Genomic DNA, 144179 nt, shown 5'->3' with positions numbered 1-144179 from the left:
TATTAAATCAAAGCCAGTCCCTGTATCTTACACCGTATACCAAAGCCGGTCCTTGTCCTGCCACAGTGTCCACATGCACAGCCCCAGTATACCCGTCCAGGCCCCCGGGCCGCTCTCCTAGTACCACAAGCTCTGTAAAGCACCAGGTGACAGCAGTGCTCAGCAGGTGGGCACAGCCAACGGTGCCACAGGGACAGGCAGGCAGACAAGACATCCTGCAGCCTCATGGGGCCGGGAGCCCACTGCAGCTCCTGCCTAGGGGGTGTCAGGGTCAGGCACTGCCTGGCGCTGAGCCCTGGCTGCCCCACAGCCTCAGTTTGGTCTCGCACATCCACCACAGGTCCCCCAGCCCCTGCCACTGGTCTGGCATTTCCACACCTGGCCTCAGCATCCTCACCATAGAGAAACCCCTTTAAGTCCTGAGTAGCAAGCGGACAAACCCACATCCTCCACCCTGACTCCATAATGACCTGGGGAGGGGTGGGGGTGTAGGAACAATACCTCCCTGTTTTCCCTATCCTGGAAGCCAGGACTACAAAAGACTTGCAGCCAGCCCTGTATTAAACTGCAGATTTTGAAGACAAGGCGGAAAACATCCCAGTCTTCACTGTTCTTTCCTTATCACATAGCCTCCGGCTGTTATTTGCCTTAACCATATTTCTTCACACTCCCCTTCAACCAATCCTTTCCCAAACCAACACCATCTGTCCCCTGTTGTCAAAATCCTTTCACAACTTTCTCTTATTACCCCCTCTGGACATCCATGTCCTTAACTACCTCTGGGACAATTTGCAAACTATCTCAACATTATCCCAAAGGACACTTCGGAGGTGTTTTGGGATAATCATCCTTATAGTTGAGACCCTTTCTCGACTTTTCTTTATGGTCCCTGTGGGCATCCTGCCATGTTTTACTCCCCGAAGATCCCATTGTACTCACTGGTGAGATTTCCAGTGCTCCTTTCCTATGGATTCATCACAGACTCCCCAGGTCTGCCTCTCATCTGTCTCCTGGACAGTCTCGGGCACCCAATCAATCGCCCAGTGCCAGCCAGAGCCAAAGGGAGCTGATCACCAAAACTGGGTGAGGTGTGCCTCCAGCTCCTCTTGCTGTGTGCTGGCCCCAGACGGTGGAAGGATCCCAGACGGGCCCCAAAGAATTTTTTTTAAACTATTCACAACACCAGAGGTTTATGTCCAAAAGGAGACAGAGGAGTCCTTCAACTTTATTCAAATTAAGGGAGAGAGTCCACCGGGGCACACGCCCACGGGGTTTTCTGTCTCTCGAGCTTTCGGAGGGTGTAACCTCCTTTTATCCTAACTCCCGGCTGCATGTTGCCCTCTTCCTTTCTCCATTGGGTGAGGTACTAGGAAGGTACAGCCTTCCTGAACTGCCTACCACATATCTGCCCTTGAACCTGTCATTTTACCCCAAAGTTCAGAAGTTCAGGCTTGTGCAGACTCACTTGTCTATTTCAGGAGCCAAGCTCTCTGGACTCTGTAACAAACCTGCAGCTTGAAGTTGGTAGAGACATCAAGACCCATCTCAAAGATGTTAACACCCATACCTTCGCCCATGGAATTGTTTGTACAGACATTAGCACACATCTTCCCTATCAATCCCCCCTCTTCTTATTTCTCAATTTGTCTTTACAAACTCTAGTTATTATTATTAGTTATTTTTTTAACTGCTTGGCATGGTATAAAGATTAACATTTGAAATATCCCCTCCCAACTTTTTCACGTCTGGCCCCTGCACCAGGTGTGGCAAGTAAATACAGAGAAACAACTTAGCATAAAGTAGACAATGACAGTTCATATTAGGCCATTAATCACTAGAGGTCCTTGTAGATGATCTGTGGCTATTGAGAACCAGGGTTTCCCATCCTTTTCCTCCTGCTGAGAAGTTCAAATCTCTGGGGTTTTAGAGACCTTGACTTGAGTATGATGGGTCCACTTGTGTTCAGCTGTCCTGACTGCTGTCTCTGTGCTCCTGACTGGATGTTATGAACAGAAAAATCCGAAGGCAGGGTCTGTGCTAACTGGGCTTCCTGTCAGAGATTTCACGAGACAGTATGTTGGCCACATACTGGTTTAAATATACATCTTCATCTCCCTACCACATTGAAAATTAACAGGGTAAGAATCCCTCTGCAAGAAACCTGCTGCCCAAAGTTAGTAGAGACATTAAGACCCATTTCAAAGATGTTTGCACCCATACCTTCACCCATCAAATTGTAAAGACACATCTTCCCTATCACCACCAAACAAGATCCACACTACACCTGTGCCCGAGTATCTTGAGGTGAACCCATCCGTAGGCCAGCAGGACAGATTGTTGGGATCCAGGCAGTAGTGAGATGTTGAATCGAATGAGTTAGCTAAGTCCCAGTTAGGTTGTCAAACTGTCACAAAAATTTCATAACTGTTCCATGTCAACTGAGAAGAGAGGCTAGGACACAAAGTATAGAATTGTAAGAGTAATTCTTTATTCATGTGCATGAGGTCTCCCATTCAAATCAGGGCACCATGAATGTGGTTTTACACGATTCTTATACCTTTCAAACATCCAGGTACAACATGATTTGGCCAATCATTACTTAACACACACACAAAAAACTATTTTATGTTATCACCATTCATCTGCTGCTTTCTTGATCTAGGCATCCCTGGAGTTGGTCTTGCTACAGTTACTTGTCTATGATGCCAGATAATTTGAGGGTTTCACAGAGGTGTTTGGAGGGGCTAGGATGTTGGCATTATCTCAGTAGTCCAGGAATATCCTTTCTTCTTTGTGGATGGTGTTAAGATTTTGAGAAACAAAAGGTTCTTATCTTCAATATGGAGGCGGTCCTTTTTGTAGTGAGCCAGGGCCCTTTAGTTATGCTGACTTAACAATGTTTATACAACGTAAAATATATATCTCTTTAAAAGCTAATACAATTTCATACTATAAAGACTAATTGGTACAATTTTTAGGGAATACAATTTTTCTAACAAAGCTCTCCTGTTGCTGTTGACATTCCTTGCAAGTCTCAACTCCGACTGAGCTTTAACTTTCCTTATACCATCCCTATATGCCTGGGCAATGTTTCTTAGTTCCTCCTCTGTAGCCTGTCTCTACTTTCATCTTCTGCATGCTGCTTTTATGTGTTGGAGGCTCATTATTAGTGCCCTATACTTTTGCAGAGCTTGCTGTCCTTCAGCACAGTATAATTACATTTACCTGAAAGTTTCATCTCTGATAGAAGTTGTTGGGTCTCAGGAGCCATCCCTCTGACAAACAAGGAAAGAGATCATCTCTAGAAGACGTGTCAGACAAAAAGGTTTTTTCTAATTATTTCAGTGGCATGGTTCCTGTAAAACCACACCTTCTAATTCTAGCTGGATTTTTTTTTCAGATTAAATGGTTTAAAGAGGCCCAGAAATATATGCCCAAATATATTATATTGTAGCCTCAGAAAATCAATAGAATATGGTAGAAACTGCATTTAAGCAAAGTTGAATTATCTAGACCATTTATCTAAAGCAGCTCTGAATTTTACACATCTTCTATTCCTAAGATACATGCAATTATGTAAGCATGGTATGTTTGTCTTCCATTTCCTAGAAATACTGCCTTACAAATATTTTAATTATCTGTAATGTATTATGACAAATTAATCACTTTCCTATACCTACTGACAATGGTTTGAAACTATAAGCTACCCTGTGCTCCTCCAACAGTGAGGAAGAAGTCTAAAATAACAAGCTTTACTCTTTCCTTTGATTTTTTTTCCTCCTTCCATACTCTCCAGGCTTGCAAGCCCTTCTAACTCCCTCTCTCCACAGTGATGTAACCTTTCTATCACTCTTACCTGCTTAGGTCAATGTTACATCCTCTGAACATGTAATTTTATCAACATCAAATAGACACAAAGTCTGATCTAAAGTTTGGACATGCAAAAATATAAAAATACTTAATTGTGAGGTTCAGTGACCCACAAATTTGTAAATCTGAATGCAGGTCAAGGTTTGGATTTCAAGTTTACCCTATGTTTATAGGTGCTCAGAACCAATAAAGTCTGTGAGAAAAACAACAAACCTTCAGGTAGACCATGGAACAAAGAGATTTTATCCCATATACAACAAAACCCTTCCTGTCTCAATTGCATGGAAAATATGTTTTAATATATCTTTATATACTATAGAGATTCCTTTGCTTTTAGCAAATACTGTTTATAAACATTCAAAATTTTAGAATTTTAAATCAATAAAACTCACAAGAAATATAAATTCTTTATACTATAATCTCACCCAAAAAAAAAAATCCACCATTAAGCACAGAATTATCCCATTTCTTTTAAAACTGAGTTATCATTGCAGACAATTAATTATCAGATAACCTATTAAAAAGAAGTCAACTAGTGCCTAATAGTTGTTTAGGTAAAAAAGTGTAAGTAGCCAATAGCCAATGAATCCAAAAGATAGACAAGACAGGAGTACAGGGTTAAAAAAAACTAATGGCTGCTTGTGATGGATACACCTGCTATGAGTGAGTGAACAGTACTTTGGCTCAGGCATCATCAACAACTAGGCCTGACTGAAATCATCCTTGATGTGCAGACCTTGAAAATTGTGCTAGGCCATATCTTCTCAGGAACTAAGGAGTCTGTCAGGAGCTAACAACACTAACCTGAGCTGGATCTAGACAAAACTAAAACTTCTACAACTGCACTCCTGCATATACACCAAAGGGGGGGTTGACTACAAGTCAATCACTATGTTATAAATATCTGTAGCCCCCTTAAACCCATTGAGCTCTCATGTATGGCAACAGGCTACACAGCAGTGATCACCCCCTTGAGCAGAGGGATGTCTCTTAAGATTACTCCTTGCAGGTGAGACCCCTTATCCAGCATCTGATATCTATAATGAGGTAAGCAACATTTCGAATTAGGCCTAAAAGTATATTGTATGCTAGCAACATTTATATATCTAGCTAGAGCTTACTTATTAAAAGTGTAGTAAGTAGTGTAGTGTTTGACTGCTATCAAAATCACTGTCTAAATTGTTAAATCATTTAAATATTTGTCAAATCACTCTCAAATTACCATTCGGTTATTGCTTAATCATAATTTGTCATTTACTTTTCATTCAGTCATCAATAACTATCATTTAATCATCGTTTAATGATTACTAGAACTCCTTTAGTTAATCCCACAACGATGACTTCTTTTAATAATTCACTTGTGACACCACTGCATGTGCAAGTTTAAATGGAAATGTTAACTGGGGCGGAGGCGTCTGTTATTAGGGCTAGTGGATGGGGAAAGGCTTTGTTTCCTCTGCGCGCAGCTCCATCCTCTTTCCGTGGATAGGGTGAGGCCATGCGAGCCAGTTGTCACTGCTCTGGACACCGCTCCTTTCGTTTCCCCAACCCTTGGAGAGCAGACGACATTCTCTAATAACACGCAGAGTCTCTGTCCATTTCTGTATAGTCCCTAGTCTCGGGGAGGGGGAGATTGGTGACTCCACAGGCAAAGACGACGGTACTGTGAACCGCCTCACGTGTGTTTCGTGGTCTCTTTCCCCTCGTATAGGACCGCGCTGGCGTGTAGGCCTCAGCAACAGCCAGAAGGAGGCGGAGCTGAAGCGAGCGGACCAGCTGGTTCAGATCCCTCCTTCATCCACCCTTCTTCCTCAATTCCTTCTCTTTTCGGTATCTTCTTTTCGTCTTTCTCCTGTGCGTTGCGCGTCTCATTCCGTGCTGCTGCCGCAGAAGGAAAGTGGTGGTGGCATCGCCAGCTTCGTGCCCCCACACCATCTTGCCCTTCGCTCTCCCAGAAACAATCGGAAGCCATCTGCAGCACCTCCGACATCGGCTGAGGGGTTTCTCGCTCCGCCCCCTTACAGGAGCAGGTACGCGGACGCTGAAGGGTACCTGCGGGAGGATGTGGACTCAATTTCTGAGAGCTGTTACCGCGGTGGCGTTGTGCGCAGAGGAGCGCCCCGAGGCGTGCTTGGACCTCCCCGGGGCGCTTTTGCTGCCTTCCGCGAGGCGAGGGCTGGCAGGGCATCTATTGTTTCCCCCTGCGGACTCTTTGACGCGACGGGTACTGCGGCGGGAGGCTGTGGGCCAGGATGGCACACACGCTACTACTCCCTCCTTAGTTGAGGCAGACAGGGAGCGAGACAATGAGGCTTCCTCAGTCCTCGCTGGGAGAGGAGCTGGTTTTTTGTTTGTTTTTTCTCCTTAGACCGGTAGCCTCCATGTCTTTTGTGTTTTGGTGTCGGGAGGGGGTGCGGCGAGGCGGGTGTGTGGAGGCGATGGCGACTAAAACATAGGCTTTGAGCACTTGGCGGTGCCGCCCTTTTTGCCTGGATTATGGAGCTGCATTTAATTGTCATTGGGAAATGCCTGGGTTTGATTCGCGTTCTTCGCATATACTTCGTCTTTTTGCTTCACCTAGATCAATGATAGGTGTATACCTGAAATATCCTTGCTGGAGTTTTTTGTTTTGAGTTTGTTTTTTTTTTTATGGTCCATTTTCTAGCTGAGGATATTCAGGTAAATAAGTATTTATTTAACCAGCCAGTTTAGGTTTTATTATTGATTTAAAGTTAGTTAGTATTTGTATTCCCTTTATTACATTAAGTAATTTAGTTAATCTAGTACCTAAAGGGGCCTACAGTAAAGTAGGAGTGGGATTTTTTACTAGGGCATGTAGTGATAAGAAAAGAGGAAATGGCTTTTAACTAAAAGAGGGAGATTAGATATTAGGAAGAAATTCTTTGCTATAAGGGTGGTGTGACACTGGAACAGGTTGCCTGGAGTAGTTGTGGATTCCCAGTCCCTAGAAGTGTTTAAAGCCAGGCTGGATGGGCCCCTGAGCAACCTGGTCTAATGAAAGATTCCCTGCCTGTGGCAGGGTGTTGGAACTAGATGATTGTTAAGGTCCTTTCCAACCCAAACCATTCTAGGAGTCTGTGAAGTATTAGGGTAACTTGAAATGCTTTTATTATGTATTTCACATAGTTCATAAGTTGTAGTTTCTTGGAAGTGCACTTGGTGTGCACAAAAGCTTAATTATATTTGCCACTCAAATAATCTAAATATCTACTGTTATTAGAGTTGACTATGCCTCAGTTTAGTTGTAATTTGCAATTAAAAGATGTCTTAGTTATGAGACTATTAACTTTAATAATAACAAAGTATTTATGTTCCACTTTTAGTGTGGCTGGGTAAATTTGCCAGCACCTATGAAGGTCAGTGATGTAAATTACTGTTTGAGATAACACACTGAATAAAATAGTTCCTTTTTTATTGGGAGGTCAGGGTTAAACAGGGACATCTCTTAAGTGTTAAGACTCTTTTTGGAGGTAAGAGAGATCATTATATTTTTTGTAAAGGTTTGGTTGTAACCAGTCAACCAAAACACTGGGGAATGTAAGGTTGTGAGAGTGTAATATGTTAGGTTTCTGATCATAGCCAGTTTTTTGTTCTTGCTGTGAAATAGAGATGAAAATGTCTGAGATGACTGCCTCATGATGCTGCATTTTCTTGATTGAAGTATCTGCACTCCCTTTTCCTCTAGAAAATAAGCTATAGTCATGTTAATTGAATTTCATGTTTTCCTCTTATAGTGGGTGTATGCTTGGCTGCTTCAGTTCTGTAGGTTGTAGGGGTTGGCAGCTTTCAGAGATATAAATAGAAGCTGATTTCAGAGGCCCCTGTTGACAAGGTTTTGTGTCTGAGACTTTAGATTAGTCTGTCACACTGCAGCCTTATGACAGGCAGAAGCTAATGTGCTCAACTATGTGACCCAAGTGTTATGATCCAGTTATTAAAATTTTTTAGAGGTATCTCTGCCCAAATTAAGGTGCAAACGAGAAGTCAATAGTATGGATTTTATTTAATAGTAAATGTGAGAGAGATAGAAAGAAATATAAAAAGAGGTAGGGGGGATAGAAAGAGAATGACAGATTAAGTAGAAAACCTCACCACTCTGGATCCTGACGGTGTCCTGGTGATCCTCTTCTTGTCTTCTCAGAGGTGAAGGTCCAGCAAAACATAGAGTTCAATGGATTAATATACATTTGGGCCAGGTGTGAATGACTAGGTGCCTCCCTTGGGGAGGGCAAGTTTGACACTCTCTTGCAACAGACTGGATCTGTTGCATCACTTTGCATCATGTGCAGTCGTCTGGCCTCAGGAATGAATCTGGGAGGCGCTTCAGGGGTCTTTGATGGTTTATGACACCTTCTTAGCTGCCTCTCACGTGAATGTCCCGTGTGTACGTGGCCTTCCCAAGGTGGGAGGGGTTTATAACTGAGCCAGTTTGTGTAAGGGAGGATGAATGTTAACACCCTCTGACCACACACCCAAAAACTCTCCTCCTCCTCCGGTGGTTGGGGGGGAGTGTGTGCAAACCTGGCCTCAGCAGATGAGCTTGTGGACTATGGCCTCACCTACCTCAAACCCAGCTAGAGCTGATTTTCAGAACAGCTGCTGGATTTGGCTTGTGGATACATTCTTCTCTCTCAGCCTTGTTTACTTCTCCCTAGACCTGAGATAATTGGACAGTAGTGTCACCTTTATCTTATTTCAGGTTCCATTAGGTGGCTTAACTCGCAGTCCGAGGTTCCAGTCAGGAGGCATGTTCAGGGAGGGTTGGGCTTTGGTCGTCACAGCTTCTTCATACAGTTTTGCCATAATGGGCAAAAAATCTTTCATAACAATATTTAAGCCATTAACCATAACATTTCAGTCTCTCACACCAAGTTTCTGAGAAAAGTTCAGGAAAGCAGATACATAATGGTATTCGCTTTTTTTTCAGGATAATAGAACTGAATTTGTAAGGCCTTAGGTACTTACTGATCTTAGAAAAGTTAGTAAGGAAGAATTGCAGAAGTTTGTAATCTGTCTTTTCAGAAAACTTTACTTTTGCTGTTGGTTCAAAATATTAAATGGCATATTTTAGTGTTCTGATTATTAGATTAAACTCTGGAAAGTGTATTATAACCTAGTCAGGGTATACCTAGACCTTTAGGAGTGAAAAAGCAAAATTTCTTAAGCATTGGATAACAGCTTGATTTTTTTTTAATAAGCAGCATGTATTTCAGGTAGTGAAGGACTGTGCTGAAAAGGAGCTATAAAGACTCATTTGTAATATGTTAATATCATCATTAATACCTAAAGCTAAACTTAGTAAGTGCTGAAAGATTCTAATTTTTGAGTGGAGTAAGTCAAATGAGATTGATGATGATAGTGTGTGTTAGCACTTTTGATAGTGTTTTGAGTGTACCTGCATGTAATAAGGCCAGACGTACAGTTTTTATTTGTGTTATAATAACATAGAGCTACAATAAAGATGAGAATATTTTTTAAGGTCTTAGATTTTCTGTTGTGTCCACTCATTTGGTGTATGGCTGTAAAAGCATATTCTTAAGTGGTATATCAGAATAGGTACAAGTTTGCTTTGTAGTACTGAAACGAAGGTATAAATTGTTAAAATTCCGTGACCTCCAGCAGGCAAGCAGATTGATTTTACTCTTTTCTCCTGCTGTTGATTTACTTTGATCCCAGAAGTTTCGATTAACTAGACAAATACTGCTGTCAATCGCAGTTGCAGTTGTCATACTGTTGAGACATATGGTTACAGCTTGTAGTATGGCTTTTAAAGTTATAAAAAGTATTTCTTTATACACTAGTTAATTAATGTTTGGTATGCTTGAGTTTTCATGAGCATCAGCAGACAAATATCCTGTTTTGTGGCTGCCCTTAAAGAGGAAGGCAGTAGTCTGGAGTTTTCACGAAAATGTTTAAGTGCTATAGGCAGTACTTTCACTAAATCTAAATTTTTGAAGGACAAGTGTGTCCTCAATTTGTAGTAGATTGCTTGATTATTATATTCTTAGTTCCCAATGGCAATAAAACTAGGATTTGGTTGCTATATCAGTTTTTCTATTAGCCTTGTTTTGCAGAGGTCAACTGCCAGTGAAGGTGAAGCATTTGTATTCCTAACTTTTGCAGTTGATGGCAGAGATGAGGGTTAGAATTATCTACCTTTGAAAGATGCAGAAGTCTGCCTATATTTTAGACAAAAGATTTAACTGGCTCTTTGGAAATGCATATAGTGTGCAAATGAATGTATTCAACAGTCCAAAATAGTTTTATTTTTCTTGGAAGAGCAACATTTGGTTTAAGCATATTTCAGTAATGCTTTTGGATCATCTGTTTTGGGGGCCTACTGTATGCATGTTGTTGCTAGTTAACATTCAGTATTGGGCTTTGTACGCAACTTAAGCCAAGTTAAAGATTTGTTATAGAAACGTCCCTTAAAGATATAAAATACAGTTTTAAAGTGACTGTTGCCCATCTTTCATTGATTTTGTTCTGTTTAACAAATGTGTTGTGAAAGTACAAACTTCTAACAATGTTATTAGCATCAGAATAATACAAGATCACCATTACTGAAAAAGTGGAGCAGTTATTCTAGAGTCTGCAAAAATAAACTGTGCTAATTACTAAAACTGTTTAGAAGACCCAAACTTGGTCTTGCTTGTTTTACCCATCTAGCTGTGGTTTGTTTGGGGTTTTTTTCTACCTTGTAAATGCTCAGAGGTGAATAAATTTTTGTTGGCCAATTATTTAAATTTGGTCATAACCTGCACACATAATTTAGTTTCTGATAAGTATATTGCTTCTCAGTATTACTGTGTGTATTGGGTTTGTGTGGCAGGGTTTTGGTAGCAGGGGGCCACAGGGTGACTTCTGTGAGAAGCTGCCAGAAGCTTCTGGTATGTCAGAGTCAATGCCAGCTGGGTTTAAGATGGACCTGCTGCTGGTCCATCAGCAATGGTGATGGCACCTCTGTGATAACATATTTAAGAAGGAGGGCAAAACTGCTGCACAGCAGCAGCTGGAAGAGAGGAGTGAGAATATGTGAGAGAAACAACTCTGCAGGCTCCAAGATCAGTGGAGGAGGTGCTCCAGGTGATGGAGAGGGGGCTGTGACCCTGAGGGAAGCCCATGCTGGAGCAGGTTTGCTGGTAGGACTTGTGACCCTGTGAAGGACCCATGCTGGAGCAGTCTGTTTCTGAAGGACTGCACCTCATGGAAAGAAAAAGTGGAAGGGACCCACACTGAAGCAGGTTGTGAAGAACTGCAGCATGTGGGAAGGGCCCACATCAGAGACATTCATGGAAGACTGATCCCTGTGGGAAAGGACCCCACAGTGGAGCAGGGGAAGAATGTGAGGAGGAAGGAACAGCAGAAACATGTAATGAACTGACTGCTACACCCATTCCTTGTGATGCTGGGGGATGGAGGGGTGGGGGAATAGAAAAATTGTGAGTAAAGTTTAGCCCAGGAAGAAGGGAGGGGTGGGGGGAAGGTGTTTTAAGATTTGGTTTTGTTTTCTCACTATCCCACTCAGAATTAATTGGTAATAAATTAATTTTTCCCAAGTTGAATCTGTTTTGTTTGTGATGGTAATTGGTGAATGATCTCCCCTCTCCTTATATCAACTCATGAGCCTTTCACTGTATTTTTCTCCACCTGTCCAGTTAAGGAAGGGGAGTGATAGGACAGCTTGGTGCACACCTGGCATCCAGCCAAGGTCAACCCACTAAACTATGATAATGTTTTTTACCTCTCTTAGATGTTCCTGACAATGTTACTTATCAATACAATTGAAGTATTGAATTATATATTAACATCCATATAGCCATCTTTAAAAATGCTGATATCACTTTTTGTGGGCAAGGTAAGCAGACCTACTTTAATTCTATAACCCTGTAATCTATTTTGGTGAAATGCCAGTTCTTAATGCAGTTCTTGGTTTTATTTACAGCATTGAAATGGCTCAGGAGACAAACCAGACCCCAGGGCCCATGCTGTGTAGTACAGGATGTGGATTTTATGGAAATCCTAGAACAAATGGCATGTGTTCTGTTTGCTACAAAGAACATCTTCAGCGACAGCAGAATAGTGGTAGAATCAGCCCAATGGGTAAAGGTTTGAGATGTGTTTTTTTGTGTCTTGAAAACATAATGTATAGGTGATGAGATGTATTCAGGAGATCTTCTGATAGCTGCATATTAAAACTATGACTATGAAAGGGGATAATACTTTAAATCACAATAAAAATAAAAATTCTTTTTTGTGTAATGTATTCTGGCCCACTTGGTGTTGAAACTTAAGTTGGATTTCTACTCTGCTACAGTTATGTTCTTATACAATCCTTGTGTTTTGGTCATTAACAATATAGTCTATATTAAGAAGATGCAGTAGAATGAGGAATGATTGGAAATGGTTCATAACTGTATTAAAACCTACTTGACTAACTTGTATTCTATACTTTGCTTATAATTAACTTCTCAAATTTCTGTTATATAGGAACAGCTAGTGGTTCAAACAGTCCTACCTCAGACTCTCCATCTGTACAGAGAGCAGATGCTAGCTTAAGCAACTGTGAAGGTACTGCTAGTAGCACATCTGGAAAATCAAGGTAAGATTATAGAATCATTTAGGTTAGAAAAGACTTCAAAGATCATAGAGTCCAACCATTAACCTAACACTGCCCAGTCCACCACTAAACCATGTCCTTAGGTGCCACATCCACACGGCTTTTAAATACCTCCAGGGATGGGGAATCAACCACTTGCCTGGGCAGCCTCTTCTAATGCCTGACCACCCTTTCAGTGAAGAAATTTTTTCTAATATCCAATCTAAACCTCCCCTGGCACAACTTGAGGCCATTTCCTCTTGTCCTATCCCTTGTTACTTGAGAGAAGAGATCAACTCCCACCTCGCTATAGCTTCCTTTCAGGTAGTTGTAGAGAGCAATAAGGTCTCCCCTGAGCCTCCTTTTCTCCAGGCCAAACATCCCCAGCCCCCTCAGCCACTCCTCATAAGACTTGATTTCTAGACCCTTTACCAGATGAAGGTACTATTTTGAGGTTTGAAAGAACTGTGAGTATATAGTGTCTTGGTTTGAAAGACAGGTATTTGCTAAGAAAAGGCAAGAACCCCTTTTTCTGAGATGGAGAGTGCAACCTCCTCCCTTCTAATTATTATAGTTTCAAATCAGAGGCTTTCAGGCAGAAGATATGGGGATAGGAATAACAGTTCTTTACTAATATATCTAACAAGGCAAACCGCAGAAACAACAGCTATAAAAATTGACAGCAAAACAGAAGAGTATAGCTCAGTTCCAGTCTCTTTTGGCCACAGGCCCTCTCTCTCTGTGCTCAGTTACCGGTGCTGTGGGCAGGGCAGGTCCCACACAGCTGAAGAGGGCTGGGTGATGGCGGCAGCGGCCCAGGGGTGAGAGGGATGGAGGAGCGACTCCCTCCTCACGGTGTCGGTCGTGGTGCTCAGCAGAGTGCCCGGAGGTAGTAGGATGAAGTGGGAAGGCAGCAGTGCGATGTCTGACAGCAGGGAACATGGCTCCTGGCCTTGGGATGGCGGGGAAGATGCTAGGTAGGAGGCCTGGCTGTCTTCCTTTGACTCCACGAGTGAGCAAGAGAACGAGAGCGAGAGCCCAGACCCCTGTCCCACCTTTCCTTTTCCGGTCTCCCCCTATCCCCCACCTCCCTGCGAGAGAAAACTGTTGCTACTAAGTTGTAGCCACAAATACTTAGAATAACAATGGGAAAAATTCCACAGAAAGAAAAGGGAACAATTCAACATCCAACAATAGCAAGTTAAAGTAAGTTGCCCTGTTACAGAGAGTTTCTGCAGAGGAAAAAGTGACTGCACTTTACAGTGCTTTATGAATCTATAAATTAGGAGTAATTAGTGTTTGGTGTTGGACTACTACATTTACAAGGACATTTCTGGTTTATCTGGGGAAATATTTGCTACAGTTTGCCTAGTTTCTTCTAGGGAAGAGAGACAGAAGTACAGGTCAGGAACCTGTATCAATAATAACTGACTGGGTAGTCTGATGGATTTTGACAGTTTAAGCTCTTATGTACTCTAAACTAATGTAATCACCCATTTCACTGTATGTAAACAGAAATGTGCCTGTTGCCGCTTTGCCTGTAATGCAGCAAATGACAGAAATGAGCATTTCAAGAGAGGAGAAAGTATCACCAAAAACAGACATCGAGCCAGGTATGTTTGCAGAGTAACACTGGATACAGCTGTTAATTATGAATGCTTCTTGAGTATTAATACTCTCAGAATCAAGAAGACTTACTAGTGCCAGAACAGTTTTCAGAAGTGTTAAATTTTAGTACATAACGTTTGACACTTGAGGAGCATTTTGGCTATCAAACCTTCATTTTTAAAATAAGACACTTAAATTGTATCTGGGTGCAAGATGTTCAATTTTGAAGTCAGTGTTGATTTCTTTATAAAGCCTAGCAGTACAGTTTCTGCTGACTTGTGGCAATCAAAATGGTTTGTTGCATTTGAAGAACAGAGTTCTTAATTCTATTCTATAGAAGGAGGATAATGGGGCAGAAGGGAATACTTGATTTAAAATACTAACAGACTGCTAAAGGTCCTTGGACTGAGTAATCAGTAGATATAACTGAAATGCTGTTGTGTGGATATAGAGTGCTTATGGCATTAATTGCTTAGTAAAAATGTTCAATTTTAAAAAGCAAGTGAATTAATGTTAATTATATAGCAGTTGATTCAAATGGATATCTTAATGTACTTGTTTGATATCTTGTATATTGATACTTGTTAATTTTCATAGTTCTGAAAGTCTTAAAACATTGAAAGCTGATTTTTAATAGGAAAATGTGTTTGCTACAACTGAAGATAAAATTACTTTTGTGTTGAAAATTCCAGAATGTACCACTCAGCACTGTATAGATGCATCTTTGTTTAGGACTGCTGTTACAGCTGCTAGTTAATTGCTCGACTTTTGTACAGAGGTTTTTACTATTTTAGTTGTCAAGTTAAAATTGTGACGTGAAATAAATTACAGTTGCTTTTACTATAATCTTTTTTGGTTATGTACAGATTGAGAAGATTTTTACATGTTTCAGCTTCTTCTAACTTGTGTTATCTAAAGAGACTTATTGTATGTAACTTAGAAATTTATACTTTGTTACAATATTTATAAACCCATATTGTCTTGTTATGCATTGGTACCCAAAAAAGTGATAGGCAGGAAAGAAAAACATAAATTGGTAGCAGTGGTCAAGTAATATATGAATTTTGTCTTATTAAAACTGCCAATAGGGATTTGTCATTTTGCTAACTATAAAGGCCAGTCTTCTATTTGTATTGACTCACTATTCATTTTCTTATAACAAGGCAACTAAATGGTAGTGTCACACTGCACTCTATTGATTAGAATAGGAGGAAGAAAACAGAAATCCCTAAAAGCAACTCAAGATAACAATCTTGCATCTTGAAACTCGGAGTTGAAACCAGTCAAAGCTCTGTGAAAGCTTGCGTAAAGATCATTGGGAAAATGATTATGGAGTTTAAAAGTTTGGAAAACAGACTTCTGTAACAAAATTGTCTTCCTTAGTACATATCCTTAAATTCTTGAAACAGTCTTCAGCTGATCTAAAAGTTCATCAAGTTGGGAGCAGATTTTAGATAGCACAGAATAGTGCCTTTGTCTGCTGTTTTTAGATTACAAAGGGTTTATCACACATTTAAGATACAGCAAGTGTTTGTTGTATTTACTAGTACATTGATCCTGTGTCTTGCAGTCAAAAAAAGCTAGCCTCAACTTTTTATAAATCCCTATTGTGTTTGGGTTAGTTTCTTTTTTTTTTTTTCCTTTCTCTTTTTCTGCAGCATCCGTTGTGTTGGTCTCTTGAGGAGGAGCTGAAACAATAGTAGATAATTAATGTTACCTCATAAAACAAAGCTAATACTTTCTATGAGATGTAATTCTCTAAGATAATGCCTGTCATGATGTTGCTAATGAAAATACTTTAGTTTTATCTGTAGTCTCACCTTGGCAATTGAATTTCATAACTGTCTATTAGATGGTAGGTCTGGAACAATGTAGCCTTCAAGCAAAGTAAGTTTGGGTTGTTTTTTTTCTTAAGCATTATGAAGACTTGTTCTCCAAGTCAGAGTTCTAAATCGTTATGTCTGCACAATTGTCTTTAAGTCTGTGGGCTAAAAGAATACTCTCTTGCTGTTTGGATTTTAAGCATCTGATTCCAGAGGGTTCTGAAGTTGAAAAAAATTAATTTTAACAGGGATGTAATTTCTTTTGTTTTTCTCTGGTTGAGGTTGTAATCTGGAATCTCATTCAGAACAAATCAGGTCTGAAGGCAATGAATCATATCTTAGCATTTGAAGAAAGCCATAACAGATATAACTGGCCAAGTTGGTTATAATTTAGATGTCTAACACACTATATTTTAACTTGTAATGTCTTAGTTTAACTTTGTTGCTGCTTGTAGTTTTGTAATTGAATTGTGGCATATGTTCAGTTGCTTATCTGATGAACTGTGTAGAAGGCAATGAAATATAAATACCTTTCTATCAAAACTCCAATTCATAATTGGACATTAATTATATCATGCATTTCATAGGCTTTTGATCTGCTTCTGCACTTCTTAACTAAGGATTTCATTTTTGTTCAATCCTGACCATAGTCAGAATATACCCAAAATATTCTAGAGATATTGTTCATATTTGTGGGGATTTTTTCATGCTAACTTACAGGAATTAAATGCCAAACCCCCCTTATATAACTAATTTATTGTTGATTATTGCATCAGAGCAATACCATCACTAAGTTGGTGAGGCATAATAGAGGTCTTGAAGAAACCTGTTTTGTTTAAGCAGATTTTTAAGTGTCAATAAAAGATTCATACAAGAGAGCTGACTTGCATATTGAGTACTAAAACAACTGTTGTGAAAACAAGTATGTTTCAATAATCATATTGTATCAAGTCATAGCATATTTCTAGCATTTTTGTGGGTCACTACCTTTCTGAATAAATCTCTCAGGGCTGTTAGTGTTTCCAGACTTAATTAGTCTAGTGTGCATATCAAAAACTGTATTTTTCTGAATCCACTAATAGCTTTGTTTTACAGAGCAGTGTGGTGAGATATCACTTTGAAGCCACGGCTGTGCAATAGTGCTGCCTATGAAGAAGGTGAACTGGAACTTGAAATGCATATGGTCTTGTCTAAAATAAGTGTTAAAAATTCTTCCACAAACATTGTTAACTTACAGTCCTATTCCATCCATGTCGTAGGTTACTCTTCCCATTCCTGAATGTTGTCATATAATAAAATTAATTAGATGATGGCTAGCTCATTTTTTCTTTTGGCTCCATACCAAGTCAATATGGTGAGCTATTTTAATGTTCAACACCACAGCTATCTTACATGTAAGACCTTATTAAGGGCTGCCCTCACTTATGTTACAGGTAAAACCAGTAGCTATGAAATTTACAGTGTTACAGAGAATATTCTGAGTAATATGCTGAATATCTTAAGAGCTATTGAATGTTCAAGATGATAGATAATATTACTTACTTCTTGTTTTAATATCTGATTCTGATTTGTTTTCCAACGTGGCTATAGTATTTAAATGTAGGTGCTATCTGTAGACAGTTCCTTTGTGGCTATCAATAAAATCATCAGATATATCAACTTTGTCTTATGTTCAAAATTACCCTCCCATTTCCCATGTCTGCTGTAGCTCAAGTAGATGCCCTCAATTGAAACAATTCTGAAATGGAACTAATAATCTCCTTGAAGTCTTGAAGCTGTCTATCTTGAAGAATAAGACTGGAGACCAAACTGCTGGTCCTGTGCTTGTTGCATATAACGTGCTATCGTATCTTTTTGAGAGATGTGCAAAAGGCATCAAGTCTTGATGGCAGCCAATCTAAACCATATTTTAGTGTGATACTTAAACAGGGGTATCTGTTGTATTGATGCAAGAGTAAAAATATTCAGTGTGCCTGTCGAACACGTGAGAGATTAGTTTATCCCAGTTCTTTGGCATCAAATTGAATATATAGTTGATTCTTTAGCATTTTATCATGGACAGGTAGATCAGCATAGCAGTTGCAGTTTCTAAATAATAAAATATTTATTCTCAAGCTTGATAAACCATAATAAATTCTGTCCATCTTATTTTCCTTGACTCAAACTTTATATACAAGTCAGTTGTGTTAATGTGCAGCATAAGAATTATGTAATTTATAGTCTTCAGTTCTGGTGCTGTGGAAATGCTGTATGTTTTTCTGATGACTTCTGGGTGCTCTTTGTCTATTACCTTTATCTTTTCTTCTGTTTTATTTTTTCTGGCCCTTCTGTGGTAGGAGTTGGGGTTTATCTTCATGTAAAAGTAGTTAGAATGCTTAAAACTTTTGGGTTTTTTAATGCTCTCAGGCATTTCACTCTTCACTGGCATGCTTACTGCTTCCTATTACTGTGGAAGTCAATGCATTTTTTTAAACTGATAGGGTTCTATTTTGGCTAATTTTTTTAGTATATAGGAAGCTTCTAAAACCTTGCTGTTACTTTAGTAGTCTTTTCTGGATTAATTTAATTTATTGCTCATTTAAAAAATAGATAATGATAGTAAGAAACAAAGAAAACTAAAAATGCCTTCCCTTCACCCCTTTTTTCCTAGACCCATCTTCACTTCCAGACTCTTCTACCTTCTCTCCCTATATTCTGAGTAATGCAGGAGGAATGGAGGGTTGCAGTCAATTCATAACTGTTCTCTGCCGTTCCTTCCTTCTTGCACATTTTACCTGCTCCAGCACGAGTCCCTTGCACAGGATACAGTCCTTTATGAACTGTTCCAGCTGTATTGGTTTGTGTAAGGAAAACCACTGTCAGTTCTGACAGTCTAGTTACAGAACCACAGAATTGGTCAGGTTGGAAGGGACCCAGTGGGGCCATCGGGTCTGACCTCCCTCCTCAAGCGGGGTCATCCTAGAGCACATGGCACAGGACTGTCCAGGCAGTTCCTGAATATCTCCAGCGAGGGAGACTCTACAACCTCTCTGGGCAATCTATCCCTGTGCTCAGTCACCCGCACAGTAAAGAAGTTCTTCCTCATGTACAGGTGGATCTTCCTGTGTTCCAGTTTCTGCCCATTGCCTCTTTTCCTATTGGTTGGCACCACCAAGAAGAGCCTGGGTCCATCCTCTTTACACCCTTCCTTCAGATACTTAGAGACAATCATGAGGTCCCCTCTCAGTCATTCCTTCTCGAGGCTGAACAGGCCCAGCTCCCTCAGTCTTTCCTCATAACAGAGGAGCCCAGAATTAGACACAATACTCCAGATGTGGCCTCACCAGGGCTAAGTAGAGGGGCAGGATCATCTCCCTCAACCTGCTGGCAATGCTCTTCCTAATGCATCCCAGGATTCTGTTGGCCTTCTTGGCCTCAAGGGCACTTCTGGCTCATGGACCAAATCCTCCTTGACCAAGGGAAAATCTTCCTTCTAACATACCTTTACCTTAGTCTCCTGGGTCAGAGATCCCTGAGCGCTGGTTTTGTCAGTGCAGACTGATGCAAAGAAGGTATTCAGTAACTGCCTTCTCTGCGTCCTCTATCACTAGGGTCCCCCCTCCATTTAGAAATGGTCCCATATTATCCTTAGTTTTCCTTTTATCATTGATGTATTTGAAGAAGTCATTCTTCTTATCCTTGACATCTTTGGCCAGGTTTAATTCTTGATGGACCTTGGTCTTCCTCATCTCATTTCTACTTACTCTGACAACCTCTCTATATTAATTCCAAGTGGCTTGACCCTGCTTCCACCTCCTGTGTGTTTCCTACTTGTGTTTGAGTAATGACAGTAGTTTTTTATTCATTCATGCAGGTTTCTTGTCCCCTTTGCCTGATTCCTTGCTCATTGGGATGCATTGTTCTTGAGCCTGTTAGTACAGTGGTTATTGCTTCTTCAGAAGTCTCAGAGTCACCATGAGTTTAATACTTTGGGGTCAGAGTAGCATTAGTCTTCCTATTTGCAGGACCTTTCTTTGTGTAGGTTGAACAGCTGTCATGCTGCGGCTTGTGCTTTACTTCTAATCATAAGTAACCTTGCTGTTCTCCCTTTGTCTGTGTTGGGGGTTGAATTTTTTCCCTTTTTCTTTCTGTGGAATTTCCTCCATTGTTATGCTAAGTATTTGTGGCTACACCTTAGCTAGTAACAGTTTCTCTCGAAGGGGGTGGGGAGAGGAGGAACATCGGAAAAGGAGGTGGGGGGCAGCTGCCTGCACTCTGGCTCTCTCGCTCGCCCGTGGAGTCGAAAAAAGACGGCCAGTGCTTCCACCTACTACCCTTCCCGCAATCCCAACGCCGGGAGCCACGTTCCCTGCTGTCAGACATCGTACTGCTGCCTTCCCTCTTCATCCTACTACCTCCAGGCACTCAGCCGAGCACCACGACCGACACCATGATGGGGGGAGTCGCTCCTCCATCCCTCTCACACTTGGGCTGCCGCCGCCATCACTCCAGCGCTCTTCAGCTACACAGGACCTGCCCTGCCCACAGCACCGGTAACTGAGCGCAGGGAGAGGGAGTCTGCGGCCACAAAGGACTGGAACTGAGTTATAGTGTTCTGCTTTGTTGTCAATTTTTATAGCTGTTATTTCTTTTGTTTGCCTTGTTAGATATATTAGTAAAGAACTGTTGTTCCTACCTCCCATATCTTTTGCCTGAAAGCCCCTGATTCCAAAATTATAATAATTGGGAGTTGCACTCTCCATCTCAGGGAAGGGGCTCTTGCCTTTTCTTAGCAGATACCTGTCTTTCAAACCGAGACAGTCTGCTTTGAAAATGCATCTTACTTTTCGACTGAATGAAGTAAATGTTCCCAAATATAGTGCAACAGTTGTATTTGTGGGGGTTTTGTTTCTCTTTTTATTTTTCAGGCACTTTTTGTACTAGGATTAGGTTGGTTCCTTATCCTAGCAGATTTATGATAATAGAATGGTAGAATTGTTTCGGTTGAAAGGGACCTTAAAGATAGTCTAGTTCCAACTCCCTACCATGGGCAGGGATCCTTCCACTATGCCAGGTTGTTCAAAGCCCCATTCAACCTTGCCTTGGACACTTTCAGGGATGGGGCCTCCCCAGCCTCACAGTAAAGAATTTCTTCCTAATATCTAATCTAAACCTACCCTCTTTCAGTTTACAGCCATTCCCCCTTGTCATATCACTACATGCCCTTGTAAAAAGTCCTGCTTCAGCCTACCTGTAGGCCCTCTAGGTCCTGGAAGTCTGCTTTAAGGTCTTCCCTGAGCTTTCTCTTCTCCAGGCTAAACAGCCCCAACTCTTTCAGTGTGTCTTCATGGGAGAAGTGCTCCAGGTCTCCCTCCTAAAGCCTTTCAGTGGCCCTTCTCTGGACTTGTATGAACAGGTCCATGCCAGTGCGTACTGGTCTCTGCTTGGACATTGAGCTGTTGACCGCAACTCTTTGAGTGCCACCATCCAGCCAATTTCCTATCTACCAAGTGATCCATCTGTCAACTCTGCATCTCTCCACTTTAGGGACAAGGATGTTGTGTGGGGCAATACCAAATGCTTTGCATGAGCCCAGATAGATTTTTTTTGTCACTCTTCTCATATTTGTCAATCCTGTAACCCTTTCATAAAGACCTCCATGATTTGCCCTTAGTGAAGCTATGTTGGTTGTCACCAATCCCCTCCTTATTTCCCATCTACCTTAACATAGTCTCCAGGAGGACCTGCTCTGTGATTTTGCCAGGCACTGATGTGACTGACTGGCCTGTAGTTTCCTGGGTATTCCTTATTTCTGTTTATAAAAATGGGGGTTATGTTGCCCCTTTTCCAGTCAATGGGAATGTCACTGGACTGCCATGACTTCTCATTATGATGGATAGTGACTTAGCCACTTCATCCACTAGTTCTCTCAGGACCTGCAGATGCATCTCATCAGGTTCCATGGACTTGTGCACCTGCAGGTTCCTTAGATGCTTTCAAAGCTGATCTTCTCCTACAGTGGGTGCTTATTTGTTCTCCCAGTCCCTGCCTTTGCCATCCAGGTTTTCATCCACCAGTACCCCTAAGTCCTCTTATACAGGGATGACCTCAATCCCTGCATCCCCCAGCCTGTACTGATATTGAGGGTTGTCCTAACCCAAAATTCATAACTGCACTTTGCCTTGTCGAACCTCAGGAGATTCACATGGGCCTACTTCTTGAGCTTGTCCTGGTCCCTCTGAACGGCATCCCCTATGCCTGTTTTGTTATTCTTGATAGCACTGCCTTTTACACTGCCTGTGGTTAACCTATTGTTGTATTACTTAATAAAATTTAAAAATCATGTCAATTTCTGGAAACTTCTTTTTCTCCCAAGTTCTTCAACCTTGTAGCAGATCATCTGGTCTCCTAAAATTGAAGTGAAACAAACCTCATCCGGTAACCTGAGCTGGTGCTTGGCAAGAGAAATAACCATGGTGGTGAAGAGAGCTACATGACAACAGGACCTGTTAAGGCATTAAAACATGTTCTGGTGAACAAAAATGCTTTGCTCATATGACTAAGGTTATTGGTACTGAGGAGGCAGGTCTGCAGGTGACAGTAACAACCATTTCCCTACCATAGTTTCAGTTTTTGTCTAGTGATTTATTCCATGGCAATCACTTTGAATACTTTGCCTGATGATTAACACGGTATGATTTCTGGCATGAAATTTGTTTAATGCATACTAGATGGAGCTTTTTGTGACAAGCAGGATTTCAAGTCAGGATAGTATCTGATGAATGTGGGTACTAACATCATGTCAGAAGAACTAAAAAATATTTCATTTCAGATACAGTTTGATGAAAAAATGGGGGGTTACTTTTTATGTGTAAGCTTTAGTTAAAGGGTGTTGTCCCTATTCTAGCTGTTACACCAAGCTACTTTAAGGACTTTATTATTAAAACCCATTACTAGATCTAATTGCTGGCATAAAAGTGGATGGATGCCTACTTTTTGCAGGTATTATCTGTGTCGAATAATAAGTTAAACAATTCTGATTTAGGGCAACCTGTGAAATCTCCTTGTGTTGGAACCTTTTAGTTGCCCATTTCTGCACGTTACCTGCTTTTTGTTTTTGGAATATGTTTTAGTTGTGGAGGAAGGAATCTGTTTGGCAGCTCTTTTTGGAAATGGGCCTTTGCACTTTGGATTATCATCATTGCTTCCTAGTTCCCAGGTTGCTGGTTGTGGTAGTGAACACCTGTCAGTTTCAAAGAGTTCACAGAATATTATGAGTTGGAAGGGACCCACAAGGATTTCAAGTCCAGCTCTTAAGTGAATGGCCCACACAGGGATCAAACCTGTCACCTTGGTGTTACTAGCACCATGCTCTAACCAACTAAGCTAATCTCAGGGGCAGAATATTTATGTAGAGGAGGAAGTAAGTATACTCATAGTAGTTGGTTACATTTTCCCTTAGATGGATTTGTTTTTAATCTTTGTGACACAAAATTATCTAATACACTATCTCTTTGTCTTGGTGGATCAGTAAGCTCAAATCTGGTCACTGCTGCACTTGCACTGCTTCTTGTGAGGTTTGTCCTCCATTGGTTCATGTGGTTCCTGCCATAAGTACATCCTATAACATGTAACTCCAATACCAGATTACAACAGTTTAAAGGCATATCCATTACAATCTCTACCCTTGATCCCTTTGTACCAGGCCATAGGGTTTAACATTGCAATGATCTCCTCCCCTTGCCCGTAGTCCAACTTGGATTTATTCATGGACTGCAGTCCCTTAGGAGTGTGCCTGCTCCAAGTGGAGCATTATCTACGAGCCAAAATCTTTAGGGTATACCTTCTGCTGCACAGACTTAGCCACAGTTGCTTTGAGGTGTACCTGTTCCAGCATGGCCTTTTTCATAGGTCACAGTCCTTTCAGAGATCTACTTACTCCAGTGTGGCTTTACCCACAGCAACAGTACCTTGAGGAGTGTACCTGCTATGTTACAGACTTATCCACAGTCACAGATGCTTCAAGGTATACCTTCTCTGGTGTGGACTTCTTGAGCCACAATCCCTTTAGAGGTGTACCTGCTCTGGCACAGATGCTTCAGAGTGTCCTGTTCCCATGGGGACTCATCCACAGGTCACAGTCCCTTTGAGTTCACACAGTTCCAGCCTGTCCAGCACAGCAGCACACTGACCATTTGCCAGGCCATGTATATGCATGGTCATTGCTGTTATCAAGATGTTCTCAGGCACAGCAGAGTAAGAAGATAAGTGGCAAAAGCAAAAAGCAGCCACTAATGAGCACTAGAGTTTAATTTGCAGTCAGGCAAGCAAGCCCATGGCAAGCCTAGGAGCCTGCTGATTACTAGTTAAACAGCACTAACAGCTATAAATTTGACCTAGCACATCCCAGTCAAATCTGTTATCTCAAACCCTTCAAGCCCTTTGTTGGGTGCCAAAAAGGTCTGTTGTGGTAGGCAGCTAAGCACACACAGCTGCTCACTCACTCCACCAGAGAACTGGAAGGTTCCCTTTTTCCATCTGCCATAGTTTATAACCAGCATTTCATTTTAAACAGACTGGTAATAAAACAAATCAAAATGGAGCTTGACCATGCTGCTTGATTTGGGAGATGTTTAGTCAATTTCTTAATCCCTGTCAGCTAAGGTGTGTGGTATCCAACAGGCTTACACTGTGGCATCAGTGTTTTTAACCTAATTTTTTTTTGGTCATAGGCTTTCAACTAGATTATCTGATACTGAACACTACTTTCCTTGGGGTTTAAAGACAAGTTCAAAAGGCTATATCTGTTCATTTTGAATATATTAATTGTCAAGATGAAGGAATTGCTTAATTTAAAAAGAAAAAGCAGCTGTTAAAATTACTCTGAAAAGTATTAGTAGCAGTTATGATTGTAGTGCCATAACTTTGCTTTTTGTTAATAGCATGCTTAAGTATGAAAAAAACATTATATATCCAAGACTGGATAGTATTGTTGTCCTCAGAATTAGCAAAATAGTGTTGATGCTGAACTCTTCATACTTTCTAGAAGAATCTATAGAATATTTAAAAATGAAGTCAGTAAAGAGCTTGAGTTGTTCCCTAGGACTTACAGGTATAATATTATATAAGGAAATACTGATTTCCTGTATAAGACTTTCTGGGTATGAGCACTGAAAGTTCCTTGTTGCCTCTAAAAGTTTGTCACTACTGAATCTTGTTTACAATCTGAAATATGAACTGACTGGAGGCTCTCATTGTTCACTTCTACAGTGAATTGTGAAATGGGGCTCGGATCTGTGAGGCTTTGTGTTAGTAGTAATAGGCATATGAACATAATACAAATAAAATCTTATAAGAGCAGGTGTTAATAGTAAGGACAATAAAATGTTAACTATAAGGGGATCATGATGTTGAAAAAAAATCCACTTTCAGAATGCAATGCTTACTGATCCAAAAGGATCTCTACTAAGAAATCATATTTGTGTGCATAAAGTTGGTTACACTTGAGTCCTTTAAGCCTATATTCTCACTCATTAATTATGGAGTGTATTTTATAGTTTGCTAATTATTTTTTAAATAATAGATATAATCATACAGTTGAGTGTCTGTTACAATTATGTTGAGATAGACATGACTGGCACCAACACCAGTCTTTTACTTAAAACTTTTCATGCCTTCTCTCAGGCAACTCTAACTCCTTTTCTTGCAGGTAGCTCCACACAGCACTGACTCCTCTTCTCTCTGCAAGTTTCCTTCTTCCTTTTGCATGACTGGCTAAACCCCAACCTGTCCCTTACCCAGCCACCTAACCTTGTATGTCCCTCACAAAACATCTCCTTACCTTATCTGACCGTTGCACAACTGCACATCCCTTACTGCCTCACAGCATAGCTAGCAGATTCCATCCTGAGGTAGAGCAGACTCTGAGCCTCAAACTGCAACTATAACTTGTGACTAGCTAGCCCAGTCTTTTATAACACCCAACCTCATTGGGCAGGCAAGGCTGTTTCCACGCCTCAGTAATCAGTACAGCTGTAATTCATTGGGAAAGATTGCCTTCTGCACTATCCTTTCAACCTATCTTCCCACAAGTATCCAGGAAAACTGAACAGGGACAGACTCTCTGGGTTGTATGCATTAAAGTTTGTATACAAACACATCCCTCTTGTGTTTCCTCTGCGCTAATTTGGGTATTTAAAGGATTTTTAAAATGACTGATAAAAATTTTAATTTTTCAAATAAACTAACAGATCCAGAGAAGTTCACAGAAGGACCCATTTTTATCCTGCATAGAACTTGGGTAAAAAGTGAGAAATGTAACCAAAAGTGTTCATGACAAAGGCAATTGAAAGATAAGCCATTTTGACTCAAACTGCTTGATCATTAAGGTTGAATATAGTACAAGGATACCGATATCCAATGTAAATATGTACTTTATTCTTTAACTTACTGAAAAAAAGTGTCTGAAACAAGGGCTTTTTTGAGCTGTGTGGCTTGTAGTATGCTTGGTGTATTACAAAATCAGTGATTTGAAGCTCAAGAATGTTAGGTGTTGTACTGTTTGAAGTTTTAGGTCATCTAACTTTGCAAGTATAATGGCAGAGTAATGGTACTATGACAAAAAAGCATTACTGTAAATGTCATTTGTTTCTAAAATATGGTCCTATTGACTATTTTCTACAAGTATCCCTGTTGCCTCTGAGTTTTGCCTTCTGATGTTTAAACATCCCTTTGCACAGTTCTCACACACTTCTGATAAACAGGGGGGTTGTTTTGCATTCCTCTTCAGAGGAAGAAAGAATGGATGGACATTGGAATTAACCAATGGAGTCAGAGAGGTTTCTTTAGCATTGTCCAATCCATGATCATTGTTAGATGTCTTTAAATAGACATGTTTGTAAATAAAATTGTATTTTCCTGTTCATGCAACCTGGTGTGAGGTGTCTGTCTCTCTCTCCTGTGTGGGTGCGACACAGCGCCTACATATCCCCTCTGTTCAACAACTTTGACAGTGTTGTTATTATTTTAGATTAATTTAAACTGGATCATATTACTTTTAATATTGTGTGTACAGGACCTATATGGGTGTATACAGGTGATAACACTAGGTATGCTGTATTTTCTAGATGATGGAACAGTCGGGAAAACTTGATAATTTTCTGTAGAGATAAAAGGGAAGTTAATAGAATACCTATTCTACTTAGCACTTCAGACAATAAACGTCAAGATCTTAGTAGAGGGGAATTTACTGTTAAGAAACACAAACATGCTAGTGAAGTCAAGAAAAGGAAGAAAATAACCTTTATTTCTTTTGCTTGCTTTAACAGTTGTTACTCAACCAAGCCCATCAGTTTCTCAACCTAGTACTTCACAGAGTGAAGAGAAAGCTTCTGAACGGCCTAAACCAAAGAAGAACAGATGTTTCACATGCAGAAAGAAGGTTGGCCTTACGGGTATGATAGTACTTTATCGATATTGAATAGATTTATATTATTAGTTGCCTCTTCCTAGATTAAATTTGTTGAAATCTGTAGGCATTAAACTTTTGCTTGCTGTTACAAAATGCATAATGTTAGATCCCTTAATAGAGCTGATATTTGAAAATATTCATTCCATTTAATCTGTTTGATACAGATCCACATACCCCCTTTGAACTGGTGTAGTGGTTTTGGTTTGCCAATTTGAAATTTCCCTGCTGTGAGATAGGATTAGGAGGTAGGCAAAACAGGCTCAGCTTTAAATGGTACAAAAAACCACTTTATTACTAGAAACTATAAGAAAAAAGAATAAAACTCAGAATAAAACTTTTAGAGCACTCCTCCCCTCCACACACACTTCTTTTCTTTTACACTGACAATGTACAGAAAACCAATCAGTTTACCACCTTTTTTAAAAAAAAGTCTTTCACCAATTCACTTGGGAGAGGAGACTTCTCTCTTCAGTCTATGGAGATTTCTCCACGAGAAACAGTTTTCTTCTGACCTCGATGTCACAGTGATCAGCCGCCCGGGAGGATGGAATTCTGATCACTATGTAAAAATTCCTTCCTTGACTAACAGTTTTCCCACAACCATTATTGAGGACCATATCAACTTATGAGGCACACTTTAAGGATTATAACAGTTCAAACAAAAGCTCTCTTAATTTTTGAAAACAGAGGTCCTTCTTCTTCTTCCCTGGAGGACAGCAGGGATCTTCATCTCCTCTCTATTCAAACTTATGGGAGCACAACCATTTTAACATCTGCTTACTCTAGCACCAATGCCTCTGCTCATATCTACAGTTAAAACATTCACATGCACCCCATAATATATCTTTATATGTTATAGGGAAACAAGAGTCTCTTTTCCATAGCTAAAAAAAGAGGAATTTCAGTCCACGACTCTCCTCCTTCCCTCATCTGGGACCTGACTCCTCCTTTTGTCTGACCTCGGTGTTTTCATGCTGTTTCTGTGCATATCATCATCTTGGTCCTTTTCTTTCACTCAGGAGAGAGAGCAAAGTGTCTGCAAGTCTCATTCTGGGCAGTGAAATAGTTAATATCTTGCCCGGGCAGCAGATGGTCCTGTGATCTCTTCCGGCCCGGCCCGTGGCTGGGAGCTATTTTACCATAAAGGGTCTTTTCAGCAGCCATGCTGGGCTGGGCTAGGATCTTAGCAGGGGCCCAGCCAGAAACCGTGGTGTGTTGCTTGGCTGCATTCCATTCGGGGGGGGAACTCAACTCAGCTCCCTCCCTCTCCGGCCGCAAGGGTCGCGGCGGGCAGGCCCAGTCCGGCCCCTGCAGGGCCGGAGAAGTGCGGCAGGGTGGCCCCTGCCCGGAGCTGCTCCCGGTGTGTTAGCAGCAGCAGCATTTCTGCCACGCTGGGGAAGGGGAAGCAGCCAGGATCTCAGCGGCCCAAGGGCCTCCCCTCCCCAGTCCGGCCCCGGGCCCAGCTAGGCCTGCAGGCCGCACTGGGCTTGGCCCCAGCCAGACTAGTTACCTTCTGAGAGGTCGGGAATTAAAGAGCTTTCCTAAGGTTTTTCGTCTTTACGTGTGTGTTTCACAAAGATACGTAAACTTTCTCATTGGTGTTGTTATGAATGGTTTTCTATTTTTCCAATTAAACAAACAACAAAGATTAAAAGTAACAACAAATTTTTAATAGTAACAATTCTAAATGAATACAATCAGAAGTATTAAAGATGATTACAAAAATTATTGAAACTAAATACCATCTAAGTAAAGTATTACAATTGTATAATTTGGGATGGATAAAATTTGAGAGTAAGTGTTTTAGTATAATTGAGGTTCGTATAAAGCATAAGCAAAACCGACCGGGGGTACGGGGAGGGGCCTGCCCTTCCTCTCGTACCAAAGCATTTGGGCTAACAATCCCACTTATATACTATAGGCTACAAAAGTTTCTAGAAAGCTCCTCCTAGTTTCTATTCCTAAGATCTACGTAACTATACTGCACGGCGCATGCTCTACTAATGGGTTAGGGGGTCTCTTATCCTTTTAAGGGTCTTATTTCCGGTGAAGGCTCATCATCTTCATCAGTGACCTAGGTGTGACCTGCAGGTAGCGCAGGCGCCCTGTGTGACTGAGCAGATGTTTTCCATAACATGACTTTAATTAAGTCCCATGCTTGGAATCATTCCATTTTTGACAGCTTCAAGGTTGAAGCTGTATTTCTAGATGCCGCTTATCAGACCTCCGTCCTTCTAGTATTCTTATCTGACTTTCTTCTAACCTCCTTCTTCGACTCCCAACATCTGGGAGATGTCTTTTATCCTGTATCACCCATCTCCCCCCCTTTCACTCGGTAACAATAGTCTTTTATTGATCTAAATACAATTTTGTTAATATAGTTACAATTTAATTAGCACAAATCACATTTATCACAATTCCCCCATTTCTTTTTTTTTAAATCATTTTGATTCGTGCTTTAGAAGGTTGTTACTTGGTATTGTCTATGTTCCTTCATACTAGCCTCCATTTTTTTCTAACATTTTTCGTGCGGTTTCCAGCTTTTCACACTCCTTTTCAAATTTGATTAACATTTCCCGTGCCAGGGTATTCTCTTTGCATTCAGTCACTACTTTTTCGACCTCTTTTCCTTGCGTGCGATTAGATTGCGCTTTCAGTACCATTAAGGAGTTTATTTTTCCTTTTGTTGTTAATTCTGGATCTATAGGCATGGCTGTAAGTTGCATTCCTTGAATTACTGAGTGTATTAGTCTGATTAGACATGGTATCATGCAAGGCAGAAACAATAGACCTAAAACAGAACATAATAGCATGAATCCTAATTTTTTCCACCACACACCCCCAAAAAGATTATCCCACCAGTCAGCTTTCAGGATAGAATTCCATTTTTGAACTGGTACATGTGCCACTCTTTTAATTTCGTCAGCAAGTCTGGTGATGGCTTCCCCGTGGTCATCTATTTCCACACAACACTCAGATTCATTAAACCTCCCACAAACTCCTCCTTCTTCTGCCAACAGGTAGTCTAGGGCAATTCTGTTTTGATATACAAATGCTCGCATTTGTGAATGCTGTTTGGCCAACAACTTTAAAGCGTCTGCTGTGTGGTTCGAGACGACTTCTACTACAGCCTGGAGCCTTATCAACCGGTTTAATAGGTAAATTGGAGTTCTATATCCCCAAGACCCATCCTGAGCCCAAGTAGCAGGTTCATAGTATGCTATAATTCTTTCTGCAGGCCATTCTTCATCTTTCCATTTTTGGTTTCCTCCCGCCATTGGAAAGTCGAGATTTAATTCTCTTTTTTTTCTTTCTAAGGTTTCATAAAGTGGTGTTCCTAGTACATCGCCCTTAGACCTTGGTATGACAAAGAAGGAGGGTCGTATAATCCCTAAGGTACAAGTTCCCTCCCATTTTCGGGGTAGTTCACTGTATGCTCGTTGCCCACAAATCCAATATATTCCATCAGGGGCTTTCCATCTTTCTTTTGTATTTTCTGGTTGTTCCCAATAAGATTTCAAGTCTTTTATGGATTGGTAGGGGTTAGCTCCAGAACTGTTATGCCAGCACAAATTAGTTTGATTATTCCACTTGCAATTCATTTCTTTTGCTATTCCCCAATATCCAGTAGGACTCTTGGGTCGCCAGGTCTTTGTGTTATTGTCTGAATTTACTACTAAAGTAGATAGGCAAGGAGTATATCCTACCACTTCAGTGTATTTTCTCCCTTCCCGAGTTATATAAACTGTTCCAATGACTTGATGACTCAGGACCCAGCCTTCAGGCCGTCTTAGGGTCTTAGAAATTTGTGTATGATTCCATTTTAAAAATTGTTCTGGAGCCAAACCCTCACCTCTCCATGGCCATCTTTCAGCCATCCTAAGTCCTCCACAAACAAAACATTTAGATAATCCTAATTCGGTGGCAATTTCTTGCATCAGATCTACAAACAAATTTTTGTTTGAAGTTGGCAAATCCCAGTCGCTATAGTGCTGTTTTAATTGTTTATACAGCTCATCCAGTTCTTCTAACTCTTTCCTTTTGATTATTTCCCTATCCTTCATTGTTTCTTTTTGTTTTCCAATTAGTTTTTTCTTTGGCCCTTTTCCTTTTTCATCCTTTTCAAAACACAAAAAATGTTCGTATCTAGGACAGAGTTGATTATCATTAGGGTAAGGAGCTCGTCCCCTGAATCCCAAATTTTTTCTTACCCAATACAATTTTGAACTTTTTACACAAATTTCTAAGAAGCTGTTATGATCATAACAAGCTGCACTAATATATGGGTGTGCCACAAATACTGATTCCATCTTATTCTTGACCCACATGGATTGATTGCATTTGTCACAGGGATCAGGAAGGGTTCGTGTCTTTATTTCTGCTTCTTGAGTGGTTTGTCGTCTTGTAATTTGTTCCTGCATGGCCTGTTCTTTTCCATTCCATGCAGTCTTACGGTTCTGGCCAGTTGCTAGGGGTATTATTGTAAGCACCATGAAAAGAATCCTCAGGAATTTTAACTTTCTACCTGTCTCAAGGCCCCTTGGGTTGCAGCCAAGGGCCGAGATGTCCATCTTCTCGGTAGCAAAGTTTTTATCCTGGGATTTATTTTTCTTTGGTACCCTTGGCCTCATAAGGTTCGCACGATCTATTTTAACTTTTTCTGTTCCAAAGATGGCACAAAATATTTATAGTTCTGCAGCACTGCCTTATCTCTTTCCCTAGATTGATTAGCTAATTTTTTTTATTTTATTTTATTTTTTTTCCCCCAATTTAGTAAAGCTCCAGAGATATGCCAACCACAACAAAATTACACTATTTCAATTAAATAGTTCTTCTTTTTGGTTTTCTAAACCTTCTTTTCCACCAGTAGATATACTCGCGATGCCAATTTGCTGGTGAGACGTATTTACTACGTGGCACATAGACTTCTTCTCCACAGCAATTGCCAGTTATGATACTCTGATTTATAATATTTTGGATTGCTTGTTCTTTAGCCTGCACAAAAGTTAATATGGCAAGGAGTAGTTGGTCCTGATTCTCTATTAGTTGAATTGCGGCATAAAAGGTCCCGTTTTCATGTCTTAATGGTTTCCCATAGAAGTCACTAAAAATTTTTCTGTCGTTAGCTGATCATGCATACGCCCTGAACAACTGAAACAAAGCAATTGTCTCTTTTTTTCTTTTGCCCTAGTTACTCTCCACCATGAATTAAAACAGCAAGTGCAAAGAATACAAATCCATGGGCGGCATTCTAAGCCATGAGTACGACATTGCCAATGTTCTAATTGTTTTTGGGCCTCCTCAATAATAGGTGTTACCAGTCTCTTTCTCTTGAGTTGCAGTTCTTCAAATAAATTGGTTAACGTTGGTGGTCGGAAAGTCCGGAGAAACTTTTCAATTTGTCTGGGATTTTCCCACTGATCAAGGAGGCGTCTGATTCTTTTCCATTGGCGCTGTTCAGCTTCTGAACTTAATGGGGTTGCAGTTGGCAGCCAATCCAGGATGTCTAGACTTTAACAATATAATGTCTCAAAGCAATTTTAATTGATATTCTAAGCAATAACAACATACAATAATATCTTTCTCTTATATATATATCTCTATCACACCTCCCTTTTGGTCCCCAAATACAATGACTTTATGCCAGTTTCTTATTAATACTGCTTTGTGGTGTCAAGTTTTCCTTTCCGCCTAATCATGAAGTTATTACAATTAATCAGTCTTCAAATTCCCTTTTTAATTTGATTTTTAGGTCTCCTGGTGCTGAAATAATTTTCCACCCTTTGTTTTGTATTGGTCCTTTTACTCTTGAAGCATGAGTCCAACCTTTTTCTGCTGTTCGGACTGCTGCTTCTGTGGTTAAAAGAACCAGAAATGGTCCCTCTCACCGAGGTTCTAAACTTTCTCCTTTCCAGCATTTTATCAATACATATTGTCCTGGTCTGATGGAATGTATTGGAAAATCGAGAGGAGTGGTTTGTGCTAAAATGCCTTTCTCTCTTAATTCCCTTAAGTTGTTTGTGATGGTTGTAAGATACCCTTGAATGGTTTTGTCCCCGACCAGGGAGGGATCCATTGTCATGCCTTGGGGGTAAGGCAATCCATATAACATCTCATATGGTGAGATCCCAGTTTCAGAGTGGGGCTTGGTTCTTATATTTAACAGAGCTAAAGGAAGGCATCTGGTCCATGGTAATTTAGTTTCTATCACTAATTTAGTTAGTTGTTGTTTAATAGTTTGATTCATCCTTTCAACACATCCAGAACTTTCAGGATGCCATGGGGTATGGTATTCCCAGGCAATTCCTAATGCTTGGCTTAAATTTTTAATTATTCTTGAAGTAAAATGAGTGCCCTGATCTGAATCAATAACTTGTATTATTCCAAATCGTGGAATAATATGCTCCAATAAAATTTTAGCTACTGTTTGAGCTGTGGCTCTAGCCACAGGGAATGCTTCTACCCACTGAGTCAACTGATCTACTATAACCAGCAGATATTTCCACCTGCCTACTTTAGGTAATTCAGTAAAGTCAACTTGGATCTTTTCGAATGGCCGATAGGCTGTCCGACGACCTCCAGAGGGGGGACTCCTCAACACTTTTTTATTCACTTTCTGACATGTGAGACATCCTTGTGTAATTTGTTTTCCAATTTCAAATATTCCTATACACCCATAAAATTTTAAAAAGTGGTCACAAAGTGCTCTTGTGCCCCAGTGAGTTCTTCGATGTAAATTGTCCAGGATCTGTCGGGCTATAGGTTTTGGGACTATTTTTCTACCATCTGGTAGAATCCATTCTTCTTCCTTCATGGTTGCCCCTAGTTTCTTTATAGCTTCTATCTCTGTTAAAGAAAAGTATGGTGTTTCAGTTTGTGCTCCTGTCTCTTTAAAAGTCATAATTACACTGTTGTTTTCCCTTAGGGCAGCTCTTTTTGCTTCATCATCTGCCAAATTGTTTCCTCTTGTTTTAATGTCTCTCCCCCTCTGGTGTCTTTTTACGTGTACAACTGCTATCTTTTTTGGACCTTTTAAAGCCTCAAGTATTTCACTGACTAATCTTTGGTGTATTAATCCTTTCCCTTGAGTGTTTACAAATCCCCTTTCTTTCCAGATTTTTCCAAAGGTATGCACAATCCCATAAGCATACTTTGAGTCCGTGTATATGGTTCCCTCTCGATCTTTTAATAGCAACAATGCACGGAGTAATGCATAAAGTTCACAGGCTTGTGCTGACCAGGATGAGTTAAGAGGACCAGATTCTTTCACTTCTAATTGTTCTCCACTAATTATGGCATATCCAGATTTTCTTTTCCCACTTACTACTCGAGATGATCCATCAATAAATAATTTTTCTCCTGTTCGTAATTCCTGTTCCCTTAAATCTGGACGTATTTTTGTTTGTAATTCTATAACTTCTATGTAATCATGTATTAATTTTTCCCCTGGGTCCCCGTACAGAAACTGCACTGGGCTTTGTACATTTGTTACCTTCAATTCTAATTCTGGAGAGGTTATTAAAATAGCTTCATACTTTAATATTCGACTGTCAGTTAACCATTTTTCAGCCTTTTGAGCAAGAATTCCCCTTATGTTATGGGGAGTGTATACTTCTAGTGGTGCCCCAAAAGTTATTTTTCGGGCCTCTTCTACTAACAATGCTGTTGCTACCAGAGCTTGTAAGCATGTTGGCCAGCCCTTGCTAACTGGATCAAGCAATTTGGAATAATATCCCACTGGCTTTCTGCTTCCTGCCCAATCCTGAGTCAATACTCCATAAGCTGTTTGATCAATTGTGTTAACAAATAATTGAAATGGCCTGTCTAAATCAGGAAGGCTTAAAACAGGAGCTTGCAGAAGGGCTTCTTTAACTTGCTCAAAATTTTCTTGATCCTTTTCATTCCATTTCAAGTGATTTGTAGTCAATTTTTCATATAAGAATTTTACTTTCCCACTAAATCCCTCTATCCACTGTCTGCAATAGCCCAAAAGACCCAAAAACTGTCTTATTTCTCTTTTAGTCCTTGGGGGTCCCATATTTAAAATTCCTGAAACCCTTTCAGGGTCTAATTTTTTTCTTCCTCTGCTGATCCAATGACCTAAATAACGTACTTCTGACTCCACAAATTGTAACTTTGACCTGGATATTTTTAACCCATTTTTTCCTAAAAAATGTAAAAGCTGGATAGTCCCTTTCCTAGTGTCTTCTTCAGTTTCTCCAGCTAATAACAAATCATCTACATACTGTAACAACTTAATCCCTTTTGGTAACTCAAAAGACTTCAAGAGATCTTCTAATGCTCTCCCAAAAAGGTTTGGTGACTCAGTGAAACCTTGGGGTATTACCGTCCACCTAAGCTGTTCTCTTCTGCCTGTGTCTGGGTCCTCCCACTCAAAGGCAAAATAGTCCCGGCTACTCTCATCCAGAGGGCAAGTCCAAAAGGCATCCTTTAAATCTACTACACTATACCAAGTATAATTAGGGGCCAATTGGCTTAGTAAAGTATATGGATTAGCCACCACAGGAAAACGAGTAATGGTTCTTTGATTGATTGCCCTGAGATCCTGAACTAGTCGGTAACTGCCATCAGGCTTCTTTACAGGCAGAATGGGAGTATTATGTGCTGACATGCAAGGTTCTAATATCCCTTGGTGGCTCAAATTCTCGATTATTGGTTTCAATCCCCTCCGACTCTCTAGTGATATTGGATATTGTTTTACTCGAATGGGGACTTCTGGATTCTGTATTTCAATGCTTAGGGGCTGAATGTTTAATTTTCCCACTTCTCCAGAATACCACACTGTGTCACTAATTTCCTGATTATCTTTTTCAGTTAAAGAATAAATTTTAAGTTGTCCTTCACAGGGCTTTATTTGAATTCCCAGGGCTATGATTAAATCCCTTCCTAACAAGTTGTTATCTGCCTCTGGTATTAGTAATAAATCATTCAACTCGAATTTCATATCAGATTCTATTTGTACATCTTTAATTACGGGAACCTGAAAAACTTCCCCTTTAACCCCTACTACTGGGACATGCTCGGAGCTAACTCTACAATCTTGAGGCAGATTTTTTACTGTGGACCTAGAAGCCCCTGTATCTACTAAAAATGTAATTTCTTCACCTTGAGGACCTACTTTTAATTTTATCAAGGGCTCTTTTGATGTTTTGGTCCCCATTAAATAAATGAGCCCCTGACCCCCCTAATCCTCTTTAAACATCTTTTCATCCTTCTGCCTCTTTCTGCAGACTTTCAGCACATGTCCTTTTTGGTGACAATAGAAACAAATAGGACCTGTACTCCTGGAAACAGGACAAGAATTTTGTAAATGTCCCCTTTTGTGACAAGAGAAGCACATAGGTCTACTGTTTTCTGAATGAAGTCCTGATCTTTTCTTTTTATCCTCTCCTACTGGATCTTTTGTGTTTGTGGCTGCTTGTGTTTCTTTAACTACTGCCATTAGGATCCTGGCTTTTGTTTTTTGCTTTTCTTCATCTCGTCTAACATACACTTTTTGTGCCTCCCTTAACAACTCCTGAAGCCCCCTATCCTGCCAATCTTCCAATTTCTCCAGTTTCTTTCTGATGTCCCCCCAGGAGTTGGCTACAAATTGTGTTTTTAACAGAACCTGCCCTGCTGGAGTATTGGGGTCTATGCCTGAGTATAATTGCAAATCCTTTCTTAATTTCTCTAACCATTCTGCTGGGGACTCATCTTTCCCTTGGTGTTCACTCAGAGCTTTTCCTATATTTTGTCCCCTGGGCACTGCTCCCCGAATTCCTTGGATAATCATCCACCTGAAATCCCTCATATTTTGCCTGTGTTCTGCCTCCTGATTATTCCAATTTGGATCTACCATAGGCCATTTTTGATCTCCCTGATCTGGCCCCTGATGATCCCTATTCCAGGCCCGCATTCCTGACTGTCTAATCATTTCTCTCTCTTCCACGGTAAACAGGATTCCTAAAATAGACTGCAATTCCACCCAGGTATAAATATTCGGTCCCAAAAACTGATCTAGCCTCTTTGCTACTCCAATAGGATCTTCTAGCATCCTGCCCATCTCTTTCTGTCAGGAAAATTAATCCACAAACACCAGAGGTTTATGTCCAAAAAGGAGACAGAGGAGTCCTTTTTGCTTTATTCGAATAAAGGGAGAGGCCATGGGACATTCCCCTGGGATCTCTCAAATTTTTGGAGGACACAGCCTCCTTTTTATCCTATTTTCCCGGCCGCATTTCCCTCTCTCTTTCCCCATTGGCTTAGGTACTTGAGAGGCACAGACTTCCCGGAACGCCTGATACCTGAAATTCCCCTTTAATGTATAACCCTGCCTTTTAATTTTTAATTCTTATAGAATTCATAGTTTTCCCCCCGTTGCTTCTTTCATCTTTCGATATCCAATTTCATTTATCAGCAGCCCTACAGTTTGTTTGTAAAGGCAAATATCTCTTTCCATTCATCAATCAGTGGAATCCATCCCATTGTTTCTTTTATCTCTCAGTGCTAGCCTTATCTACAGGCTGATCCACAACTCATTTGTAAAGACAAATTCAACATTCCTCTCAATCCCTCCTCTTTTATTTTTAATAATTGTCTTTACAAACTTTAGCTATCATTTACTTAATTTTTTGTTCCTGAGTCTTTTTTTTTTTTTTTTTTTTTGGTTTTGTAATTATTTGGAGTGACATCAATTTTTGTCCTTTTGTAACCATTTCTGGATCAGTAGGCGTGGCTATTACCTGCATCCCTTTGATCACATGTTGAATAAGTTGTACTAAGCAAGGGATCGTGCATGGTAAAAAGATTAGAGTTGCTACAGCACATAAGAGGAAAAAAAGTAATTGTTTAACCTATAGTCCACCAGGTAGCCAAGAAAACATGTCCCATTCCCATAAAGGTTTTTGCTACTTTTTCTCCTAAGGTCAAAACAATTATTTTCCCATTCTTGGCTCCAACCTAACTGATAATATAAAGGTAACATTATTAAGAGAAACATTCTGATTGTGTAATCTAATTTCCTAACTTAATTTTTACTTTCACGTTGTCTTTCACACCACTTGTGGCGAGTGAAGGCACAGAAACAGCTTAACATAAAGAAAACAATGACAGCAAGGGTTGGCCCCCAGTGACTGGAGATCTGAGAGGAGGGATGCCCACACAAACTATTTCAGCAGGCACTCTGTGGGTGGGCACACGAGGCTTCCCCCGATGTCGACGCACTGGCTGCTGCTCCAGTCCACTCCTGCGGAGTGTCAGTCGCGGCTTCCCGTCCTTCTCCTCCAGCTGAGATGTCCAAATCTCTGGGGCTGCAGAGACCTTGGCCCGAGTGTGATGGGTCCAGCCGTGTTCAGCTGTCTGGACGGCTGTGTCTGTGCTCAGCAACACCTGGAAAGGTCCACGCCACTTCGCCACCAGTGGTGCTTCTTTCCACTCCTTAACTAGGACCCAGTGTCCCGGTTGGATGTTGTGAACAGCAAAGTCCAAAGGCAGGGTCTGTGCCAGCTGAGCTTCCTGTCGAAGAGATTTCACAAGAGACAGTATCCGAGCCACATATTGTTTCAAATACACATCACTTATCTCTATCCCCCCACTCGGCTGAGAATTACAAGGGTAAGGAATTCCAAACATCAATTCAAAGGGAGATAACTTAATATCTCCCCTGGGTCTGGCTCTTATCCTTGCTAAAGCCAGGGGCAGGAGCCGTACCCATGGCATTTTAGTTTCTATCACCAGCTTCAGGAGATGTTTCTTTATTTCTCCATTCATCCTCTCAACCTGGCCCGAACTCTGTGGGTGCCAGGGGGTATGGAGGTTCCACCGTATTCCTAAAGCAGTCATAACTCCTTGAAGAATTTTTCCTGTAAAATGACTTTCCCTATCTGAATCTATCGCTTCCACCATCCCATATCTTGGAATTTTTTTGTTCCAAAAATATTTTAACAACTGATCCTGTAGTTGCTGACACAGTTGGAAATGCTTCTGGCCACCCGGTTAATTGACATACTATTACCAGAAGATATTTAAATCTTGCCACTCGAGGCATTTCAGTAAAATCCACCTGGCATCTCTGGAAGGGACGTACTGCCCAACGCCTCCCTCCCCTGGCCAGTTTCTTTGTAACTTTGTTGTTGGTTTTAGCACAAGTCAAACAGCCTTCAGTGGCTCGCTTTGCCAGGCTAAAGAGACCAACAGCAGTGTTCATTTTGAGGAAGGCGTCTGCCAGTCCTCGGGAGCCCCAATGACTTCCTTCATGAAGCTGTTTTAACAATTGTAAGGCTAGAGCTTTTGGTATCCACTGCTTACCATCCCTTGTAAACCAATTATTTTCTCTTTCCTCTGCCCCACTCTTTTTAATTATTTCAAGTTCTTCTGGTGGAAAAGAGAGTTTCTCTGGCAGCGGTGCAGTTACTGGGAGCAAAGGCAGGATCTTAGAGACTTCTGGCAACAATGCAGCTTTGAGAGCTTCTTCATCAGCCAGTCGGTTTCCTATTGCCTCCTCCGACCATCCTGCCTGATGCCCCTTAATGTGGATTATCGCCACCTTTTTTTGGTAAATTCACTGCCTCCAATAGGCGAGAGATTAAGTTCTCGTGAGCTAATGTCTGTCCTCTGCAGCTTAATAAACCTCTTTCTTCCCATAGTTTTCCAAATGCATGTATTACCGCATATGCATATTTAGAATCAGTAAAGATATTTACTGTCTTGTCCTGGTATAATTCACAGGCTCTCACAAGCGCATACAGCTCTGCTGTCTGAGCTGACCAGGTGTGTGGTAACCTCCCCCCTTCCTTTAATTGTTTCCCATTCACGATAGAGTATCCTGTAAATCGTTTCCCTTCTACCACCTTGGAGGACCCATCAATGAACACATTCTCTCCCTCAGGCCAGGGAATATCCCGTAGATCTTCTCTAACCCGTGTCTGGAGGTCTATAACCTGGATACAATCATGGATTTCTTCCTGGCCCCCCTTTTCTCCAGGGCCATTTAAATAAGAGGCTGGATTAAAAATTTCCCCACCTTTAAATTCTAAATCCTCCTGTTCCATTAAACAAGATTCATACTGTAATAATCGAGCACTCGTCATCCACTTAGAGGCTCTTTCAGTTAACAAAGCTTTAATCTGATGTGGGACTTTAACAATGAGATACCCTCCCCTTGTCAGCTTTCGGGCTTCAGCCACCATCAGAGCTGTGGCTGCACAGTTCTGCAGACAATGGGGCCAGCCTCTGGCCACCGGGTCTAACAATTTAGAAAAATAGGCAACAGGCCTCCGTGTTCCCCCATGCTCTTGCACCAAAATTCCTTTAGCATGACCCTGTTTGACATCCACATATAGCTGAAATTCTTTTTCTGCATCTGGAAGAGCCAAGACTGGGGCCTTAACCAATTTGTCTTTTAATTTCTTAAAGCTCTTCTCTCCTTCTGGTGTCCATACCACGACATTAGGACTGTTTTGAGTTAAAAAGTTATATAAAGGTCTGGCCACCACAGAAAAATCCTCAATCCATGCTCTACAGTACCCCACCAACCCTAAAAACTGCCGTAACTCCTTTTTAGTCTGGGGTAATGGTACCTGTAAAATCCCTTGTATCCTTTCTGGATCAATACACCGTAACCCTTCGGACAGAATGTGTCCCAAATATTTGACCTTCTTTTCTACCAACTGTGCTTTCTTTTTGGATACTCTAAGTCCCTTTTTTGCAAGAAAATTAAGCAGCTTTACAGTAGCCTCTTCAACCACCTTTTCCTGTTCCCCTGATAAGAGTAAATCATCTACATACTGCAACAACTTGACTCCTAAGGGTGGAGTAAACTCTCTTAATATTTTCTGCAAAGCTTGCCCAAACAGAATTGGTGACTCTGTATATCCTTGAGGGAGTACTGTCCATGGCAATTGTTGTTTTATCATTTTCGCTCCTTTCTCTTGTTCCCACTCAAAAGCAAAATACTGTTTACTATCTTCTGTGATTGGACACCCCCAGAAAGCATCCTTCAAATCCAGTACAGAATAATACTGATGTGAAGAAGGGATTTGATTCAGGATTGTGTATGGATCTGGAACTGTGGGATGCCTTGGTTTGACAATATCATTTATTATTCTTAAATCCTGCACCATTCTGTAGGTCCCATCTGGTTTCTTAACCGGCAGGATAGGAGTGTTATAGGGAGACATACACGGCTCTAAAAGACCTGCTTTTAGCAGGGACTCAATAACAGGCTGTAACCCCTTCTTTCCCTCCCTTGAAAGAGGGCATTGCTTTTTAGACACCACTTGTCCTGGTTGCTTCAAAGTAATTTGGAGAGGCTCTATGTCCAGTTTCCCATATTTCCCTGGAGCTGCCCATACTTCTGGATTTATTTTAGCATAAGCCTTTTCAGACATTTTACACAAAGATATCACAGTTTCGGACTCCGTGTCACTTCGTACAATACTAATTTGCATTCCCATTCTAGCCATCAAATCTCTTCCCAGTAAATTACAATCACAATTAGGAACAAACAAGAATTCATGCAGTTCAAATCTGTCCCCCACATCTATTAACAGCGGTTGAATAAAATGCACTCGCTCATCCTTCCCGCTTACTCCTTGAATAACCAAGGATCTTTTTGACAATTTCCCCCCCTTAGGTATAAAATTTAAGGTGGACCGAGACGCCCCCGTGTCTACCAAAAAACACACCTCCTCTCGATCCGGACCCACCTTAAAAGTTATTAAGGGCTCTTGAGTGGTGGGTCTTTGGTATAATAGGAGCCCCTGACACCCCTAACAATCCATTTCTATTATTCTCTGGACTTCCTCCTCCTGAGGGTCCAGTTGTTTTTGCGGACACTCGTTTTTCCAATGCCCTTCTGCCCTGCAGACAGCACACTGGTTCTTCCCCAGCCGCTGTTTGGGTCGGCTGTCCCCTGCCGAGGAGGGAATCCCTCTGCCACTTCCTTGTGGCCGACCCCGTCCCCTCTGTCCCTGGGGACCCCTTGGACCCTGCGGTTTATTCCTCTGGGGCTGCAAAAACTCTGCCATCATCTTTGCTTTAGCTTCTGCCTTTTCCTCATCCCTTCTTACACATATCTGCTGCGGTTTTCTAACCAATTCCTTTAGAGGCTTATTTTGCCACTTTTTATCTTTTTGTACCCCTTCCGTATATCAGGCCAGGCTTTCTTAACAAATTGTACTTTAAGCAATGTGTTGAAGGCTGGCCCTTCAGGATCCATCCCCCCGTGCTTCCTCAAGGCATCCCTAATCCTCTCCAACCAATGAGGGCTTTCCTGTTTCTCCTGTTCCAACGACAGAGCCTTAGCTCTGTTGTTCGTTCTGGGAGCCACTGACTTGATTGCCCTAATTAAATAAGCACGGCAATCACGGTGAGCAAGACTGGCCTGGTTATTTGGGTCCCACTGGGGGTCTGCCTGGGGGATGGCATCACCCACCGTAGGTGCATTGGGTCCAGCCCCCCCTGCTGCTTGTGGATCTTCATCCTCCCACAGCTGCCGAGCTTTCAGCAAAATCATTCGTTTCTCTGATGACTCAAACAAAATTCCCAAAAGAAAATCCCAATCCTTCCATGTATAATCCGCATTTCCCAAATATTCCTCTATCTTTTCCCCCACCCCTATGGGATCATCCAAATATGGGGGTAATTCTTTTTGCAACCCTCTTATATCCTGGGTAGTAAGTGGTACAATTACAAACCCAAATCCTCCCCCTTGACCCCCCAAAGGAACTTGACAGAGTGGCATCTGGTGTACCCCTGTCTCTTGGGGGGCTTCTGATGCCCTAAACTGAGTTCCTCTTCTAGTTCTGGGGGGTGATACAACATGCTGCTCCCCTCCCCCTACACCATTATCCTTCTCAGGTGAGGCTGTAGGAATAACATTTCCCTGATCCCCTTGCTCTGAAAGTTGAGGATACAGACGACCTGCAGCTGGCTCTGGGTCAGCTAGCAACACTGGAGGACAAGACGGGGGAAGGTGCTGAAAAACATTCCAATCCTCACCACTTTCCTCTAAATACCTTCACAAAATTCGACACAAATGAATTTTATCTGTTCCATAAGTAGCCATATAAGTCCCCTTGCCAACTTATACTCTGGCCACACAAAATAACAATATTTTACCATAATTTCCATAGTTACTTCTGGGTGAATATACAATCTCTCCCAAGACCTCAGCATTCACCCCAAGGGACTCTCCGGGGGTATTATGGGATCGTCATCCCATTTGCCGGAGCCCCTTCGCGGCTTTACCTTTCCAACCCTCTCTGGGTGCACCATTTTACCTGTGCTACCCTCCATGGGTGCACTCTCAGGTTTACCTGTGCTACCCTCCATGGGTGCCCTCCCAGGTTTGCTCCCCGAAGATCCCATTTTACTCACCGGTGAGATTTTCAGTGGTCCTTCCCTGCGGATTCTTCACGGACCCCCCTGGTCCGCCACTCGTCTGTCTCCTGGACAGTCTCGGGAACCCAATCAATCGCCCGGTGCCGGCCGGCACCAAGGGGAGCTGATCACCCAAACTGGGTGAGGCGCGCCTTCAGCTCCGCTCGCCGCCCGCCGCCCCGGACGGTGGAAAGATCCCGGACGAGCCCCCAAATTGTCAGGAAAATTAATCCACAAACACCAGAGGTTTATGTCCAAAAAGGAGACAGAGGAGTCCTTTTTGCTTTATTCGAATAAAGGGAGAGGCCATGGGACATTCCCCTGGGATCTCTCAAATTTTTGGAGGACACAGCCTCCTTTTTATCCTATTTTCCCGGCCGCATTTCCCTCTCTCTTTCCCCATTGGCTTAGGTACTTGAGAGGCACAGACTTCCCGGAACGCCTGATACCTGAAATTCCCCTTTAATGTATAACCCTGCCTTTTAATTTTTAATTCTTATAGAATTCATAGTTTTCCCCCCGTTGCTTCTTTCATCTTTCGATATCCAATTTCATTTATCAGCAGCCCTACAGTTTGTTTGTAAAGGCAGATATCTCTTTCCATTCATCAATCAGTGGAATCCATCCCATTGTTTCTTTTATCTCTCAGTGCTAGCCTTATCTACAGGCTGATCCACAACTCATTTGTAAAGACAAATTCAACATTCCTCTCACTTTCTTAAATTCCCTAACATCCCCAGTGTTCAGGGGAACACTCACGTAACCAATAGGTCCCTGCCCTGGGGCCAGATTTGCCATTGGAACCTCTCTAAGAGGGTATAATCTATCCTCCCTTCCTGTTCCCTCGTCCTCTTTGTCACTTTCTTCCTCCTGTCCCCTTCTGCCTCTAGTTCTGTGTGCTACTGGCTCGTCCTGAATAGGGGGTGCATCAGGGACCAGGGGCTGGACAGGCTGGACAGGCTGTCTGTATGGGGGTGGGAGGTGATCTAACGGGTCCCATGGCTCCAGCCGGTCCTTTTTTACTGCATGTCTTTTTGTTAGCAAAGGGTATAATGAATAACCTTCCTTTTCCTGCTTTTGAACTATAAATTTACCCTCCCCTTCTGGAAGCCACAAGGCAGCATACTCACTTTCCTCCTGGTTAAAAGGTTCTTTTGAATTCACATATAGATTTAAAGCCTGACAAATCCAATCCTCACATGATCCAAACTCTGGCCAGTATAAATTGTCTGCACGGATCTTTTCTTTTGTCCACTCAAACATACAGTACTGTATCATTTTCTGCTTACTTTTTCCTCTCCGGGATTCACTTGTATCCCAGTATTGTAACATGATTCCCAGGGGGCTGTCCTGAGGAGTCTCGCTCCCCTTCTGGGAAACCCCCTCTCGGTTCCCAGGCACACCGGGTTCTCGTGAACTATTCTCATAATTCACAACCCCTGGGTCAGAGATTTTACTTTTTTTCTGGCCCATCTCTGGCGGCAACAGCTTCCTGGCTCTCCCTCACTTGTTCTGCGGTTCAACTCCTTCCTTTAATATGCACTATCTCACTTTTTTGCCAACCACTTGTTTCCTAACCACCTAATTCCTTCTTTTTTCTATCCTTTCCTCCTTAGCTTCTCTTTCTGACTACTCTTCACAGTCCTTCTTGGTCACTTACTAAAACTTCCACCTTTTATCTTCCCAACAAATAGTTGAACCTAACTTATTCATTCCCTTCTCTCCTGGGAATTCTCAGACTGGGACTTTCCTTTCCGGTCCCTCCCGGGGTATTCACTCGCTCTCCCCAGTCGCTTCCCTCCGCTCCCGGCCGTTCTCCTCGCGGAGAGACGGAACCGCGGTACGAGGAGGTCCCAATCACTTCGGCTTAGGCAGCCGTCTCAGACATTTCTCACACACAAGCACACAGCCGCCCCCTTTACCCAACCCCGTGATACTCACACAGCCCGTTTTCACACAGGGTTCTTGTGCACAAGACGTTTTACGGGCACCTTTCCCTTTCTGCCGGCGTTCCCACGGGAGCCTTCTTCTGGCGCGCCTCTTTGTAGCTAGCTTCTTTTGCTTATGCTTTATTTTAATTTGGAACTCCTTCTCCAGGAGAGCCTGGTCTAGCCTTGGGACCACCTTAACAACTGGTGGGGAGCTCCTTCCCAAAACTAGCCACTCTTCACCTGGACTGGAGTTCCCGGGTTTCGGCACCAAATTGTTATGAATGGTTTTCTATTTTTCCAATTAAACAAACAACAAAGATTAAAAGTAACAACAAATTTTTAATAGTAACAATTCTAAATGAATACAATCAGAAGTATTAAAGATGATTACAAAAATTATTGAAACTAAATACCATCTAAGTAAAGTATTACAATTGTATAATTTGGAATGGATAAAATTTGAGAGTAAGTGTTTTAGTATAATTGAGGTTCGTATAAAGCATAAGCAAAACCGACCGGGGGTACGGGGAGGGGCCTGCCCTTCCTCTCGTACCAAAGCATTTGGGCTAACAATCCCACTTATATACTATAGGCTACAAAAGTTTCTAGAAAGCTCCTCCTAGTTTCTATTCCTAAGATCTACGTAACTATACTGCACAGCGCATGCTCTACTAATGGGTTAGGGGGTCTCTTATCCTTTTAAGGGTCTTATTTCCGGTGAAGGCTCATCATCTTCATCAGTGACCTAGGTGTGACCTGCAGGTAGCGCAGGCACCCTGTGTGACTGAGCAGATGTTTTCCATAACATGACTTTAATTAAAGTCCCATGCTTGGAATCATTCCATTTTTGACAGCTTCAAGGTTGAAGCTGTATTTCTAGATGCCGCTTATCAGACCTCCGTCCTTCTAGTATTCTTATCTGACTTTCTTCTAACCTCCTTCTTCGACTCCCAACATCTGGGAGATGTCTTTTATCCTGTATCACCCATCTCCCCCCCTTTCACTCGGTAACAATAGTCTTTTATTGATCTAAATACAATTTTGTTAATATAGTTACAATTTAATTAGCACGAATCACATTTATCACATGTAACAATGTGTCAGTATTAAAAATCAGACACTGATTGGTCTTTATCAGGTTCAAAGGAGGCTGCCCAGGTCTGGGCAGGGAAAAATTTCAGGAAATTTTTACAAACCACCACAACTGGCTAAGCCCTTAATTTATGGCTTTCTTAAGTCTGAAGCTTCCTAGTGATGTTGCTTTTCCTTTTCTTTATATAGGGTTTGATTGCCGATGTGGAAACTTATTTTGTGGACTTCACCGTTATTCTGACATGCATAACTGTCCGTATGATTACAAAGCAGAAGCTGCAGCAAAAATCAGGAAAGAGAATCCAGTTGTGGTGGCTGAAAAAATCCAGAGAATATAAACTAGTCTATTTGTGAAAAAAAATGACTTTTATTTGTTTTATTTTAATATCCCCTATGAAAGCATTACATAGCAGATGCATGGCCATTTTCCTTTGTTCTCCAAATTTTTAATTTTAGCTTTGTCTGTCTTAATGGCTTTTTACAATGTTTGGGTGTTACAGGCAGAATTGGATAGATACAGTCCTTAAAAATGTATATGCTCTCCTCAGAATATTATTGGATGGCTAGAACCTGCACAGGAATACACATGCACGGAAGATAAGCTCTAATTCACATATGCTAAACAGATGTTTACTTCATGTTTGCAGCAGATCTGCCTTTTGTGATGTTCAAGGTGTTTATGACTAGCCAAAGACTGCCTGTTTGGGAGAAGGATATGTCAGAAAGGCTCATGGTCTACTTCTATCCATTTAAAATCTTATTCTACTTTTAGTTTCCATCCTTCATTGTATTCCAGCAGAATATGGCATGTAGAGGGCTCTACCATCCAGTAAGATGAGTGTTGGTGCCACATTTAATAAGAAGTCATTTAGCAATTGCAATGAGGAAAATGGAAAAAAATCAGATATGTATGAGAAGAAAACTATTTTACAACAGATAACATTAACTTTAGAATAATGAACATTATAATAATTTCCCAAAGGAAATGTCCTGTTAGAAACTTAAGAACTGTACTGCAACAGTTGTCTGCTTTTCCTTGCATAGCTAATAAAGTTGTGTAGCACAATATTGTGCTAAGATTGACTTAGAAAACAAAAGCTATGGATGGGATTTTTAGACATACCACAGCAACTCTATCAAGTGACACATGCATCTATGTAAGTTGCAGAAGTATTCAAGCAATTTATTATTCATGTGCTTCTTAAATTCAGCACATTCTAGGTTCAAAAGACTATTAGGAGCTTTTTTTCAGTTAAAAAAGAAAAAGTTTTAAATGTAACAATTGTTGTGTATGGGAATCATACCCAACATGACTCCTGTAGACTTAAGTGGGTGCTGAAACCACTCTTGGAAGGCTGCTTTATCATTTTTAATTGTATTTGGGCGTAGGATTGTAGTGTTCTTGTGTGTATTGCATGGGCTCCGTTATCTACAGCTTTGTATAATAACTCGAAAGGACAGTATAGTTCACTGATGCTTGTCTGGTAATATCATTTCTGTGTTATAATGGAAGGGGGTTTTGTGGTGTATGAAACTTGTGGTGGTTTTTTATATAATTGAGTATAGTGTAGACTAGTGTAATGCCTCCTCATGTGTATGTACACAAGATGCTACATATGATTTTTATTGCAGTCTTCAATCTTAGTTTTTTAGTTCACTATTAAAAATCAAGCTTTTGCTTTAAATTTGTTCTTTCAATTTAGTTATCAGATATGCAAGCATGTACAGATAGTTCATACTTAGGTATTGCACATAATCACACTATCCAGCATCTATGCTCTGCTATATTATGTAAATAATAAAAATCATGTACAGAAGGAAATACTTTTTGTGGTAGTTCATTGGTTTTAGTTATTGCTGTAACTTAAAAGTGCCCCTGTGGCAGTTGGGATGCAAAACTAATACTATAGATTTTTTTTTTCTTAAACCATTCTAACCTCCTTATTTCTTATTTTGACATATTGACTTTAAAATGACTTACTGAGGTCGGAGAAGCATGAAGAGCTGGAATACAGATAACTACCTGATGAGCAGATAAAGATGTCACCAAACAACAACATGCTTAAAAGGGTATGAAAGAAATAGTAGTGAACTTTAAAAGGTTTTGTTCTGTTGTGGGTTTTGGGTTGTTTTTTCTCCTTTTGGCTACAGAAGTTATTTCCAGTGGATCTGTTCTAATACAGCCAGTGTACCGACTGCATTGTTTTGTTAAAATCTTCATCAGGAGGCCTGGGCAGAGATGTCAGGGTCTGTATCCAAATATGAATGTCATATATGCCATATGTAACTTTCCCAAGGAAAAACAAAAGTACAGAGCAGAACAGCACCTGTTGACTTGAAAGAAGCTATCTTTGCTGGTGAATAATACATAATAATTACTGCTGCCACTATATATGCTTCTGATAAGGCCCATGTTCTGGGCCTTCATGTGCCAGGATGATTTTTATTTTTTTTAATTGTGGAGCTGTTTTAAATCATCAAAGTTATATTTTTCTACCTTTTTGTATTAAAGTCAAATCAACTGCATCATAAAAAGTTTGTTCAGTTTGGGGATGAGTTTTTTTTGTATGCATGTTTTGTGAATGCACCTTGGAACTGGATATTTGGGGAGAATGTGTCCAGATTTGTGATATTGTCAGGGTGAGAGTATTTTAGGAAGGATAACCATATTGATTCTAGTACTTAGTGATTCTGATGGCCCCTTTTGCATTCATTTGCTTTTTTAATCTCCACAAAGGCTTGTTTAATTTAACTCAATAGATCTGAGGAGGAAAGTATGGAACGAGAAATCTCTCATTGTTCTATCAAATCATTGACTGTATAAATTGTTGTCAGATGGGATAGGAGCCTGTATTCAAAACTAAGCTTCATTCTGTTAATAATTCATATAGTGTCTATAATCATTCAGGAGCACTAATTCCATTGAGGCTCATTGAACTTTCAAAGAGGGGGAAGGCTGGTAAGTACGAGTGGGTACTGAAAAGTCTGATAAATTGATCTCTAAATTTTAGTGCAAACAGTGTGGTACATATCCCTTGGCAAAAAGAATATGAATATAGGTGCATGTGCTGGTTATGCGTTGAAGGCACTTGGGGGAGCGCACACACACACAGAAGTTTTTCTCCATGAGAACTTCCTCTGTGAGTTGATGGGACCAATTGAAGGCTTGTTTAGTTATTGACAGCCTGAAAAACCAACTGGAAAAGTTCGTTTGCTCCGTGAAACAAATTTAAAGCATACCCCAGAAAAAAAACCTTCTTTCATTTCCTGCCTTTCTCAAGCTAACGTCAACCTGGCCCGAGCCCTTCGCCTGAGCCAGGCAGAGGTGGGCTCGGGAGGCCGCTGGGCCCCGTTTTCAACTAGGGGCCCTGATGGCCGGGGGAAGAGAAGCCCATTGTTAAGATCCTAGCCTTCCCTCCTTTCCCCACGTGGCCGCTGCTCGGCGGGAGCCCGGCCTCTGCTGGCAGCTCAGAGCAGCTGCGGGGTGGCCGAGCCCGCCCGGCCACCTATACGGCCTGGGGGGAGGCAGCTGGGCCCCGTTTTGGCGGAGCCCCCCACGCCTTTGCTTGCTGGGCAAGGTAGAAGGAGGACCCCCAGCCCGGGGCTGGAGCTGGGTGCGGTCGCGGGCGGCGCCGGAAGGTAGCCGTGAAGCCAGAGGCTTGTCACCGTTTTTCCCCCCTGGCTGGACTTTGCAGTTTTCGTCCGGCCTCCCCCCTCAGCGCGGCCTGGGCGGCCTGAGATCCTAACACAGCTCCGGCATGGCCTGGCTCAGCCCCTGCAACTTCTTGTGTAAAATTTTAACCCTTCTAATGCTCAGATAAGACTTGCAGATCTTCTATCCTCCCTTGAGTGAGGGGAAAAAATTAGACAAAATACACCAAAGACAGTGAAGCAAGAGCTAAGTTTTTAGGTGGAAGGAGAATGAGGAGACGCCATGAAAGTTGGCTGAAAAATCCTTTTTAAGCTATAGGAGTGGACTGTACTACACTAAAAATTCCTATAAACCATGGAAGAAACATGGGGGAGTTGAAGTGCTTGGAAGATCCTTTGCCCCGAGACAAAAAGGGGGTCTCTGTTCCCGAGAATGAAGTATGAACAGAGAAAAGAAAGATGAAGAGAACTTTTGCTTTTGAACCGCTCATCCTTAAAAGTAATACCCCATGAGTTTGACATAGCCCACAAGCACAGCTCTGGGAAGGCTGTGAAGTTGGGAGGAGTTTCACGATTTGCAGATTCCCGGATGGCTGCTATTCGTGAAAAGTGAAGTCAAAAGAGAACTGTGGGGTTTTTTTTCTCCTGGGAAGAAAATCTCTATAGCCCAACAAAAGGAAACTCCTTTCCCTGAAGGGAACTGAATAAGATTATTGAAGTTGGGAACTGACTAAAGTGTCTCTGTATGTTGTTGTTAAGAAGGTGTGGGAAGGGGGAGGAGGGAGTGGTCTGAAGATCTTATTTCGAATTTATTATTTTCTTTGTGTTGTTAATAAAGTTTTTCTTATACCCCTTTAGGTTTTAGGCCTGCCTTGCTTCTGCTCCTAATTCTATCTCACAACAGAAAATGAGTATATTATAATTAGCAAACCTAAACTATAACATTTATTAGTGCATTGGCCAAAAAATTCAAACTAAACAAAGAGTGCAGAACACTTTGGATTTTAGTTATTTGCTCCTTAAATCTAAAGTGATAAATGGTTATGACAAGGTTGTCCACCCAGTTGATCAAGGGAAGCCAGTTGATAAGAAAAATTATACATTACCACATTCTATGACAAAACAACCTTGGAAAGTCCTGGAAAATGCAGACTGAGCTCTGGAGGCATAGATAAGATAAAACCAACCTTGCTATATGCTAGAAACAAATTGTGCATGTTTAAAAACAGGGGTCAACCAGAAGACACCACAATTTGGGGAACAGACCACCAGAGACCCCGAAAGAGACCCCCGAGGACCAAATAAGGACTTCTGATAGGAATGGGACTATGCAAAACAGGACAATGGATATACATCAAGCAAGCAAGGATACCTGAAGAATATGTAAACAATATGTATAATAAAAAGCCTTACTTGTCTGTCTCAGGTTACACGAGATTAGAGGAAAAAATTCTCCTCATGTCCAGCACGCTGCAATAAAGAATGCCTGCTTTCTAATATTCAAAACTGAGAAGAGGAATGTTGAATTTGTCTTTACAAATGAGTTGTGGATCAGCCTGTAGATAAGGCTAGCACTGAGAGATAAAAGAAACAATGGGATGGATTCCACTGATTGATGAATGGAAAGAGATATTTGCCTTTACAAACAAACTGTAGGGCTGCTGATAAATGAAATTGGATATCGAAAGATGAAAGAAGCAACGGGGGGAAAACTATGAATTCTATAAGAATTAAAAATTAAAAGGGAGGGTTATACATTAGAGGGGAATTTCAGGTATCAGGCGTTCCGGGAAGTCTGTGCCTCTCAAGTACCTCAGCCAATGGGGAAAGAGAGAGGGAAATGCGGCCGGGAAAATAGGATAAAAAGGAGGCTGTGTCCTCCGAAAATTTGAGAGATCCCAGGGGAATGTCCCATGGCCTCTCCCTTTATTCGAATAAAGCAAAAAGGACTCCTCTGTCTCCTTTTTGGACATAAACCTCTGGTGTTTGTGGATTAATTTTCCTGACAAAAACTGTGTTAGTTTCTGTCTGGCCGATTTTGCTATCAGAATTGGCACCCCAGATGGGACACTGACTGATTTCCCCTTGATCCTGGGATCTCTGGATCTTCATGCCAGCACTGGGACTTGCCTGAAGGAGACCACAGATCCCCGGTCCAGCCTGGGACACAGGTAAGATCCCACCTGTTAATAAGGCATTCTTTCTGGGAACCCTGCCCACATGAGATGTGTGGATTTTCCAGCGCTGTGGGTGAGTTATTTGGTATTCCAGAATTTGGTATTTGATTTTGTTATTATTGATTGAAAATTGTTTTGTATTTGTGTAACTGTTTTGTATTGTACTGTAACATTTTTTGGGCCCCTGTTTAGCGATGGGCAGTGGACAATCTAAAGGGGGCATTATAAGAAGTCCCCACTTGATTGCATTTTGAGACACTGGGGGAAAAAAATGGTGAGCCCCCTGGGGGAACAGCTACCAGGGAGTATTTGAAGAAGTATTGTCATCAATAGTAGCCATTGTATAAACTAGATTCTGGAGAAAAATGGCTACACAATGGAACCTCGAAATAATGTTGTTTTTAAAATGAGAACAGAAATGGGCTGGAAATATCGTGAAAGAAGCTCAAATGTTGAAATGCAGAAACCTCCTTTAAAAAAAAAAAACAAACAAAAAACCACAATGAAAAAACTCCACAATTCCCCCCCCCAAAACGTCCCTCAACGAACAGTTGAGAACTGTTAAACATAATCCACCCAAAAGAAATGGACTATGGAGAACTGCCTTGGCTTTGGAAATTCAGAGAGATGTCTTGCAAGCAAAGTGGAGGGGAAAGTGGCAGATTTAAACCCAGACCTTCTACAGAGAGGAAAAAAACAGGCTTCCAATTCCTTTGCAGCACAACAGGAAAAAGAAAACAAACCTTAAGTGCTGGTGGAACTTTGGGGCCCAGCTGGTGCATTCCTGCATAATGGTTTTCTGATAAGAATAGCCCCTCTGTCTGTAGGAGCAGAAAGACAATCTTTGAAATTCATTGAACCCTCTTTAATTACGCCTACAGAAGCTGAAAAACTAAAGTTAAAAAAAAATCGAAATTGTTTAACTGGCTTTTGTGAAAAAGTATCATATGTTACACTGCTAAAATGTGCTTTGATGTAAGTAAAAATTTAGAGCAAAAGGCATTGCATTTAAGATGCATTGTGCTTACAATTCTGTTTGGCTAGTAAAAAAAAAAAACAGACAGGAGCTGACGTTTAACAATTGATTATCAAAGGCTTAATGCTTACACGGGATATTTCACTGCAGCTGTCGCAAATATTGCAAACCTGTGTTGGTTTGAAAGCAAAACCAGTGCGAGACTCCAAGTCAGTAATACAATTTAATAGGAAAAAAGAGAAAAAATAAAATACATGCAATAATACAAAAGAAAAACCACCGACAGAGTCAGAATACAACCTGACACCCTGTCAGTCAGGGTGTTGGTAGCAGTCCGTATAAATGGTGGCTGCAGTCCTCCTGGATGACAGATGTGGTTCCGTTGAAGCAGTGCTCCTGTAGAAGGTGCAGTTTTCCTCCGAAGATCCAGCGATGATGTGGAAAAAGGTCCAACTTTCCTCTGGGATCCAGTGGAAAGGGCTGCTTTTGCATCCCAAATCCCAGTTTTTTATCTAGGTAGGAAAGGCTTGGCTCCTGCCCCTGGCTGGAGCATCTCCCAATGGGATGATGTAATCTTATCAGTCACACAATAGGACTTAATGGCCCATTAACAGAATATATCTTCTGGAGCAAGGATGGGTTGTGAAAAGATAACGATGATCATCCTCCTGTTTTTATCAGATGGCACATCAGCAGAGGATATCTCTCACAGAGATAAGGATTACCACCCCTCCCACATTTCAACAGATGGTGATAGAATACACATTTTTGCATTGTACCCCAGAACAAAACCTCACTGCTACACTGCAGGCCTCTGCAAACTAATGGATGGCAGTTTGGGATAGAAAAGACATGTTAGCTTTACAACAGCCATATAAACCTAGTCCTATACTGGATACCCCTGTATTTACCTCGGACTCTACAGTTGAAGATGTCTGATTTACTGATGCTTCAGCCAAACCCATTGATGGTAAATGGAAGTACAGGGCAGTTGCTCTTAACACTGAAACAGGAGTGGAACTAGTAGAAGAAGGAATAGGAAGTGCACAGGTGGGAGAGTTGCAAGCTGTGTTGCTGGCAGTAAAGAAGGCAAGGATGGTGTATGTTGATTTTTATGCAGTCTGGGCTGGTGCCATACATTGATTGTGTTAGTGGAAGTGCTAAATTGGCAAGTGAAGGGAAAGAGGTTTGGCAGAAAGAAGATTGGAAATGGCTGTTGTTACAGGCTCAATCCTGACAAATCCAGATAGGATGAGTCAAAGCTCATGCCAACCAGTCATGGTCAAATTACCCCAAATTGGGATTGTACCTATGACTAACAAACACTTGAGTACCATTAGACTGTGTGGCTACTGACTCTAATGGCCATCAACACAGAATCAGTTCCCAATGGATATTTCCCACATTCTGAACTACTCTTATCATTGTATAAGTTGTTTTTTTTAGCTTCTTTAATAACCTTGGATGTTCAAGTATATCCTCACCAGACAGAAAACTGAGTGCATATCCAGATGTGAGACAAGGAGCTGTTCAAGCAGCAGTGGAAAAGACTTTTGATTACCTACACGGCTCTGGAAACTATGGGCGGAGACTCCTAAAAACCTCCTATAAGCGAATAAAGCCAGTTCCAGACACAGAGGAACCATACTGGACAGCACAGTAACTAATGCATCTGCTGTAGCTAAAGCTGCAACAGAATCAGAAACTCTAAAATACAATCATTGTATAGTTTACATTTTTATGTTTACAGGCCAATGTTTTCAATACTGTAGTATGGCTGTTCACACCTGTATTTATCAGCCATCCCAACAAAACTCTAACGTTGACTAGTGCCAGGTTGGAGACAAATGACAGGGCACTCGTGATTCATGCGACAAAAGACTAAGCACTTTATTCTTGTGAACACTCTTTAAATAGAGAGTTTGAATTTCCCGGGCAGACACATGTGTTTGGTTACAATCTCAGTCACTCATTTCCTTGTCCAATGATACATCTGCACTTAGGGTCCAATAGATTGGCTGGGATTCTCTGTATTCATTCAAATCCATCCTATTATCACTCACCCAGGTACCCGCCTGCTTACAGGATGGTTGGTTTTAGACTGCAGCTTTAAATAGCTTCAATATGCAATGTGACAATTCACCATTTTTTCAATTAAAATTAAAAAAATAAAAATTTCTTATTGAATTTAATAAGCTTAGTGCTCCACAGTTAGTGATGTGCTTGATGTATCCTTGGAGTTGTGGTGTTTATATTTAGAAACTGTTAGGTAAAACTGTAAACATTATAATTTTTCAGTTTAACGTCACAGGCTCAATGCTTAGAAGTAATAAAGTTACAATCCAACACTAAACAAAACCATTTAGCTCAAATCCATTAACATTAAAAAACAAGAGACCATTTAACTTAAAACTATTTCAATTAAGATTTCTATTTCTCTTTTCTCCCCCTTTCTTTGTTTTTAGAAATTATAACAGGAACAAAACACGTACTTTTGAATTAACTTAATGTGGTGAGATTTATAATTGCTTATATGTTTTATTATTCCCAGTGTCTGTCACTGTTGAGGAGTTTTCCTTTAAATGATAACTTAGGAGAATCTTCTCCGGATAAGATTCTTCATGCTTATCCTAATGGAAAGGGTTTACTTTTGGAAGGTTAAATCAGTTAGTCGAAATGACTTGCTTTCATCTTTAGCTCAGAAATATCTGGATTTAATAATTTTTTCCTTGTCAGTCAAGTCACAGTCTGGCCAAGACCGAGACTTAGACTGAGAAGACTTTGATGGTAAACATTTCCTGCTTAGTCAAGACTACAGCTTGGCCAGAGTTGACACCTAGACTGGTGTCCTGGTTTAGGACAAATTTGGGAGGAAACCTCTGAATGAGGACCTTTCAGGAAAAAAAAAAAAAAAAGAGAGAAAAAAATTGGAGAGAAGTGAAAAAAAAAAAGAAAACTGTTTATTCAACAGGCAACACACTTCCTAGCACAAAATGAACAATATCAAACAGCAAAACTTTTTTCCGTTCCGAAGAGATGACAGATTTAGAAGAGTTCTTTCCGTGGGCAGCCCGGCTCACTCAGTTTGTTCTCAGTCTTTTCTGTGCTGGGGAATGCTGCAGCCCAGGCCAGGCCCGGCAGGCCACAGGTGTGAGCTCCCGGTGCTTTTCTGGGTTTTCAGTCCAGAGCAGGTTCAAACATTTCCAGGAAAACAGAAAAAGGGGAAAAAAAACAATCCAGGGGGCTTCTCTGCCTTAGCTAGCTAGAAAACTAAGAGCAAAGGAGAGCTCTCTCTCTCTGTTCACCGCAGACAACACAGTCTGTGTGCAGGAATGCGGGGGAGCCAGTGCAGTCCCTGATAACAAACTCTGCACTTCTTCTTTCCCCCCCTTCACTCCTGGAACCAATCTTAAAGTTGCAGAATTTAATATTCAACACCAACAGAACAGACGATTTGGGGATATAGGCATCATACAGTCACCCCAAGACAACTGGGCAGGTTTTTCTACTGTATTTTTAAAATAAAATTAATTTTAAACATTGTAAATAGAAGTGATAAGAGGTAAGTATTTTAGAAAACTTTGCAATTGTAATTTGTTAATGAAATATCATTTATTAAACTAATCCATATATATTTGTTTTGTTGAACTTATTAGAATAAGCAAGATCTTTGAACTTTTCAGGGTGGTTGATTATGATGCTAGCAAAGTGCATACGAAAAAAGTTAATAAACATTCTAGTGTGAATTTTAGAACATACTTAAACTGTAGTAAATATTTGTAATATTGATGAAATACTTTTGTAGCAACTGCAAAAGAATTGGTTTGCGAAATTTTGGTTTTAGTACATGCGAACAACAATAGTAAACATTGCACTACAAACTCTAGGACATTTAACAAACTGCAATCCATATTTGTAGTATTAGCATGATATCTCCACTGCAACTGTAAAAAACTGGTTAACAAAGATATTGACTTAGTAAAGTTTGAAAAGTATGAAGAATAAGATTGGTGAAGCAGTTATGCTTTGCTGGAAGCGAACGCTGCTGTCTGCATTGCCTTGGTTGATGCTGCTAAATTCCTTAGTTTTGTGAAAAACGAGGTTCAGTTTCCTGGTAAATTTTAAAAGTTTAATAAAAGACAATAAGAGACAATAAAGCAAAAGTTTACAATGGCCGGGTGCTTAGCATTCCACTAAGAGCACATCTTAACTTAGAAAACACTTCGTTAAATGCATTAACTTGTTGCATATTCATAGACCCTTCATGCATTATTCAAAACCACCCCCCAACCTGTAAATTAACATTTTTTACTTTTTGTAGGAGTGGATGCTGGGCTTTGCACCATTAATTAGTGGTTTGTCATCAGTCCTGTCTGTTTCTGTTCGGAGTCAGGATTATTAGAAAGGCGATTGAGACGGTTTCTCATGTTTGGACTTGGATGTTTATTATATCTTATCAAAGAATTACAGAAAGTACAGCAGTACCTCTAGCTGCTTGCTAGAAGTAGGAAAAATGGCTACAGCTGAGCCTGCTTCAAGGCCTTTTAAAGCTAAACACACCAATAAAAGTTTTAGACCTATATTATTTATACTTTTGACCCAATAATAGATTCCCACGACCCTTAGAGTGACATTTTGACTGACCAACCAAAGGTTACTACCTAAGTTCCGTGAAGAAGGAAGAGAAGAACAAGAAAAGACACCACTCAAAATTCTCCATCTTGTCCCCTAACTACCACTATACTGTAAAAACCTCAAATTTAAAACCCATCACCCAGTGAAAATATAAACATCTAACCCACTACACATTTATGATTTCTAACTCATTATTCATATTTACAAGTCTTCTCCAAGGTTTCAGGTCCAGAGCAGTGTTTTTAAGGGGGTCTGTGCCTGGAAACACAGAAAGCTCAAAACCTTCAGATTCTTGAGATCCAACAATTCCCCCCATCTGCTCTCTTATTTTTTTTTTTCCTTGTGGCTCCTTCTTGTTGGCGCACTCCCTGATAACGGAGATCAATAAATCCTTTTCCTGGAGTTCTGGTGTTCGTTACCCCTGTCTTCATCCAGATAGGATAATCCAAGAATGTGAAGAATTTTCTGATTATCTTTTTACCATTCTTTGAGTTAGTTACATGAACAAAAGCTTTTTACATCACCATGTTATAATCTAAGAAAAAATATATTTATCACACTGCTATTTCTAAGTTTTGTTAATAGCAGAACTAAAATAAACTATATTAATTCAGCAAAGTTTTCCAACATTGTACATAGAGCATTCATTTTAATATTTACAAAAAGCCAATATTATAATATGTACTTATAACAGCTTGCATTCTCACTGTCCTCAGACAGGAGGCTACCAGCATCTTGCTGCACTTGCTGAGAAGATGGCTTGTTCTTTGTTGCTGTATTCTAGATTTCTATGTGTCTGGTGATATCTTTTTAGGTTAGCTTGTTTGTTATTGTCTTTATGAAACTTTGTTTTTGTAATTCTTTCCCCGCTGCTTCTCACTTGGCGATCCCTCTGCAGGGGTTTTTTCCCATGCTCCGATTCTCAGTCCAGGTGCGAGTATAGGTGTTTGGGCCCCTCCCCTAACCTGGGGCGATGTTTTTTTGTGTGATTGGGGCTGCTTTAGAGTGCCACGTGGTTGCAGGGGTTTCCCTTTAGATCTGTGTGTTCCCCACCACAGCTTTGTGAAAGGTATGTGGAAAGGAGACCGGTCTCTGGGGAGGGGTTTCCCGACTCCCACTGACGCTGCATGCCATGGGGCTGTATGGGTTGTATTGTAATTGTATTGGGTACCTGAAGATCTCCTCCCACTGCCCTAATAAACTTACAGTTTTCGGTTGGAGGTGTAGAAAGGCTTGGAGGTGTGGTCAAAGGCTTGGCTTTAGAGTTTGCCTTCTCCGTTTCTGAAGGAGGCGGATCTGGTTCTTTTACTCTTTGGCAGACGTTCACAGGATCAGCTGTGATTATATTGTGTTGCTCTGCAGAAGGATGATGGTTTTGGCTTTCTTTGCTGATGTCTTTTAAGTCTTTTGTTGGTATATAAAACTCCGCTTCTAGTAGGGATGGTGTTCTTGGGACAGGAGTGCCGTTTTTCCCAGGTGCTGCATCTCCAGGAATCCTTGGTGATGCACTTCTTTGATCCGCCCATGAAGGCTGAGGTGGGGGCGAAGACACACCCTCCAGAGGCTGGATTGATGGCGAAGGCATGCCCTTTAGCAAGGGCGAAGGCACGCCCTCCAAAGGCTGGACTGGGGCCGGGGCCACGCCCCACAAAGGCTGGACCAGGGCTGGAGCCCCGTCCCACGAAGGAGGTGTGGCTTCCCTTTTCCCACCAATGGCCATGTGGTAGTGGCCATCTTGGGGTTTTTCTGTGGGTTCCATTGTGTTACCGGGCACCTCCATAGTGGCTTGAGATGGCGCAGGGTGCTTTGAGCCAGCACTGCAGACCGGAACAGCTGTTTCTCTGGCGGCTGCGGGTTGGCTGCTTATTGAGTCCACGCTCACTGTAGGCGAGGTAGTCACTGCCCCCAGGTGCTTTATCATTTTTGGCACTGCCGCCCGCCAGTTTTGGTGTACACAGAGGGATTATGAAATCCTCCATGCTACCGCTAGACAAATCGGCTTTTATCTGTTTTATCAATTTTAAGATGAGCCTCCAAGGTTTTAAAACCTTGATCCATTTTGATCGTATTTTAAAGCGGCATCTACTATTAGTTCCCCAAATTTAGTCCAATTATTCATATCAAATGCAGCCTCTTTAGTTGGCTCTACACCTTGATTTTTGTCCATGATATTGAATCTAAAAGTTTCTTTCTCATAGTCTGTGACAACTGATAAAAGATTCGTGTTAATCACAAAAGCATTGGGGTTTGCATAAACCAGAATACTACGCTCTGAAGTGAAGCATGGACACTAGATAAAGGAAATTATATGATTAAATAATTCTGTTTAAAATCACCTTGTTATGTTATGTTGTATTATGTTACATTACATTATGTTATATTATGTTATGTTTTTCAAATAAGTTGTATCGGCTACCAGCTTGCAAAATCAGACTTCCCAAAAAGCCCTTCCTGCCTTTGTCTAATCAATACTGCCTATCCCAAAAACCAGACTCCCAGAACTTCTCTGGTGGTCATCTACAAGGACTGGATGGCTATCTGTGACTAATTATCACCCAAAGGCTTTGTGAATTTGTGAACAATGAGAACCCACAGTATAAGAAGAGGCTGCAAACCAAGGTTCGGTGGAGCGTGGAGTGGGCGGTGACCCCTCACGTTCCCCAGCGCGCTGCTTGCTCTTTCTATATCAAATAAAGCAATCTAAATTTTGCTGAATATAGAGACTTTTGTCTCTCATTTATAACAATTATGCTCCGTTTAATCTTACTAACTAAATTCTGGCTGACTTTATAACAATTTTCAATATAATGTATTGTCCTGGTTTAGGGCAAATTTTGGGGGAAAGCCTCCAGAAGGAGCCCCCAGAAAGCAAACCCCACGACTCCTCCCCCCCACCACCGGGTTCGGGAAGAATTTCCTGAGAGAGGAGTGGAAAAAAACCTGTTTATTTAACAAGCGAAACCACTCCCCAGCACAAAAACCAACACCAGATGACAAAAAACTCTTTCACCGTTCTGAATGGTTGACAAACTCAGAAAGTCTCTCCAGGGAGTGGTCACCCAGTTAGTCTCCGGCGCTGGGGAATGACTGCTGCAGGTGACAGAATGCAGACTCCCGGTGTTTCTTGGTGTTTCCCAGGTCCCCGTCTGGAACAGGTTCAGATGGTATCCAGGAAAGGGAGAGGGGGAAAAGAAACAGTCCAGGGAAAAATATTGGACTGCCTAGCTGAACTAACTAATAAGCAAAAGCAAAGGAAAGAACAAGAAGCAGCAGCGAGCAGAGCTAAGCTAAGCCTCTCCTAAACACAGACCATGGGGGATGTGAGCCGGCTGATAACAAGACAAAACAAACCTTCACTTTCAGATTCAGTCCTGAAAGCACAGGACATAATACCAAGCACAAACAGAACACACGATTGGAGATACAAACACCATAACATCACCCTAGGACATGTATGATGATAATATATTCAACACCCTTTTAAATTACATGAGATAAGAAAAAATAGTAAAATATAAGATATTGATGTATCTCAACATACTTAACGATGATGTCCACATACAGTGGATGCTTTTATTGATGCCAAAAAGATTTTTGCTTTTTATACATTTTTGATATATTTGTAGCTCTGTAAACTACTATTATATAGTTATATAGCTCCTTAATTAACTCTAGTACATTTCCCACCCTTTCTCTTAAACAATAAGCTAACATTCTAAACACATTCCTGAAATACTGTTTAATCTTATTGTTAGGAAGAGGACCTACAAGAACATTTTGTTTTCCTACCAGATTCTGAGAAGTCAACAAAAAGTGGGGCAAAGAAGCCCTTCAACCAACTCCAAGGGGCTGACCCAGGGGTGGGTTATTGGGGCAACTGAATCTCCTATTGGATGTACCTGTTAGATATCTTAATTAACTTTATAAAATTGTGGAAATCCAGTGCTGGGTGTGCCCATCACCACCGAGACATCTGAAAGCTTCCAAATAAAGGTCTGCTTTTTGCTTTGCTATTCTAACACTGTTGCAAGGGGTTTTTTCCCCTTTTGATTATAGGCAACATTATAGCATGAAAGCAAGATGTACCTGCACTGCCACTTCATGAGGTAAAGATGGCTGACTGCAGTCACGGGATGGAGTGTGGCTGCATGCCTCAGATGCCTTTTTCGGGGCTACCTAAAAACAGAGGTCAGAGAAAATTAAGGGAATAAAAAGCAGATATATTTAATGAAGGACCTTCAGGTACATTTTGGGTGACACCCAAAATGGACAACAGGTCACGAGTTTTCACACTTTTATAAGTTTGGTCCATTTGCATACTGGGGGTTAATCTTCAAATTACAACTTCAGGTGAAATAATTTACCCCCAGTTTGCTCCCCTCCAACTCACTTCTGTTTACATTTCTCGAGGCCTGAGACAGTAAGGTGTCCTTGATTCCCAGGTCTAGAGAGGAATATGGTGACATGTGCTCCAAAGACTGCAAAAGTGGACAAAAAATGACACTGAAAGTCTTACCAAATTCAGAAAAATGAGTAACATCGATTTGCCAGATTTCTAGAGCTACCGCAGCTACTAGTTCTACTAATTGTGAAGAACTGCAAACTACTTCTATATCTTGTAGCCACTGCCCGTTATTTTGCCACAGTATTACAGACCGTCCAGTCTTTCCAGAGCCATCTGTAAACATCGTGTGGGCATTGGCAATTGGAATTGGGAAAGCAATAAGATTTTTCAATAAAATTCAACTGTCATAGACTTCTCAACAAAGTATGAGAAGGCAAATGAATGTTTAATTGACCAGAAAACCCTTGCAGGGCAATCTGAAAAGCCAGTGAGTGTTGCTGCAGCCAATCTAAATAATCTTGAGTCATGGGTAAGTAGATAACAGAGAGATTAACACCATCAAGTTGCAGCAGGTACTGTTGATCTTTCTGTATTGACAGTGAAATAAGTTCTATGTGGGAAACTATGGTTTTTCCAAAATGATGTGACAAAAAAATCCACTCTAAAATAATGATAGGGTCCTTTTGAGCACATCCCATTGGGCTAACAAGGCATATGGCTAATAAGGGGCATTAATAAGATAAAAATTGACAGGGATACTGTGAGGTTTCAGAGCCTCTCCAGGTGCCTCTTGTGCACCCACACTGTCGGGCCTATTCTTCTTTGTGTAAAAAGCAAAGTGGCTAATAGTTGCTGTAAAGTTATTTATTGCAGAAGCACATCAGTCTCAAAAGTAAATACAAAGCAAGGCAAAGAAATGGCATAAAGCAATGGCAAAGCTGCACTGGCAAAATGCAATGGCAAAATGCACATGGCATAAAGCCATGGCATAGAGCCCCCACTCTCCCTGATGCATGTTCTTTTATAGAGAGTTTCCAACTAGCTAAGACACAAACTCGGACCACTACTCCTTAACCTATTAGAATTCTGGTTTCTTAGCACGCCAGGCTACATAGACTACTTTCATGGCCTATCTTGTTCTAACTGAAAAATGTAAGCAATATTCTTAACTCTAACTATTATGTCTGAAGCTAGGTTCTTGGAGCCTTTAAGAAAACACTAACAAGTTTTTTAACCTTCACTAGAACATGTACTACTTCTCAGGCATCTAAGACCTTTTGCTTACTAAAATCACTTAAAACTTATTCCATTTACTTACTTATTTTCTCTCTTTTATGTTACAGCCTAAGTCTACACCTCTGCCTTATATGTAAGAGGCCTAATATACTTCAATCCATCTAAAGGTTTCAACTCAATCCCTGCATTCTGATGTCTCTGAAAAATTCAGAGAAACTCGTGACTTACTGACTCCAACAGGATACCATCAACTTTTCTATGAGCCTGTTGAGGACTTAACATCTGTGTGATCTGCTCTAAGGCTCTTGTTGCTCTGGATATGAGGGTGTGAGGGGAAGTAAGTTCAGGGTCCCCTTTCAGTAACTGGAAAAGGGGATTGAGTTGTTCAGTTATAATACCCAATAAAGGGCATGCCCAAGTAATCGTTCCCAAGAGCTTTTGCAAATCATTGTGGGTGGATACTTGAGATATCAATTGCAGCTGCAAAGGCTGAATAGTTTGAATTAAAATTTTCCACCATAAATATTTCCAAGGGGCTTCTTCTTGTACTTTTTAATTTGCTACTTTCAAACCTTTTCATTCTACTGCCTCAATAACCAATTGTTTTACCCTTGCTGCTTCAGCAGGAGTGAAAACAGCAATCAAAATGTCATCCATGTAATGATAAAGTAAAACATTAGGGGCTTTCAAGCGTACTGGAGCTAGCGCTTGAGCAACAAAAAATTGGCAAACGAGGGGACTATTTTTCATGCCCTGAGGTAAAACTTTCCAATGATATCTTTGGTAGGGCTAGGCAGCATTAATGGAAGGTACAGAAAATGCAAACCGGGGGGCATTGTGTTCACAAAGTGGTATGGTAAAAAAACAATCTTTGAGATCAATGACAATGAGGGTCCAGGATTGTGGCAACATCAAAGGAGACGGGAGCCCTGGCTGTAGGGTTCCCATAGGCACAATAACATCATTGATTTTCCTAAGATTGTGCAGCCATGTTCTACTCTTTTCCTGAATAACAAAAACAGGAGAGTTCCATGGACTGGTTGTAGGAACAATATGTCCAGCTTGCAACTGCTCTTGCACAAGCTAGTGGAAATGTTGCAGCTTCTTCTGAGGAAGGTGCCACTGGTTGACTCACACAGGACAATCTGTTGTTTAGGTGAGGGCCAGGATATGCTGCTCAGCAGAAGCCCCTATGATAAAGTTCTTTCCAACATGAGACGCCATTGGCTAAGGCAGTCTCGTCCCCACAAAGTAACAGGGAGTGAGAGTATGTAAGGTTTCACAGTAGGAGTGCAAACTTCAGGGCCCTCAGCTGTGACAAAATTGACACTCTTTTGGAATAGAGAGGCCTCCAACCCCAGCTACACCTTTAGCAGCTTGAGTTAGGGGCCAATGACTGAGCCATGCTGAGAAGGCTATATCAGCACCAGTATACCTGTAATTTGTAGCTTCCTGTTTTGATGTCAAAGGGCACATTTGAGAGTGGGTCTATGACTGGAAAGTGATTGTGCCCATAGGATCTGTGGCTGTCCAGTGGAATCAAAGCTGCTATTACCTCTAACTCATTGAAGACTGCTGGGGGGGGGGGGGAATCAGCATGAAAATAAACAAGCAGAGTGATTGGTGACCCTTCACAAATTTGACATGGGGGTACAGGGGTCCAAACCATGGAGCTAGAAACAACTCTCCCTTGTGTTGCCAATCCAAGTTTATCTGTGACACTTCTATCTTTGCAACCTGATCTACCTGTTCAGTGTTTCGGTGATTCTCATTAGCCCAACTCTTGGGCACATGGGTATGACCAACTTTCACAGGTAGCTTCTCTACCCGAGTGGTAATGTCTTGCCATTTGTCAGCATCCCAGATTGGTTTTTCCCTCTGCTGACAGTTGGACGTTTTCCACCTTTCCAGCCAACCCCACAAAGCATTGGCTACCACCCATGAATCAGTGTAAAGGTAGCTTTAGCCACTTCTCTCTTTCAGCAATGTACAGGGCCAATTGGACAGCTTTGAGTTCAGCAAGTTGGCTTGATCCGCCTTCTCCTTCAGTAGCTTCTGCAACCTGTCGCATGGGGCTCCATATGGCTGCATTCCATTTTTGATTTGTCCCTACATTGTGACAGGAACCGTCAGTGAAAAGAGTGTAGCATTTTTCTTCTGCTGTGTACTAGTTTGAAAACAAACCAGTGGGAAATTCCAAGTCAGAACTACAATTTAACAGGGAAATTTAAATAAAGTCAGAAAACACTGGCTTAAACTGACAGAGTCAGGATACTACCTCACACCCTGTTGGTCAGGGTGGTGGTTGCACTCCGATTAAATTGTGGCTGCAGTCCTGTTGAAGTGATAGATGTGGTTCTGCTGAAGAGGTGATCCTGTAGAAAGGCCTGGTCTTCCTCTGAAGGTCCAATGGTGGTTATGTAGCTCTTGTCCTCTGGGAACCCAGTGAATAAGGCTGCTTGTGGTGCTTCAAACCTCAGATTATATCCAGGTAGCAATGCTTGGTTGATCCCCCTGGGTGGAGCATCTCACAATGGGATGATGTAATTGTATGAGTCATGCTGGGAAACCTTGATGGCCCATTAGCAGAGATAGCCCCAGGAGGGAGTTCTCATGGATGAGTCATAGAGAAGATAAAGAACACTGCCTCACTTATCTTAATGACTTACATAGACAGTAATAGAATACCTACTTTTGGTTACATATTACATTGCAACCTAAGACATGCTGGCAGTTAGTTCTACAGTGGAGCTTCCTCTGCATGTGTCACCTGTTCCTGTTCCTCTTCATCTGTCAGACCAAAGTTCTCACCTTCAGGCCAATTTGTGATTATTTCCAAAATCCCAGCACGATTCAGGTTTCCAATATGGGTGCACTGTGTGATGAGAGCAATCCATTTGCTCCATGTGGCATTGGTGGCATGGTGGGTAGAGGGAACCTTTCCTTTATACATCCACCCCAGCATGGTAGTCAAGGTGCCAGGTGGAGTTGTGCTTCTGTGTCACTTACTTCTGAGGCGGCTTGAACTCCTTCATAAGTGGCCAAGATTTCCTTCTTTGTGGGGCTGTGCTTCCACCCCTGGGGCAGTCAGTTCCATGTATAATACACATCCCTCTAGGTGAAAGCAAACTGAGGCTTGCACTCTGCTGCCAAAGGAATGGAGAAAAATGCATTGGCAATGTCAATGGTGGTGTACCACTTCGTTGCTTTGGACTCCAGCTCATACTGGAGCCCCAGCATGTCCAGCACAGCAGCACTCAGCAGTGGAGTCACTTAATTCAAGCTATGATAGTCCACTGTCAATCTCCATTCCCTTTCAGACTTGTGCACAGGCCACATGGGGCTGTTGAAGGGTGAGTGGGCCTTGCTGACAACTCCTTTGCTCTCCAGCTCACAGATCACATTGTGGATGAAGATCACAGTATGTGGATTCATCTGATACTGCCGGTGGTGCACTGTCGAAGTAGCAATCAGTCCACCTTCAGGAGTCCAATGGAAAAAGGATTTTCTGACAGTCCAGGCAAGATACTGAATTGCCTAATGCCCTCAGCCTCCACAGCAGCTATTCCAAAAACCCACCTGAGTCCCTTTGGGTCTCGGTAATAGCCGTTCCAGAGGAAGTCTAGGCCCAGAATGCACAGGGCCTCTGGGCCAGTCACAATAGGATGTTTCTGCCACACTCTCTCAGTCAGGCTCACCTTGTCTTCCAACAGGGTCAACTGCTGCGATCCCCCTGTCACCTCAGCAACAGAAACAAGATCTGCCCATACATCTCAATGACATTAGGGTACACTGTGCACCAGTATCAACCAACACTTCATATTTTTGTGGCTCTGATGTGCCAGGCTATCAGATCCACACCATCTGAAAGACCCAATTTTCCTTTGCCTCTTCCTGCCTAGAGGCAGGGCCCCTCTAGTCCTGGTTATCATTTCCTCTCTGAGTGTATGTTCTAGAGGTTCCTTCAAGGGGATCTGACAGATCATCCTCCCTTCTGTTATACCTAGTGACTCTCTCACGGGAGGCTGAGGGTACCTTCACTTTAGCAGAACTCCCTCAGTTAATGTTTTCCTTCTTGAGTTGACACACCCATGCTGCCAGTACAGAAATAGGTTTTCCATCCCACCTTCTCATATCTTCCCCATGGTCACATAGGGCGAACCACAGGTCAGCTCATGGGGTGTACCCCCTCTCCCTAGCTGGGGGAAGTTGAGCTCTGACATCTGGGCCTCTGGTTTGCACTGGTGCCACCTGGAAACTGTTCTCCCTCATGTCCTCCCTCATCTCCCCTTTGAAACGCTCAACCACAGCAGAGATGTGAGTCTGCATCAGGCCATGGACCATGTTCTCATAATTCCGAGTTTGCTGGCTACAGAATCAACTCTCTCTTGGTTGTCCTTGAAATGCATCGTTGCCATGAAGTTGGAGTGTTCAGATGGCCCCAGATATGCAAAGCACCACATTTGCCCTGTGCACCTGACGTTGTCATTATCGTGCTGTCCATCTCTTCCAAAAAGTATCTCCAGTACTGCCACTTCTCTCACGCATTGGATCCCTTCATCCATGGTCTTCTAGGGCATTCTATGATGGTGCTCCTGCATTCTGTCTCTGAACAAACCTCTCTCTTACACTCATTAAAAGCCACTCCCTGAGAGGAAGGGGCCCTGCCTCCATCAAGAACACCTGATCAATACTCGTGTCCTGGGTCTAGGATCCCAAATTCCTTGCCTCACCACTATCCAGTTACATGCCTGTACCCATAAGGTCCCAAATCCAAAGTAACCAGGTTGCTTAAGCCCCGTGCCCCCACTCACAATGTCTTTTCACAGATTAGAGAGACTATGGTGGGACTCAGTGATGATTTCAGGCTCTGGCTCCCCTGCTGGTTGTGAGGGCCCTGGTTCCCCATCATCATTAACTGGGCACACTGATTTGGTCTTATACTTCCTCCTCTGCACAGGGGCGACTGCTGCTGGCTGTCACTGCCCTTTCAGTTCAGCTGGAACCTGGACAGTTGTAACATCCATGGGTTCCACTGCTGCACCATCAGACTCTCCCTCTTTGAGGCAGGGACAGGGTTTCCCACCAGCTGGGGAAGTGTATTCCCTCAGCATCTGTAAGAGCCTGATAATAAGAAAAAGGCTTCAAAAAGTGCTTCATCATTATGTCTGCTTATCATAATCACTCTTGAACACCTGAAAACTACGTGTAATATGCACCATGAGTAGCCCACCTTGAGGCTCATAAAAAGGAATGGAAAACAGGTGCAAAATGTGGAGGGGAAATAGAAGGGCAGAATCCCTTAGCTTTCCCCCGCCCCCACCACCACCATTGCCTGCTGCAAGACACCCTGAGGCCTCCCGGAGCTGATGCCACCTGCTTCGAGGGAAATTCCCAGATCCTGCACCCTTGGACTGAAGTCATGAGTGAGTTGTGGAACCCCTACCCCTGCTCCTGTGTCCAATGGTGAGAGCACTGCGAGTGGACCACGGTTTGGCTGCAACGACAGGGCACTTGCGCCTGCATCCCAGAGGATGTGAATGGCATGGAATATGGGAGGACATGGGACAGTTTTTGGAGGACTTCTCTGATGGTTTGGAAGTTCACCCCTTGAACAGGACCCCGTTCAAGTAATAAAATATGTGATGGAAAAATGCTGTGGCCGCTCCAGAGAGGCACAAAGTTATGCATCTTGCTGGGCCCTGGCTACTCTTTATTGGACACTGCTGTATACTAGGCAGCACCCTCATGGGGACAAGGAAGAAAAAAGACCACCAGACACCGTGGCCACCTAAACTGCAGCTGAACCAGAGGAGCAACACGTGTTGGTAGCCATCTCCCCTATACAGAAGAAGAAATCCAAGGCCAAATCAGTTCATTTAGTGAGGGATGAAGAGGAAGTAGGGCCCTCAGAACAGGAGGAAGAGGCAGGGACAATCACCCAATCTCCATCCCTGGGTGAACTGTGAGATATGCAAAAAGATTTCAGCAACAAGTTGGGTGAATCCCTGGTGACCTGGCTGCTCCAGTGCTGGGATATCACAGCTGAAGATATGAAACTAGATGGTAGTGAAGCCAAGCAACTAGAATCCCTGTTCTGGGATGTGCGCATTAACAAGGGGATTGGGAAGAAGACAGACACTCAGCCTCTGGAGTGGACTCCTGTCAAGCAAAAGGGAAAGGTATTCATTCTCTTAAGGATGTTCTAGTAGTACACCGAAGCAGATGGAATGCTACAGAGAAAGGTAACCAGTACCTGAAAGAATTAGCTGTGTTAGAGGCAATCTCTAGGCATTCAAATAACAAGCAGTCCCCTGTAGACTCAGATGAGGTCTAGCACACACAATTCGTGTGACAGAATCACATCTACTACTTCAAGAGGACTGCAGCCATTGCGTGCCATTGTCATACACCAAATCATTGGCATTGATGTCAATGAAAGAAGGAAAACAGTGCTTTGGGTGACTCCCCAATTCAGGCAATATGAAGATCATCCTTTTTCCTCCTTACCAACCTGTGCCCCAGCTGTGGAAAGACTGTCCAGGACTGTAGACAGACTCAAATGATTTGAGCAAGTTAGAGAGGAAATGTCCCATGCCCCCACCAGTATGGACCAGAGTCTCCACTATTGGGAGCAAGTGCTCCCTGCTTGAGAGAGAGAGTTCACACCATGAGGTAACCTGTGGTTTTACCTGGATGGCCATGGAGAGGACATGAGGAAGGGGGATGGAAACTCCACCTCTGCCCTGGTAGCAGAGGTATGTGAGTTGAGAAGAAGAACAATCACTGCATGAAATTCTTCAAGGATAAATGCTGCTCCAGTTTCCAGTGGGCAAGTACTCAGACAGAATAGGAGGGCTGATGTTACTTCCAATCCTCTTGAAAGCACTTCCAGGTCATATTTACAAGAAGTGAGCAACAAGTACTATGACCAGAGCTAGAGGAGCCCTGCCTCCAGCTAGGTGGAGGAAAGGGACAATCAGATCTATTGGACTGTGTGGTTCCAACAGCCTGGCACATCAGACCCAGAAGAGTATAAGGCTTTAGTCGACACTGGTGCACAATGTACCCTGATGCCATTGAGCTATGTAGGGGCAGAATCCATCTCCATTTCTTGGGTGAAAGGGGGATCACAACACCTGACTGTACTGGAAGCTCAAGTGAGCCTGACAGACTGAATAGCAAAAACACCCCATTTTGACTGGCCCTGAGGCCCTGTGAATTGTTGTAATAGATTACCTCAGGAGAGGATATTTCAAGGACCCAAAAGGGAATGGTTAGGCTTTTGGGATAGGTGCTGTGGAGACAGAGGACATAAAACTTCCTAATACCTTGCCTGGTCTCTCAGAGGACCCTTTGGCTGTGGGACTGCTGAGGGCTGAAGAATAACAGGCACCAATTGTTGTGAATAGGTAAAACCTTACAAAATAAGGGCCTTGTTACCCCTATAAAACCATGGCTCAGGCCTGTTACTTTGGCTAAGTAAAAAAGGACTATGGGAAGTGACTCAGCTGAATTAGAGTTAGAAAAACAAGTTATATAACCATTATGTGTTCACATCATGGTTTATGGTGGTTGATTGAATTACATTTGTTGTGCTTAAATGGAATGCAAAAGATAACAGCCTAATTGCTTTTAAAAGGTTGATGTTTGCAATAAAGGAGTTCTCTTTTGAACCTGCCTGGGGAGTCTGCATCGCTCTGCTTCGAAACATTTGGTGCCCGAACAATGGGCTATCTGATTATCGTGAAGAGGTGAAATGTGACCAACAACAAAGCCCCGTGGACTCAGAACAAGATATCAGATTGCAATGAAGAGATGGACTGTAATTTGGACAGGCAGTCCTTACGACTCGGGACCCCTCAGACTGCAAGCAGAAAGCAGAGCTCAGACCCTGCTACAACAACAGAGGACTTTATTTGTGAACCACAGTCCAACCGAGAGTGAAATGCTGACGTAGCCTATAAAGTTAGGTCAGTGGTATTCGCTGAACAAAGAACCACGGGACTGTGAGTATCCTGGGACTGGGGAGGTGTCACGGTAGTGTGGGTGCAGCTTGAGGATACTGCAACACTTTCTCCACATTGCAGCAACTTTTATTACAGGTAAAGAACGCTGTATGTGCTTCCTAAATGAAAGAGGCTTTGATGTGGCTGCTCTGCAGGGTGCCTCCCATGCAAGCAGCTTCTCGGCTGCCAGCTCCCCCCACAGTGGCTCCTTTGCTGGCTGCCCCCCCCCCCCAAAAACCAGCCCCCCGCGGCTGAAGGCAAACCCTGAGCATTATCTGCAGAAGCTATTCAAGATTTAGATGTAATTAGCACATGAAACCCCACTGCAAAGCAGACAGAATTGTGCCAGCTTTACCAGTTCGATTGCTTTTTTACCCCACATCTTTAATAAGGTAATTTTATTGTCAATCTTTCACCATGAAGAAACATGTGGTACAGCTATTTAGTGATTCAAGTGTAGTTATTCTTCCTTGCCACTTACAAATTGAAATTGGACTTGATATCAAAACAGTGTAAGCACATTGATGGACCACAAGTGCAGTAAACAGTAGCTCACTCCTTAGAATCATCTGAAACCATTACTTTGGCAGTTTAGATTCACATGTCAGTCTTACACACCCACCGACCTAACCGAGTTACATGTGCAAAACTCATGGCAGTATTATATAACTAGGTCATTTATGTTTTAGCCTTAAATATTTATATCACATTAGCTTTAATACTCCAAGATCAAATCTATTGTACAGGCAATCTCAAAAAGCTGTCTCACCATCTGCTAACTGAACAGGTTTGAAGTGCAATTTGCCAAGATACACATTGCTGTCATTTTTCTGAGTAAAGCTGCACTTTAAAAAACCCTGGCAAACTTACACCAGAAAGTCCTGACTATGAATGGATATTTTCAATAATATTTGCACTTACCATGAGCTATTCTCAAAACTACATTATGTAAAATCACAATGTATTTGCCACACCTTTATAATCTCTCCAGTAAATCCATGCTGCTGCTATTTCATTTACCAATCAGTTGTTTGCTTGCACATTAATTCATTTTGATTCCATCATTACAAGAAAGCTACCGATAATTTGTCATACAACAAACATCAATGAACAAATTCTGTTGTATCTGAAACTTTTAAAGGAACACACTCAACTCTGACATTAGTTTTGTTAAATTTAAGTGATGTTAATTTTCAGTCCTGTTAAGTTTAAGTTCTGTGAAGTTTAAGTGATGTTAGGGTTAAATTCTGTTCAGTGTAAGTGTTGTTAAGTTTAAGCGAAGTTAAGTGTTGTTCAGTTTAAGTTCTGTTAAGTTTAAGTTCTATTAAGATTAATTTCTGTTTCATTTCAGTAATGTTAACTTTAAGTTCTCTTAGGTGCACTGCTATGTTTAAGTGACATTAGGTTTGAGTGACATTAAGTTTAAGTTCTGTTGAAAGATGCTAATTTAAATTACAAGATACAGTTCTTTTGTTATAAAGATGGGACCGACTGAAACAATTATGATGAATTGTTATGCAACTGTTTAAGAATATAATTTGTGTAAAAATATGAGGGTGTGGTTTATTAGATACTTAATTTCATTGAAGATTATATGGGTATAAATGTTCTGCATAGGTCAATTAGGAAAATTATTCATAAAAATCTTTGCTGTTTTATCTTCAATATGTAGCACTGAAAAATTAGTAATAATTCCAAATTATGGCTGCTATTAATTGTAAGCTATTTAGTGTTTTTTTTCTTGATTTTATTTTGCTTTATTGTCATATATGCATAGATGTGTGAAAAAACATAATCTCGACTTCTTAGGGCAGTTACTGTTGCTGTATTAATGATTCTGAATATGTTGTTAATGTCATGGCGTGAATTCACTGACTTTTTATAACGGGCATTATCCATAGAATATTATTTGATGCTACACATATGCATTCCCTTGGTTATTTGCAGTTTGTTCATGGTACCATTAACTACTTAGCTAAAGATAAATGACAAACTTTCACATGCTATTGTGTAGCTATCTGCAAGGAATGTATAATTTTAAGGAGCTTTCCCAACTGCTATTACTAGAAGCTTGTTTGTAGGATATATTAGGGCAACCCTTCCAGTTAAGGCCTTGGCTCTGGCCAAGCCCTGGCCCTAGCTGGTCAGGAGGTATGCCTACAGACCCAGGTGTTTCTGCACTAAAAAATGTAATCAGGTCACTTTGACTTGCCAAATTTGGCTTATAAAAGCTGGACCCCCTTTCAAGGTAAACTTGGAAACCTTGCCTGGGAATGGTTCTCCAGGTTCTCATTGTGAAACAGGGCTTGCCATCTACTGCAGACTCTGGGTGATGGTACAGTATTTAGGCAATTAATGATGTATCATTCCAAATCACTATCCTTTCTCTCATGTGCTACTAATTACCTGTATTACCTTGCTTATTTTTGCTTGGTATGAGTTTTTTGTTTTATTGCATGTATTGTTTTACTTTTATGTTGCCTTCCTGTTCAAAGTTAGAGATGCACATGTCGAAGAAACAAAGAGGGGGGAATACAGCTCCTCAAGAACGTTTAGATAATGCAATATTTACACTAAAATTTTTGAAAGCAGCTCATCAATTTTGATCCTTGGCAGAGCGATACTGCTCTGAAGATTTGCATGTTCGGAACCAATTTCTAAAAGTTTTACCTAAGGATCCACAACTGGGTGTGCAATGGTAAGGCCTAGCTGATTTATTAACCTAGGGGAGAAGGCATGCATGTGTTTAATCGCCAACAGGTCTAAAGTGGTTACCTGATCGTCTGGACAAACATCAATTGCCTCTGAGGAGGCGAGGCCCAGTGAGAGGAAAAATGGCCTAATCACCATCCTGCCCTTGTAGCCAAGGCAGCAGCAGGGGTAGGACTGCCAGGAACGTGGCTGTGCCTGGAAGCTTACGGAGACAGCCTGCCAACAGAGGCCTTGTGTCCCACTGCACTCACCATCATGTTATTGTGTTCCTGCTGACCTTCTTTAGTTATTCTCTATTCCATACTTTCAGAAAGATATTCAGTAATGTCAAAGTCAGCATTTCCAGCTAATAGACTCCCTCCTGCCTAATCAGCACGGACCCTGAGCTGCAGCCATATGAGCTTTGGAGCAGTAGCCATTTATTTCCACATCCTGGGGACATTGGACACCATGTTTTGTTTTCCTATGCTGTGGATCACTTTGTCAGTGGCATGGTTTCTTTTGATGGATTTTTATTGATTGTGATCTGTATTCCATGTATCTTATCCTGTGTCCAGCAGATGATCAGTAATAGTCTTAATAAGATAATGGCCTTACAGATACAGACTGTTTTGGCATCAGGGTACATGAACCCTTTGCACATAAAAACAAAGAAAGGGGGAGATGTTGTAGATAGGTAAAACCTTACAAAATAAGGGCCTTGTTGTGCTTATAAAACCATGGCTCAGGCCTGCTACTTCGGCTAAGTAGAAAAGGACTATGGGAAGTGACTCAGCTGAATTAGAGGTAGAAAAACAAGTTATATAACCATTATGTGTTCACATCGTGGTTTATGGTAGTTGGTTGAACTACATTTTTTGTGCTGAAATGGAATGTAACAGATAATGACCTAATTGTTCAAAAAGCCTGGTGTTTGCAATAAAGGAGTTCTCTTTTGAACCTGCCTGGGAACTCTGCTTCATAACAACCAATTGCTATCATAACAGTACATTGTTGGCAATACCACACCAACCGGAACTCCATGACCCTCATCCATGAGATGACTCATGAACTGGAGAGCCAGGGAGTGGTCAGCAAGACTTGCTCACTATTCAGTAGCCCCATAGAGCCTGTGTGTAAGTCCAAGGGAGAGTGGAGACTGACAGTGGACTATAGTGGCCTGAATAAAATCACACCGAGTGCTGCTGTGATGGATATGCTGGAACTTTATTACCAATTGGAGTCCAAGGCAGCAAAATGGTGCCACCACTGACATTGCCAATGAGTTCTTCTCCATTCCTTTAGCAGCAGAGTGCAGGTCACAGTTTGTTTTCAACTGGAAGGGTATGCAGCACTGCCCCAGAGGTGGAAACACAGCCCCACTATTTGCCATGGACTTATCCACACTGCATTGGAAAAGGGTGAGGCTCCAGAACACTTGCAATAAATTGATGACATCATCGTATGGGGCAACACAGCAGAGGAAGTTTTTGAGAAAGGGGAGAAGATAATCCAGATCTTCCTGAAGGCCGGTTTTGCCATAAAAGAAAGTAAGGTGAAAGGACCTGCCCAAGAAAATCAGTTTTTAGGAGTGAAATGGCAAGCTAGACATCATCAGATTCCAAAGGATGTGGTCAATAAAATAGCAGCTATATCCCCACCGACCAGTAAGAAGGAAATATAGGCTTTCCTAGGGGGCTGTGGGTTTTTGGAGGATGCATATTCCAGAGTACAGTCAGATTGTAAACCCTATCATGTGACACAGAAGAACAATTTTAAGTGGAGTCCTGAAGAACAACAAGCTTTTGAACAAATTAAACAGGAGTTTGTTCATGCAGTAGTCCTCAGGTCAGTCAGGACAGGAAAAATGTGCTCTACACTGCATCTGGGGAGAGTGGTCCTTCCTGGAGTCTCTGGCAAAAAGTACCCAGGGAGACTTGAGGATAACCCCTGGGGTTCTGAAGTTGGGCATACAAAGGATCCTGGACCTGTTATACCCTCAACTGAAAAAGAGATACTGGCAGCTTATGAGGGAGTTTGAGCAGCCTTTCCTTTGCAAATACCTGTCTTTCAAACCAAGACAACCAATCAAGCTGACCCTGCCCAATCAAAACCTCCATGTACCATGGAAGGGAATAATGTCCCCATGGTGCATATGAGGAATATGTTAAGGAAGTCAGTTTGGATTAGTCCTGCTTCAAGCAAAGGTAAACCCATCCCTGGGATTGCTTTTGCTCAAGTACCTGGTTACACTTGGGTAATGCAGAGGGAGAGAGAAACACGATGTGTACCTTGAGGGGATTTGATTTTTGGGTGAGAACAGTCTGTAATGTTGAGTTGTACAATACTGGTTGCTGAATGACACTGTCACTGTGTGCCATAACTACCACGGACAATGAGGATGGACTGCTCCAGATATACCTCTTGTGAGCTCCTAATGCAGCTTGCAATGAGCCAACAGCACGCCAGCCCTCCTGCCATGGAAGACATCTAGAACAGATAGAACCCATAGACATGGACTAGAACTCAACAGCCATCTTGAAGGGATGGCCATTGACTATGGAAATGATACCTGTGCTTGTGCATATATATATATATGAATATATACATATATGTGTACGTATATGTATGTTGTAATAATAATCAGCCAGGACTCTGTTTTTTCATGCAGGGAAAAGCCAATTATTTATTCACACATTGCATTTTTATACAGTTTTTACAGACCTCGTGTTGAACTCCCATTTGTTAGTAGTTTTCTTGCTATTCAATTCATTGGTTAGAAGGTGTTTTGTGTGTATGTGCTAAGACTCAGGTGTTTACATACTTTCTTCAATGATTCTCGTGGGATAAATTCATTGTTTATACAGGTGTAGACTTATTTTTCTCCCCAAGAATAGGTTGTTATGCCAACGAATTGTCATTCCCAAGATTGTTTTGCATGGGAACTTGCAAGCTATCTGCACTTAGAAGAAGTGACAGGCTAGCTTGGTAATTCAGCAGAGCAAGGCCTGATTTTATGAGGCCTTTTGTTTACAACATTTTTACCTATCTGCAACATATGTATATAGTTGGAAGGTGTAGGATTTGGGCAAGATGCAGATGGCATAGGATAAGGGGTATATAATGTTCTGGTTCTGCCCAGGACAGGGTTCATTTTTGCACTAGCCAGGAGGGGGCATGGCTAGGACCCAGAGGCTATTCTATAACACCTCATGTCATTTTCCAGGCACGGGGGAAGGGGTCCCTTCTGGTTGAGTAAGCATGGTTGGGGAAGAGGTTGGGTAGCACCGGTTCCCTCTGTTATTAATATTGTTGCTGTTACTGCTAATTTTCTTATTCCATTGCTGTTTCCAGTAAATTGTTTTTATTTCAACTCATGATCTCTATCCTTTGTGCTCCCAATTTTCCTCTCCAGCCTGCCGCAGGGGGAGGGGGCAGTAAGCAAGTGGCATGTGGTTTGGAGTGTTTTTGTGGGAACACTAAATAGGGGAATACCATTGCTAAACCATGAAAATAAGGGAGACCTTCTCACATTGAGTCGTGAAGTTCAGATGTGGATAGTTCCAGTTGTAGTCTCAGACTTGGGCAATGATATATCTAAAGGAAATAACTACATGGATTTAATTAGTATTGATTTAGCATGCTATCAGAAATCTACCAAGGATCTGATATGAACAAGATGTCTCCTCCTTCTTGGGTAATAAAGGATCTCAGTCTCAGGTAAGGAATCTCAAACCTTGAAAGATGTCCCAGCTGAAGGGGAGAGTCACTGGTGTGCAGTCCGGATGCAATTTGGACAGTTTGAATTGGACTCATCCAAAAATCTGCCATCAGTAGAAAGGTCTCTCTACCTCTAGGAGTAACCTTGAGAGGTGTCCCCCCTCAGGGGAAATCATCACCATGTAGTCACACTGCCTAGCAGGGAGAACTCAAAGAAGGCTCACTAAAGTTGTCATATTTACAGAATAAAGTAGTCGGCTTGTAGTCAAATTGCGTGCAATGGCAAGGATGTGCATGAGACTCCTTGCACCCACAGCTTGCTTTGTTCCTTGATAAATGGGTTTTGGAAAAGCCACCTGCTATTCATGTGCTAATTGCATTATGTGTGTTCTAAGCTCATATGCCTCGATGCTCACTGTGTGTATTTGTCCTGGTTTAGGGCAAATTCCGGAGAAAACCTCAAAAGACCCCCCCCCCAGGAAGCAAATCCAAGTGGCCCCTCCCCCAACCCGTTTGGGAAGCAATTTTCTCATAGAGAAGTAGAAAAAACCTGTTTATTCAACAGGCAAAGTGCTGCCTGGCACAAAAAAAAAACGATCAATATCAAACAACAAAACCTCTCGCCACTTTGAAGAGATGACAAATTCAGAAAGTCTCTCTCCTCTGGGTGGTAGCTTGACTCAGTCTGTTATCAGTCCCTCTGGGTCTGGAAAATGCTGTTGCCTAGGCCAGGCCCCGGTGGGCCACAGGTGCAAGCTCCCGGTGCTCCCCCTGGGTCCCCAGTCCAGAGCAGGTTCAAATAATTCCAGGAAAAAAGGAAAAAACTGTCCAGGGAACTTCTCTGCTCCAGTTAGTCAAAAAATAACTAAAAGCAAAGGAGAGCTCTCTCCAGCTGTCCATCACTGCAACACAGTCCAGGAGACGAAGCAATGAAACTCCTGTCTCTATGTTTTGAAAACAACCGCCTCAGACATTCCACTGCTTCTCCTTCCCCCCCTTCACTCTCAGATCCAGCCTTAAAGGTACAAAACTTATTTCTGGGCTAAACAGACAAATGGGGATACAATTCAACATCACTAAGTCACCCCAGGACACTGTGACATTGTTCCTTTGTGGGTTTTCAGAGATCAGACTGGAACTAGAAGTATTGGCCCAGCTATGTCTCAGGCCTTTACCTCCCTTGGAGGTCCAACCAATCTGGTTATTGTCTATTAATGATAATTGCTCAGGGTTTATGTCTCAGTGTGTTTTTCTCCCTCTCTTTCCTTATCCTCTCAACTGAAAAATTAAACATTCTTACACTCCACATATCCTTACCAATTAGTGAGACTGATAAGGTTTGTTTTTATCATTGTGTTCTGCGCCTTGTGTGGGGGTGAGAGAAATAGCAAAGGATGGACTTCTATAAAAAAGGCCCAACAACAAAAGGCTTAATAACTGCTTTAAGACAGAAAAGGAAGAGGAATATAGATAGTGAGTGTTGGAGGTTGAATTATTCCCTTTTCTTTCAGTGGAATTTTCTCCCATTGTTATGCTAAGTAATTGTGGCTACACCTTAAAACGACAGATAATGTTCTCTCGTAGGGGGGTGGCTGGAGGGGGAGGGGGGGGGGAACCAGAAAAGGAAAGGTGGGACGGGGGTCTGGAGCGGGGCTCTCTCTCTCGCTTGGCTCGTTGGAGTGGGAAGACAGCCTGGGCTCCCCTCTGGCATCTCCCCTGCCATCCCAGCACTGAGATCCACGCTCCCTGCCTTTGGACATCGCTCTGCTGCTCTCCCATCTCACCCTACTACCTCCGGACACTCTGCTGAGCACCACGACCGACACCGTGAGGGGGGAGTAACTTTCCCCATCCCTCTCACCCCTGGGCCGTGGCCACCATCACCCAGCCCTCTTCAACTGCGCGGGACCTGCCCTGCCCCCACAGCACCGGTAACAGCACAGGGAGACGGCCTGCGGCCAAAAGGGACTGGAGCGGAGCTAGACTGTTCTGTTGCCAATTTTTATACCTGTTGTTGTTTTCTGCCTTGTTAGATACCAGTAAAGAACTGTTATTCTTATCCCCATATCTCCTGCCTGAAGGCGTCTGAATTGGACCTAAAATAATTAAAAGGGAGGGGGGTTGCACTCTGCATCGCAGAAAAGGGGCTCCTGCCTTTCCTTAGACCATACCTGTCTTTCAAACCAAGACAGTGAGTAAATCTTGCATCCCTTCAGATGCTGGTTACTCTACATTTGTGTGGAATGGGACTTAGACCAGATGGATTTTCCCATGGCGTGCTTCATAGAACAGATCCCATCCATGGAGAGAAGCTCTTCTTTTTTTGTCCTTTGAGCTAATTTCCTTACAAAAACTCCAACTATTTCTAAAATATGTTCTCATTAAAAATTCTTGCTGCACTGTTAGATAAAGGTGAAGCCACACAGGTGATGTAATCACTGATACCAAGCAGGAGCTGCCTGCAGGCTTCTCTGTCGCAATGAGCTGGCTGAGGTTATCCTATGGCCAAAGGATTTGTGCAGCTCAACACAGGCCTGGGCCTACTCAAGTTAACTGTATTGTGGGTCAGTGGCTCCTAAATGTGCAACCCTTAAATGAGCAGTCACTCTCCTTTCACATACCCTTACAGAATGGAGTCAGCTTTCTTCATAGTAGCCCATATGGTGCTGTGGTTTGTATTTGTGGTTAAAAACAGTTCTGATGATAACACACCAAGGTTTTGGCTATTTTTAAACAGTGTTTGCACAGCAGCAAGGCTTTCTTTCCCACTGTGCCATGCTCACTCTCACACAGTGAGCTGAGTGGGCAAGAGGTTCAGAGGGGACATAACCAAGACAGCTGACCCAAACAGACCAAAGGGATATTCCATGCTGTATGATGTTGAGATCAGGAACAAAAGCTTAGTGAATTAATTCCTTTTTGTTTTGCTTGCATGCACATCTGTTGCTTTTCCTATTATACTGTAATTATCTTGATCCCTGAGTCATCTCGTCTTCTTTCTGATTTCTCCCCGTCGCATGGGAGAGGGAAGTAAGCAGGTAACTGGATGGGTTTTTGACTGTTGTCTGGAGTCAACCCACCACAATTCTTTGGCACTCAACATGAGGCTTGAGATAACAGTTTTGATCTGACCATGACATAACTGTTATAGTTGTTAACTGGCAGGCTTCTGTTTTGATCATGGATTATGCTTTCTTTCCTGTTTATTAGACTTCAGGACTTGTTAGTGAGAGGAATGTTGAATTTGTCTTTACAAATGAGTTGTGGATTAGCCTGTAGATAAGGCTAGCACTGAGAGATAAAAGAAACAATGGGATGGATTCCACTGATTGATGAATGGAAAAAGATATTTGCCTTTACAAACAAACTGTAGGGCTGCTGATAAATGAAATTGGATATCGAAAGATGAAAGAAGCAACGGGGGGAAAACTATGAATTCTATAAGAATTAAAAATTAAAAGGGAGGGTTATACATTAGAGGGGAATTTCAGGTATCAGGCGTTCCGGGAAGTCTGTGCCTCTCAAGTACCTCAACCAGTGGGGAAAAGAGAGAGGGAAATGCGGCCGGGAAAATAGGATAAAAAGGAGGCTGTGTCCTCCAAAAATTTGAGAGATCCCAGGGGAATGTCCCATGGCCTCTCCCTTTATTCGAATAAAGCAAAAAGGACTCCTCTGTCTCCTTTTTGGACATAAACCTCTGGTGTTTGTGGATTAATTTTCCTGACATTAGTGACTGCTTTTGGCTCTTGCTGTTTGCCATGCTACTTATCTCTTTATTTCACTGTGCCTAGGAACTTTTTATCTTGGACCTGGGCTGGCATATAGCCCTAGAATTGATGCAACTCCTGTGCTGGGTAAGGTATCTTCTAGGAAGAATGAGGGATTATACCTCCCTCTTCTCCAGAAGGCATATGGACAACTTTGTTGCACAGGGTCCCAAGGTTCTTGCACATCCTTCCTGGTTTTGGAAGGGTGTATTTGGTCTGACTGAGGTAAAGTTCACAGCCCTTACAAGGCTGTGCTTTGCATTGGTAGCTGGAAGGATGTTGATAACACATCAGTGTTTTTGGCAACTGCTGAGCAGCACTGTCCCTTTAACATTCCTACCCCCCATCAAGGGGCTGGGAGTGGGCAAGATCCCGGGAGGGGACACAACCAGGCCAGTTGATCCAATTTAACCAAAGGGATATTCCATACCATATGACGTCAGCTCAGACATAAAAGCTAAGGGAGAGAGGAGGAAGGGGGGACATTCGTGAGTTTTCAATGTTTGCCTTCCAGAAGAACCGTTACGCATGCTGAAGCCCTGCTTCCCAGGAAGTGCCCTAACATCGCTCGCTGATGGGAAGTAGAGACTGAGTTTTTTTTCTCCTTAGCCCATGCGCACACAGATCTCTACTTATTTCTTTCTTTTACTGTAATAAAACTTCCTTATCTCATCCTGCTGATTGTGCTCCATCTTATTCTCTCTCCTGTCCCAGTGGTAAAGGGAGTGATAGAGTGACTGAGTGGGCACCTGGCACCCAGCCAGAGTCAACCGCTACAGTCATTTAGTTCTGTTGGGGGTTGGTTGTTCTTTTATCTGTTGCCTGTGGAATTTTTCCCATTGACTTGTTAAAGAGGCACTGATGGCTATTGAGACAGGGGAGGGGGAAGCAACCCCTCTTGTTTTTGGGAATTTCTCTCGGAGGGAGAGACAGAGACACCGTGAGATTTAGAAGCAGGTAAAAGGAGAGCGGGGGCAGTTGCTAGCGCTCGCTCGCTCGCTCGCTCGCTCTTGGCTTCGGAGGAGGAGGGTCACTGCTACCACCACTATAGCCCAGACGGGAGCTGCCTTCTTCTTCTGCTGCTGCTGGACCCCACATCCCTGCCCTGCTAGGACGCCGTGCCATTTCAGCTTGCTGTTTCCAAACGTCCTGCTGGAGCACCGGGACTGACACTGCCCCGGGGTTCGTGAAGCGAAACCTCTCTTTTCCATCCCTTCCCATCTCGGACACAGCCGCCATTACCACCTGCTCCCCAAGCTCGTGCCACAGCACCTCCTGCAGCCGCACGTGGATCATTGCATCTGCCCTGTCCACCTGGAGCCTGCCAGCGCTCCCTGCAGGCTGTGACGGTAACTGCACCAAAGGGGAAAGTGCCTGCGGCCAAAAGGACTGTTACTGGGTTCCTGTTCTGTTTGTATTAATTCCATAGTTTTTGTTGTTTTGTTTGCCTTGTTATACATACTAGTAAAGAACTGGTATTCCTATCCCCATATCTTTTCCTGAGAGCCCCCTTAATTTCAAAATTTTACTAATTCAGGAGGAGGGGGTTTACATTCTCCATTTCAAGGGAGGGCTCTGCTTTCCCTAGCAGACATCTGTCCATACAGTTATAAAGTTCATTTTTTTCTTAGAAGCTGCTACAGTGCTGTGTTTTGGATTCAGTATGAGAATAACATTGATAACACACTGACGTTTTGGCTGTTGCTAAGTAGTGCTTGCCTTGAGTCAAGGACTTTGCAGTCTCATGCTCTGCCAGGGAGGAGCTGCACAAGAATCTGGGAGGAACCATAGCCAGGACAGCTGACCCCAACCAGACAAACAGATATTTCATACCATAGAACATCATGCCCAGTATAAAAACTGGAGGACTTACCAGGAAGGGGAGCTGATCACAGTTCAGGGATAGGCTGGATATCAGTTAGCAGATGGTAAGCAATTGTATTGTGCATCACTCGTTTTTCTTGGGTTTTCTGTCTCTCTTCTTCATTATTATCAAAATTATTATCATTACTATTATCAAGATTATTATTAGTAGTAGTAGCAGTATATTTTCCTTAATTTAATTTCTTAAATTGTTCTTATGTCAACCCATGAGTTTTACCTTTTTTTTCCCGATTCTCCTCCCCATCCAACTGGGGTGGAGGGGAAGCTTGTGAGCAGCTGCATGGTACTTGCCAGTTGAGGTTAAACCACAACATGCTTATGTAAGTCATTTGATCCTAACATTTCTGCATAGTTGTTGGGTTCACAGAACCTGATTTCACCCTGGCATGACAAAGCAACTTGTTGGTGATATCACAGAGAAACATTGTCTTGGGTTGCAATGCAAGATGTAACCAAAAGTATGTATTCTATCACCATCTGTTGAAACCAGGTGGGGCAGTGTTTTTTATCTCTTCCATGACCCATCCTTCCTCCAGGGAGGTATCTTCTATTAATGTGCCATTGAGTCCCACTGCATAACTAATAAAATTACATCATCACATTGTGAGATGCTCCACCCAGGGGGAGGAGCCAAGCATTTCCTACCAAGATAAAATCTGAGATTTGGAACATCATAGCAGCCTTTATTCCACTGGATTCCAGAGGAAAACCAGACCCTTGTACATCATCAGTGGACCTTCGAAGGAAAACTACACCCTTTTACAGGGCCAATGCTTCAACAGAACCACATTTGTCATTCCAGGAGGACTGCAGCCACCATTTAATCGGACTGCTACCAACACCCTGACTGATGGGGTGTCAGGTTGCATTCTGACTCTGTCAGTGTTTTGCTTTTTTGTAATACTGTATTTCTATTTTAATTTTTCCTAGTAAAAAACCTGTTATTCTTATTCCCATATCTCTGCCTGAGAGCTCCTTAATTTCAAAATTATAATAATTTGTAGAGAGGGGGTTTACATTTTCCATTTAAAGAGAAGTTCTTGCCTTCCTTAGCAGACACCTGTCTTTCAAATCAAGACAGATTTTGACACATAATGTGGGGCAAGAGGGCATAGAGAGAAAAAGGAATAACCACCAGTGGTGTTCTCCTGCCCTCTTAATTTGTTGCATTACTTGTTTTATAACTTTACCATCGTGGTGAACTGTTATTAGGATCTTCTTAGCTTCGACCTTGGCACTTTCTGGCAGCTGCTGCAGATTTGCATGCTCTAACATTTCCCCTACAAGTGACAAATCCATACCAATGGGGGCTGGGATTGCACTACGATACAAGGCATAGTCCCCAATTAGCAAGTGGCTAGTAAACACAGGTAGTTTATACAGAAAACCACAATCTCTAATTGTAGCTACATTACAAATGCACATATTTGAGTTGCTAAACACAGTCTGGTTACAAGCTTCCAATTCTTCTAGCAAATGCCTCCCCAGTAATGGTTTTGGGGAGTTAGGCATGTAAAGGAATTGATGCTTCCCCAATTTGAATTCCAAAGGTTGGAAGAAAGACTGTGTTTCACGTACCCCAGTCACCCCAACAACATGTACAGTGTCATGACTCAGTTTCCCTTCTAAAGTATTTAATATAGAATATACTGCTCCAGTATCTACAAAAAATTACTTGATGTCAACTTTCCCCAGCTTAGTTATAATCAAGGGCTCTGCTGGGGGAATAGCCCTTGGTCACCATCACTCAGAGCCTGAGCCACTTGAGGTTTGTACTACTGAGAGTTGGGGAACTGAGGATTTTTCTTTTAACACTGGACAGTCCTTTTTCCAATGTCCCCACTTTCTACAGTATGCACACTGGTCCTTCTGTGTAGGGGAAGCTTTGTTGGGTGACTTTTCCTGAGTTGCCTTCCTACTGGGTTGGGATTTAACTCTTTCAGTTGGACCCCTATCTTGAAACACCTTCCAGGCAACCTCTAGCAGTCTCTCCACATCTCGGACCCCCCCTGTCTTTTGCAGCTTCCTTTTTATATCATTTGAAGCCTGACCCATAAACAACAACACCAAATGTGCTTTCCCATTAGCTGATTCAGGGTCTAGATCAGTGTATTTGATAGCAGTTTCTCTTAACCTGTTCAAAAAATCAGAGGGTGATTAATCATAATTTTGTCTCACTTCATAAAGCTTTGGCCAATTTATAGCTTTAGGTACACCATGTTTTAACCCATATACCACAAGACTTGGATATCGTTTTAGCCTCACCATATGTTCTGGTATATTTGAATCCCACCCAGGATTCTCAAGGGGAAATATCTGCGTGATGGTGCCTTGAAGCAGTCCACTGGCTATGCTCCCCTCCACTGAGGTTGTGGTGGCTTTATTGACCATTTGTCTCTCAGTGGGATCGAGTAATGTAGCTAACATGGAGTTCAAGTCTGCCCAGTCAGGGTTTTGTGATTTAATAGCCTGTTCCACCAATTTTGCGACTTTATTTGGGTTCTCTTTATATTTCCCTATGGTAGTTTTCCACTGCTCTAACTCTATAAGGGAATATGGAACTTTCACAGATACTGGCCCCTGATTACTGACTGTCTGTGGTAAGGGGGCTTGCAAAATTGGTTCTCTTTCTCTCTCCCTTTTTGATCTATGTTATAAATGAGAGACAAAAGTCTCGATACTCAGCAGAATTTTGGATTGCTTTATTTGATATAGAAAGAGCAAAGCAGCGTGCTGGGGAATGTGAGGGGTCACCGCCCACTCCACGTTCCACCGAACCTTGGTTTGCAGCCTCTTCTTATACTGTGGTTTCTTGTTGTAATCAATAATTTTGGGGTTTTTTTGCTGTCATAATTTTGCCAGGTAAGCAGTGGTGGTGGAATAAACATCCTTACACAAATTCACAAAGCCTCCGGGCGATAATCAGTCACAGATAGCCATCTGGTCCTTGTAGATAACCACCAGAGTTCTGGAAGTCTGGTCCTTGAGATAAGCAGTATTGATTAGACAAAGGTAGGAAGGGCTTTTTGGGAAGTCTGATTTCGTAAGCTGGTAGCCGATACAACTTATTTGAAAAACATAACATATTATAATGTAACATAATACAACATAATATAGCATAACAAGGTGATTTTAAACAGAATTATTTAATCATATAATTTCCTTTATCTAGTGTCCATGCTTCACTTCAGAGCTTAGTATTCTGGTTTATGCAAACCCCAATGCTTTTGTGATTAACACGAATCTTTTATCAATTATCACAATCTAGTACGGTGGGCAATTGCCCTACGTTCTCTAAGGGCTTCTCTTGCTATCCTTCCCCTCCTCCGCCTGTTTAAGGCAGCAATAATCTCGTCCATTTCCTCATCGTCTTCTTCCTCCTCAGAGTCATTTGAGTAAGAGTTCTCTGACTGTTGTAGCAAAGCTTCCAGGCTGTGTGTCTGCGATCTTTGATGATGTCACCTTCCGAGGCAGCTTCATGGCCTTCGGCGTTGCCATGGTATCTCACAGGCCTGAGAACGGAGGAGGTGCTGGTCCCCCTATGGAAGGTTCACTCTCCGGCTTCCCTGTAAAAGACCCTGCCTCCTGGCCTCTCCTCTTGGGGTGGTGCCAGGGGCTGCACGCACTGGCATCTCCTCCCCCCTTCCTCACCCCTCGGGCTAGTGCCGGAGGCAGCGGGGGCGGTGTCCATTGCTCCCACGGCCCGCCTTCTTCCTCCTCCTTCACTGACAGGGGCCCCGCCTCAGCTGTGGCTCCCCTGGCCCCCCTTTGCGGCAGTGCTGGAGGAGGGGCCATGCCCTGGCCTGAAGCTGCACCCAGGCCTGAACTCTCGCCCTGGCCTGGGCCCCAGCCCAGCGCGGCCGGGACCGATCCTGTCCTCATGGCAGGAGCAACCAGGTCCATCTCCGCCTCCTCTGGATTTTTATATATGCTACTGAAAGTTGACTCTTTCTTTTTACCTTTTAAGACTAATATATGTTCTTTCTTCTTATCTTGGTCCTGCCCACATGCTAATACCATAAAAAGTTGGGCATACTCTAATTCTTCAAAGAATCTATCTCCATGTATTCGGGATATTAAACTTGATATTAATTTTCGGTCTAAACTCCCAAATTTAGGCCACGTTTCTCCATTATCTAGTTCATATGTTGGCCACATTTTCTCTGAGAGTCTAATTTAGGTTTTGAAAGTATAGACTCTTCCCCAATTAGATTCGCCTAATTTTTCAATATCAACCCTAAAGGGCTATCCCTTGGAATTATACCATTATCATGTTCATCAGAAAATGCACAACCCACTCCGATGCCCAAAAATAAAGAGTAAAAGACACAAACAGAGTCTCGGGATTAGAACTCACAACCGTCACAGTCACAGAGCAGAAACTAATGAACTGCGCAACCTTTTGGCTTTAGGTCAGTGGTGCTGCAATTTAAACCTGCTCTTTAAGAAGACGGATAAAGAGCAAAACAATTCTACTTGGAACTCTAAGGTTCCCCAAAACAAATTTGCAATTTACAAAATTATAATCCACAAACCCTCCTAGCACCTAACCCAGATGCTAAACAGAATACCCTTTTTATTCGGTCACTCACATGCCTCCTCCCCAGGGTTCTTGGCTCTGATACCTCTGGACCTCTGCTGGGCCTTTCTGGGGCTTTACTCCAGGGGGTTTTCCAGATGCCTTCCCTGTCCCATTTGGGGTGCCAGCTCTGATGCCTTGAGGAGCTGGAACAGAGGCTACACACAGAGTTGAAGGGAATAAAGAGGGCATTTATTGAGAGGCCTGCGAAACGCCTACAAAAGCCACACCCTAGCAGTATGAGTGCCACAGTTGTGACCCCTGCCTGGATGGCTCCAAGATGGAAGCAAAGGAGGAGCTGGTCAAGAGTTCTCACACCTTTATACGTTTGTCAGGAAAATTAATCCACAAACACCAGAGGTTTATGTCCAAAAAGGAGACAGAGGAGTCCTTTTTGCTTTATTCGAATAAAGGGAGAGGCCATGGGACATTCCCCTGGGATCTCTCAAATTTTTGGAGGACACAGCCTCCTTTTTATCCTGTTTTCCCGGCCGCATTTCCCTCTCTCTTTCCCCACTGGTTGAGGTACTTGAGAGGCACAGACTTCCCGGAACGCCTGAAACCTGAAATTCCCCTCTAATGTATAACCCTCCCTTTTAATTTTTAATTCTTATAGAATTCATAGTTTTCCCCCCGTTGCTTCTTTCATCTTTCGATATCCAGTTTCATTTATCAGCAGCCCTACAGTTTGTTTGTAAAGGCAAATATCTCTTTCCATTCATCAATCAGTGGAGTCCATCCCATTGTTTCTTTTATCTCTCAGTGCTAGCCTTATCTACAAGCAGATCCACAGCTCATTTGTAAAGACAGATTCAACATTCCTCTCAGGTTTCAGTCCATTTGCATGCAGGAGTCAACTGTCCAATTAATAGTTTCAAATAGGGAAGTTTCATCCTCCTTGCTTGCTTGTGTGTCCGCCCTTCTCTTTTCACGTTGTTTATGCTTAGGGCTTGAAGTTTAAAGATACTGTCCTTGAGTCCCTAGCTGGAATCGGACTGTTTTGTCTTCATCACCCAAGCACAATGGAAAAGCACATCCAAGCAGAACAGAAGAGAAAACTTAAAACTTAAAGGTATCACTCCACTGACCAGAAAAAAGAAACACAAGCTTTCCTTAGTGCCATAGGCTTTTAGAGAATGCACATTCCTGAGTACAGCCAGATTGTGAGCCCTCTCTACCTAGTTACCTGCAAGAAGAACAATTTCCACTGGGGCCCTGAGCAGCAGCAAGCCTTTGCCCAGATCAAGCAGGAGATCACTCATGAGATAGCCCTTGGCCCAGTCACAACGGGACCAGACGTGAGGAATGTGCTTTACTCTGCAGCCGAGAACAATAGTTTGCCCTGTACCCTTTGGCAGAAGGTGCCCAGAGAGACTGGAGGCCGACTACTGGGATTCTGGAGCTGAAATTACAGAAGGTCTGAAGCGAACTACACTGCAACAGAGAAAGAAATTTAGCTGCCTATGAAGGAGTTCAAACTGCCTCGGAAGTAATTTGCACAGAAGCACAACTCCTCCTGGCACCCTGACTGCCAGTGCTGGGGTGGATGTTTAAAGGAAAGGTTCCCTCTACCCACCACACCACTGATGCCACATGGAGCAAATGGATTGCCCATATCACACATCGAGCCCATATTGGGAACCTGAATTGCCCTAGGATTTTAGAATTACAAACTGGCTGGAAAGTGAAAACTTTGGCTCACTGACGAAGAGGAGCACGAACAAATGACCCAGGCTGAAGAAGCTCCACTGTACAACCAACTTCCAGCAGACGAAACACGCTATGATCTTTTCACTGATGATTCCCGTTGCATCGTAGGGATGAACCGGAAGTGGAAAGCAGCCGTATGGAGCCCCACACTGCAGGTCGTACAAGCTACTGAAAGAGAAGGTGGATCAAGTCAACTTGCTGAACTCACAGCCGTTCAGCTGACCCTGGACATTGCTGAAAGAAAGAAGTGGCCACAGCTCTACCTTTATACTGATTCATAGATGGTAGCCAATGCTCTGTAAGGTTGTCTAAAAAGGTAGAAAAAGACTAACTGGCAACGTAGGGAAAAGCCAATCTGGACTGCTGATGAGTGGAAAGATATTGCCACTCCGGTAGAGAAACTACCTGTGAAGGTCCGTCATGTAGATGCCCACGTCCCCAAAAGTCAGGCTAATAACACGCAAAAGCAGTCGTGTCCACCATGCCGTAGGGAGGGGTCTGGTGGGGGATGATCCCGGTCTCAGGCAGCACCCCATGCATTGGCTCTAGGCTCCCAAGCGGCAGGGAAGCAAGCAGGCAGGTTTTGGTCCCATTGCCAAAAACCACAGGGCAACAGAATCCTAGACCAGATACACTCACTGTCACCCACATGGCAGCCCTCTCAATCACCGAACTGGAAGAGAGGTGCAGTCCTGGCCCCACCCCCCACAGGATCCCAGGCCAAATTTACACCTCTCACCATATCCCCCAAGATGCAGGGGTCTGGGGGGCGGGGGGGAGGGTGGGGGGTGGGAAACAGTGACAATTACTGGCACAAATGACCATTGGACATCCCCATCACCACGAGCCACCCCCAAAGACACTCGTCTTGACCCAGATAGTTAGAAATTGTTTGCTTTTCAGTGGAAGAATCCAAACACAGGGCAGAAGACACAGATAACATAGACTATGCTGCCCCAGGGCTTCAAAATAGCCCCACTATATTTGGCAATCAGTTGGCAAAAGAAATTGAAAAGTTGGAAAAATAAAAACTGGATAGAACTTTACTACAATGTGGAGATGATATTCTGCCAGTAACCAAACCAAGGCTGAAAGGAAGTGCCTTGATGCTACTGTAAGTCTGTTAAATTTCTTGGGACAATCTAGATACAGGGTGTCAAAGAAAATGGCAAAAATAGGCAAAAAAGCAATAATATATCTTGGGTTTGAGATCTTGAAGGGAAAATGAAGCTTGGGAAGCAACAAAAAAAAGTAATTTGCCAGGGTCCAGCGGCAAAGACTACAAGCCTTCTTAGGTATAGCTGGATGGTGGTGGTTCTAAATTCCCAGTTATGGGGTTGTAGCAGAACCCTTGTATGGTCCTCCACCAAAAAATATGTGGTATGGACTCCTGAGAGTCAGAGGGTCTTTAAGCCCTAAAAAGAGTCTTAATGCTAACCCCTGCATTGGGACTTCCACACTTAACAAAAGTATTTGAGTTATTTGTGCATAAAAGAATGCACGTGGCACTAGGGGTATTGGCACAGCATTTGTGGTCATGGAAGCAGCCTGTGACGTACTTTTCCAAGCAACTGGACAATGCAAGTAAAGGATGACCCGGATGCTTGAGAGCAGTGTGTTATGAATGGAGTGAGAACTTAAACAAGTCCTGCCTTTGACTCAGATTTCTGGCAGTAGCTCTGTTTGAGGCAGCCTGCACTCCAAATGTCTCTTGTTCACAAGTTCTTAATAATGGCCAATTAAGTCTATTATAAAATGAATTATTTATTGAATGGACACAAGATTAACAGACAGACAACTAAACAGACTTAGTTACTACACAGGATAATACAAAAAGAACTACTAGTAGATAAAAATACAGTGTGCGATAAAAGGTATTGATGCCTTGAGAGACTACCTAGAACAGAGGCTAGACAGTGTTAAAGGAATAAAGTAGGTATTTATTAAAAAGGCCTTCAAACAATACACCTTGGGCAGTACAACAGCCTTGCTGAGGCTACACCCAAGATGGACAATGGATCACACATTTTCACACTTTTATAAGTTTTGGTCCGTTTACATATTGGTGTTAATTGTCCAATTACAGCTTCAGGTTATGAAGTCCCATCTTCCCAGTTTGCTCTTCTCAATTCGCTGTTGTTTATACTTTTTGGGCCTGAAACTGCAGTGATGTCCTTGGTTCTTGGGCTGAAAAAGGATTGTTTTGTCTAACTGAACTGTGAGGAGAACTTGCTAACACTTTATATGAAGTTCAGAGATATATACTAATAGTACAGAATCTGGATAATATGAAAGCTAAAACTTAAGGCATCAGTACCTATATTACAGCTAGCAAAGGAATTGTATAGGTTAGGAGTCAATGTACCTTACCACCAAATTGATGATGGAATACACATAGTCCTTTCACTCACTTCCCAGGAAAGTAACCACAAGTTTGCATCCAAACTTCGGGGCTTCGGAGAGAAGTCCTACACTTTTTCAGGGTGTGTGTAGGAGACTTCTGACTTCGTGAAAGTTTGTGTGGCTTTTATAGTTTGTAAAGTGAAGTGTCAGTGCCTCCATGCTATAAAAGCATCCACTGTCATGTGTATGCCATCACTGAGTGTTTTGATACACATTGTTCTCCTAAGCTTAACTATTTATTTAAAACGTGTTAAACATGTTATGGATATTGATGAGAAGCTCTTCCTGTTGTTTCAGTTTATGTGTTTTTGGTATTAGATTATGTAACACAGATATATAAAAAAATGATTAGTGATAAACCAAGAGATTACAAGACATAGCATTCAATTCAGTGTTCACGGTAGTTGAGGACAATCCAATAAGTAACTTTACTTGTGTTGTTACCAGTCTGTATAGGTCAGGATGTTCCCCACCCCTTGAGTCTTAAAATCATAGGAGAATGAGATGCAAATCAGGAACAAACAAGAGTTCATGGAGGTAGCTTCTTGGTTGTAGTGGGTAGAGGGGTTCAGTAGATGGTCAGCAACTCCTTTCACTTCCATTCATGCTTCTTAGTTCAGTGTTCTTCAGTGAAATTCAGTATTTCACATATTCTTGCTTAACATATCAAGTGCTAGAAAAGTTACAATAACCCAAATACACATGTATTATATAATAGTCTGATTGTCATGGGGAATCAAAGATGTAATGAAATTCAATTGTTTCTACCTATTTAGCATATTATTCCTGTTGGGAATTTTATGACTTACCCTGAAGAGGCAGGAAGCTGTAAACAAAACTGATTCTATAATCATATGAAAATTCAAGTTACATTCAGGGACAAGTCTTTTCTTGTCAAGATCTGCCAACACAGGCGGAGGTCGTGATGGTTCATTTGATCTCAGGGGTGCAAAAGACATAGCAGGGGACAAAATCAGTTTACTCACAGCAATGCATTTTTATTGAATGCCATCAACTCAGTTGCAATAGAGGGGAGAGATATAGGAACCAAAGTACAGAGAGGAAAAAGAGGGGGAATGGGGAAATAGCTGCCAACAGATGAGACGGACGTCCTCGTGGTCCTCAGCCAATAACGGGTCTTCATCTGTGGGGAGATCTCAAAAGCTTCTCCAGAGAGTCACCTTTTTATAGTCCTTTTCCAAAGCAAGTGGCATCTGGCCAAGAGGTGGGGAGATTTATGGACTATTGTGAGGATTGCTCCGAGAAACAGATATACAGAACCTGCCACTCCAGCTAGTGCCTGCTCGAGAGCAGTGTACCATGAAGCACAGCAAGCACCTGCAAACAGTCCCTTGGCAAGCATCCACCTCGACCAGGCCAGAACTGGGTGAGGGTCCTCGGGGTCTTCTTGCGGTGGTTGTGAGGCAAATAAGGGAAACTCCAGACCATCTCTTACAACCCACTGTGACAATCAGAGTGAAGACACAAGCATTCAAAAGCAATACTTGCAGAAAGCTACAAAACGTATACAAATACTAGCAAAACAATTAAAACTATCCATCATTTTGGTACTTCAGTAGTACAAATTAAGATTTTTAATACTATATAAACAAAATGTGCTGGGTTGATTGACAGTCTCAACAGCCAATTAGAGAAAGTTAGTTTGCTCCGTGAACACACATTTTGAAGAAGGTAATCCGGAACTAAGTCTCTCTGTTTTTCCGGTGGCTGAGCAGGTAACACCGACCCAAGCTCCCCCCCGCCATGCGGGGGGAGGCTCGGGAGGCCGCTTGGGCCCCGTTTGCAAACTAGGGAACCTGATGGCTGGGAGGAGGAGAGGCTCGTTGATAAGACCTTAGCCTGGATTCCTCCTCCATGGGCCCGCGGCTCTGGATGGGGGAGGGCCCGGCTCCTGCTGCTGGCTCAGAAGAGTTTCGGAAGGGCCAGGCCTGCCCAGCCCCCACACGGCCTGGGGGAGGCAGCCAGGCCCTGTCTGGGAAGCAGGGGTGGCCATGGGCAGTGTGGGGCTGCAACAAGCCCCAAAAAAGCTGATTAACATCTCAGCCTCCCCCCCTCCCCCACCCAGCACGGCCTGGGCCTGGCTCAACTCTTGCAACTGTGTTAAACTTTAACTCTTTAGTGCTCAGATAAAATTTATAAAACCTCCGGCCTTCCTTTAAATATGAAAAAGAATAAGAAAATATTCTGAAGTCAGTGAAGCAAAAGCTAAGTTTTTTAGATAGAGGAAAATGAAGAGATGCTGTAAAAATGGCTAAAAAAACCTTTTGTAAAATTGTAGAAATAAACTGATGTACTGACTATTCCTATAAACCATGAAAAAAGACATGGGGGGTTGGAGATGATCCATTTAATAAATCATTTAACCAAAAAACACCTGTGTTAAAAATCTTTACCCTAAGGAAAGAAGGGAATCTCAGTTTTCTAAGAATAAAGTATGAACAGAGAAAAAAAAAGATGAAAAAAATCTTTGCTTTAGAACATTTCATTCTTAAAAGTAATACCCCAAAAATCAGACATGGTTCCATATGTGCAGCTTTGGGAAGGCTGCAGAGTTTAAAAAAGTGCCATGATTCCAGGTTCCGGGTGGATGCAAATCATAAAAGTAAAACCACGAGAAGACTTTTTTTCTTCCTTCTTGTAAAAAAATCCCTATAGCCTAACAAGAGGAGGCTTCTCTCTCCAAAAGTAAACTGAAAAAGACTGTTTGAGTTGGGAACTGACCAAAGCAGTTATTGTATGGGTTTTTTTGTTGTTATAAAGGTTGGGAGAAGGAAAAAAGTAGTCTGAAAATCTTATTCTAAGTTTGTTGGGTTTTTTTTCCTTTATTTGTATAGTTAATAAATTTCTTTTTATACCCTCTTAAGTTTTAGTCCTGCCTTGCTTCTGCTCCTGGTTCTGTCTCACAACAGAAAATGAGTATATTTAAATTGGAAAATCAAAACCATGACATTATTTAGTGCATTAGCCAGAAAACGAAATTAAACCAAGACACAAAGTTAAATCTATTCGGAGACCTTTTTAGAGAAAACGATCATTGTCAGATTTACACATCTTGTTAAATCCAATTTTACAAATTTGGAATAGAATCCATGTACCGAACATTAATGTCAAAACTATGGTTATGACACCAATCAGTCATGCCACATGGCGGTACCTGCAGAGCTTTTAACCCAGGAAGTACAAAAGCTGATATGGACCCCACATGGCAGTAGCTGGTTTGGAACAAAAAAGAAGACATTGGACATTGTGGATTGGAGCCTGGGAAAAGAGAGTTTTCCCAGGCGTTTGAAAGAAAACAGAAAGGAAAAAAATTAATAAACAAAAGTTGCACCTGCTGTTGTTGACATTGTATGCGTGTGAGAAAAGCATGTTTTGGTAAAAGCAAGAGGTGTTGTTTTCCTTGGACCAATAAGCTGATCCTATTTGAGAGGAATGTTGAATTTGTCTTTACAAATGAGTTGTGGATCAGCCTGTAGATAAGGCTAGCACTGAGAGATAAAAGAAACAATGGGATGGATTCCACTGATTGATGAATGGAAAGAGATATTTGCCTTTACAAACAAACTGTAGGGCTGCTGATAAATGAAATTGGATATCGAAAGATGAAAGAAGCAACGGGGGGAAAACTATGAATTCTATAAGAATTAAAAATTAAAAGGGAGGGTTATACATTAGAGGGGAATTTCAGGTATCAGGCGTTCCGGGAAGTCTGTGCCTCTCAAGTACCTCAGCCAATGGGGAAAGAGAGAGGGAAATGCGGCCGGGAAAATAGGATAAAAAGGAGGCTGCGTCCTCCAAAAATTTGAGAGATCCCAGGGGAATGTCCCATGGCCTCTCCCTTTATTCGAATAAAGCAAAAAGGACTCCTCTGTCTCCTTTTTGGACATAAACCTCTGGTGTTTGTGGATTAATTTTCCTGACATATTCTTGGATCAGCAAAGCCAGTCTATAAAATGTGTGTAGATGTGTGTATTTCTAGACTAAAGAGCTTCTATCCCTGGGAGGAAGCCATGTCACTGGGTTTTCTTTAGACACTCCTATAGCAATAGCGACAGGATATCACCAGCACAATGCTGAAATACCAGGTTGCCCTATTGGAGCAGAACTCCTGAACTTAATCTAACCACTGCTTTGAATCCAGCCATGTTTTTCCATGCTTCAGAAGAAGTCCAGAGACCTTTTTACCATGAGTGACTGGTAACCATTGAACAAGTGTGTTCTGGCAGACCGGATCTCAAGAGCAATCCCATCTGCGACCCAGAACTAGACCTACACACTGATAGGAACAGCATGGTACTAAATGGAATACAGGCAGCTGTAGTAACCTTGACCCATGTAATAGAAGTCCAGGCTTTACCTATAAACACATCAGCACAAAAAGCAAAATTAACGACTTTACACTGTGTACTTGAAATCACTGAGGGTAAAAGGGTAAACTTATGCACTGATTTAAAATATGTTTTTTGAATAATACATGCATATGGAGCCTTATGGAAGGAAAGGGGATTCTTATTGGCACAGAGATGTCCTATTAAGTACAAAGAAGAAATTAGTCAACCTCTACAGTGTGCAAAAGCTGAAAAAAGTGTCTGTGGTGCACGTGTAAAGCCCATCAGTTTGGAGACTCCCCAGTTAATACAGGGAATTGGTTAGTTGACAAAACAACTAAAGAGGTTGCTGAATGTTATAAGTAACTGTTGTAATAAATCAGCCAAGAGTAAATTTTCTTCATGCAGAAAAGCCAATTCTTTATTCACATAATACATTTTTATACCGTTTTACAGACCTCATGTGCAACTTTAATTGGTTAATAACTTTCTTGCCAATTACTCTATTGATTAGTAAAAGGTATTTTGCTTGTCCATCAAATCTCTCTATTCTTGAATTGTTTATGTATTTCTTCACTGATTCTCATGGGACAAACCCATTGTTTACCTCAGTGCAGTTGTTTTTCACCCAGGAATAGGTTGTTGTGTTAACGAACCTTTCATACCAAGATTGCTTTTGCCTGGGAAGTTACAAGCTGCACTTAGAGGAAGTGACAGGCTAGCTTTAATTTAGCAGAGCAGGCCTGATTTTATGAGGCCTTTCTTTTATAATTTCTTTACCTGTCTACGATATGTAACTGTGGAATTATTTACTTTCGCAGTTATGTGTTGACTTTTGCAAATTATTATTAATCACAACAATTTTGATGTAGTACAGTTTGTAATCACTTTTAACTGTTTTCGATATAGTATAATTTGTCAGCTTTTGTGGCCAGTGCCCTGGCCATGTGTATCCTACCTAGGCATTAGTGTTATAAACATGTTGCAGTTTAGTCTTTCTTTCAAAATATTGAAATACAGACTATGTTAGCTTTTGCAGGATGCTTTTTTTGTTGTTGTTGTTTGTCCTGGGGTACAATGCAAAAATGTGTATTCTATCACCATCTGTTAAAATGTGGGAGGGGTGGTGATCCTTATCTCTGTGGGAGATATCCTCTGCTGATGTGCCATCTGATAAGATCGGGGATGATCATCGTTATCTATTCACAATCCATCCTTCCTCCAGAAGATATATTCCGTTAATGGGCCATTAAGTCCTATTGTGTGACTGATAAGATTACATCACCCCATTGGGAGATGCCCCAACCAGGGGCAGGAGCCAAGCCTTTCCTACCTAGATAAAAAACTGGGGTTTGGGACCCGAGGGAAAACCTTTCTACTGGATCCCAGAGGAAAGTCGGACCTTTTTCCACATCATCGCTGGATCTTCGGAGGAAAACTGCACCTTCTACAGGAGCACTGCTTCAACAGAACCACATCTGTCATCCAGGAGGACTGCAGCCACCATTTATAGGGACTGCTACCAACACCCTGACTGACAGGGTGTCAGGTTGTATTTCTGACTGTGTTGGTGGTTGTTTCTTTTATATTATTGCATGTATTTTATCTTTTTTTCTCTTTTCTCCTATTAAATTGTATTACTGACTTGGAGTCTCGCACTGGTTTTACTTTCAAACCAACACATTAATTGGCGCCCAACGTGGGGCACGAAGGGTACTGAGGAAAGTCAGTATTAAAATTTTGTTTTCACCATGATTCTCAACATGCTTACATGGGTTTTATATCTTGCTCTCTATATTTTTCCACACATGGGGAACTATCTGCCAGCTGTAATGCTCCTGTGTAGACCAGGATATGGTATAAAAATTGCTTTACTGGCCTATTATGTCTACTGCATGATAACCTCTGAGGCAATGAACATATTACGGAATATATACTCGACTTTGTTTGCTTGTCCTAGTCTAGGTTGCTACATCTGGGGTTTTAACAATCACACCCAGCCCTTGGGGGAAGGGGTAAAGGATGATTTTTTCCAATCTTTCCGGCCTGATACAGTAGTTTTTGGAAATGTTGAGTTCCCACTGGATGCTAAGGACAGCATAATATTGTTGTTAGTTCTGCTTTGTCTCCTCTGCACAGCCTTTACAGCCTACAACATGCTTAGAAACAGAACACTACATGGCATATTGATGCGTATTCTTGAGGAAGAGGAAAAAAGAAACAAATCAACTTCGTCCACGACTGCACAGAATGTCACAAAGAGGAGAAGAACCAAACAAAAAGCAACAGTGCCCGTGTCTACGCAGACTGCCACAAAGGAGGAAAAAGCCAAAAGCAAAGCAACAGTGTCCGTGTCTACGCAGACTGCCACAGAGGAGGAAAAAGCCAAAAGCAAAGCAACAGTGTCCGTGTCTATGCAGTCTGCCACAGAGGAGAAAAAAGACAGAAGCACCATCAGCATCTCCACACAAACCATCACTGAGCCAGAACAGCCTAGACCAGTAGCAGTTGCCCCCGTTCAGAAGAAGAAATCAAAGAGCAAATCAGTTCGCATAGTGACTGACGAGGACGTGGCAGGACCTTCGCACCCAGCAGAAGTGACAGAGCCAGAGATCATCACTCGCTCTCTATCCCTGGGTGAGCTGCGTGACCTGCGGAGGGAATTCACCTGCCAGACAAATGAGTCCATCTTGACCTGGCTGCTCCGCATCTGGGACGCTGCAGCCAATGACACCATTCTGGATGGAAGTGAGGCCAGGCAACTGGGATCTCTGTCCCGGGATGTGGTCATTGAGCAGGGGATTGGGAGAACCCAAGAAACTCTCAGCCTCTGGCGGCGACTGCTGACAAGTGTGAAGGACAGATACCTTTGTAAAGAAGATCTTCAGGTGCACCAAGGAAAATGGAGCACAATAGAACAAGGTATCTGATGCCTGAGGGAACTGGCCGTGCTGGAGATAATTTTCTCAGAAGATGAGAGATTTCCTAAGAGCCCAGACTGTGTCCGGTGCATGTCACAGATGTGGTTGAGATTTGCACGGCCTGGACCAGAGATGTATTCCCGTTACCTGGCAACACTGCAGTGGAGGGAAGGTGAGGACATGGTAGGCGTCTTGGCCAATAAACTAAGAATTTATGAGGACACTGTCACAGCCCCATTTCGTACCCATGTCTCATCCGTGGAAACAAGGCTGGTGGAGCAAGTCCGAAGCCTGATTGAAGAGGGCCATCAGAAACTAAAAAAAGAACTTAAGGAAAACAACTACCAGATCTCTCCAGAACCAACAAGAGTTTCTGCCATTAGGAGCCGGCGTTCCTCAGGCAGGGAGAGAGGACACACTCCACGAGGTAACCTCTGGTTTTTCCTTCAGGAGCATGGAGAAGGCATGAGGAAGTGGGATGGAAAACCCACCTCCTCCTTAGCAGCCCGGGTACGTGAGCTGAAAAGAGGGACACCTACCCCAAGAAGCTCATCTAGAGTCAATGCTGCTCCAGTCTCTCGTGTACAGAACTCCAGACAGTATCAGAATGATGATATGACTGATCCTCTTGAAGGAACCTCAAGAACCTATTTACAGGGAGAGAGCAACGTGTACCAGGATCAGGAATAGAGGAGCCCTGCCTCTAGCCAGGTAGAGGAGAGGGATAATCGGATCTATTGGACTGTGTGGATCCGATGGCCTGGCACATCCGAGCCACAAAAACATAAGGCTTTGGTTGACACCGGCGCCCAGTGTACTCTGATGCCATCAAAGTATGTAGGAGAAGAATCCATCTCTATTTCTGGGGTAACAGGAGGATCCCAGCAGCTGACTGTAGTGGAGGCCGAAGTGAGTTTAACTGGGAACAGGTGGGAGAAACACCCCATCATGACTGGCCCAGACGCCCCATGCATCCTTGGCATAGACTATCTTAGAAATGGATACTTCAAAGACCCAAAAGGATATCGCTGGGCTTTCGGGATAGCTGCTGTAGAGACAGACGACATTAAAAAACTGAGCACCTTGCCTGGTATTGCAGATGACCCCTCTGCTGTGGGACTACTGAGAGTTGAAGAGCAACAGGTACCAATTGCCAGAACAACAGTACACCGCCGGCAATACCGTACTGACAGAGACTCAGTGATTCCCATCCATGAAATGATCCGTAAACTGGAGAGTCAAGGGGTGGTCAGCAAAACCCACTCACCCTTCAACAGCCCCATCTGGCCTGTGCGTAAATCTGAAGGAGAATGGAGATTGACCGTAGACTATCGTGCATTGAATGAGGTGACTCCACTGCTGAGCGCTGCTGTGCCAGACATGCTGGAACTCCAGTACGAGCTGGAGTCCAAGGCAGCAAAGTGGTATGCCACTATCGATATCACCAATGCATTTTTCTCCATTCCTCTGGCAGCAGAATGCAGGCCTCAGTTTGCTTTCACCTGGAGGGGCGTGCAGTACACCTGGAATCGTCTGCCCCAGGGGTGGAAGCACAGTCCCACCATCTGTCATGGGCTGATCCAGGCTGCACTGGAGAAGGGTGAGGCCCCCGAACATCTACAGTATATCGATGACATCATTGTATGGGGCAGCACAGCAGGGGAAGTCTTCGAGAAAGGAGAGAAGATTATCCAGATTCTGCTGAAAGCTGGTTTTGCCATTAAGCGAAGTAAAGTTAAGGGACCAGCTCAGGAAATTCAGTTTCTAGGAGTCAAGTGGCAAGATGGACGTCGTCAGATCCCAACAGAGGTAATTAATAAGATCACTGCTATGTCTCCACCTACCAACAAGAAGGAAACACAAGCCTTCCTAGGTGCCATAGGCTTTTGGAGAATGCACATTCCTGAGTACAGTCAGATTGTGAGCCCTCTCTACCTGGTTACCCGCAAGAAGAACGATTTCCACTGGGGCCCTGAGCAGCAGCAAGCCTTCGCCCAGATCAAGCAAGAGATTGCTCATGCAGTAGCCCTTGGCCCAGTCAGGACGGGACCAGATGTGAAGAACGTGCTTTACTCTGCAGCCGGGAACCATGGTTTGTCTTGGAGCCTGTGGCAGAAGGTGCCTGGTGAGACTCGGGGTCAACTACTGGGATTCTGGAGCAGAAGCTACAAAGGATCTGAAGCCAACTACACTCCCACAGAGAAGGAGATCTTGGCCGCCTATGAAGGAGTTCAAGCTGCCTCAGAGGTGATTGGCACAGAAACACAACTCCTCCTGGCACCCCGACTACCAGTGCTGGGCTGGATGTTCAAGGGAAAGGTGCCTTCCACACATCACGCCACTGACACCACATGGAGCAAGTGGATTGCTCTCATCACTCAGCGCGCCCGTATTGGGAATCCAAATCGCCCTGGGATTCTGGAAATAATTACAAACTGGCCTGAAGGTGAGACTTTTGGATTGTCTTCTGAAGAAGAAGAGGAGCAAGTGGCACATGCTGACGAAGCCCCACCATATAATGAGCTACCGGAGACTGAAAGACGATATGCCCTCTTCACTGATGGTTCCTGCCGAATTGTAGGCACTAACCGGAAATGGAAAGCTGCAGTATGGAGCCCCACACGACAAGTTGCACAAGCTACCGAGGGACAAGGTGGATCGAGTCAGGTCGCAGAGCTAAAAGCCGTCCAGTTGGCTTTGGATATTGCTGAACGAGAGAAGTGGCCAAGGCTCTATCTCTACACTGACTCATGGATGGTAGCTAATGCTCTGTGGGGTTGGCTGGATTGCTGGAAAAAGGCCAACTGGCAGCGTAGAGGGAAACCCATATGGGCAGCTGAGATTTGCCAGGACATTGCTGCCCGAGTAGAGAAATTGACCATAAAGGTTCGACACGTGGATGCACATGTACCCAAAAGCCGGGCTAATGAAGAACATCACAACAACGAGCAGGTGGACCTAGCTGCCAAAGTGAAAGTATCACAGGTGGATCTAGACTGGCAGCACAAGGGAGAATCATTCCTAGCTCGTTGGGCCCATGATGCCTCTGGTCATCAGGGGAGAGATGCAACGTACCGATGGGCCCGTGACCGAGGGGTGGACCTTACCATGGACAGTATCTCACAAGTCATCCACGACTGCGAGACCTGTGCCGCAATCAAACAGGCCAAGCGGGTAAAGCCTCTGTGGTACGGTGGACGATGGTCGAAGTACAGGTATGGGGAAGCCTGGCAAATTGACTACATCACCCTTCCCCAAACCCGCCAGGGCAAACGCTACGTACTGACCATGGTGGAAGCAACTACAGGATGGTTAGAGACCTACCCTGTGCCTCATGCCACTGCCCGGAACACCATCTTGGGCCTAGAAAAACAAGTCCTTTGGAGGCATGGTACCCCTGAGAGAATTGAATCAGACAACCGAACCCATTTCAAGAATGGCCTTATCAACACCTGGGCCAGAGAACATGGCATTGAATGGATATATCATATTCCTTACCACGCGCCAGCTGCCGGGAAAGTTGAACGGTGTAATGGACTCCTTAAGACTACTTTGAAAGCACTTGGTGGTGGAACCTTCAGAAATTGGGAAATGAACTTGGCCAAAGCCACCTGGATGGTTAACACTCGAGGGTCCATCAATCGAGCCGGTCCTGCCCACTCTGAACCCCTGCACACAGTGGATGGGGACAAGGTCCCAGTGGTACACATGAAAGGTATTTTAGGAAAGACTGTTTGGATTAATCCCACCACAGGCAAAGGCAAACCAATCCGTGGGATTGTTTTTGCTCAAGGACCTGGTTGCACTTGGTGGGTAATGCAGAAAGATGGGGAAACCCGTTGTGTACCGCAAGGAGACCTAATTTTTAGTGAGAACTGTATGTAAGGTTTCATTTCGTATTATATATTTGTAAGAGGGTATTGGTTTGGGTGTGATGTAGATGGTAATAGAATAAGGGGTGGATTATGTCCTGGGGTACAATGCAAAAATGTGTATTCTATCACCATCTGTTAAAATGTGGGAGGGGTGGTGATCCTTATCTCTGTGGGAGATAGCCTCTGCTGATGTGCCATCTGATAAGATCGGGGATGATCATCGTTATCTATTCACAATCCATCCTTCCTCCAGAAGATATATTCCGTTAATGGGCCATTAAGTCCTATTGTGTGACTGATAAGATTACATCACCCCATTGGGAGATGCCCCAACCAGGGGCAGGAGCCAAGCCTTTCCTACCTAGATAAAAAACTGGGGTTTGGGACCCGAGGGAAAACCTTTCTACTGGATCCCAGAGGAAAGTCGGACCTTTTTCCACATCATCGCTGGATCTTCGGAGGAAAACTGCACCTTCTACAGGAGCACTGCTTCAACAGAACCACATCTGTCATCCAGGAGGACTGCAGCCACCATTTATAGGGACTGCTGCCAACACCCTGACTGACAGGGTGTCAGGTTGTATTTCTGACTGTGTTGGTGGTTGTTTCTTTTATATTATTGCATGTATTTTATCTTTTTTTCTCTTTTCTCCTATTAAATTGTATTACTGACTTGGAGTCTCGCACTGGTTTTACTTTCAAACCAACACATTAATTGGCGCCCAACGTGGGGCACGAAGGGTACTGAGGAAAGTCAGTATTAAAATTTTGTTTTCACCATGATTCTCAACATGCTTACATGGGTTTTATATCTTGCTCTCTATATTTTTCCACACATGGGGAACTATCTGCCAGCTGTAATGCTCCTGTGTAGACCAGGATATGGTATAAAAATTGCTTTACTGGCCTATTATGTCTACTGCATGATAACCTCTGAGGCAATGAACATATTACGGAATATATACTCGACTTTGTTTGCTTGTCCTAGTCTAGGTTGCTACATCTGGGGTTTTAACAATCACACCCAGCCCTTGGGGGAAGGGGTAAAGGATGATTTTTTCCAATCTTTCCGGCCTGATACAGTAGTTTTTGGAAATGTTGAGTTCCCACTGGATGCTAAGGACAGCATAATATTGTTGTTAGTTCTGCTTTGTCTCCTCTGCACAGCCTTTACAGCCTACAACATGCTTAGAAACAGAACACTACATGGCATATTGATGCGTATTCTTGAGGAAGAGGAAAAAAGAAACAAATCAACTTCGTCCACGACTGCACAGAATGTCACAAAGAGGAGAAGAACCAAACAAAAAGCAACAGTGCCCGTGTCTACGCAGACTGCCACAAAGGAGGAAAAAGCCAAAAGCAAAGCAACAGTGTCCGTGTCTACGCAGACTGCCACAGAGGAGGAAAAAGCCAAAAGCAAAGCAACAGTGTCCGTGTCTATGCAGTCTGCCACAGAGGAGAAAAAAGACAGAAGCACCATCAGCATCTCCACACAAACCATCACTGAGCCAGAACAGCCTAGACCAGTAGCAGTTGCCCCCGTTCAGAAGAAGAAATCAAAGAGCAAATCAGTTCGCATAGTGACTGACGAGGACGTGGCAGGACCTTCGCACCCAGCAGAAGTGACAGAGCCAGAGATCATCACTCGCTCTCTATCCCTGGGTGAGCTGCGTGACCTGCGGAGGGAATTCACCTGCCAGACAAATGAGTCCATCTTGACCTGGCTGCTCCGCATCTGGGACGCTGCAGCCAATGACACCATTCTGGATGGAAGTGAGGCCAGGCAACTGGGATCTCTGTCCCGGGATGTGGTCATTGAGCAGGGGATTGGGAGAACCCAAGAAACTCTCAGCCTCTGGCGGCGACTGCTGACAAGTGTGAAGGACAGATACCTTTGTAAAGAAGATCTTCAGGTGCACCAAGGAAAATGGAGCACAATAGAACAAGGTATCTGATGCCTGAGGGAACTGGCCGTGCTGGAGATAATTTTCTCAGAAGATGAGAGATTTCCTAAGAGCCCAGACTGTGTCCGGTGCATGTCACAGATGTGGTTGAGATTTGCACGGCCTGGACCAGAGATGTATTCCCGTTACCTGGCAACACTGCAGTGGAGGGAAGGTGAGGACATGGTAGGCGTCTTGGCCAATAAACTAAGAATTTATGAGGACACTGTCACAGCCCCATTTCGTACCCATGTCTCATCCGTGGAAACAAGGCTGGTGGAGCAAGTCCGAAGCCTGATTGAAGAGGGCCATCAGAAACTAAAAAAAGAACTTAAGGAAAACAACTACCAGATCTCTCCAGAACCAACAAGAGTTTCTGCCATTAGGAGCCGGCGTTCCTCAGGCAGGGAGAGAGGACACACTCCACGAGGTAACCTCTGGTTTTTCCTTCAGGAGCATGGAGAAGGCATGAGGAAGTGGGATGGAAAACCCACCTCCTCCTTAGCAGCCCGGGTACGTGAGCTGAAAAGAGGGACACCTACCCCAAGAAGCTCATCTAGAGTCAATGCTGCTCCAGTCTCTCGTGTACAGAACTCCAGACAGTATCAGAATGATGATATGACTGATCCTCTTGAAGGAACCTCAAGAACCTATTTACAGGGAGAGAGCAACGTGTACCAGGATCAGGAATAGAGGAGCCCTGCCTCTAGCCAGGTAGAGGAGAGGGATAATCGGATCTATTGGACTGTGTGGATCCGATGGCCTGGCACATCCGAGCCACAAAAACATAAGGCTTTGGTTGACACCGGCGCCCAGTGTACTCTGATGCCATCAAAGTATGTAGGAGAAGAATCCATCTCTATTTCTGGGGTAACAGGAGGATCCCAGCAGCTGACTGTAGTGGAGGCCGAAGTGAGTTTAACTGGGAACAGGTGGGAGAAACACCCCATCATGACTGGCCCAGACGCCCCATGCATCCTTGGCATAGACTATCTTAGAAATGGATACTTCAAAGACCCAAAAGGATATCGCTGGGCTTTCGGGATAGCTGCTGTAGAGACAGACGACATTAAAAAACTGAGCACCTTGCCTGGTATTGCAGATGACCCCTCTGCTGTGGGACTACTGAGAGTTGAAGAGCAACAGGTACCAATTGCCAGAACAACAGTACACCGCCGGCAATACCGTACTGACAGAGACTCAGTGATTCCCATCCATGAAATGATCCGTAAACTGGAGAGTCAAGGGGTGGTCAGCAAAACCCACTCACCCTTCAACAGCCCCATCTGGCCTGTGCGTAAATCTGAAGGAGAATGGAGATTGACCGTAGACTATCGTGCATTGAATGAGGTGACTCCACTGCTGAGCGCTGCTGTGCCAGACATGCTGGAACTCCAGTACGAGCTGGAGTCCAAGGCAGCAAAGTGGTATGCCACTATCGATATCACCAATGCATTTTTCTCCATTCCTCTGGCAGCAGAATGCAGGCCTCAGTTTGCTTTCACCTGGAGGGGCGTGCAGTACACCTGGAATCGTCTGCCCCAGGGGTGGAAGCACAGTCCCACCATCTGTCATGGGCTGATCCAGGCTGCACTGGAGAAGGGTGAGGCCCCCGAACATCTACAGTATATCGATGACATCATTGTATGGGGCAGCACAGCAGGGGAAGTCTTCGAGAAAGGAGAGAAGATTATCCAGATTCTGCTGAAAGCTGGTTTTGCCATTAAGCGAAGTAAAGTTAAGGGACCAGCTCAGGAAATTCAGTTTCTAGGAGTCAAGTGGCAAGATGGACGTCGTCAGATCCCAACAGAGGTAATTAATAAGATCACTGCTATGTCTCCACCTACCAACAAGAAGGAAACACAAGCCTTCCTAGGTGCCATAGGCTTTTGGAGAATGCACATTCCTGAGTACAGTCAGATTGTGAGCCCTCTCTACCTGGTTACCCGCAAGAAGAACGATTTCCACTGGGGCCCTGAGCAGCAGCAAGCCTTCGCCCAGATCAAGCAAGAGATTGCTCATGCAGTAGCCCTTGGCCCAGTCAGGACGGGACCAGATGTGAAGAACGTGCTTTACTCTGCAGCCGGGAACCATGGTTTGTCTTGGAGCCTGTGGCAGAAGGTGCCTGGTGAGACTCGGGGTCAACTACTGGGATTCTGGAGCAGAAGCTACAAAGGATCTGAAGCCAACTACACTCCCACAGAGAAGGAGATCTTGGCCGCCTATGAAGGAGTTCAAGCTGCCTCAGAGGTGATTGGCACAGAAACACAACTCCTCCTGGCACCCCGACTACCAGTGCTGGGCTGGATGTTCAAGGGAAAGGTGCCTTCCACACATCACGCCACTGACACCACATGGAGCAAGTGGATTGCTCTCATCACTCAGCGCGCCCGTATTGGGAATCCAAATCGCCCTGGGATTCTGGAAATAATTACAAACTGGCCTGAAGGTGAGACTTTTGGATTGTCTTCTGAAGAAGAAGAGGAGCAAGTGGCACATGCTGACGAAGCCCCACCATATAATGAGCTACCGGAGACTGAAAGACGATATGCCCTCTTCACTGATGGTTCCTGCCGAATTGTAGGCACTAACCGGAAATGGAAAGCTGCAGTATGGAGCCCCACACGACAAGTTGCACAAGCTACCGAGGGACAAGGTGGATCGAGTCAGGTCGCAGAGCTAAAAGCCGTCCAGTTGGCTTTGGATATTGCTGAACGAGAGAAGTGGCCAAGGCTCTATCTCTACACTGACTCATGGATGGTAGCTAATGCTCTGTGGGGTTGGCTGGATTGCTGGAAAAAGGCCAACTGGCAGCGTAGAGGGAAACCCATATGGGCAGCTGAGATTTGCCAGGACATTGCTGCCCGAGTAGAGAAATTGACCATAAAGGTTCGACACGTGGATGCACATGTACCCAAAAGCCGGGCTAATGAAGAACATCACAACAACGAGCAGGTGGACCTAGCTGCCAAAGTGAAAGTATCACAGGTGGATCTAGACTGGCAGCACAAGGGAGAATCATTCCTAGCTCGTTGGGCCCATGATGCCTCTGGTCATCAGGGGAGAGATGCAACGTACCGATGGGCCCGTGACCGAGGGGTGGACCTTACCATGGACAGTATCTCACAAGTCATCCACGACTGCGAGACCTGTGCCGCAATCAAACAGGCCAAGCGGGTAAAGCCTCTGTGGTACGGTGGACGATGGTCGAAGTACAGGTATGGGGAAGCCTGGCAAATTGACTACATCACCCTTCCCCAAACCCGCCAGGGCAAACGCTACGTACTGACCATGGTGGAAGCAACTACAGGATGGTTAGAGACCTACCCTGTGCCTCATGCCACTGCCCGGAACACCATCTTGGGCCTAGAAAAACAAGTCCTTTGGAGGCATGGTACCCCTGAGAGAATTGAATCAGACAACCGAACCCATTTCAAGAATGGCCTTATCAACACCTGGGCCAGAGAACATGGCATTGAATGGATATATCATATTCCTTACCATGCGCCAGCTGCCGGGAAAGTTGAACGGTGTAATGGACTCCTTAAGACTACTTTGAAAGCACTTGGTGGTGGAACCTTCAGAAATTGGGAAATGAACTTGGCCAAAGCCACCTGGATGGTTAACACTCGAGGGTCCATCAATCGAGCCGGTCCTGCCCACTCTGAACCCCTGCACACAGTGGATGGGGACAAGGTCCCAGTGGTACACATGAAAGGTATTTTAGGAAAGACTGTTTGGATTAATCCCACCACAGGCAAAGGCAAACCAATCCGTGGGATTGTTTTTGCTCAAGGACCTGGTTGCACTTGGTGGGTAATGCAGAAAGATGGGGAAACCCGTTGTGTACCGCAAGGAGACCTAATTTTTAGTGAGAACTGTATGTAAGGTTTCATTTCGTATTATATATTTGTAAGAGGGTATTGGTTTGGGTGTGATGTAGATGGTAATAGAATAAGGGGTGGATTATGTCCTGGGGTACAATGCAAAAATGTGTATTCTATCACCATCTGTTAAAATGTGGGAGGGGTGGTGATCCTTATCTCTGTGGGAGATATCCTCTGCTGATGTGCCATCTGATAAGATCGGGGATGATCATCGTTATCTATTCACAATCCATCCTTCCTCCAGAAGATATATTCCGTTAATGGGCCATTAAGTCCTATTGTGTGACTGATAAGATTACATCACCCCATTGGGAGATGCCCCAACCAGGGGCAGGAGCCAAGCCTTTCCTACCTAGATAAAAAACTGGGGTTTGGGACCCGAGGGAAAACCTTTCTACTGGATCCCAGAGGAAAGTCGGACCTTTTTCCACATCATCGCTGGATCTTCGGAGGAAAACTGCACCTTCTACAGGAGCACTGCTTCAACAGAACCACATCTGTCATCCAGGAGGACTGCAGCCACCATTTATAGGGACTGCTGCCAACACCCTGACTGACAGGGTGTCAGGTTGTATTTCTGACTGTGTTGGTGGTTGTTTCTTTTATATTATTGCATGTATTTTATCTTTTTTTCTCTTTTCTCCTATTAAATTGTATTACTGACTTGGAGTCTCGCACTGGTTTTACTTTCAAACCAACACATTAATTGGCGCCCAACGTGGGGCACGAAGGGTACTGAGGAAAGTCAGTATTAAAATTTTGTTTTCACCATGATTCTCAACATGCTTACATGGGTTTTATATCTTGCTCTCTATATTTTTCCACACATGGGGAACTATCTGCCAGCTGTAATGCTCCTGTGTAGACCAGGATATGGTATAAAAATTGCTTTACTGGCCTATTATGTCTACTGCATGATAACCTCTGAGGCAATGAACATATTACGGAATATATACTCGACTTTGTTTGCTTGTCCTAGTCTAGGTTGCTACATCTGGGGTTTTAACAATCACACCCAGCCCTTGGGGGAAGGGGTAAAGGATGATTTTTTCCAATCTTTCCGGCCTGATACAGTAGTTTTTGGAAATGTTGAGTTCCCACTGGATGCTAAGGACAGCATAATATTGTTGTTAGTTCTGCTTTGTCTCCTCTGCACAGCCTTTACAGCCTACAACATGCTTAGAAACAGAACACTACATGGCATATTGATGCGTATTCTTGAGGAAGAGGAAAAAAGAAACAAATCAACTTCGTCCACGACTGCACAGAATGTCACAAAGAGGAGAAGAACCAAACAAAAAGCAACAGTGCCCGTGTCTACGCAGACTGCCACAAAGGAGGAAAAAGCCAAAAGCAAAGCAACAGTGTCCGTGTCTACGCAGACTGCCACAGAGGAGGAAAAAGCCAAAAGCAAAGCAACAGTGTCCGTGTCTATGCAGTCTGCCACAGAGGAGAAAAAAGACAGAAGCACCATCAGCATCTCCACACAAACCATCACTGAGCCAGAACAGCCTAGACCAGTAGCAGTTGCCCCCGTTCAGAAGAAGAAATCAAAGAGCAAATCAGTTCGCATAGTGACTGACGAGGACGTGGCAGGACCTTCGCACCCAGCAGAAGTGACAGAGCCAGAGATCATCACTCGCTCTCTATCCCTGGGTGAGCTGCGTGACCTGCGGAGGGAATTCACCTGCCAGACAAATGAGTCCATCTTGACCTGGCTGCTCCGCATCTGGGACGCTGCAGCCAATGACACCATTCTGGATGGAAGTGAGGCCAGGCAACTGGGATCTCTGTCCCGGGATGTGGTCATTGAGCAGGGGATTGGGAGAACCCAAGAAACTCTCAGCCTCTGGCGGCGACTGCTGACAAGTGTGAAGGACAGATACCTTTGTAAAGAAGATCTTCAGGTGCACCAAGGAAAATGGAGCACAATAGAACAAGGTATCTGATGCCTGAGGGAACTGGCCGTGCTGGAGATAATTTTCTCAGAAGATGAGAGATTTCCTAAGAGCCCAGACTGTGTCCGGTGCATGTCACAGATGTGGTTGAGATTTGCACGGCCTGGACCAGAGATGTATTCCCGTTACCTGGCAACACTGCAGTGGAGGGAAGGTGAGGACATGGTAGGCGTCTTGGCCAATAAACTAAGAATTTATGAGGACACTGTCACAGCCCCATTTCGTACCCATGTCTCATCCGTGGAAACAAGGCTGGTGGAGCAAGTCCGAAGCCTGATTGAAGAGGGCCATCAGAAACTAAAAAAAGAACTTAAGGAAAACAACTACCAGATCTCTCCAGAACCAACAAGAGTTTCTGCCATTAGGAGCCGGCGTTCCTCAGGCAGGGAGAGAGGACACACTCCACGAGGTAACCTCTGGTTTTTCCTTCAGGAGCATGGAGAAGGCATGAGGAAGTGGGATGGAAAACCCACCTCCTCCTTAGCAGCCCGGGTACGTGAGCTGAAAAGAGGGACACCTACCCCAAGAAGCTCATCTAGAGTCAATGCTGCTCCAGTCTCTCGTGTACAGAACTCCAGACAGTATCAGAATGATGATATGACTGATCCTCTTGAAGGAACCTCAAGAACCTATTTACAGGGAGAGAGCAACGTGTACCAGGATCAGGAATAGAGGAGCCCTGCCTCTAGCCAGGTAGAGGAGAGGGATAATCGGATCTATTGGACTGTGTGGATCCGATGGCCTGGCACATCCGAGCCACAAAAACATAAGGCTTTGGTTGACACCGGCGCCCAGTGTACTCTGATGCCATCAAAGTATGTAGGAGAAGAATCCATCTCTATTTCTGGGGTAACAGGAGGATCCCAGCAGCTGACTGTAGTGGAGGCCGAAGTGAGTTTAACTGGGAACAGGTGGGAGAAACACCCCATCATGACTGGCCCAGACGCCCCATGCATCCTTGGCATAGACTATCTTAGAAATGGATACTTCAAAGACCCAAAAGGATATCGCTGGGCTTTCGGGATAGCTGCTGTAGAGACAGACGACATTAAAAAACTGAGCACCTTGCCTGGTATTGCAGATGACCCCTCTGCTGTGGGACTACTGAGAGTTGAAGAGCAACAGGTACCAATTGCCAGAACAACAGTACACCGCCGGCAATACCGTACTGACAGAGACTCAGTGATTCCCATCCATGAAATGATCCGTAAACTGGAGAGTCAAGGGGTGGTCAGCAAAACCCACTCACCCTTCAACAGCCCCATCTGGCCTGTGCGTAAATCTGAAGGAGAATGGAGATTGACCGTAGACTATCGTGCATTGAATGAGGTGACTCCACTGCTGAGCGCTGCTGTGCCAGACATGCTGGAACTCCAGTACGAGCTGGAGTCCAAGGCAGCAAAGTGGTATGCCACTATCGATATCACCAATGCATTTTTCTCCATTCCTCTGGCAGCAGAATGCAGGCCTCAGTTTGCTTTCACCTGGAGGGGCGTGCAGTACACCTGGAATCGTCTGCCCCAGGGGTGGAAGCACAGTCCCACCATCTGTCATGGGCTGATCCAGGCTGCACTGGAGAAGGGTGAGGCCCCCGAACATCTACAGTATATCGATGACATCATTGTATGGGGCAGCACAGCAGGGGAAGTCTTCGAGAAAGGAGAGAAGATTATCCAGATTCTGCTGAAAGCTGGTTTTGCCATTAAGCGAAGTAAAGTTAAGGGACCAGCTCAGGAAATTCAGTTTCTAGGAGTCAAGTGGCAAGATGGACGTCGTCAGATCCCAACAGAGGTAATTAATAAGATCACTGCTATGTCTCCACCTACCAACAAGAAGGAAACACAAGCCTTCCTAGGTGCCATAGGCTTTTGGAGAATGCACATTCCTGAGTACAGTCAGATTGTGAGCCCTCTCTACCTGGTTACCCGCAAGAAGAACGATTTCCACTGGGGCCCTGAGCAGCAGCAAGCCTTCGCCCAGATCAAGCAAGAGATTGCTCATGCAGTAGCCCTTGGCCCAGTCAGGACGGGACCAGATGTGAAGAACGTGCTTTACTCTGCAGCCGGGAACCATGGTTTGTCTTGGAGCCTGTGGCAGAAGGTGCCTGGTGAGACTCGGGGTCAACTACTGGGATTCTGGAGCAGAAGCTACAAAGGATCTGAAGCCAACTACACTCCCACAGAGAAGGAGATCTTGGCCGCCTATGAAGGAGTTCAAGCTGCCTCAGAGGTGATTGGCACAGAAACACAACTCCTCCTGGCACCCCGACTACCAGTGCTGGGCTGGATGTTCAAGGGAAAGGTGCCTTCCACACATCACGCCACTGACACCACATGGAGCAAGTGGATTGCTCTCATCACTCAGCGCGCCCGTATTGGGAATCCAAATCGCCCTGGGATTCTGGAAATAATTACAAACTGGCCTGAAGGTGAGACTTTTGGATTGTCTTCTGAAGAAGAAGAGGAGCAAGTGGCACATGCTGACGAAGCCCCACCATATAATGAGCTACCGGAGACTGAAAGACGATATGCCCTCTTCACTGATGGTTCCTGCCGAATTGTAGGCACTAACCGGAAATGGAAAGCTGCAGTATGGAGCCCCACACGACAAGTTGCACAAGCTACCGAGGGACAAGGTGGATCGAGTCAGGTCGCAGAGCTAAAAGCCGTCCAGTTGGCTTTGGATATTGCTGAACGAGAGAAGTGGCCAAGGCTCTATCTCTACACTGACTCATGGATGGTAGCTAATGCTCTGTGGGGTTGGCTGGATTGCTGGAAAAAGGCCAACTGGCAGCGTAGAGGGAAACCCATATGGGCAGCTGAGATTTGCCAGGACATTGCTGCCCGAGTAGAGAAATTGACCATAAAGGTTCGACACGTGGATGCACATGTACCCAAAAGCCGGGCTAATGAAGAACATCACAACAACGAGCAGGTGGACCTAGCTGCCAAAGTGAAAGTATCACAGGTGGATCTAGACTGGCAGCACAAGGGAGAATCATTCCTAGCTCGTTGGGCCCATGATGCCTCTGGTCATCAGGGGAGAGATGCAACGTACCGATGGGCCCGTGACCGAGGGGTGGACCTTACCATGGACAGTATCTCACAAGTCATCCACGACTGCGAGACCTGTGCCGCAATCAAACAGGCCAAGCGGGTAAAGCCTCTGTGGTACGGTGGACGATGGTCGAAGTACAGGTATGGGGAAGCCTGGCAAATTGACTACATCACCCTTCCCCAAACCCGCCAGGGCAAACGCTACGTACTGACCATGGTGGAAGCAACTACAGGATGGTTAGAGACCTACCCTGTGCCTCATGCCACTGCCCGGAACACCATCTTGGGCCTAGAAAAACAAGTCCTTTGGAGGCATGGTACCCCTGAGAGAATTGAATCAGACAACCGAACCCATTTCAAGAATGGCCTTATCAACACCTGGGCCAGAGAACATGGCATTGAATGGATATATCATATTCCTTACCACGCGCCAGCTGCCGGGAAAGTTGAACGGTGTAATGGACTCCTTAAGACTACTTTGAAAGCACTTGGTGGTGGAACCTTCAGAAATTGGGAAATGAACTTGGCCAAAGCCACCTGGATGGTTAACACTCGAGGGTCCATCAATCGAGCCGGTCCTGCCCACTCTGAACCCCTGCACACAGTGGATGGGGACAAGGTCCCAGTGGTACACATGAAAGGTATTTTAGGAAAGACTGTTTGGATTAATCCCACCACAGGCAAAGGCAAACCAATCCGTGGGATTGTTTTTGCTCAAGGACCTGGTTGCACTTGGTGGGTAATGCAGAAAGATGGGGAAACCCGTTGTGTACCGCAAGGAGACCTAATTTTTAGTGAGAACTGTATGTAAGGTTTCATTTCGTATTATATATTTGTAAGAGGGTATTGGTTTGGGTGTGATGTAGATGGTAATAGAATAAGGGGTGGATTATGTCCTGGGGTACAATGCAAAAATGTGTATTCTATCACCATCTGTTAAAATGTGGGAGGGGTGGTGATCCTTATCTCTGTGGGAGATAGCCTCTGCTGATGTGCCATCTGATAAGATCGGGGATGATCATCGTTATCTATTCACAACCCATCCTTCCTCCAGAAGATATATTCCGTTAATGGGCCATTAAGTCCTATTGTGTGACTGATAAGATTACATCACCCCATTGGGAGATGCCCCAACCAGGGGCAGGAGCCAAGCCTTTCCTACCTAGATAAAAAACTGGGGTTTGGGACCCGAGGGAAAACCTTTCTACTGGATCCCAGAGGAAAGTCGGACCTTTTTCCACATCATCGCTGGATCTTCGGAGGAAAACTGCACCTTCTACAGGAGCACTGCTTCAACAGAACCACATCTGTCATCCAGGAGGACTGCAGCCACCATTTATAGGGACTGCTACCAACACCCTGACTGACAGGGTGTCAGGTTGTATTTCTGACTGTGTTGGTGGTTGTTTCTTTTATATTATTGCATGTATTTTATCTTTTTTTCTCTTTTCTCCTATTAAATTGTATTACTGACTTGGAGTCTCGCACTGGTTTTACTTTCAAACCAACACATTGTTTGTCACTAACCGACAATAGAGACTTAGATAAGTTTGTGGAAATAGCTTAAAACTGTCTGTATGATTAGATGACATTGAAGGAACCACACAGATAACATCAGAAAAAGGATGTGAAAAAACTGCTACTGACCCTGCGGCTATCAATAATTCCCCGTCTGCCGTTGTAAGGAAATGGCATACACATTGGGAGGAAATGACAGACATGACTCCCAAAAATCAAATCTGCACTATTGCACAATGGATCAAGGGTCGAACAAAGCTAAAAGAAATCCTGGAACATGTGAAAGAACTCATAGGAATGCCTGAATACGTATAAACCTCATTAATATGTATGTAACCTATGTAATGAAAGAGTATATAAGAAAATTGTTTTAAGCTAATGGTGTGCTCCTGGCAGTTTTCCAGGCACCCCAGTGCTAGATACTGTCCCTTTTATCCCTTATTAAACTTTTAAAAATTTTTGAAGCGTGAACCTTGTTTCTTACACTGGAAAAGGTATCCTTGTACTGATACCTAGCAAAAAGTTAAATGTACTGGAACAAAACCCAAATTATAGTAATCAGGACAGGCAATTAGCCCCAGCATTAGGAACTATGGAAAATCCCAGCAGATGATTGGTAACTTAATGTGGGCAGCTAATTGTACCTCCTGTCTTGATTTGAAAGACGGGTGCCTGCTAAGGGGGCAGGGCAGCTGTGACCCAGCTCCAAGCAGGGCAGGGAGAGGGAAGCTCGGGATCCTGGGGTGTTTTCCCTGAGGCACTCAAGCAGATGGTGAAAAGGACACTGTGCAACATCTGCTTTTATGAGCAGAGCTCACAGTGGAAGAAAGGCAGCAGGAGATGGAACCCCGTAGTGGTGATGAATTCTTCCCACATCAACTGCAGCCTCTGTCCCCTCTGAATGCCAAGAGCACAAGTGGGCTAGGGGCTGCACCCAAGGCCTCGCAGTATCTCTGCCCACTGTAGGAAACCTCAGGTAAAAGAGTAGCCAGCTGCACCCGTCCTTTGAGCTGACAACTTCTTTTGTCTCTCTTAAGTATCCAGTTGTTATTGTCTTCTAGCAACACGTATGGGGGAAAATTCCTTAAGATGAAAAAAAAACAAAAGGAGAACTCCTAAAACCCGAACACCTCCACAACTAATGTATAAGATAACAGAACTAAAACATCAGGAAACACATTGGGAAATAGAGAATATGGTGATTAGCTTATAAAGGAATATAGTAAGCACAAAAGTGACAGAAATTAATAGATTAGTCATGGAAAAATGTGTGATTTGCTTGCAAAATAATCCCAAGAAAGGAAGAAGGTCACGTCCAGGGGAATTCACCACGTAATTATTGTCAAATTGATTTTGCAGAATTTCCCAGGCAGAACGGGTACCGGTATATTTTGGTGTTGGTAGACACTTTTCCTGGATGGCCAGGATGTTTCTCATGTCGCATCAACAAGGTAAGGGAAGTCTCAAAAGTTTTGCTGAAATTATTATTTAATAGTGTGATAAATATATTACAGTGTTGGCTTTCACAATTGTTAGAGTGAATACTACATGTTCTACAATGTTGACTTTTGTAAGAGAAGTTTTGCTAAAGTTTAGAGTTCTTTTAATGCAAATGTTGGGTTGTGATACCAATGCTGGTGAAGAGTTATTGTAATGTTAACATTTAACCAATGAAGGAATCAAAACCTGTTGAATGTGTCAAAAAGTAACAAATTGTTATGTGGGGTGTGGGTCAGAGACAGAGACACACATCCCAGAGCTTCCATTCGACAACAATGTGTTTTATTGTTCAGATTGTTCTTATATAGGTGATTCAAAAGTCCCTGGTCCAGACAGCTGATTGGTCTGGCCTTAACATTGCCCAGCTCCCTGGCCAGTGAAATGTCTGCAGCCCAGGGTGGAATATCATTGGATGAAGTCCCTATTTGAGTTTGAATATAACCTATCATTGTCCCATGGAACAAGGCCAGGTCTCTTGTTTATAGCTGAATTAATTGCCCAGTACAAGCCAGCTTGTACTGTGACAACAAACGACCATGACTAGGACAACTGCACATGCTCCAAAAAGGTGAGATGGAGGACGAACTATGTTTAAATGTTTGAATATGTATGACCGTTTATGAATACATATTTGGCTGATGCAATCCCCAGGGTATATAAGGAGTGTTGCTGTGTTGACTGGTGTGCCTCTGGCTGTGGTTGAGCACCCAGTGCTGCTACTTTTGCTTTATTGACTTTGTCCCCTATTGTCCCTTATTTTCTTTAAATTTTAACTGAGGAGTGAGCTTCGTTTCTCACAACTGGGGAGTCGTCTGGGATGGATGCCTCATCTCTGTGGCCCTATGAGATTCTGAGCAAGAGGTGCTCCCCTCCGATTTTGGCAGCTCAATCAGCTTATTCTGTCATCATCGGTGATTGCAGGCTGACACCCCATGGACAAGAAGGGGCTCATAAAGCAAAAGAAAGGGGGAAGGATAAAGGATACCTAAGAAACTGTGGTAACTGGCCCACAATTCTTGGGCACGAAGACCTGGAGAGGAAAAGGGACTGTAAGTACTGTGCAGGGAGTGGTGTACGGGGGATTGACTGGTATGCGTGTGAGACGTGGACTGGACAGTCTGGATCTGTGAAATGAGTAGAGAGTCTTTCTAGCCATGGTTCCATCTCTCTGTGAGGACACCAGTCAGCAAAGAGATGAAGTGAAAGGCAAAGACTGAGTGATCTCCTGGGGTATCTGGGACTGTGTCCCAGGGAGGGGTTGGACTCCTAATATAGAGACAGGAGAGGGAGCAATTTCCTAGGCAGTCCACTAGGAAACAGGGGACAGGAGTAAGGGTCCACAGTTTCAAAAAGGTTGCCAGATTGAGGTTTGGGGTCCATGTAGGCTAGGAAAATCCCCCCAGATGGGATGTGTGGATTTGAAGGTTAGGAAAATATCCTAAGCATGCTATATACAAGAGCATCTGGGGTTGGCCAACAGCATTTGAGATTTTGATCATATGCCCCAAATTAGAGCATTGTTTATCTGATAAGTAATATCTGCAGATGAAGGTTAACAAGTGATCTGACAGTAAAGGTACCTTATTGTGTTGTCATTCTGTTATTATAGTGGAGTGAATGGGAATGAGATGTGTCGTGGACTGTTGGATCTCAGCAACCTGGAGGTTTTGAGCTTTCTGTGCTTCCAGGCACAGACGCCCTGGAAAATACTGCTCTGGACCTGAAACCTTGGAGAAGACTTGTAAATATAAATAATGAGTTAGAAATCACAAATGTGTAGTGGGTTAGATGTTTATATTTTCACTGGGTGATAGGTTTTAAATTTGAGGGTTTTATAGTATAGTGGTGGTTATGGGACAAGATGGAGAATTTTGAGTGGTGTCTTTTCTTTGTTCATCTTATTCTTCCTTCTTCTTCACGGAACTTAGGTAGTAACCGTTGGATTGATCAGTCAAAAGTCACTCTAAGGCTCATGGGAATCTATTATTTGGTCAAAAGAATAAATAATATAGGTGTTAAACCTCTATTGGTTTGTTTATCTTTAAAAGGCCTTGAAGCAGGCTCAGCTGGGGCCGTTTTTCCTACTTCTAGCAAGGAGCTAGAGGTGCTGTTGGACTTTCTGTAATTCTTTGATAAGATATAATAAACATCCAAGTCCGAACATGAGAAACCGTCTCATTCACCTTTCTAATAATTCTGACTCCGAACAAAAATAGACAAGACTGATGACAAACCACTAATTAGTGGTGCAAAGCCCAGCACACACTCCTACAGTGGACACAGAGTGAGTGCAGGGCAGGCGCGGGGCTCTGTCTGCATTCTGTGGCCCAGTGATGGGAGCGGGCAGAAAGGGGCAGAGTGAGTGAGTGTGAGTGAGTCAGTGTAGGTTATGTCAATTGTTGGTCTGGAGTTCAGCCTTGTTGTCTGAAAGGAGGTGGGTTGTGTTGCTGGAGAGGAAAGATTTTCTGTTCTTAGTGTGGGAAACAACTATGAGGAGTGGGTGGTGTCCAAGTGTTGTATTGCACTATGTAGTTGTTTGCACTAAATAGTTTGCTTTGTATCACAGGGCTAGTGATTGTTCTATTGCACTAAATGGTTCATTCTGTACTCCCTCAAGATATGGTGATGGTTTCGCCCTCCCCTCGCCCCTCCCCTTCAGCTACACCCCATTGGTCGGGCTCCTGTTCCTCCCCTGCCCTTCCCCAGGGTTTAAAACTGTCTGTCATTTGCTGCCCTCTCTGTCTTCTTCCCTTAGAAGCATTCTACATTAAAGTGGGACCTTGGTCCCAGGAAGAATGAGTCTCCTTTGGTCTTTTGCCCTTGTTCTTGTCAGTATCCTTATCCCCCACGGTCCAGAGCTAACATAGAGGACCCAGGGAAAAGAAGAAAACCGACATCTGGTGCTCCAACATGAGGCTTCCCGCAAGGTCAGAAGCCTTTGAAGAGGCTGGATTCCACTAGTGAATTATAAGTCTTTGGACTGTTCAGCTACTCTGACAGCAAGGGCTGCTTTTTGCGCAGCAACCACCAACAAAGAGGGGCCAGTAGCCGGTCTAGCCCAAAGACAGGTCAGTCAGGACGAAGGACTCTCTGCAGCAGTTCCAGCCAGGCAAGGTCCCCAGGAGGGGGTGAATACCTCTCGCATGTGTTAGCGGGGACCCCATAGCCCCCTATAGCAGTTGAGGGTTGGTTCCCGCGTGGGACAAGGTGGTGGCTCCGGGAGCGGTGACACATGGGGGCTGCACGTGGTTTCCACACGCCAGGAGCAGCTGCACTCTGGTTCAGGCAGCGCGGGGCCACACGGCGTGGGGCCAGCCCAGTGTGAGCTGCGGAGTAGCTGCGGGGCTCTACCAGTGACAGTTTAAAAGCCGCGCGGCTTGTTGGTGCGGTCTCTCCTCCTACCCCAGCGTCACCTGGGGAGGAGAAGATGCCAGACCTGTCCCTAAGCTGGTTGTGAACAATTTTACTGCAGAGAAAGGTAGATTTTGATAGCGCAGATTGTTTTTAACATCAGAATGGGCTCTTGACTTTCTGCACAACAAAGGAGTATATATTCCCAACTTCAGGATATCTTAAGTAATGGAAATGTTGCAATTTCTGGGAAACAGTTAAAGCAGTTTGTGTGCTGGTTATCTCTTCATTTCCCTCAGTATACCCTGCAAAATGTAGATTTCATTCTCTTCCTAGGAGAAAATTGGAAACCTATTGACTCTTAAAGTGGAGCAGGGAGACAAAACAGTATCAAAATTTTTTCCTTTGTTCCTTTTAGTTTGCAAGGAATTGATTAAAAGGGAAGTGAAAGGACAGCCACAACAAACTACCCCAGTTTCCCCTAACCCTCCTCCCATGCCCTTAGCCCCTGAGCTGGACGAGACGCACGAGGCACCCCAAGAAACGCAGGGAACTGGGAACAGCCGCTGTATCCCTGGCCCTCTGCCTCCCACCCAGCACCCTGACTCTGGCAGTTGTGGGCAGACTGACAGAGTACTTTCCCTGCACCCCTCTACCCCAGTTCAGCATTTTGTTAGTTTTAAAGATGACTCCTCCCATCCACATGGCAGCCACTGCGTGGCAGGGATCCACGATGGCACTGGCCACGTGGCCGATCCTCCATCTTACCTTTACCATCCCACAATCCCTTCCTTTCCTTGGACACCTATTCCTCCATGTTCCTGCCCTGCATGATGTCATCCCATAACCCTGCCTACAGATGTTGCAATCCTAGTTCCCACGGTTGTGCCTCCTTCCCTGGCAACTCCACCTCTTCTCCTATTACTGTTTCCCATGCTCCCCCTCCCAGTCCCAGTGGGGAGGTGGGGGGCCCGCCTCCAGTCTACTGTGCAGGGTGGGGTGGGCCCCCTCTGAGTCACGCTGCAAAGGGGGGGTGGGCCCCATCCTGTTTCCAGTGGGAAGAGGAGGGGGGGGGGCTGCCTCCCGGTTTTCTGCAGGGAGGGGGGTGGGACCCTTCCCAGCTCCCACAGTGATGGGGGCAGGGGGGGAACACCAAGTGGGGGGACCCCGGGGGGAAGGACCCTGGAGATCAAAACCAGGTCGAGGAAGCCATACCCTCAGCTGCCCCTGTCATATATACTGGTAGGAGAAATGGAAGTAGAAGCTATCAGCCTTTCTCCTACCAAAACAAAAAGGAAATTTGCAAAACCCAAAGGGAGTTTGACCAAGGTAGTGGGATCTTTAAGGGAATGCTGAAAGCTACCCTAAGATCCCATGAATTAGTCCTGGTTGATCTCTGAGATCTCTTCCAGTGTCTCCTAACCCCCTCAGAGTTCGATCTGTGGGAAAGCACTTTGAAGAGATTTCTGAAGGAACTCCTAAAGGAGCTTAAGCAAAGCACCCAGGGTGCTACAGATGCAGATGGAAATGACATCACCTATGAACATCTATGCAGTGAGGGGAAGTAGTCTAACACCGAGGACCAAGCTCGGGTGTTATCCAAATTCATTTTAGACAAAATCTGTGGAGCTGCAGAAAAGGTTTTTAACCAATTGCCAACAGCTGAAACTAAGGTTAGTTATGTTATTATTAAACAGTTTGCCTCAGAGAGTTTTTTTGCAGTTTCTTGATCATCTTTGTGCACAAGTGGAGAGGCAAGTGGAAGACCTGGTAGCACAGGCAGAATTAATTAAGGAGATGGCTCAGAGAAATGCCAACGAAGCCTGCAGCAACGTTAGCTTGGGACTGCCTCTCGATCCTCCACCTACAATAGCACAGATGACTGAAGCATGTGCCAAGGAAGTGGAGCTCTTCAGTGCACCAGAGAAAAGGCTAGGACTGACAAACCCAAAGACTGCAGCATCTGTAACACCGGAAGTAAAGAGGCAACAGGGGTCACCAGAACAGCTTGAACAGGTCATCTGCTTCCAGTGTAAAAAGCCAGGACACTTCTCCAGAGACTGTCCTCAGAGCCAACAGCAAAAGAAGAAAAACCAAAAAGAAGGAACAACCAACAAACAAAAAAACTAAGACCAGAGCACGGACCAGCCTCACGCCATGATATAAATACAGCAGGCTCTACAGTGCAAAAAGGCTCTCTCTTAATGTATTGGTTTGAAAGTAAAACCAGTGCGAGACTCCAAGTCAGTAATACAATTTAATAGGAGAAAAGAGAAAAAAATAAAATACATGCAATAATATAAAAGAAAAAGCACCGACAAAGTCAGAAATACAACCTGGCACCCTGTCAGTCAGGGTGTTGGTAGCAGTCCGTATAAATAGTGGCTGCAGTCCTCCTGGATGACAGATGTGGTTCTGTTGAAGCAGTGCTCCTGTAGAAGGTGCAGTTTTCCTCCGAAGATCCAGCGATGATGTGGAAATGGTCCGACTTTCCTCTGGGATCCAGTGGAAAGGACTGACTTCGCATCCCAAACCCCAGTTTTTTTATCTAGGTAGGAAAGGCTTGGCTCCGGCCCCTGGCTGGGGCATCTCCCAATGGGATGATGTAATCTTATCAGTCACACAATAGGACTTAATGGCCCATTAACAGAATATATCTTCTGGAGGAAGGATGGGTTGTGAAAAGATAACGATGATCATCCTCCTGTTTTTATCAGATGGCACATCAGCAGAGGATATCTCCCATAGAGATAAGGATCACCACCCCTCCTACATTTTAACAGATGGTGATAGAATACACATTTTTGCATTGTACCCCAGGACACTTAACAAAAAAGGGGGAGGGCTCCACAGTGGGAAAAACCTCTCCTGTAACAAAAAAAGGGCGAGGAAGGGAAGTGGAATACAGGTCAGCAGAAAAATAAAAATGAAAACTGTAGTAACAAAGTTTGGCAGCCTCACGGGCGTTTCAAGCTCGTGACTACCAAAGCCTTTCTTTTCAGGTTTACCAGTTGGACGGTCATCGGAGTGGACCTGATGGACCACTCACAGGAAGTGATGATAAACCATACGGGACTGGACAGTGAGTATTTTGTTATTGGGGAAACCGCACACACACCCCTGGAGACTGAGGTGGCTCCCATGACTATCAAGAGAAACATAACTCACCTCATTCTCCTGGCGCCCTGTCCTCAGCCACCCTTGTATTTGGCCAAGGGGCAAATCCTCACCCAGGCCATTCCCATTCCAGCAGAGGTCCCAGTAGATGAAAAAGCACCTGGCGTCTACTGAGCAGAAGTGGTTGGCAAGGAAAAACCCATTATGGGATGCAACCTAACCTGTGGAACAGATCATGTCCATGTGGAAGGGTTACTTGACACGGGGACAGATGTGACTATCATACCTGAGAGGGTGTGGCCGTCACAATGGGAATTGCAACCCATGGCTGGCAAAATCCAAGGTGTAGGAGGGGTCAGATTGGCAAGGATCTCAAAAAAGCATCGTGCAAATCGAAGGGCCGTATGGAAAATTGGCCAGTGTTCGTCCGTTTGTCACCGACTACAAGTGCCCCCTGTGGGGGAGAGACACCATGTCCCAGTGGGGGGTCAAATTAGTTATCTCTAAGACTCCCCAGGATTTTTAGAGGTGGCCACTGTGGAGTGCCCTACCCAGAAGTTAATGTGGCTGGATGACACTCCAGTTTGGGTTAATCACTGGCCACTAAGTAAGGAAAAGCTTAAAGCACTCAAGGAGCAATTGACCGAAGTCCACATGGAAGAAACAACCAGCCCTTGGAATTTCCCGGTCTTTGTGATTAAGAAGCCAGGGAAGGATAAGTGGTGGCTCCTTCATGACCTCCAGGGAAATAAACAAAGTGATTGAGGACATGGGGTCACTCCAACCCGGGATGCCTTCCCCAACGGTGCTTCCCCAAAATTGACAATTGGCTATCCTGGACATAAAGGACTGTTTCTTCCACATTCCCCTACACCTAGAAGATGCCCCAGGGTTTGTCTTCTCGGTTCCTACCATCAATCGAGAAGCCCCAATGAAGCGCTACCACTGGAAAGTATTGCCACAAGGCATGAAGTGCAGTCCTTCCATCTGCCAGTGGCACGTGGCCTCATTGCTGTCCCCAGTGTGCATCCAAAGAAGGGAAGCCGTCATCCTCCACTACATGGATGATGTGTGTTATACTTTTGACTTGCCAATTTAAATATACTCATTTTCTGTTGTGAGACAGAACCAGGAGCAAAAGAGCAAGGCAGGCTTAAAATTTAAAAGGGTATAAAAAACTTTATTAACTACACAAAGAAAAAGAAAAACAAATTCAGAATAAGATCTTCAGACCACTCTTTCCTCCCCTCTCCTAACCTTCATAACAACAAGACAAACATACAAAAAACTACTTCAGTCAGTTTCTAACTTAAATAGTCCTTTTATCAGTTCACTTCAGAGAGAGAAGTTTTTCTTGTCAGGCCATAGAGACTTTTTGACAAGGAGGGAAAAATACCCAATTGTCTCATGGGTTCACTTCTCACGATTTGTATCCACCCAGGAAAACAACTTAGAAATCATGAGGCTCTTCCCATTTTCGCAGCTTTCCTAAAGCTGTGTTTATGGGCTGTGTTAAACTCATGGGATATTACTTTTAAGAATGAACGGTTCCAAACCAAAAATTCTCTTAATCTCTCTCTCTGTTCATGCTTCATCTCCAGAAATAGAGATCCCCTTTTTTCCTCAGGGCAAAGGATTCTAAACACAGATGCTTTTGATTAACAATCTATCAAATGGAACATCTCCCACCTCCCATGCTTTTCTCTATGGTTTAAAGGAATATTCAGTGCAATGTCAGTCCATCCCTACAATCTTACAAAAGGATTTTTCAGCCATCTTCACAGCATCTTGTCATTCTCCTTCCATCTAAAGAAAATAAGCTCTTTAATTTTTTTCCTTCTCACTCCAGGGAGGATTAAAAAGTCTGCAAGTCTCATCTGAGCATTGAAAGAGTTAAGATTTTACATGAAGAAAGCAAGGCCGCAATGCTGGAGCTGTGCCAGGATCTCGGAATCTCAGCCTTGCTGGAAAGGGGAAAGAGGGGGAGCGACTGGGATCTCAGTCAGCCTCCCTGGGTCTCCCTGGCCACTATGGATGGCCACCCCTCCTCCCTGCCAGGACATGCCAGCTCCCCAGACAAGGGGCCTGGCCCTGCCCCCTGCCAGGCCCACAGGCGTGCAGTGGAGCTAGGCCAGGCGGTTTTACCTGCACAGCTGCTGGAAAAAAAAAAAAAAGCTCTTTTCCGGGTTACCTCCTTCAAAATGTGTGTTCACGGAGTGAACTAACTTTCTCCAATTAATTCTTCAAGCTATCAATAACCAAACCAGCCTTAAATTGGTCCCATCAACTCCCAGAATAAGTTCTCATAGAGAGAACTTCTCTCTAAGTCTGTTCTCCCCAAATAAAACCAGCACAATGTGCTTGTGTGCGGCCCCGATGACTCTATACTCCAACACACACTTGACCTAGTGGTTAAAGTTTTAACCTCTGCTGGATTCCAACTGCAGGAAGACAAAGTCCAAAGGATGCATCCTTGGAAGTACCTGGGCTTGGAGATCACTGCCCGGACCATTGTTCCTCAGAAATTGGAAATCATTAGTCATCACAAAACCCTAGCGGATCTCCATTCCTTGTGTGGGTCTCTGAACTGGGTCAGGCCCTGGTTAGGCCTCACCAATGAGGACCTAGGCCCCTTCCTCAATTTACTGAAGGGGGAGAGGGAGCTGGTTTCTCCCAGGGAACTGACCCCAGAGGCAAAGGCTGCAATTGAAAAGGCACAGAAGGCTTTGGCCGAGAAGCAGGCTCACTGTTATCAGCTTGAGCAACCTTTCAAATTCATTGTCCTTGGAAAGCTGCCGCACTCGCATGGTTTAATATTCCAATCAGTCAAAGCGCAGAAAGATCCACTCTTAATCATAGAGTGGGTTTTCCTCTCCCACTAGCGATCCAAGACCATCACCAAGCCACAGGAGCTGATGGCTCAGCTTATCCAGAAAGCCAGGGTAAGACTGCGTGAGCTGGCTGGTTATGACTTTGTGTGTATTCACCTCCCAGTCAAACTTTCTAAGGAGGGAAAGAACTCTCCCGAGAAGTTGACCAAAGAGATGTTTGAGCACCTGCTCCAGAGCAATGCCAACCTCCACTTATCTCTGGACAGCTACAGTGGACAAATATCAGTCTACACCACATCACACAAGCTGTTTAATGAGGAAGTCTACCTCATTCCTCATGAGAAAATGAGCCATAGGCCACTCAAAGCCCTCACAGTGTTCACAGACGTGTCTGGGACATCCCAGAAGTAGGTGATGACTTGGAGAAATCCTCAGACTCAGCATTGGGAAGCTGATGTTGAGTTTGTGGAGAGGTCGCCCCAGGATGCTGAACTGGCAGCAGTTGTGAGAGCCTTTGAGAAGTTCTCGGAGCCAATTAATTTGGTAACCGATTTAGCCTACGTGGCAGGGGTAGTGTCCAGGGCAGAGCAGGCAGTTCTCAAAGACATCAAGAACGAGCATCTCTTCAGGTTGCTCTCAAAACGAATTTATTTAGCTTCACATAGAAAGCATCCGTTCTGTGATGCATGTAAGGTCACATACTGTCACTGGTGGGGTTTTTGGGGTCCCTTTGGGATCCTTGAGACTGCTTCTGCAGCCCTCAGTGATGGAGCAAGTTCCCTAGCCTTGCCCAGATAGAATTTTGGCTCGTGGTGAGCTCTCAGACCAGTGGAGAAAAGAAACCAGCATATGCAGAAAGGCACAAATCCATAGTTTACTCTATGAAGGCATCCTATCTAGCATATACCAACGGCTATTGTTTTACAAGGGTTTTTATATCTTTCGAGGGTTTTACAGTTTGCACCAATTACCAAGGGAATTCTACTTTCTGACCAATCCTTGAGGGATTTTACATTCAAAGCTGGCCTATGGATACTAAAAGAGAATGAACCACTAATACTGAAGATAGATAAGAGGGTCTATCAAGGGGGGGAAGCTAAATTCCTTTTGTATTCATCATTTCACAAGCCATTTCTTATCTCTAAGCTATGGTTTTCCAAGGAGCTTGATCTGAGGATGCAGGGAGATTTGCTTCTTTATGAATGTTTTCTGCTCCCTCCACAACCTTTCTCTCTGTATTTACTAAAAAGGCGCTTCCAGTAACTTTCTTAAAACATTGAACAAAACATGCAAACATAACTAATACAATGACAACTACGATTAAAATCCATAAAAGTCCCTTGACCAGAGATGCGGTCCACCCCGTCAGTCCCCATTGTCCAAAAAGGTTGTTGAGCCAGTCTGGGGTGGTTTCTACTTTCAAATCCTTCACGAGGTTCTTCAGCTTCTGGATGTTTGCTTGGATGGATGTTGAAAGTGATGAAAGATTGAAGCAGCACATCCCCTCAAAGTCTTCAGAGCCATGTCCATGGGTGAGCAGCAGGAAGTCAATTGCAGCTCGATTTTGCAGGGATGCGTGTCTCGTGGTTTCTTCATCCTTTAAAAGATCATTCAAAGCAGCAGATGTAAGATTGGCTTGATTACTGAGCCAACACCCCAAATGAGTAATTTCACCAAGGGCTTTTGCTGCAGCCACCCATGGAAAGAACAGGGAGACAGCAGCTCTTGTGGGATTGTTCCAATTGTACAATTTAGGGTCACAACTTTCATTAAATTCAGTGTAAGGTCTTTTTTTGCATTTTGATTCACTTTTTTCCAATTATGTAATAAGGTAATGTTGAGGGTGAAGGTAGAAAACTTGCCAAAGCTACAGGGTCCCCCCTGAAGGCGAGAGGGGATTCCAGCCCAAACCTGATCACCACAAAAAAGAAACATTCCACGGGGCAACTTTTTAGGGTGGATGGAGGATTCAGAGAGAGCATGAGTGGTGTAATTGCACCAATCTGGATAATTGTAGGCTTTGTTGATGGGTGATATGTCCTTTCTGTATGTGTTTCGGATTTGACTCAATCCAGGCCAGTTTTGCTTTGGACTTTTGTAGTAAAATTTGACACAGTATGTTGCTTTGGAGGACCCCAGCAAATCTAATTCTTGGGGTTCCTCGGGGGCATTTGGCAGTATTTTAGTCCATTGGTCCCAAGTGTCAACTGGATTTGGTCTCTTACCAGTGGTGCGGAGGAGCTCTGAGTTCTGGACGGGCCAGTCATCTGCTACAAAGGGAATTCCTACCAAACATGTGGAAAGTGGGTTATCAAGGTTGCCCATACACAGGCACATGGTATATTGTTTTAATGTCTTTGCTAAAGTCACCCAGACATTGTGTTTGGGTTGTGGACTGATCCAGCTGAAGGCATGTGGCATGGTGAAGAGGATCCAGGCAGCAAGCAGTGAGGACAGCATCAACGGAGAAAATTTTCATCTTTGGACAAGGATAGGCCTTCTGATAGGGAATATAAGTAAAGTCAGTTATTTTTATGATGGGGGGGAGAGAGTGTTAGGGTTTTCTCCTTCATCTCCTTCCTTTGTCCCTTCCCTCCCGCCCCTTTTTCATTTATTTATTTATTTTTTTCTTTTGGGATAGGGAAGTGAATACAGGATTAGGGGTTTCAGTAAAATCATTGGGGGGGGGGGGGGGGAACTAACACTAGGGTGTTTCAGTAGAGGTAGCAATATCTAACTAAAGGTCACTTTGTGGCCAGATCATGCAATGCACCCACACACATCCTTTTACACGTTCAGACCCCCAAGCCCCCCTCCTCCAACCTTCCCCCCTGCGTTCTAAAAAGTGTTGTGCCCGAAGAAGACGCCACTCTTCCTCTGAATACAGCAGCAGTGATTCCACTGCCTCTGATTCAGAAAAAACAGATATATTGGCCACTACAAAGTTACAAGCAACCCAAGATGGTAATTGGCAATTAGCCCAAAGAATCTCTGCCTTTCCTGTGATTTATAAATGAGGCCACAGAGGAGGATCCTCAAACAGATCAAAATGTCAATCAGTTGATACGAAGCAAGTAACAGAATTGGCAAAAATTGCAAAAGAACACGGCAGATCAGCACACATTTTCAGAAATTTTTTAGAAGCCTTTTTTGCTGCTTTTGTGATGGTTCCCCATGATCTCAAAAATTTAGCTACTTGCCTTCTGTTGCCAGCCAAATTTATGTTATGGGAAAGGCACTGGAAAAAACAATTAAAAATACTATCTGATAAGTATTCAAAAGATCCCAATTGACAGAATTTTACTGTTGAACAACTCGCTGGTGAAAACCAATTTTCTAAACCCTCAGAAGAAGCTAACTCTATTCTTGAAGAAACACTGCAAGACATTGCTAACGCAGCAAAAACTTCATTCCTCCTTACCCCTGACGACTCTATTCCTAGCTTGCATTTTTCCAATATCAAGCAAGGAATAGACGAGACTTTTATAAAATTTGTAGACAGGCTCAAGGATGCTCTTGAAAAACAAATTGAGAGCACAGAAGCGCAAAAGGAACTTTTAAGAAAACTTGCTTTAAGTAGTGCAAAGGAACAATGCAAAACCATTTTAAGAGCTTTACCTATAGACACCGATCCCACCATCGAGCAGATGGTGGAAAGCTGCACACGCCACATGTCCACTGAAAACACAGTGGCCAAAGCAGTTGCCAAAGGCATTGCTGATGGAGTTTCTGGAGCCTTTGCAGCGATGGTCTCCAAAGACAATGCTCGTTGTTTCTGCTGTGGGGAACTTGGACATTTTATAAAAGACTTCCCTAACAAACCACTCACCCAAAACCCCCACAACAACTACCACAAACCCCAAAGGCAACAAAAACAACAACAGCAGCCAAGAAACTTCCAATGCAGCCTGGTTTCAGCTCCAGGTGCAGACAACAAACCAAATCTGCCTTCCACCCAGCCCCAATGATAACAAGCGAGGAACATCAAACCCCATTGTCCTCGAAAATTCCAGACTACATCAGGCAGACCCAACATTTGGCGAGATTTTGATGGCAACCCGCCACAAACTGGTGACTGTTTTGTCTTTAAAGATTACAGATGAAAAATTTTATCGTATCCCTACAGGAAAGTATGGACCACAAGATGGTCCTTGGGACATTTTAATCCTAGGTGACAGTTTCCAAGGTCCACCACAAATTTCTGTTTTACCTGAAATACAAACTGTAGCACCTGGAAAAGAAATCTTTGTCCAATTGTCTTGCATGGACATTCCCCTTTTTCTTTCACAGAAAACACCTATAGCACAAGCCTTCCTGCTTCCAAAAAATCACATGGAACGGATGCCTCTCAACCCTACAATAATGTGGACACAATTTATGGGTCCAAACAAACCCATCCTCGAGTGCAGCCTTTTCTGCTTCGGGGAAAAAAATTCAGAAAGCAGGAATGATAGACACTGGCCCTGACGTCACCGTCATTGCCCGCTTGGAATGGCCACCACAATGGGAACTTCAACCTGTAGCAGGCATGCTGGCGGGAATTGGGGGAGTTGCCGTTTCCATGAGAAGCAGATGCAACGTTGTCATCGAAGGGCCTGAAGGAAAACTGGCAACCATCCGACCATTCGTGGTAAGAGCCCCAATCACCCTATGGGGCAGAGATGCCCTAACCCAATGATTCTCTCTGAGTTCAAAGTCGGGATTTTTGATGGGGGCCATTGAAGCGCCCACTGTCCCGCCCACTCCTCGTCTCACCTGGAAGAGTGATGACCCCCAATGGCAGGCACAGTGGCCCCTTTCAAAGGTCAAACTGCACGCATTGCAAGCCCTCGTTGAAGAACAGCTGGCAAAAGGCCACACTGTTGAATCTAAAAGCCCGTGGAATTCCCCAGTCTTCGTCCTGAAAAAGCCTGGAACTGACAGGTGGAGACTTCTCCACGACCTTCGCAAAATCAACAACATCATTGAAGACATGGGCCCTCTCCAGCCTGGACTGCCCTCCCCATCGATGCTGCCTCGAGACTGGACACTTGTGGTCATTGACATCAAAGATTGTTTTTTCAGCATCCCATTGCATCCTCAAGATGCACCACGGTTTGCCTTCTCTGTCCCCTCTCTACACAGAGAAACTCCTCTCAAAAGATATCATTGGCTCTTCCTTCCCCAAGGACTCAAAAACTCTCTGACCATTTGCCAATGGTATGTTGCTCACATCCTTTCTCCTGTTTGAGATGCATTCATTCATCACTACATGGATGACATCCTAGTTTGTGCATCAGAAAACACTTACTTAGAAAAAGTAGTTGAAGCAGCCATTTAGACCATAGAAAAAGCAGGATTTGAAATCCGTGAAGACAAAGTACAATACACCAGCCCCTGGAAATACCTAGGACTTCTAATCCGAGAAAGGACCTTTGTACCCCAGTAACTCTCCATTCAAGATGACCCAAACACTCTAAGAGACCTACACAACCTGTGTGGATCCATCAACTGGATCTTCCCCCTACTGGGACTCACAACAGAAGACCTCGCCCCTCTGTTCAACCTCCTCCATGGCAACAAAGACCTGGACTCCCCACGCACACGCACCCCGGAAGCCCGACAACCCATCATCAAAATTCAGGAAGCCCTGTCTTCACGTTAAGCACACAGATTTGAGCCATATCTGCCTTTCCAATTTGTCAATTTAGGAAAGGCCCCTAGTTTCTATGGACTGATTTTCCAATGGGACCCTCAACTCACAGACCCCTTGTTGATCCTTGAATGGATTTTCACAAGCCATTTCTTATCTCTAAGCTATGGTTTTCCAAGGAGCTTGTTCTGACGATGCAGGGAGATTTCTTTATGAACGTTTTCTGCTCCCTCCACAACATACCGATTTGCCAGGCAAAATTGCAGAAGGGAATCATAAAGCAGACTCCCTTGCCACCCCAGCCAAAAAGGCGCTCCTCCCAGACATCTTCCAGCAGGCAAAGCTATGTTACCAGCAATACCATCAGAACGTGCCAGGTCTGATCCGTCAGTTCCAACTAACACGGAGTCAGGCTCGAGCCATTGTGACCACCTGTCTCAGTTGCCAGCTCCAGGCCATGCCATCGCTGGGTGTTGGGGTTAACTCCCGAGGCCTTGGGAGCTGCAAAGTGTGGCAGACATTACACACACTCCCAGTTTCGGTCGCCTTAAGTATGTACATATAAGCATTGACACATAGGTGCGGTCTATGCCTCTGCCCATGCAGGAGAAAGGGCTGTGCATGCCAGGCAACACCTAGTGCAAGCCTTTTCAGTGCTTGGCATCCCTAGGGAAATCAAGACTGACAATAGCCCAGCATATACATCCAAGGAGTTCCTAGAGTTTGTCCAGCAGTGGGGAGTAGAACATAAAATCGGCATCCCCCACTCCTCCACAGGCCAAGGTGTGGATGAGCCTGCCCACCAGACACTCAAGCAAGTCCTGGCTAGACAAAGCAGTTCAACTGTGTGGATTTTGCCACAACAAAAGCTCTGCAAAGCCATGTTTACCATTAATTTCCTAAATTCTTCATTTGAAAATATGAGTCCTGCGGTGGTATGTCAGTTTAACAGCAGTGATCAGTTTAAGTTATCCCAGCATCCACCAGTCTTAATTAAGGACCCAGAAACTTGGGAGACCAAGGGCCCTTATGAACTCATTACCTGGGGGCGTGGCTATGCGTGCATATCCACCCCCTCAGGCTACCCCAAAAGTGGGTAAAACCTTTTGTCCCCAAACATCCATTTCTAGCAGAAGGGGATGAAAAGGAAGTAGCAGTTGCTTCAAAAAGAAGATGCCGCCAGAAAGAGGAGAGAAAACCTTCCTGAGATCTGATTCCATTTCAGCAGAAACACTAACTTTCAATATGCTTTAAAATATGTTTGCTTTTCTTTTTAGAAAATAAAACCTACCTCCCATCCAACCACGTGATGAGCCCTATCCATGTTGTAATCCAGTTCGTGCTGAGAAATCTGACAGCCACGTGGGTCGTCCCTCAGCCACGCCAAAACATCTGGGTGACCCTGGCACAGACGCTCCGCCTGTCCACCGCAGCAGCAAGAGACCCTATGTCTATCTGCCTGGTAAAAAGTACAAGGAAATTACAAGGCAGGCCACAGTGCAAAATCGTGCAGCCATAGATTTCCTCCTGCTGCTGCATGGACATGAGTGCCAGGAATTTGAAGGACTTTGCTGCCTGAACCTGACCTCAAAGGCTCCCAACATCCACGCAGCCCTCCGAGACATGAAAAGCTTGATTGGACAAGTGAAGCAAGAATCTGAGGATTGGTTCAATGAACTGTTCAAAGGCTGGGGACTCATAGTTAAAACAATTCTGTCATTTTTTGTTTTTCTTTTTCTAATAGCATTGGAGTTCTGAATTCTATGTTGCTTAAATTTCAAAGCCATTAATGGTCTAATTCCTACTACCTTGGAAGTCAACCACATCCAGTTGGCAGGACAAAAGCAGTCTCACTTGCCTGCAAATTATAAGTGGTGAGCAAATCCATATTCTGAATCAGAATAAACCCAACGTCTTTCTTTTAACTTTATTTAACAAAAAAGGGGAAGGTGTTGTATTGAGCTATGTAGTTGTTTGCACTAAATAGTTTGCCTTGTATTACAGGGCTAGTGATTGTTCTATTGCACTAAATGGTTCATTCCATACTCCTCCAAGCTGTGGTGATGGTTCCGTCCTCCCCTCGTCCCTGCCCTTTGGCTACACCCCATTGCTTAGGCTCCTGTTCCTCCCCTTCCCTTCCCCGGAGTTTAAAACTGCCCGTCATTTGCTGCCCTCTCTGTCTTCTTCCCTTGGAAGTGTTCTACATTAAAGTGGGACGTTGTTCCAGGTGTCCTAGTTTCACCTGAGGCAAGACAGACTCATAGGTTTTTCTCTATGAGAAAAGCCTCCTCTGAGTCTGATGGGACCAATTGGAGGCTGGTTTGGTTATTGACAGCGTGAAGAATCAATTGGAGAAAGTTAGTTCGCTCCTTGAACACACATTTTGAAGGAGGTAATCTGGAACTCAGTCTTTCTTTCCAGCGGCAGTGCAGGTAACAGGGCTCCGGCCTGTCCCACTGCAGGCCTGTGTGCCTGGCAGTGGGGGCAGGGCCGGGCCCCCCTGTCTGGAGAGCTGGCATGTCCTGGCAGGGACGAGGGGTGGCCATGGACAGTGGCCAGAGAGAGACCCAGGCTGATTTAAGATCCCGGCCGCTTTCCCTCCCTTCTTTTCCAGCGTGGCCCGGTTTCAGAGATCCTGGCAAAGCTCCAGCATTGTAGCCTTGGTTTTTTTTCTTCTCCCTGTTCAAAATCTTAACTCTTTCAATGCTCAGATAAGACTTGCAGACTTTTCAATCCTCCACGGAGTGACAGGGAAAAAGGAGATATTCTGAAGTCAGTGAAGCAAGAGCTAAGTTTTTTAGATGGAAGGAGAATGAGGAGATGCTGTGACAATGGCTGAAAAGTCCTTTTGTAAGATTGTAGGGATGAACTGATGGACTGCATATTCCTATAAACCATGGAGAAAGACATGGAGGGTTGGAGATGTTCCATTTGATAGACCATTTGACCAGAAAGCACCTGTGTTGAGAATCTTTCACCCCGAGGAAAGAAGGGGATCTCGGTTTTCTGAGGATGAAGCATGAGCAGAGAGAAAAGAGATGCAGCTTCACCGGATCCCCCTCCCACCAGTGTAAGACCATACCAAAACACTAGGAGAAGTTCAGTAAAAACTCGAGGGCCGCTGGATATGTCTTCCCCTTCCACCACCCCACAGCAAGGGAAAATGTCTTTCCTAAGGTCATGATGATTGAGGAACAGAAAGGCTGATCTGAGTCAGAAAGAGATCAAGAAGTTGACTTATTTCTTTTAAGGGAAGTGCCTATGGGGGGGCTCAAGGGGGGGATAGGATTTGTAAATGCTCCTTTGACCTCTTCAGAAGTCAGAAATTTTAAAACAGTAATTAAAGGGTTATTAGAAGATCCCATAGGTTTAGCTGAACAATTGGACCAATTTTTAGGCCCCAACATTTTTACTTGGGAAGAAATGCAGTCAATAATGGGCATTATATTTTCCCAAGAGGAGAGGCAGATGATTAGGGCTGACGGAATGAGAATTTGGGAAAGACAAAATCAACAGGGCCCCCACGGGACCAGAAAATGCCAATAGCATCTCCTAATTCAAATCACAATGATGCAGCAAGATGAGGAAATATGAATGATTATCCTAATCTGATAATCAAAGGGATAAAAGAGGCAGCACCTCAAGGTCAAAATATTAGCAAAGCTTTTGATGGGCAGCAAGGAAAGGAAGAAACTCCAACTGAATGGCTAGAGAGGCTCCAGAAAAACATGCAACAGTACTCTGGGATAGACCCTGATAGTATGGTGGGGCAAGCCCTATTAAAGGTTGACTTTGTCACCCATGCCTGGCCAGATATTAGAAAAAAGTTGGAAAAGATTGAGGATTGGCAAGATAAAGGGTTAAATGAATTATTGAGAGAAGAACAAAAAGTTTATATGCAGAGGGATGTAGAAAAAGCCAAGGCAAAAGCTAAAATTATGGTAGCCACCATATGAGAAAGTAACCCCTCAAGGTACTATTCCCAGATATTCTGATTCTAGACATAAGGAAAGGGAAGGAAACAGGGCCCCTGTAAGATCAAGGTCTCAGGAGCAAATTAGAAATGTCTGTTTTTATTGTGGAAAAGAGGGACACTATAAGAGAGATTGCCCTTGCCGGAACAAGGACCTGAAAGTATTCAGAGATACATTTAGAAGAATTAGCAGACTAGGGATGTCAAGGGCTCTATTTCCTGGGGGATAAATACCATCTAGAGCCCTTGATAACTTTAAAAGTAGGCCCCCAGGGGGAGGCATTAAAATTTATAGTTGATACTGGAGCAGAGAGAACTTGTATAGTTACTATTCCAAAGGGGTGTAATGCAAGCAATGACACTATAAAAGCAATGGGAGCTAAAGGAGAAGGGTTTAAGGTTCAAAAACATAGTAATTGAAGGGGAAACTAGAATAGGGATGGGAGATGTCTTACTAATCCTTGGAGCAGGTTGCAATTTATTGGGGAGAGACTTCCAGGTACAATTAGGAATAGGGGTTATACCTGAAGAAGGGAAAATGGTAGCCAAAGTGCTAAAACTCCGCCAAGAAGATGAGGAAAATATTAACAAAGAAGTTTGGGCTGGGGAAGGAAATAGGGGAGGATTGGATATTGACCCCATAAGGGTAACGATTGAGAAAGAGGAATGTCCCATACTTGTGCGTCAGTACCCTATATCATTAGAAGGAAGAGAAGGCTTAAAGTCAGTAATAAAAGAATTGATAAAGGATGGGACATTGGAACCTTGCATGTCTCCTCATAATACCCCTATTCTCCCAATAAAGAAGTCAGATGGGACTTATAGATTAGCTCAAGATTAAAGGGAAGTTAACAAAAGAACCCAGACTTGTTACCCAGTGGTACCTAATCCCTATACCCTTTTAAGTAAAGTCCTGACTCAAAATCAGTGGTTTAGTGTTGTGGATCTTAAAGATGCATTTTGGGCTTGTCCGTTAGCAGAAGATTGTTGAAATATTTTTGCTTTTGAATGGGAGGATCCAGGTACTGGGTGAAAACAGCAATTAAGATGGACAAAACTGCCACAGGGGTTTACTGAATCTCAGAATTTATTTGGGCAAGCTTTAAAGGAAATATTACAGACCTTCCCCGCTTCTCCTAGAATACAGATTACCCAATATGTTGATGACCTTTTATTATCAGGAGAAACTGAGGTTGAAATTAGGGAGGCCACTATAAAACTTTTGAATTTTCTAGGGAAAAAGGATTGAGGGACTCAAAAGGAAAACTACAATTTGTGGAGTTAGAGGTGAAGTACTTTGGTCACTTAATCAGCAAAGGTAGCCGAAAACTAAATGCTGAAAGGATCACTGGGATTTTACCTCTTCCCCCTCCTTCTTCAAAGAAAGAAGTTAGAAAACTGCTTGGGTTATTGGGGTATCGTAGGCTGTGGATTGAAGGATATACTCAGACAGTGAAGTTCTTATATGAAAAATTGACAGAGGAAGACAAGGTAAAGTGGTCTAGAGAAGATGACAATAAATTAGAGGAATTAAAGTTTAAACTAGCCTCGGTACCAGCTTTGAGTTTACCCTCATTGATGCCTTAAGTTTTAGCTTTCATATTATCCAAATTCTGTACTGTATTAGTATATATCTCTGAACTTCATATAAAGTGTTAGCAAGTTCTCCTCACAGTTTAGTTAGACAAAACAATCCTTTTTCAGCCCAAGAACCAAGGACACCATTGCAGCTTCAGGCCCAAAAAGTATAAACAACAGCGAATTGAGAAGAGCAAACTGGGAAGATGGGACTTCATAACCTGAAATTGTAATTGGACAATTAACTCCAATATGTAAATGGACCAAAACTTATAAAAGTGTGAAAATGTGTGATCTGTTGTCCATCTTGGGTGTAGCCTCGGCAAGGCTGTTGTACTGCTCAAGGTGTATTGTTTGAAGGCCTTTTTAATAAATACCTACTTTATTCCTTTAACACTGTCTAGCCTCTGTTCTAGGTAGTCTCTCAAGGCATCATCATTGGAAAAGCCTTTTTATCTGTATGTGAATGTGGAAGAGGTAGTAGCTCATGGTATTTTAGTCCAGGAATGGGGAGGAGTGAAAAAACCAGTAGCCTATTTATCTAAATTGCTAGATCCAGTGAGCCGTGGCTGGCCAATATGTATTCAAGCCATAGTCGCTACTACCATCCTAGTAGAGGAGAGCTGTAAACTTACTTTTGAAAGCAAGCTAATTGTGTGTACACCTCATGCAGTCCAAAATGTGTTAAATCAAAAAGCTGAAAATTGGTTAACAGATTGCAGGATGTTAAAATATGAAGCAATTTTGATAAATGATGATCATTTGACATTGGAGGGAGACAAAAGTTTAAACCCAGCTAAATTTTTATATGGAGAAACAAAGAGTGACTTAACACATCATTGTTTAGAAGTTATAGAGTACCAAACTAAAGTTTGAGAATATCTAGCAGAACAGGCCCTCCCAAAAGTGGAAAGAATATATGTTGATGGTTCATCTAGATGCTTACAGGGAAAAAGAATTTCAACATATGCTTTAGTTGATGGGAAAAATATGCAAACCATTAAAAGAGGGAACTTACCTTCAAAGTGGTCTGATCAATCTTGTGAATTATATGGTCTAAAGAGAGAATTGGAATATTTAGGACATAAGAAAGGAACTATATACACTGATTCGAAATATGCCTTTGGGGTAGTACACACTTTTGGAAAAATTTGGGAAGAAAGGGGGATACTAAATTCAAAAGGAAGAGGGCTGATTCATGAGGGACTTATTCTAGAGGTTTTAGAAGGATTAAAATTGTCCAAAGAAATAGCAGTAGTTCATGTTAAGGGACACCAAAAAGGAAAGACCCCAGAAGTAGGGGTTAGTGATAGGTTGACTTGGGAAGAAGAAACTCAGAGAGAGATTTTCTCTAAGAGAATTTCCTCTGTGGGGGTTGGGATACCTGCAACAGCCAATTAGAGAAAGTTAGTTCGCTCCGTGAACACACATTTTGAAGGAGGTAATCCGGAACTGAGCCTCTTTGTCTTTCCGGTGGCTGAGCAGGTAACATCAACCCGAGCTTCCCCCTCCCCCATGTGGGGGGGGGAGGCTCGGGAGGCCGCTTGGGCCCCGTTTGCCAACGAGGGGGACCCGATGGCCGGGGGGAGAAAAAGTTCTGTGATAAGACCTTCACAGCTTCCTCCTCCACGAGCCTGCGGCTCTGGTGTGGGGGGAGTCCAACTCTTGCTGCTGTCAGACGGGCCGGGCCTGCCCGGTTGGCCATGAGCAGTGTGGGGCTGCAGCCCAGCCCCAGAAAGGCTGATTAACACGTCAGCTGCCCCCCCCCCCCCCAGCACGGCCTGAGCCTGGCCCAACTTTTGTAGTTGTGTTAAACTTTAACTATTTAGTGTTCAGACAAGATTTGCAAAGCCTCCAGCCTTTCCTTTGAATATGAAAGGGAATAAGAAGATTTCTGAAGTCAGTGATGTAAGAGCTAAGTTTTTAAGATGGAAGGAGAATGAGAAGATGCTGAAATGGCTGAAAAATCTTTTTGTAAAATTATAGGGATGAACTAATGTACTGAATATTCCTATAAACCATGGAAAGAGACATGGGGGGATGGAAATGTTCCATTTAATAGATGATTTGACTAAAAAGCACCTGTGTTGAGAATTTCTGCCCTGAGAAAAAAAGGGGATTTTGGTTTTCTGAAGATGAAGCCTGAGCAGAGAGAAAGGAGACAGAGAGAATCTTTGTTGTCGAACATTTCATTCTTAAAAGTAATACCCCATGAGACAGACATGGCCCACATCTACAACTTTGGGACGGCTGTAGAGTTGGGAGGAGCGTCACAGTTGCAGGTTCCCGGGCGGATGCAAATCGTGAAAGATAAAACCACAAGAGAACTGTCTTTTTCCTTCTTGTGGGAAAAATCCCTACAGCTTCAACAAGAAGAGGCTTCTCTCTCCAGAAGTGAACTGAGAAATACTAAATTGGGGACTGACTGAAGTATTTGTTATATGTTTGTTTTGTTGTTATGAAGATTGGGAGAAGGAGGGAAGGAGTGATCTGAAAATCTTATTCTGAATTTTTTTTTCTTTTCCTTTTTCTTTGTTTGTGTAGTTAATAAATTTTCTTTTATACTCTCTCAAGTTTTAGGCCTGCCTTGGTCTTTTGCTCCTGGTTCTGTCTCACAACAGGGAAAATAAGTTTATTTAAATTGGCAACTCAAACTGAAGACAGAGGGAATAATTTGGTAGACCAAGTGTGACGTTGACTGGTTCTGGGTCTGAGACAAAGACACCAGCACTTTATATCCATGTGACAAAAAGCGTTTTATTCTTGTTCACTCCCTTTATATAGAGAGTTTGGAGTTAACAGGCAAACACATATGATTGGTTGGGAGTTTGGATTGTTCAGTTCTCTGACTAATGGCTTCTGCAGCTTAGTATGGAACTCATTGGGTAAAATCCCTGTTTGGGTTTGAATCTATCCTATCATTTTCCACCTAGGTGCCTGTTTATGAAATCAGACTGCTTGAATCGAATCTCTTATTTATGGCTGAATTAATTGCCCAACTACAAGCCAGATTGTGCTGTGACAACCAAGAGGCTAGCGATGCAGGTTATGTTAATTTTGACTACAAGCAAGGAAGAATTGGAAATTCCAAAATTTAATGAAACAGAAGAGTATGTATGTATGATCACAGTTAATAGGTTTAGATCTTTAACTACTTGTCAGTCTCCCATGTAACCAGTGGCTGGGTTAAAGGCTTTGGACCAAGGCCATCCAATATGTTCTGACTAGAAGTACTTTTTAATTCTTGAACTTAATTTCAAAAATAGTTTTTTAAATTAAATTCTTAAAAGTTTCTGATTGAAATGTACTCATTTTGCTCGGGTGAATTTTAGCTTTAGTTCATCATCACCTGGTGTTACTTTCTAGGGACCATGAGGAGCTTTTTTCACTCAAGTGTGAGGTATCCAAGCATTTTGTTCCTTGATCTTAATTGCGGTAACGGTGGTAAGAAGCACTTGGTACGGCCCTTCCCACTGTGGTTTCAAGGTTTTGGGTTTTTTTGCAAGAGACTTAACATATACATAATCTCCAGGCTGTATGTCATGCACTGGTCCATCACGCCCTGCACTTTGAGTTCCAGCCACGTTTTTCTATTTTTTTTTTGTTTGTTTGTTTACTCAAAGCTACTATACAGTGTTTTTTCCTTAATCTGGGTAGACGTTTCTTTCTGGACCTCATATCATCTCCCATAAAGCATTTCAAAAGGGCTTAGCTTTTTTTTGGTTCTAGGTTTAGTCCCAATTCGCAGCAGTGCCAGATTGAGAACTTGGGGTCAGGGAAAATTAGCTTTTTGCCCTAACTTTACAATTTGTTGTTTGATTAAATGATTTATTTTTTTCCACTTGACCACTTGACTGAGGGTGATATGGAGTGTGGAGTTTCCAATTTATGCCCAAATGATGGCTGGTTTGCTGCACTATTTTTGAGATAAAATGTGATCCTCTATCTGAGGACATAGTAGCTGGAACTCTGAAGTGTAGTATTATCTTTTGTAACAGTACTTTTGTTACTTCTCGAGCTTTTGCAATCTTGGTGGGGAAAGCTTCTGGCCATCCTAAAAAGGTACCTGTTAGCACTAGCAAATATTGGTACCCCCCTTTTCTTGGAAGTTCTGAAAAATCATTTTGTTATTGTTGCTTAGGCCCCTAGCCTTTTTCAATTTTGCCAAGTTTTGTTTTGGGGATGTTTTTGGATTTTGCCTGGAGGCAAAGATCACACTGCTAAGCCACTTGAGTGACAGTGGCAAAAAGATTTCTAGAAATAGTTCTTTTAATTAAGTATTTATACAAGGCCTCTACTCCTCAGTGTGTTTTCTAGGTGTTCTTTTACCAGTGACCACAATAAATTAGAGGGGATGACTAGCTTCTCTTTTCCTTTTTTTAGTAACAGCCCTTCCCCTTGGTTATATTTTCCTCTTTAACTTTTAATTAGTTGCCTATCCTCTTTGTTATATACTGGTTTACTTTCAAGGGAAATCTGTCCATCCAGAATCCAGGTTTCCTCAGTTGCTACCTCACCTTTTGCTGTTTCTTTCTGCTTCTCTGTCTGTCAGCTCATTTCCTTCTTTCAATTTTGAGCTCACCTGGCGTGCCTTAATATGCATGATTGACGCGGCCCACCTTCTCCACCCTGCACCGACTCGCCCAGCTAGCTTCTGAAGGCAAGACCAGCGCCGAGAGTGGCCCACTTCCAGGATTCAGGGGAACCCGGAATGTGGGTAGGGCTCTGAACCCTAACAGCCATATACACGTCCGGGGAGGAGCAAAGGATTGAGAGAGAGTCCTTCTGAGGTTCTGGGGAAGCAGGATTTATTGAGGGAGGAAGGACAACTGGGATCGAGGGAAGGGAACCACAAAAAGCAGGGAACACAGGTGTGCAGCAACTTAAATAGGGGCCCTCCCCCAAGGGAGGGTACAATACAGCAACCAATCGCTACAGTTTGGGGGTGTAACATAAGGCGGGGCTGATTATACATACAACCAATAGGGGGAAACATAGGCGGGGAAATACATGTAACATCAAATCATATGCTAAGAAGGGGATGACTGATACAGAAGATACTAGAAGGATAGGAGGGGCTAGGAGGGATTGACAATCTCCAGGGCAGGGACTAGAGTGAGGGACAGGGAAGGTTCTGGAAGGTGGGTTGGGACTTGGGTTGATTGATCAAGGGAAGGCGGGAATTAGGGCAACTGAATTATAACGGGGGGGGGTACAAACAATGGAACAAACCCTCTAATAACAATAAAATAACGCAATACAACACATGATTCCTACCTTCTCGGGTAGCTGAACTGTTTCTAGTAGTTGTATTATTTCTTGTGCATGTTTGATGGTTTTCCTTTGCAAATTCAACAGTCCTCTTTCCTTTCAAATGGCTCAGTGTGCATGTACCACTGTGTGCATATCTTGAGTCTGTATAAATATTTTTTTTGCCATTTCCAAGGCACAGGTTGGAGCAATTATCTCTACCTTTTGTGCAGAAGTGCCTACTGGTAAAAGTCCCGCTTCTATTACTTCTTTGCAGATGGTAACTGCATACCAAGCATGTTGCTTTCCACTGATGATGTAGCTGCTCCCATCAGTGAACCAGGTTTTTACATCATCAAATGGGGGGTGTCCTTTAAGTTTGGGCGGCTGGAGTACATGGCTTCGATGGTTTCCAGGCAGTCATGGTGTACCAGTTCCCCTTGGTTTCCACTGAGGAAAGAAGCTGGGTTGACAATGTTAGTTACTACTATTTTAACATTGTTTTGTTCTGTTATAATGGCTTGGTATTTCAGGAATTTCTGTGGGGAAAGCCAGTGTCCACCTTTCACTCCCAGCAATGCTGACACTGTGTAAGACAGTAGCACAGTAATTTTCTGGCCCAAGGTGAATTTGAGTGGGTTTTTTGATGTTTAGCACAACTGCTGCTATGGCTCTGAGGCATCCCGGCCAGCCCTTGGCTGTCACATCTAGCTGCTTAGAAAAGTAAGCAACTGCCCTTTGATATGGGCCCAGATCTTGGGCCAGTATTCCCAGGGCAATCTCCTGTTTTTCATGGGAAAATAGGAAGAATGGTTTATTTACATCTGGCAGTCCCAGAGCTGGGGCCGACATAAGAGTCTTCTTAAGTTGGTCGAAGG

The 144179-nt window shown here is 43.4% G+C and overlaps 2 protein-coding genes and 2 long non-coding RNA genes across 8 annotated transcripts; 2 read left to right on the top strand and 2 right to left on the bottom strand.

Moving 5' to 3' along the window:
- The first annotated feature begins 5621 nt into the window (after window positions 1-5621).
- On the top strand, window positions 5622-49311 carry LOC148220360 (AN1-type zinc finger protein 5-like). 4 transcript variants are annotated; one of them, XR_015798835.1, is made up of 8 exons: window positions 5766-5900; window positions 11837-12000; window positions 12382-12493; window positions 14006-14103; window positions 27228-27353; window positions 30391-30528; window positions 30689-30766; window positions 46966-47105. XR_015798835.1 is itself a non-coding variant. In XM_088155452.1 (7 exons), exons 3-7 carry the CDS (start codon window positions 11844-11846, stop codon window positions 47112-47114), a joined length of 642 nt encoding a protein of 213 aa, XP_088011578.1. In that variant the 5' UTR covers window positions 5760-5900; window positions 11645-11749; window positions 11837-11843; the 3' UTR covers window positions 47115-48598. The 4 variants fall into 4 exon arrangements, 3 of the variants coding, with proteins under 3 accessions (XP_088011579.1, XP_088011578.1, XP_088011577.1); XM_088155452.1 differs by lacking the exons at window positions 30391-30528; window positions 30689-30766 and adding an exon at window positions 11645-11749 and having other exon boundaries at window positions 5760-5900; window positions 46966-48598; XM_088155453.1 differs by lacking the exons at window positions 30391-30528; window positions 30689-30766 and having other exon boundaries at window positions 5622-5900; window positions 46966-48598.
- Window positions 49312-61107: 11796 nt separating this feature from the next.
- LOC148220359 (uncharacterized) lies at window positions 61108-84098 on the bottom strand. The gene is made up of 3 exons (XR_015798907.1): window positions 83857-84098; window positions 62302-62391; window positions 61108-61361 (listed from the first exon to the last, which is right to left on the bottom strand). It is a non-coding gene; the product is annotated as an uncharacterized LOC148220359 (long non-coding RNA).
- Window positions 82643-120310, top strand: LOC148220358 (uncharacterized). Of its 2 annotated transcripts, none has more exons than XR_015798906.1 (4): window positions 82643-83911; window positions 117429-117520; window positions 118351-118618; window positions 119179-120310. It is a non-coding gene; the product is annotated as an uncharacterized LOC148220358 (long non-coding RNA). The 2 variants fall into 2 exon arrangements; XR_015798905.1 differs by having other exon boundaries at window positions 118348-118618.
- A 7182-nt stretch (window positions 120311-127492) lies between these two features.
- Window positions 127493-134880, bottom strand: LOC148220357 (uncharacterized). The gene is given in 3 exon segments (XM_088155527.1): window positions 127493-128668; window positions 128671-129368; window positions 133792-134880. Coding segments are annotated over 2 exon segments (1317 nt in total). The 5' UTR covers window positions 129329-129368; window positions 133792-134880; the 3' UTR covers window positions 127493-128009.
- Window positions 134881-144179: the final 9299 nt, after the last annotated feature.

The sequence above is a fragment of the Sturnus vulgaris genome, chromosome W, assembly GCF_052056855.1.
Source record: "Sturnus vulgaris isolate bStuVul1 chromosome W, bStuVul1.hap1, whole genome shotgun sequence".
Classification (NCBI taxonomy): Eukaryota; Metazoa; Chordata; class Aves; order Passeriformes; family Sturnidae; genus Sturnus; species Sturnus vulgaris.
Note: the sequence above shows the minus strand (reverse complement) of the source record. Positions and strands in the feature narration are given on the sequence as shown.

Bases quoted from the DNA above. Each gene is read 5' to 3' on its own strand.
- LOC148220360 (XM_088155451.1), top strand. From the start codon at position 11,799: ATGCCAGTTCTTAATGCAGTTCTTGGTTTTATTTACAGCATTGAAATG. The intron at 14,104-27,227 runs GTATGTTTGCAG...TTGCTTTAACAG, and splicing joins AAAAACAGACATCGAGCCAG to TTGTTACTCAACCAAGCCCA. The intron at 27,354-46,965 runs GTATGATAGTAC...TTCTTTATATAG, and splicing joins AAAGAAGGTTGGCCTTACGG to GGTTTGATTGCCGATGTGGA.